This window comes from Sinohyriopsis cumingii, chromosome 19 (assembly GCF_028554795.1).
Source record: "Sinohyriopsis cumingii isolate HCF-2022 chromosome 19, ASM2855479v2, whole genome shotgun sequence".
In the NCBI taxonomy this organism is placed as follows: domain Eukaryota; kingdom Metazoa; phylum Mollusca; class Bivalvia; order Unionida; family Unionidae; genus Sinohyriopsis; species Sinohyriopsis cumingii.
Genome location: NC_142979.1, coordinates 24679208 through 24823386, shown reverse-complemented (window position 1 = coordinate 24823386; position 144179 = coordinate 24679208). Strand labels below are relative to the sequence as shown.

The following is a 144179-nucleotide window of genomic DNA, read 5'->3' as shown; positions in this document are numbered from 1 at the left end:
CTCCCTGAAATTCTCTTCGAACGGGAACCACGGGAACCTTGTGTCCAGTGCCAGTGCCAGTCACCACTCCAACCACAACCAGAACCCCATTTTGAGCGGAGACACGCCTCTGACGTCCAGTAACCCCTTGGACAGCCACAGAACTCTGGAATTATGAGTCACCAAAACCAATTTTACTTAACCTTACCCAGTGACAGTTCCATGGAGGTGTTTCCCCACAACACGTTGTGCTGTTACACGGCCAAATTACCTCAGGCCATCCCCTTAGATCACGAAGCCCATTCGGAAGTGGCTTTGGTAGAAATGATTCACCCAACACAAATCAAAAACATCACTGAAACTCAAAACACTTTTGACGTCGAAATTCTGGACCCAACAGTGCAGCAAACCATGACGACCACTTCTCAACATAAATCACTTCCCAAGACCCCAATACTCAACAGTGACACTTCTCCTTTTTACATTTATCACTTTAAAATTAACTCAGGCCACTATTTTAGTGGTCAACATCTGGTGGAGGCCATCGCTGACAAATTCTATGCAGCATTTGACAACGTTCTGACAGGACTAAAAAAACGTGTCACCATTGAGTACCACAAACTGTCTCACCGTCTACTCATCAGATTTGAAAGTGAGGAAAAAAGTATACGTATTAAATTTTGCCCAGAATTGTATGACATTTTGGGTGGAGACCTCAATATGGTCACGGATAAGCAGACCAAAAAGATTCATATAGCAGACATTGACAACAACGGGCATTTTGCGAGGTATTTTCGTTTCCCGGTAGAACTGAACCAGGGACTGAATTTGATCTTCGTGTACTCCGATGTGGTGGAGTACAACGTGGTGGGACACACCTCTGTGCCGTTACTGCGTGTCATTCCTTTCAAAGTAAATTCTGCCACGGCCACTGACGAGGAAGGTGGAAACACTTATCACGTCCACCGCGAATTTGTTCATCCTCACTATTTGCCTGTCAGAAAGTCGTATTTGGACACGGTCAACATTGCTATAAAAGGAGATTTGGGACAAAATATTGCATTCACCAAAGGAAAAATCACGGTGAAACTCCATTTTCGAAAACGGTTCTCTCACGACTCGTAAGTCATGTATCCAGTGTACCGAGGGGTTGCTCGACAGCGAGGACACGGTTTAGGAGATATGTTAAAATCGGCCTTTCGTTCGGTGGCTCCGGTGTTGAAACCGATGGTGACACGCGGATTGCACGCCTTGAAAGATGCGGCACTGACGCAAGGCAAAGAATTTCTCTAAAATGTCATCATCGACAAACAAAACCCTAAAGAAGCCTTCATGAGGGCAGGCAAAAATGTCTTGCTGCAAACGGGTAAAGACCTTTTGGGCCAATGAGACACACCTATAAATGCCCTGCACGCTACCGAGTCAGGCATTCAGCAAGGACAAGGCAGAAAGAGACGACGAAGAAAACACCCTTTCACCAGACTTCACACTTCTAAAACTAGAAAGGCCAAGAAAAGAAGAATCGTTCGAGACTTAGACGTTTTCGATTATTGAGACACAGCAACAAAAAAATGATGCACCGAGAGTCATGCGCCTGTTCCAAGTCGGAACTGGATCTGTTTGCCATGCCGCCCACCATGATGACCATGCAAGAATCCCAATGGGTGGAACTTCATCCCGTCTCCTCACTGACCGATTCCGCGCCCATCGAGTTTGAAATCAAGGGACAGCCCGAAGATTACATCGATCTGAATAACAGTTACTTGTACTTGAAAATCAAAGTTCTAGATAAGGATGATGGTGCAGTAGAAGACACTGAGATTATAGCTCCCGTCAACAATTTCATGCATTCCTTGTTCAGCTCAGTGGACTTGTACTTGAATAACAAACTGGTCAGCAGCAGCATGGATACTTACCCTTACCGTGCCTACCTGGAAAATCTCTTGACGTACGGAATAGATGCCAAGAATACTCATCTCAATGCTTGTGTGCTATGGGAACCTCACGAAGCGGGCAAGTTTGACGAAATAGATAAAGACAATGACGGCTTTGAGGAAAGACGAAGCAAAATCTTAAATAAGAAGAGCTTAGAACTGATGGATCGTTTGCATTTGGACATGTGGTTGCAAGAGAAATATTTGCTGAACGGGGTAAATGTTCGCTTGAGACTAAATCGCAGCAGTACCGCTTTCCATTTGTTGGCTGATACTACTGCTGGCAATCCTAAAAGCCAAATCGAGGACGTCAAACTCTACGTACGACGCGTGGAAGTGTTACCCAAAGTGGGAAATGACATCAGTCAAACGTTGAGCAGAACGACCGCCAAGTATCCCATCCGACGCGTGGAAGTGAAAACGTTCACCATTCCCGCTAGCCATCATTCCTTGATCGAAGATCATCTGTTTCAAGGACAGTTACCCAAGCGTTTAATCCTTGGCATGGTCCTGAATTCAACCTTCAACGGAGCCTTCCATCAAAATCCTTTCAACTTTCAACACTTCAGCGTGAAGAAAATCGAAGTCAGTCGCGATGGCAAGACCTTGTGTACCCGACCTTTCGAACCTAACTTTTCTCCCAATAAAATGAATTACTTGAGATCGTACTTGTCCTTGTACGAAGCCACCGGACAGTTAGGAACCAACACCAGTCACGGCATTACGTACGAAGATTACGCAGGAGGCTATGCTTTGTGGGCTTTCGATTTCACTCCAGACCAGGGCAGCGACGAGGGACATTTCCACCCTATAAAATCCGGCCAGATTCGTGTGGAACTTCAGTTTGCAGAACCACTGGACAAGACAGTGAACGTCATCCTGTATGCAGAATTCGATAATACGATAGAAATCAACAGTTTGAGAGAAGTCATTCTAGATTATTAGTAGCCATGGAAGACTGTTCTCCCTCTTTACCTAGTGGAGAAGCTTTGAAGATGGAATGTGAGGAGACCGTGGAAGTAGAATCCCAACACAAAGACGAAAAGGACATCGTGATCAAGTCGAGATGTCCAGAACAAGAACAGCAATTGGTCTCCTACTGTGCTACATACCTGGCAGACACAATTACGATATGGATGAAGCATTATTACTATGAATGTCAAAACATCAGTCAAGAAGAAAAATTCAACGAATATCTGGACGACGCTTGGAGTCTGTTTAAAAAAGACGTGTTACGTTGGTGGTATAAAGACTTGCGTGAACTTTTCTGTCCTCCATTAACGACTCGAGACATATATTACATCAAAGCCCTCTTTGACAAATTCAAAGAGAAAGTCGAGATCGAAATTGATCACTTATTATCAGCAAAAGAACATTTAGTGACTTGTTTTGATCGTGATTTTTCTAGAAACGATGAGAAAGTAAATCGTTGATTTTGTGACTAGTATGCTTATTTTGTTGTCTTCAGCTAGGAAACGTAGTGTCCATCCATGACTCAGTGATCACAATTTCATTCACAACTTTACCAACCCTGTTTAAAGTAGAGTGTAAATTGAAAAAAAATGTTTGTCATTTGAAAAAAAAATGTTTGATGTTATATTCTTGGATTATTGTTTAAAAATGTTGGTTAATGTTAAGTGATTTTGAATAATAATTGTTGTGTTTTGAAAAAAAATGCCTTTGTGGTTTGTTTGGCTATAAGAATGTTGATTTATGCTCTTTGACTTCTTACTATCCCTCTCATGACACTCATTGAACGTTGCGGCTCGAAAACCGTAGAGGGATGTTTTCCTTCACGTCCGCGCTTTGACTTTAAGAACCGGGTTGTTTCCAGTCTAACCATCCATTGTCGACTCATCCTCCTACGAAGATGTGCTCCAAACTAGCTAAGCTAAACGAAGCCTACGTGAATTTGCATAGGGTCAGACACAGTCTGATACCGAAGCCAGAAGAGATAGAGAATGTGAGAATGTTAAAAGTTACTGAAGACCTGATAGAAGAGCTCTTCAGAGAAGAAGTGAACAGGGAGAAAGAAGAATGGACAGAGAAGTACAGACTTCAGAGACAGCAGCAGCAACAGCAACAACAACAGCAACAGCAGCAGCAGCAACCTGAACCTGACAGAGGCTTTGTCGATTGTCGTATCGACACCAAAGAGTTCTTCTTCTCTTTCCGAAGAAGCAGACCTATCGCCAGAAAGTCTATCCTCAGAGGACATCGCATTCTTAGAAACTAAAAGATTGCCATAGCAAACAAAAAAAAAAAAAAAAAAAAAACCAGCCCTTTTCAGGGCCACCCAATACTCTAGAAAAGAAATAACCATCAATTTGCCAATGTGTGTAGGTAGAGTAGTGTGAATATAAACACTAACTCTTTTTTTTAATAGTACGAGTGTATGTGTTTGTGTGTTTGTGTTTGTAACATCTCACGTACGTTGGTGTGGATAGTAGATTAAGATCATGTTTTTTTTGGCTGTTTGAGGTGTGGAGAGAGTAGATTTGGGGGGTTTGATTGGATTGCTTTGCGTATGTGAATAGTATATTGAAGTGATTAATGAAAAATTTTTTTCGAATAGGAATGGGTAGTATAAAAAAGTGAGTGAGTGTTTCTTTTAGGTCCGCGCGTTGTTTGGTCATGATCTAGGTAAGATCAATTTTATGTTTTTAGGGGGATGTTTTGCTTCACGTCCGCACTTTTAGTATAAATTGAAACTCGTTCGGCAGTCCAGCTACCCTTGTTGATTGATCAACACCAGAATGAACACCAGACTAGCGAAACTGTTGGAACTTCATGTGCATCTGGATTATGCCAGGCGCCTGTTGAACGAACTGGCCGCGGAAGCCATTGTGGAAGAGGGAAGGATGAAAGAGGAGGAGAGAAGAAATAAAGAAGAGGAGGAGAGAAGATACAAAGAAGAGGCGGAGAGAAGATACAAAGAAGAGGAGGAGAAGAGAAGAAACAAAGAAGAGGAGGAAAAGGAGAGAAGAAATTTCAGAATCCCAGAGACAGAAAATTGGGATTGTGAAGCTATTTATCCTCCCTCTGCTCTCTCCCCAAAAAAAGTAAAAAGCAACTGGAGAACAAGATGTGTATGTGGCGCCAGGCCTGGAAGGTGCCATCATTAACCAGGTGTCCATGAAGTTCCAAAAAACAGCCCTTTTCAGGGCTACCCAATACTCTAGAAAAGAAATAACCCTCAATTTGCCAGTGTGTGTAGGTAGAGTAGTGTGAATATAAACACTGACTCTTTTTCATAGTGCGAGTGTATGTGCTTGTGTGTTTGTGTTTGTAACCGCTCACGTAAGTTAGTGTGAATAGTAGATTATGGGTTTGTTTATTGTTTCTTAGCGTATGTGGAGAGTACAGTTTGGGTTTTGTAACCGCTCACGTACGATTGTGTGGATAGTAGATTATGGATTTTGTTCATTGTTTCTTAGCGTATGTGGAGAGTATAGTTTGGGTTTTGTAACCGCTCACGTACGATTGTGTGGATAGTAGATTATGGATTTTGTTTTAATGATTTGCGTGTGTAAATAGTAGATTTGGGGTTTGTTTATTGTTGCTTCAGTTATGTGGATAGTATATCATATGAAATGAGAAAAGTAGGGGATGTTTTCCTTCACGTCCGCGCGTTGTTTGGTCATAATCTAGGTAAGATCAATTTTAATCCAAAATTACAGAACCACCCAGAACAGCAGCAGCTTACGTAATCCCCGAACTTAACATTAAAGTAGGAAGAAGACTACCTAACCTCTGCTCTATAACTAGGCAAACCAATTTATTGTTAAAAATACTGAACAATAATAACTTACAAGTAGAATTTATGTGGATACCATCCCATATTAACATACCAGGTAACGATATGGCAGATATAACAGCTAAACAAAAACTAAACGAAACCACTCACATCAACCTAGATTATAGCATATGCGAACTCAATAGCATATCTAAAACCCTCATTGATAATAAATGGCAGGAATTATGGAACACAAGCACTCAAGGCAGGAAACTAAAAACCATCATTAAAGAAGTATGTAGAAATAGGAAACCACCCAAAACAAAAGGCAGTGAACAAAAATTCATAAATAGAATACTCACGGGCAAAACCAGGCTGGCTAACAGCTTCGGACAGTACATAGGACCACAACCACATAACCCTAACTGCTACCACTGCAGGGTCCCAGAAGACATAGAGCATATTTTTAACAACTGCCATACACTTGAAAAAGAAAGGGCTAAGTTTAAAGTTAAACAGCATAAAATTGGATCCCCTACAACATACCCAGAATTCTTGATGAACACAAACCCCAATATTAATCTAACATTCAAAAATATCATAAGTTTTATACACGAATCCAATCTACTCAAAAAAATCTAAGAAAGTAAATCAAAGACCAGTTAAAAATATAACAAATCACTGTTTGGGAATTATGACGGCCGGCTCGGTCTCGTGGGTTCACAGACTGACACAGCCGTTCATAGCCCGAATAATAAAAACCAGTTAAGGACGAATATTACAAAATCACTGTTTGGGAATTATGACGGCCTGCTAGGTCTCGTAGGTTCACAAACTAACACAGCCGTTCATACCCCGAATAATAAAAACCAATTAAGGCCACAAAAAATTAAAATAGGAAAATAGGAATTAATTAAAACAGGACTCCATAATAACATACAAACAACCATAAAAACAAGTTTTCATTCCAAACCAATAAGATAGGGAATCAAAATAAATAAGGAATTGATGAATAAAAAAAAAAAAGAAAACAAAAAAAAAAACAAAAAAAAACACAAAAAAAAAAAAAAAATACTCCTAACCGTCTCCTTGTCTCTTAAACAACATCTGGCTGAACTTTTAAATCAAGCTTCCACAGCTATTTCTACTAACATACTCAGCCAAATCCAGGCAATGTTGGCAGACGACACTGAAGAATTTGAAACTTCCACGCTGGCAGCGGCCCTGGAAGTATCATCATCCAGCGGCGATGAAGCTGATGAACCTGCACCACCTAAACAGAGTGGAAAAAAGGAAGGCTCTGTCTACCGGAATATCGGACTGGGAAAGGCAATTGATGATATCAAAAAAGCGGGCCACTTCGTCAATGCCACAAGACCGGGTGTCCTACTGTGACCTCATCGCTGCCGACCAATCGTGGCGGGAGTCACATACTGCTTGGTTTGACACCTGGGGCATTTCAATCCAACTAAGAAACACGAGTGTGTGGTGTGACTATTCCCACTCATGTCTATTAGCCTTTCAGTCAGGTTGTTAAGGACTAGTTAGTCCTACACCTGAGTGGCTAAATTAAAAAGTACTCTTTGAGTACATAAAAGCCTGGGGGATGAGGCTCCTTTTCCTTCCCCCAGGAGTAATTAAAAATCACGCAGTGCGTGAATAAAAAAGTGGTACATGTTCAAAAGAACGAAAACCACTATAATCCAACTAACTAACTAACTAACTCAATTTTATGTTTTTAGGGGATGTTTTCCTTCACGTCCGCGCTTTTCGTATAAGAACCCACAGTATTCGTCGTTCAAACCATTCTACAAAGAAGATGGCTTCGAACCACCTTGACAAAATGCAAAAATTACAAGACGTCCTGGACAATTTAGGAATGATGGAGCAGATGTTAGTGAGACTCAATGAAAACCACTATTCTTATAGTCCCCATCGAGTAAAGATGGAGATTAATAACTTAAGAAAAGTAAAGGACATAATAAGTGGTGTCATGAAAGAAATAAAGGAGGAGAAGGAGGATGAAGAGGAAAGGATAAGGATAAGAGAATGGAATGAAAAAATTGAAAAAGAAGAAGAAAATGAGAAGAGGAAGAAAGAAGAGGAGGAGAAGAAAGAAGAGGAGGAGAAAAAAAGAGAAAATAAGAAGTTGGTGGAGAAAAAGAAGAAATTAGAAGCAGAAGAAAGCAGAAGAAACCCAAAGACCCTTTTCAGGGCCACCCACATTTCTCGAAAAGAGAATGACTTTCAATTGCCTACCCCTTTTTTTTAAAAAAAAATCCCATGTTCAATTTCCCTTGACGCTATACAGTCCCACCCTGTTTAAATTCCTTTGACGCTATACAGTCCCTATTCCCATGTTCAATTCCCCTTGTCCCTAAAGTAGTTTTTTTTTTCTAACATGTTCAATTCCCCTTTGTCCCTAGACAGACCCAAACTCTATTCTCCATGTTCAATTGCCTTTGTCCCTAGAATCGATATTTTTTCCATTGTTCGAATGCCTTTGTCGCTAAAATGGATATTTCCTTTTTTTCCTTTCTCCAATGTTAAATTCCATTGTCGCTAATCTTACCCAGGGTTTTTTGCCCATGTTAAATTTCCAATATAATTTAATTAAATTATATTGGAAGAACCCCACCCCAATGCGTGCAAACGTCCCACAGTCGGGTCTGTATGGATAAGCAAGAATACACACGATTTCTATTCAGAGAGAGTTTCCTTGTTATAACAGGTTGTTGTGCAACCATTAGCAACATTTGAACCTGTCTCTATGGATTTTGTACGTACAAACGTGATGAAGAGTGCACCAAAGTCATGTGAACTTGATCCAATTCCAACATCACTGCTGCTTGAGTGCTTAGATCCAGTATTGTCTTCACTAACTGATGTTATTAATACCTCTCTCTTATCTGGGGAATTCCCATCATTTTTCAAAACTGCCATTGTGAAGCCTCTGCTGAAGAAACCAACACTCGACCATAACGATTTAAAGAACTACAGCCCAGTTTCTAATCTCCCATTCATTTCAAAAATCTTAGAAAAGGTTGTTCTATCCCAGCTTGTATCTCATCTAAATTCAAACAGTCTTTTTAGCAATGTACAATCTGCATATCGCCCTTGCACAGTACTGAAACTACTCTTTTAAAAGTAGTTAAAGACATTCTTTCTGCATTGGATAGCGGAAAGATTACAGTCCTCACCCTCCTTGATTTGTCTGCAGCATTTGACACAATAGACCATGATATATTTCTTCACCGTCTCCAGCATGTATTTGGCATTCATGATACAGCCTTACTGTTGTTCAAGTCCTACTTGGTCAACAGGACACAAATTGTATCTGCAAATGGAATACACTCCAGCCCAGTTGATCTATGTTGTGGTGTTCCACAGGGGTCTGTTCTTGGACCTGTTCTCTTCATTCTGTACACTCAGTCGCTCTCAAGTGTCATAGATTATCATCCAGTGTCTCATCAATTGTACGCTGATGACACGAAAGTTCAAAACACAGCTGCTCGGATCATACTTAGAGTACCACGATCAGAGCACACCTCCCCGCTGCTCTGTACCCTACACTGGCTATCCATTCGATCCAGAATCAAACACAAAATTTGTTATCTGTGCTACATTTCACTGTCGGACTCTAGTCCAACATACCTGTTTGACCTCACCCATGTATACACACCAGCAAGATGCTTACGTTCCTCTTCTGACAATTGTATACTCATTATTCCAAGTATGAAAACAAAGTCACATGGACAGCGTTCTTTTGCATACCAAGGCCCAGCAACGTGGAATGAATTGCCCACTGAACTTAGACACAAAGACACAGTGATCACATTCAAGAGGGCTCTCAAAACTCACTTATTTCGACAGCAAGAACAAACTTAAACACCTAATTATGTTTCCTACCTGAAATATTCTCAGCATGTTTTTTTATTTTTTTTAAATGTTTTTTTCTTATTTCATGTTTGTTTTTGTAATAATATTATTATGTTTCTTATCTTATAAGTGTTGTCTAAAGTTGTAAAGTGCTTAGAGCTTCTTAAGATTAGGCGATATACAAAGTCCTTTGTTGTTGTTGAGTTTAATTATAGTAGCGTTCGCACAATTGTGCATGTGCCACTTTTTTCTGACTGCACTGCAGCCTGCTAGTTGTTCCTGGGGAAGGGGATGGTGCCACCTCCCCCAGGCTTTTATGGATTCAAGGAACCCTGATAGTTTGGCCTCAATCTGTGGGTCCATAAAGGTCCCTACAGTTGAATGGTTGGCTGTCATTAGTGGGAAGGAGAGCTCGGGAACGGTCCTGCTTGCTTTACATCGCTGGTTTCTTGTCGCATTTGCCTGTTTTTTTTTTTTGTTTTTTTTTTTTTCTTCTTCAAAATGTTCTAAAAAGAGGGGGATGTTCTATGCTGTTTATAGAGGTTCTTAGTAGATATCATGTATGAAGAGAGATTTTCAAGGTTATTATGGGATTACTAGTCGAGGTGTTTAGGGTGTGTTTCCTACGTTATGTTATTTATAAGTTTTTAGATATTACCTCTTTAAGTTATTTAGTAATTGATGTTTTTAGAGATTGAATGTCATTTATACTTTATTTAGCAAGAGACTGGAGTCCTAGCCGATTACACGGTTCGTTAAGGACATCCAGGAGAGGAATCCTAGCTGATTACTCGGTTCGTTAAGGACATCTAGGACATCCGATTTTGCGGTTTCCTTAGTTTTTATAGGTGCTTCGTAAGTGAATTATTTATTAATACTTTTATAAAACTGAATGATATGTTATGTTTTTTTTATGTGGTGGCTTCTAAATTTATTTAGCTAGTTACTGGGTCTTTTGGTTTTGTGGGGATAGTAATTATATTTTGTTCCTAAGTCCTGCTGAGTCTATGAATTGATTTATATTTTTATATGCTGATTGTTTATTTTTATTAGAGTCCATAAGTAACTCTGGGTATGTGTGTGGTGATCCAATCTCTTTTTGGTTTTTGATAAATATTTTCCGAGCGGATTGATATTTTGGGCATATATTGAATACGTGGTGTAGATCTTCGGTGGTGTTGCAGTTAAAGCAGTTAATGGTTGCTGGTTTGGGTCCTATAAACCTTCCAAAACTGCATGCTAGTTTAGTTTTTCCAGTTATTATCCTGTTTATGGTTTTCTGTTCTAAATAGGTACCCTTAGGTAGCTGTATGTTCCTATCTACGTTTTTTTGGGTTTCATGGTGCTTTTTACCTTTTGTGGAGGAGTTCCAAAAATCTTGTCATGTTTGGTCTATATATGTTTGTGCGAAGCTTATTGCTTCTGTAGAGCTATAGTTCAGCTTGATAGAGTTTTGATCTCCTAGTTTGGTTTTTGCAACTTTGTTTGCTGTTTCGTTGCCAGAGATTCCAATGTGCGACGATATCCACATGAGCTCGACTAATTGATGTGCTGTGGTGATATCGTCGATTAATTGGCATGCTCTGTCGAGGAATTGTTCCCTAGAGTGTGTATTGCGATTTTGGATCGATTTGATAACGCTTAGGGAATCGCTTATAATGACTGCTTTAGGTATTTGGTTGTCTTTGATCCATTGTAGTGATTCAAGTATAGCCCAGAATTCAGTGGTGTAAATGGAGCAATAGTCAGGCAATCTGGATCTCGTTTGTATATTGAATTCAGGGATGACTATTGCTGCTGCTGTTCTTGGTGGGTTGTTTGTTTTTGATCCATCGGTATATATTTTAACATAGTCCGGGTATTTTTGGTTGATTTCGTTTACCAGTACAGGTTTTAGTAAGTTTTCTTGTCCTTCTTTATTGCCTAATTTGGTAGCTTCAATGTTAATCCTTGGTGGTTTTTGTAACCATGGTGATTTGTTCTGGTCTGTATTGTTTGTTACCTGTTTTTTTAGTAGAGGTATCTTTTCTCTTAGTTCAAGGATTACTTTGCCACTTGGTGTGATAGGTATGATTTTGGGTTTGAAGACAACTTTACACTTATTTATAGCTATTTTGGTGGGATGGTTGTCTGGGTGGGTATCTGATCGAATGGAGTATCGGAGGAGCAGTTATTGCCTACGTAATTTTAAGGGTAGTTCTCCAGTTAGTGTTTGTAGTTCTTCTAATGATGTTGAGGGGAGTGTTCCTGTGCATAATAGCAAGGCTTTTCTCTGGATAGTTTCAATTTTTTGTAGTACAGGCTGCTTAGCCGAGTTATATGCTTGGCAACCGTAATCCAGTTTTGATCTAATTAGGCTTTTATATATCGTGAGGAGGGTTTCCTGGTTGGATCCCCAGTCAGTCCCTGTGATGTTCCTGAGTAAATTGAGATCTTTGTTACAATTCTGGGTGAGTTGTTCAATGTGCTGTTTCCATGTGAGGTGGTTGTCAAAGAACATTCCTAGGAATTTTACTACTGTTACGTATTTGATTAATTGATTTTGTATATAAAAGTTTGGATAGACTAGGTTGTTATTTCGTTTGGGGGTGAATATGATTGCCACAGTTTTTTCATGAGATATTTTGAAACCCCAATTGTCCGCTCATCTCCCTATGTTGTCTAGGCTCTGCTGGATTTCTTTAACTACTGTGTTATTGGCAGGATTTCCATTCCTCCATATGCCACTATCATTTGCAAATTGTGACAAGTTTATTTTTGTAGAGGCTACATTGAGGTCAAGGTCGTTTACCATTAGGTTAAATAGTAAGGGACTTATTACACTGCCTTGCGGTGTTCCATTTTCAAGTGAAAATTCTTCCGAATGGGTGTTGCCTATTCTTGTGGTAATTTCCTGCCTGTGAGGAAATCCCAATCCAGTTGAACAAGCGTCCAGTTATTCCAAATTGGTTTAATTTGGCCATTAGTCCATTGGTCCATACTAGGTCGAACGCTTTTTCTATGTCTTAAAAAACCGCTATGAGGTTGCGATCGGTTTTCCTATGTGCGTTAAAAGCGAGTTTGATGTCTGTTTCCAATCTGAGAAGTTGGTCAGTGGTGGACCGTTTGTTCCGAAAGCCACATTGATTTATGGAGAGTAGATTATTGGTTTCTAGGTGGTGTTTTAACCTATTTGCGATTATTGTCTCCATTTTTTTGCAAATATTGTTTGTAAGGGAGATGGGTCGATACGAATTTATGTTGTTGGGATCTTTACCTAGCTTGGGGATTGGTATTACTATGGCCTGTTTCCATTTGGTGGGTAGTTGGCCTTTATCCCACATCCTATTAAAGAGTTTGATTATGGCTATTGTTATATTGATAGGTAGTTTTTTGTAGATAATGTAACCTAACTGATCCTTACCAGGGGATGTTTCGTTTTTGGATCGTAGGGCTATCTTCCATTCATGTACTGTGATGTCGCTATTTAGGTGAGATTCTTTTGTTCCTTGGTCTTGAAACATTTGAGGTTGGGTTCCCTCCATTAGTTTTTTGTGTTCTTGAAAGTTTTTGGTGTGATTATTGTTGCTACTCATGTTTTAAAAATGCTTCGCTAGGAGGTCTGCCTTATCTTTATTTGTTATGGCATTTTTAATTTTTGGGGCTGAGGTAGTTGCTTTCCCTTTTATGGCTTTTATCTTGTCCCATATTTGTTTTGAGTTTGATTTTAGACTCAGTTTAGAGCAAAAGGTTTGCCATAGATTAATTTTAGCAGTTTTTATAGTTTGTTTTAGTGCTTTTTCTTTATCTTTATATTGCTGGAAGTAGATAGAATTTTTGGTGCATTTATATTTATTTAAGGCCCTTTTTTTGTCTTTATGTGCTATAGTGCACTGTTTAGTCCACCATGGCACAGGGTTTTATTTTGGATATTAGTTGTCTTTAGTATGCATCGGTTAGCTGCTTCTATAATTGTGTCTGTTATGTTATCATAATACATGTTACAAAGTCCTCATTATTATTATTATTATTATTATTATTATTATCTCAACGACAAATCAGTGTTACGTCTAAAGGAAGATTTATGAGCGTTCTTGACAATTTAAAGAGAAATTACATAAACGTTAAATCATGGATACATGCGCACAAAGACACATATTTATTAAAAATTCACATTTTTAGACGCTACTAATTAAGTCAACTCGGGATGTACCCACTTAGAGTGCACACGATAAGAATGATATTAGTAGTGAAAGGGGTCACCCTAGCAACAATGGGAATTAGCATTACAGACCCCACCTGGGTCACTCTAGCGACAATGGAAATTTAACATGGGGAAAAATCGTGGGTCACTCTAGCGACAAGGGAAATTAACATGGGAATAAATCGTGGGTCTGTCTAGCGACAAGGGAAATTAACATGGGGAAAATTGTTGGGTCACTCTAGCGACAAGGGGAATTTGACATGGAACTATAGTGTGGGTCTGTCTAGCGACAAGGGAAATTAACATCAGGAATAGAGTTTGGGTCTGTCTAGGGACAAGGGGAATTGAACATGGGATTTTTTTTTTTAAAAAAATTTTAAAAAAAAAAAAGGGTAGGCAATCGAAAGTCATTCTCTTTTCGAGAAATGTGGGTGGCCCTGAAAAGGGCCTTTGTTTTCTTCTTCTTCTTCTTCTTCTTCTTCTTCTAACTCCTTAACTTCTTCCACCATCCTCTTATTTTTTCCATCATTCCTTTCTTCTTCTTTTCTGTTTCCGGCATCCAGTCCGGGTGACCCATGGCTCGGAACTTCTCTTGGATTTTCATCCAGTTAGCGTTTAGTTTCTCTAGTTCTTCCTTTTTCTTTCTATTTTCTTCTTCTTTTCTTTCCTTTGACCACTTTTCTTTGATCTTCTTGACCTCTTCGGTCAGCACATTCCTCATTACTTCTTCCGCTTTCTTAAGCTTGTCTAAGCCCCACTTCACAAAAGACCAATCTGTCCATTCTACAATGTCTTCTAAAAAACACCTTACACTCGTCACATAAACTATGGCTTTTTTCAACTTGCCCACTTTCACATACGGTGGGTTAATGAAACCTCTGATTCTCTTCTCCTCCTCCTCTATCATTTCTTTCACAATATCGATGGCTAAGTGGAGGCTGGTTACTTGTCTTGAGACGAAGTCTTTTGTCACTGCATGCCTCCATTCCTGTTCAAGCCTTTCTGCTACATTCAATCCATCCACCATCCAATACCAACTTCCCATAAGGTTGTTATAGAAAGCTGAAGCTGCTGGCATCTTCTTGTTTGCTTATTCCGTGGAATGGGCTCCAATGGTTAGTTAGTTAGTTAGTTGGATTATAGTGGTTTTCGTTCTTTTGAACATGTACCACTTTTTTATTCACGCACTGCGTGATTTTTAATTACTCCTGGGGGAAGGAAAAGGAGCCTCATCCCCCAGGCTTTTATGTACTCAAAGAGTACTTTTTAATTTAGCCACTCAGGTGTAGGACTAACTAGTCCTTAACAACCTGACTGAAAGGCTAATAGACATGAGTGGGAATAGTCACACCACACACTCGTGTTTCTTAGTTGGATTGAAATGCCCCAGGTGTCAAACCAAGCAGTATGTGACTCCCGCCACGATTGGTCGGCAGCGATGAGGTCACAGTAGGACACCCGGTCTTGTGGCATTGACGAAGTGGCCCGCTTTTTTGATATCATCAATTGCCTTTCCCAGTCCGATATTCCGGTAGACAGAGCCTTCCTTTTTTCCACTCTGTTTAGGTGGTGCAGGTTCATCAGCTTCATCGCCGCTGGATGATGATACTTCCAGGGCCGCTGCCAGCGTGGAAGTTTCAAATTCTTCAGTGTCGTCTGCCAACATTGCCTGGATTTGGCTGAGCATGTTAGTAGAAATAGCTGTGGAAGCTTGATTTAAAAGTTCAGCCAGATGTTGTTTAAGAGACAAGGAGACGGTTAGGAGTATTTTTTTTTTTTTTTTTTTTATTCATCAATTCCTTATTTATTTTGATTCCCTATCTTATTGGTTTGGAATGAAAACTTGTTTTTATGGTTGTTTGTATGTTATTATGGAGTCCTGTTTTAATTAATTCCTATTTTCCTATTTTAATTTTTTGTGGCCTTAATTGGTTTTTATTATTCGGGGTATGAACGGCTGTGTCAGTTTGTGAACCTACGAGACCTAGCAGGCCGTCATAATTCCCAAACAGTGATTTTGTAATATTCGTCCTTAACTGGTTTTTATTATTCGGGCTATGAACGGCTGTGTCAGTCTGTGAACCCACGAGACCGAGCCGGCCGTCATAATTCCCAAACAGTGATTTGTTATATTTTTAACTGGTCTTTGATTTACTTTCTTAGATTTTTTTGAGTAGATTGGATTCGTGTATAAAACTTATGATATTTTTGAATGTTAAATTAATATTGGGGTTTGTGTTCATCAAGAATTCTGGGTATGTTGTAGGGGATCCAATTTTATGCTGTTTAACTTTAAACTTAGCCCTTTCTTTTTCAAGTGTATGGCAGTTGTTAAAAATATGCTCTATGTCTTCTGGGACCCTGCAGTGGTAGCAGTTAGGGTTATGTGGTTGTGGTCCTATGTACTGTCCGAAGCTGTTAGCCAGCTTGGTTTTGCCCGTGAGTATTCTATTTATGAATTTTTGTTCACTGCCTTTTGTTTTGGGTGGTTTCCTATTTCTACATACTTCTTTAATGATGGTTTTTAGTTTCCTGCCTTGAGTGCTTGTGTTCCATAATTCCTGCCATTTATTATCAATGAGGGTTTTAGATATGCTATCGAGTTCGCATATGCTATAATCTAGGTTGATGTGAGTGGTTTCGTTTAGTTTTTGTTTAGCTGTTATATCTGCCATATCGTTACCTGGTATGTTAATATGGGATGGTATCCACATAAATTCTACTTGTAAGTTATTATTGTTCAGTATTTTTAACAATAAATTGGTTTGCCTAAGATAGTTTTCTCTTGATTTGGTGTTGTTATTAAGTATTGAGTTTATGACGCTTAGCGAGTCACTTATTATTACTCCAATGGCTCCAATGGCAAACACTGTTAGTTTTATAGTTAAAGCGCGGACGTGATGGAAAACATCCCCCCTAAGACATAAAACTGATATTACCTAGATCATGACCAAACAACGCGCGGACGTGAAGGAAAACATTCCTCTTACTTTCTCATTTCATATATTATACTATTCACATAAGTGAAGCAACATTTAACAAACCCCAAATCTACTATTTTTACACACAAATCATTAAAACAAAATCCATAATCTACTATCCACACAATCCTACGTGAGCGGTTACAAAACCCAAACTATACTCTCCACATACGCTAAGAAACAATAAACAAACCCATAATCTACTATTCACACAAACGTACGTGAGCGCTTACAAACACAAACACACAAACACATACCCTCACACTAGAAAAAAAGAGTCAATGTTTATATTCACACTACTCTACATACACACACATTGGCAAATCGATTGTTATTTCTTTTCTAGAGTATTGGGTAGCCCTGAAAAGGGCTGTTTGTTTTGAACTCCAGATGCACCTATCTAATGCTGGCACCTTCCTGGCCTGGCACCACACACACATCTTCTACTCCAATCTTTCCAGTTGACTCGTTTGACTGGGAGCGCAGAGGGAGGATGATTAGCTTCATCACCCCAATCCTCTGTCTCTGGTATCTTGTAAGCCATCCTCTCTCCTATTTTCTTTTCCTCCTCGTCCTTTTGTCTTCTCTCCTCCTCTTCTTTCTTTATCCTTGCCTCTTCTACTATGGCCTCCGCGGCCAGTTCATTTACTATGCGCCTGGCATATTCCAGGTGCATCTGGAGTTCTAGCAGTTTCACAATTCTGGTATTCATTGTCTTGTCAACGAATGAACAGGGTAGCTAGACTGCCCAGTGAGTTTCAATTTATACTGAAAGCGCGGACGTGATGGAAAACATCCCACCTAAGACAAAATTGATCTTACCTAGATCATAACCAAACAACGCGCGGACCTAAAAGAAACACTCACTCACTTTTTTTATACTACCCATTCCTATTCTAAAAAAAAATTTCATTAATCCCTTCAATATACTATCCACATACGCAAAGCAATCAAACCCCAAATCTACTCTCCCCACACCTCAAACACCAAAAAACATGATCTTAATCTACTATCCACACCAACTTACGTGAGCACTTACAAACACATACACTCAGACTATAAAAAAGAGTCAGTGTTTATATTCACACTACTCTACCTACACACATTGGCAAATCGATTGTTATTTCTTTTCTAGATTATTGGGCAGCCCTGAAAAGGGCTGTTTTTTTTTGTTCGCTATGGCAATCTTTTAGTTTCTAAGAATGCGATGTCCTCTGAGGATAGACTTTCTGGCGATAGGTCTGCTTCTTCGGAAAGAGAAGAAGAACTCTTTGGTGTCGATATGACAATCGACAAAGCCTCTGTCAGGTTCAGGTTGCTGCTGCTGCTGATGTTGTTGTTGTTGTTGCTGTTGCTGCTGCTGTCTCTGAAGTCTGTACTTCTCTGTCCATTCTTCTTTCTCCCTGTTCACTTCTTCTCTGAAGAGCTCTTCTATCAGGTCTTCAGTGACTTTTAACATTCTCACATTCTCTATCTCTTCAGCTTTTGGTATCAGACTTTGTCTGACCCTATGCAAATTCACGTAGGCTTCGTTTAGTTTAGCTAGTTTGGAGCACATCTTCGTAGGAGGATGAGTTAACAATGGATGGGCAGACTGGAAACTTCCCCGGTTCTTAAAGTCAAAGCGCGGACGTGAAGGAAAACATCCCTCTACGGTTTTCGAGCCGCAACGTTCAATGAGTGTCATGAGAGGGATAGTAAGAAGTCAAAGAGCATGAATCAAACATTCTTATAGCCAAACAAAAGACAAAGGCATTTTTTTCAAAACACAACATTTTTTATTCAAAAATCACTTAACACTAAACAACAACTCTAACATTTTTTTAACAATAATCCAATACTATAACATCAAACATTTTTTCAAATCTCAAACAATTTTTTTTTCAAATCACAAACATTGTTTTTCAATTTACACTCTACTTTAAACAGGGCTGACAACGTTGTTAATGAAATTGTGATTTCCACTGTTGGAAGTCATTAGGCCATTGATGGACACTACGTTTCCTAGCTTGAGACAAAAGATAAGCATAATGGTCACAAAACCATCGATCTACTTTCACATCGTTTCTAGAAGAAGAACGAGGATCAAAATGAGTCACTAAATGTTCTAAGGAATAGCCCAGGATGCGATGATGCAGAAAATACACACAGTACTATCCACACACCAAGGAATCTGTGCCTTGTAATTTCACATTATTGAATCGGGTGGTTTGAGCATTTCTTCTCATAAAGTCAATGATATCGTCTTCCACAGGGGGCAATCCATACGAATCGAAATATTCCACACATCCTTCTTGAGGAAAGTAAACGTCTACCCAGTGGGTTCCTGGGAGATGACTGTCGTCCGTGTTGATGACATATGCTAGATGGTCTTTAGGTTTGCGATGAGGGAGTTCATTTTTAGCACAGACGACAGGATTCCAAGAAGCCGTATACGAACTGTGGTTCAAAAGGTAATAAAGTTCCCAGGTATCCATTTGTGTGTGGTTTTTTCTTCTTCTTCACAGGTAATAATAAGTCATCAATTCGATCCTGACTTTTTGCTTGAAAATGTCTGACAAATAACCGTTTCTTCGTTTCGTCTCCTCACTCTGATTCAGGAGAGCTTCGATACGATGGATCTCTTGAGTGGTTAATGGTGGACAAGAATGTTCACGCAAGTCTTTATACCACTGATGCCACACGACTTCGTCCGAGATGAGACTCCAAGCTTCGTCCAGATACTCGTCCAATTTTTCTTCTTGACTCAACATCAGGCATTTATCGTGTTGAATTTGACTGGGATGATCGTTTTGACATCCACAGCAATTTTTCTTGATCAATTCCGTCATTTTTCGACCAAGTGTTTGGCAAAACAGGAGACTAAATGGGCTTCTTGTTCTGGCCATCTTGACTTCATCATGATCACTTCTTCTTTTTCCACGGTCTCCTTACATTCCATCTTCAAAGTTTCTTCACTAGGTAAAGAGGGATAACAGTCTTCCATGGCTTCTAATAGTCTAGAATGACTTCTCTCAAACTGTTGATTTCTATCGTATTATCGAATTCGGCATACAGGATGACGTTCACCGTTACATCAGGGGTTCGTTTTGCAAACTGAATTTCCACACGAATCTGGCCAGATTTTATAGGGTCGCTGCCTTGGTCTGGAGTGAAATCGAAAGCCCACAAAGCGTAGCCTCCTGCGTAATCCTTGTACGTAATGCCGTGACTGGTGTTGGTTCCTAACTGACCGGTAGATTCGTACAAGGACAAGTACGACTTCAAGTAATTGTTCTGGGCAAAGTTAGGTTCGAAAGGTCGGGTACACAAGGTCTTGCCATCGCGACTGACTTCGATCTTGGACACGTTGAAGTGTTGGAAGTAGAAAGGATTTTTATTGATAGCTCCGTTGAAGGCTTCATTCTCGACGATACCAACGATCAAACGTTTGGGTAGCTGTCCTTGGAACAGATGATCTTCGATCATGGATTGCTGTCGCCTTGGGAATGGTGAAGGTTTTCACTTCCACGCGTCGTATGGTATACTTGGCGGTCGTTCTGCTTAACGTCTGACTGATGTCGTTTCCCACTTTAGGTAACACTTCCACGCGTCGTACGTAGAGTCAGGCTTCTTGGATTTTGGTTTTGTACTCGTCAGCATCAGCCAATATATGGAAAGCGGTACTGCTCCGATTCAGTCTTAGGCGGACATCTACCCCGTTCAGCAAATATTTCTCTTGCAACCACATGTCCAAATGCAAACGATCCATCAGTTCTAAACTATGACTTTCATCAATTTTTTTTCTTCGTTCTACAAATCACTCATTGTATTTTTTATTTTTATCCTTTGTATCAGTTTCGAATGTTTCAAACTCGTTAGCATCGTCAGCTTCCCATACCACACAGGCATCGAGATGAGTGTTCTTGGCGTCTATTCCATACTTCAAGAGATTTTCCAGGTAGGCACGATAAGGGTAAGTATCCATGCTGCTACTGACTAGTTTGTTATTCAAGTACAAGTCCACTCCACTGAACAAGGAATGCATGAAATTGTTGACGGGAGCTACTGCTTCAGTGTCTATATCACCTCCTGTCTTATCTTGAACTTTGACTTTCAAGTACAAGTAACTGCTATTCAGATCGATGTAATCTTCGGGCTGTCCCTTGATTTCAAACTCGATGGGAGCGGAATCGGTCAATGAGGAGACGGGATGAAATTCCACCCACTGGGATTCTTGCATGGTCATCATGGTGGGCGGCATGGCAAACAGATCCAGTTCCGACTTGGAACAAGCGCAAGACTCCCGGTGCATCATTTTTTTTCTCTTTCTCAATAATCGAAAACGTCTAAGTCTCGAACGGTTCTTCTTTTCTTGGCCTTTCTAGTTTTAGAAGTGTGAAGTCTGGTGAAAGGGTGTTTTCTTCGTCGTCTCTTTCTGCCTTGTCCTTGCTGAATGCCTGACTCGGTAGCGTGCAGGGCATTTATAGGTGTGTCTCGGCGGCCCAAAATGTCTTTGCTTGTTTGCAGCAAAACATTTTTGCCTGCCCTCATGAAGGCTTCTTTAGGGTTTTGTTTGTCGATGATGACATTTTGGAGAAATTCTTTGCCTTGTGTCAGTGCCGCATCTTTCAAGGCGTGCAATCCGCGTGTCACCATCGGTTTCAACACCGGAGCCACCGAACGAAAGGCCGATTTTAACATATCTCCTAAACCGTGTCCTCGCTGTCGTGCAACCCCTCGGTACACTGGATACATGACTTACGAGTCGTGAGAGAACCATTTTCGAAAATGGTGTGACTTTTCCTTTGGTGAATGGAATATTTTGTCCCAAATCTCCTTTTATAGCAATGTTGACCGTGTCCAAATACGACTTACTGACAGGCAAATAATGAGGATGTACAAATTCGCGGTGGACGTGATAAGTGTTTCCACCTTCCTCGTCACTGGTCGTGGTACTATCCACTTTGAAAGGAATGACACGCAGTAACGGCACAGAGGTGTGTCCCACCACGTTGTACTCCACCACATCGGAGTACACAAAGATCAAATTCAGTCCTTGGTTCAGTTCTACCGGGTTTCCAAAAGCTCTGTAAAAATCCATATTACTGTTGATCTTGGGGCTCCAATTGTTTGCGACCATTCCTGCATGTCCACCCAAAATTTCAAACAAACTACCATTGAACCTGTGGGACAACGTTTGAGTATCCTGAAATTTGATCAGTAAGCGACGAGCCACTTTATGGTACTCCAGGGTGACACTTTTTTTTTTTATTCTGTTCAGGGCTTTGCCAAAGGCTAACTCGAACCTGGAAGCAATAGTGTCCACCAAATGTTGGCCACTAAAATAAAACCCTGCCGGAAATTTCAAGGTGTAGATATTGAAGGCTGGATTGTTGGCTGGTCTTATGTCGCCTGAAAACCCGATGTCATTCATGGTGTCTTGTAATTGTTGGTTCATGATTTCGACCTCAAAAAAGTTTTCAGTTTCAGTGATGTTTTGGATTTGTGTAGGGTGAATCATTTCCACTAAAGCCACTTCCCAATGGGCTTCTTGATCTAATAGGATGGCCTGAGGTAATTTGGCCGTGTAACAGCACAACGTGTTCTTGGGAAACACCTCCATGGAACTGTCACTGGGTACGGTTAAGTAAAATTGGTTTTGGTGACTCATAATTCCAGAGTTCTGTGGCTGTCCGAGGGGTTACTGGACGTCAGAGGCGTGTCTCCGCCCAAAATGGAGTTCTGTTTGTGGTTGTTATTGGAGTGGTGACTGGCACTGGCACTGGACACAAGGTTCCCGTGGTTCCGGTTCGAGGAGAATTTCAGGGAGGGATTGGGAAGCAGGTAACCGATGCAACTGCTCAATAAAATGGTCCACAATTGTTTGTCTCCTTGTTGCAAACTCAAATTGGCAATGGCTGCCCCGATGACACAATACACCACGAAGATTTGGCAGAAAAAGACGATTTGCGTTTTAGGCACACGTTCTCCACACCACACCCACAAGGGTTGTTTTTGTAAATCTTGCACAGAAGAACTAGGTGAAGGAGTGGTCGACGTAGCTGCGTCTGTGTGAAAGGGCATGATGGTCACTTCTTTTTATAGTCGATGACTTGCGAAGCGTCGATCCAAGAATCAAAACTGGGTGGATATCCTTTCCAACGTACTTTGACTTCTTTGACACGTCGTTTGCCCACTTTACGGGTTCTGCGTTCGAGAATGCGTTCGATGTCGTACACGTCGTCTTCTTTTTTGGTCAGACGTTGTAACTCGGGCAAATAAAACGTTCCTTTGAGCACTTCTCCGTTTATGTCTTCCAATTTATAGACGGTAGGATGACGGCCATGCACTCGTCCAGTGACGCGAAATAATTCGGTCGTCCAGTTAGGTAAGTAACCTTTGTCGAAAGTGCGTTTGGTTTTGCCAATGCGCACCCAATCTCCTACGGCCAACATTCCACTTTTCTCGGGGACAGCCCTCGTCGGGGACGTACCAAACAGGCGCTCAAACACCAACACTTCGTTGTCGGGCGTCACGTCTTGCGGGGCACATCCGATGCTTCGATGGTAAGATTGGTTGTACGCTTGCACCAGGTGCGGCAAGATGTCGATGTACTTCAGAGTGTGGTGATGCGTAAAATATTTCCACATGCGTTCTTTCAAAGTGCGTTGAAAACGTTCCACGATGCTGGCTTTGGTTTCGGGATTCTCGGTGGTAAAAAAATGAATGTCACGTTTCTTTAATGCTTTTTGGAAAGCTTGGTTCAGAAATTCGGTGCCTTTGTCCGTTTGCCATCGAAGAGGGTGACGACCGCTTTGTTTCAACACCCGTTGCAGGGCTCGCACTAACTTTCTGCTCGATTTGGAAGTCAAGGGCACGACCCAGGCAAATTTGGAAAAGACGTCGATGACACAAAACAAATATTTGTAGCCACGATTGTAGCTGGCCAAATGAGAGACATCGGCTAAATCAGCTTGCCATTGATGATCGATGCCTTCCACTCGGGTGCGACTTCTGGCAAACTTGCGTCGAATGGGTTTGTGTAAAGTGTAGGTAGCTTGTTCTTGTAACCATCGTTGCACTTGAGGTAAACGGAGACTTTTCAATCGAGTTTTGGCAGCACGATACAATTATTGAACTCCTGCGTTACCTGCAGGATGCGAGCGATCGTAGTAAATGCTGACTAAGACTTTTTCCATTTTTTTGTGTTGGTTGGTGTGTTAATAAGTCACCCACTCTTCGGTGATGCTACTTTGGGTGGGTCGAAAGGGTGGTTTTGAAACGGATTTACGTGTCCGATGGGCTACGGGAGTAGAAGTCGAAGGTAGTGGTGGTGGAGGTGGCAATGGAATGGCTTTGATCTTCTTTTCTTTTTTCACTTCTGGCTTCCCTTCTTTCTTTTTCACTTCAGTCGAAGGAGGAGTGGACATCATCTTTTTAACCCAAGCTTTCATTTCTTCTCGTTGGGGTGTGGGGGACGGGGTCAACAAGGATGCTGCAATCTTACTCGAAATGGGAGCTGCTGACGGTGTTTGAAACACTTCTCGCATCTCTTCTTCCTCAGGTCTTCGTGGGGTAGCATCTCTGGTGACCCCTGGGGATGGTAGTAGTTGTGGTGGTGGTGGTGGTGGTGATAGTGATGATGGTGCTGGACTTTTCATCAAGGTCTTAAAATCTTTCAGAGTGGGTAGAGCTGTTTCGTCTAAAGCTTTCTGTTGAAAGAGTTGCAGTCGTTGCAAGAGTTGACCGTACTTTTGCGATTTTTCTGTTTCGGACAAATCTTGGCGATCCATCAATGACTGCAATTCGTGTTGTAACTGGGACATCTCGCTCAAATGGGGATTAGGAGGTAAATGCGGGGTGCTTTGTTCTTGCCAACGATGGTATTCCATCCATCGTTTGTAAGGCACTAAAGCTAGTTTTCGTCCTTCCATGGAGTTGTCAGGGGTCGATTCTGAGATCTTGGGACTTCCGAGGGCCTTTTTATCTTGCTCCCACCAGTCCTCCCAACATGGTTCCCAAGACTCCTTTCAGCAAGGGACCTAACAAGAGGGGTAAAATGCCTCCACGTTGGACCAACATCTTCTTTTGACCAATGGGAATTTTCTTTTGAACCATTTGGCGAAGAACGTGACGACGTTTGCTTAAGCATTGTTTCTGGTGTTTGGACAAAGGGATCGTGCCTTTCAAGACGTTCAAACAACATTCGCACACGGTATCGATGACCTCTTTGGAGGCCGATTGAATGAGTCTTTTTCGTAGAGGTGGAGAAGCTTTGGACTTAACAGATAACATGTCCCCATGTTTGACTAAACGTGGTGGTAGTCCTTTCCTTTTCCTTCCTTGGGGTTTTCTGGAGGGTGACATCTTTGAGTCTTCAGGAGCACCAAAAAACACTGATACCCCCGACTTGGTCACAGGCCTTTTTTATACTGAAACGCGTCGCCACTGGTTGTCTTTACGTCGTATCAGTTTAAGGACAGGCATGACACGTCGTGCACGGGTTCGCAACGGACTAAATTGAGCCAGTTCTTGCTTGGACAAATCCAGTAAACTTTGTAACATGCCAGATCTTTCTTGGACTTTGATTTTGGAAGAAGGTACTTTGTGAGCAGCAGCCACTGCCACTAAATTGGAGAGTCCTGCCACTGGGGAAGTTCTTTTTGGGGTCATCAACGGAGAAGTTCTTGGTGTGATCAACGTCTCCAAGTACTCTTCAGTTCTTGGTGTCATCAACGGAGAAGTGGATGAACGTGAGGCTGCCGGAGACGCAGTCACCGCCGTGGCAGGTCGTGGTTTGGGAGTGTAAGGTTGCGTCCTTTCCGAAGTGCCTCTCTTGCGACTAGTTTTCTTCTGTGGACTTTTCTTTTTCTGGGGGATTCTTTTCTTTTTCCGGGGTGGTGTCTGGTCATAGGAGGGTCCCGCCACTGGAGAAGTTCTTCTTCTTGGGGACCTGGTCTTTTTCTTCTTCTTGTTGGAGCTTCGTTTGACTTTTTTCTTGGGGAGAAGTTTGGGGGCATTAGGATCCCATCTTAAGAGAGAGCGAATGATGACCCCTCCTAGAGTACCGCTCCCTCCAGGTTTCAAAATGATTTGGTTTTTGGTTTGAGTGTCGATGCGGGGATCGGTCAGTTGGGTCAAAGCGACTTTGTTTCGATCAAAAAAGCGTTTGGTTTGATGAGGAATCTGAATGATTCCTTGGAGTATTTGACGTGCCGTCACCGTGAACCATCGTAAGGCTTCTTTGAGACTAGCTTCTAAGACACGAGCTCGTATTTGTGGATTTTTCTCTCGACTGATGCCATACAAGGCACGAATCAATTTGACGGGAAGATGCGACTGAAGGGACGTCATGTTGACGTTGTGTGAGACAGACGAAAAGGGTCTGAGGTTTTTATAGATTTTTTTTGTGGAGTGAAATGAAGTCGAGGACGGAGACGTGTACAGGACAGGCCCTCCGTCTTGGCACCAGTGGTGAAAGAAGTGGGTACGAAATCGCAAATCCTCGGGGGTCGTAGGTTTCAAATCGACGAGTAAATAGGCGTGTGGAGTTTGAGTGGCATCGTCGTACGCCTGAGTCAGCCAAGGCGTTCCTAACTGTTTGGATAAAACTTGCACTTGCGATTTATCTCGAGGGCTTTTAAACAAGACCACGTAATGCGCATTGAGACTAATGGTGCGATGGGCTTTACTTTGTTGAAACAAATTTTGGGTGATGTAAACGACACTGGCATTACGGTGATGCCCTTTGCGCGTGAACCACAGTTTAATTTCTTCTTCGTCTTCTCCTAACATGTCGTCGAAAATGACCAAATGGGTTTGACGGGAGTCAGAGACGATGCCGTCGTCTTCTTTAGGAATGCCTTCCACAAACACGATGGAATCGCCTTGACTTTCTCGCAAGAGGCTGTACGCCGATTGCCACTCTTTGTAACACCACACGATCCGCTGAGGTGGCCGATCGATCAAATGATGTTTATGTTCGATCAAACGTTTGACGAATTCGGTTTTGCCTGAACCGCTAGGTCCAGGAATGAGCATATTAAAGGGATGGCGAAGATACAAAGCCTCCCAACTGGCACGATCTAAGTGTTCGTCGATGACTTTGACAGTGGAGGAAGAGGGAGCAGAGGTAGCCATAGTGTCAGGAATATCACTTGTGACGCGAAAACAAACAAGACAAGAGTTTATATACTTTTTTTCAGAACACGTTTATTGAATGTTTTAAACATGAATACGAAAGACAAAAATACATAAAAGCCAAAGGCTTAAGTACAAGGATAAAAGGCACATGATAACCATTAACGTGGAATAAACACAAGTGTCTGTACAACATGTTTTGGGTACTGTTCTGACCAGTTCTATAGTAGGGGGTAAGGTCACACAAGTGTCCTCTCGAAAGGGTCTTTCAGGTCTGTCCACGACAGTCCCGTCCTGGGTGACGGGTTCTTCTGGCACCGTCACTAACACTGGTTGAAAAGTAACTTTTTTCCTTGAACAACTCTCGTGCATACTGGGCCACGTCTTGGGTCCAAGCCTCAAAATCCCATTCTTTCCAGGTACGGACATCTGTCCAATGGGGGTGTAAGTCACAAGCTACACACACATCGTCATACACGTCTTGGGTAGCTAAAAGTTGACGAATCTTTTTTTCCCGTAGAGGTCGAGAAGTATCCAGATGAAAACGCAAGGCTTTGAGCAAAAGGAGTTTTTCGTGACCATTTAAGGCCATGGGGGGTGTGGTAAGTACTGATCGTAAAGAGTCAACAAAGAATCGGCTGGTAAACAAAATCCCAGAAAACAAGTCACTAAGACACACACCACTTGTCGACCCAAATTGAATGGATACAGTTCTTGTAATAATCGATGGTAATGATCCACGGTTTGAATATGGTCATTGAGTTCCTTCCACGGAATCTGTGCAATAATATGTGACATAATCCGTGGCATGGCAGCCTGATTTTATAGTCTCTTTGTTTCGGAAGCAATAAAGGTAATTTCTAACTAAACATGTTCGTTCTCCAGTAGGGAATTTAAATGTTACATACTGTAACCGACACGTCAGAGTTTGTCTAGATGTTTCGTTTTCCGCTAAGCAGATTCTACGTAACAAATGTTGGTAATCCTTTAACTCGTCTTCCTCAATACGTTGCAGTAGGTGAATCTCGAAGTAACCAAAATTACGAACGTCTAGTTCATCATTCACAAACTGAAAGTGTTCAACAAGGTCTGACCACTGAAAGAATTTCTGACGAATCAGTCCTCTTATACCATTCAGGTACCAGTGGTTAAAGATCTGGTGACGTAACGGATGCAATTGTTCTTTATTTTTCACTTGTATTTTGACCAGCTCTCGGTAAATGCGTTCTCTAAACTCCACAGGCAAAGCACGAATGTTCTCTTGTAAAGTATCCATGAATAGGTCAGTCCGTACAATTCACAATCTTCTCCTAGAGCAAAAGTAATCCACATAGTGAGTAATTTCTGACCATTGCCATTCAGGGTAACGTCCAAGAATGTCACTGAACTCTTTTGATGTAAACGGTCTAGAGTAATACAATAGGACGAATGCACACTTGACCCAAAGAAATCTAACACACTGGTTGACTTTTTTCACTTTCCTCTTGTGAATTTCACGGCACAAAAGTTCTGCAGTCACCCATTGAGATTTCACTCTGGCAAGTCCCTGCCAACTTCCTTGTAAATCTTCTCTTGCAGTTCTTTAGGTAATGATTCAATATCGTTTTTGAAATGAAGTTTAAATACTGGTCTCGGTGATGTCCAACATTTGACTCCTAGCCAAACTGGTTTCTTCTTCTTCGTCAACGACATGGTAAGTTACTTTAATGTCTCGGTCCCACTAAGGGTAAGTAATGACAATTCGGTGACCATCGAGCATGTTCTACGTAGGCCGAATCTTGCGGTTCCCAGTGGTGAAGTGACACACCGCAACTGAAGCACTTGATTTTATCTCCTTCGCCCAGGTAGAAAAATCCGGCTCTGGCTAATTCTTCGGGGGTCGGGCCTCCCAGATACTTAGGCCATTTTCCTTTGAACGATTGAAGACGATTTTCAAAGTCGCAGCATTCCGACAAACGCACAGGAAACGAATATTCGTCTTTCACAGATTCGTTTCGATGAGGTTTGGGTGACATGGGCAGGAGTTTGTTCAGGGCTGGATGACATCCGAAGGGGGGTAGACTTGAAGGTGAACATTCCCCTTTAAAACGAAACCCAGTAAAATGTCCAAGAGGATGAGCGGCATCGCTTTCGCATCCCTCAGGTTTGACACGCACAGCATCACTTTCCATGATAGAGGTAGTGAGAACAAAGTTCCCACGATGCTTTACGGTATCGCAAAGGTCACAACGTACAGCATCGTACCCATCGCAAGGCTCACAATCGCATTCCACTTCCGAAGCCTCACACTTGAATTGTGCCTGTCTAAACTTGTTTTGTGTTTCTCTGAAAGTATTCATCTTGTTCGCTCGGTCTTGGTAGTCACAATGAACTATCGATCTTGCCTAGGGTTCCTTTTTATATACAGACCAATACCGACGTGTCCATACGGTAAGGTGAAATGATTGGGAAGTCGCACTCGCTTCTGGTACACGATTTGATAGACTTTTTCCAAGGGCCGACTGACGATGTGGTGAGTGGGTAAACGTACAATCTTGTTCGGTTGATAGGTGGTCACTTTAAAGTTTGCATCCTCTCCCGATTGCAAGGCTTCTTTCAATACCCCAAAGTTCACCACACGACTGGTACGATAATTCAGAGTCAGTCCTTTCACTTTGCACGTCGTGTGCACTTCTCCTTGTTTGTCCCGGTATTCGTAGCCGTAATTTTTGGGACCGCCACTGACGAAACTTAGAATCTTGTCGTCGGGATGCTCGTCTGTCCAGGCTCCTAAACGGTCTCCTTCGATGTCAGGGTGATGTTGACTCGGGTGATGGATGTAAATGCAACTGTCCGTGTCAAAGTACAGGACGCGTTCCCCTAACAGTTCTAAAGCTTCGTACAATTTTAAGCGAGCATGGGCTGTCACGTAAGCCGCAATGATGACATTTCCAAAAGGGTCGTCTTGTACAAAGTCCAGATCTTCTTCGTAATTGACCAAGATCAAATCCTCACGAACGACGTCCACGTGTTTCATGTATTTGGTTTTATCGTGAATCATCTCAAAGTAGCGGGAAGGTTCTGTCAAATATTCCGTCTTGGGTAAACACGGTCGTTGTGCCATTTTACCCCACAAGCAATTTAACATCACTTTGGCAAACGATCGCCTGCCTTTGTTTTTCTCGATGTGGTCTAAAGAGATGCCTTCTTGTTCATAGTATTTCTCTTTGAATTGTATTTGGTCTTCGGGAGTGTGACACCAGGAAGGATAGCCACTGGCTTCTTGCTTCAGTTTCAAAAAGGCATCCACGTAGTCGGCGAAAATGCCTTTCTGCGTGGGGTCACCCTTGTGGTATTGTTGTGTCTTGGGAAAGTGGCAAATTTCGTACACTTCTAACAATTGGTATCCCATGTCCAGAGCTTTGAACAATTCCACGCTAACCCACGTCCCCGTGAAGGCCCGTTCTTCTTGGGTGTGATGGCAAGGCTGGTCTTGGTTGCACGTTTCGGCACAAGTACGGCACAAAGGAAACATCAGTTTGCCTTGGCAATGGTGAGGTAACACGGGATGGTACAAGTCCGTGGGCGGTAAAACTTTACACTTGATCAGACCTTCGTATTGTCGAATGTTTTTCAGGTCGATGTGTTCCGTCAGCAATTGTGGGTGCCCTACAGGAAAGCGACAATATTTAAACACGTAGGGATACAGCGAACACACGTCCAAGTATTTGATTTCTTCTCCTTTCTCTTCGTCGGCTTGGTACAGCAAACAGGTGGCATTGGTCCTTCCTCCGTACAAACTATCCCTCGGGTTCAGCGGGTCCATGAACTGGTAACTTTCCACGAGGCGGTTAAATTCGGGATCGGTTTTCAAACGGTGATCGTACTCGTGTTCCCACATTTCCACCACTTGGTATCCTTGCTGTTCTAACTTTAGGCGTCGCTGGCAAGTGTCCTGGTACAAGTCTTCCATGGTTCGTTGTAAAAACTGATTTTTAGTGCTACGATCAGGGTAACATACGGGACATCCGTGAAATAAGCAACCGTTAAAGTCGTACACGATCTTGGGCTTTTCTAAGTCTCAGCCATCGACGGAATACGTTCCGATGGTCTTTTCACCACCTCCTTTGTATTGACGTTTGACATAGTTGGTCGATTGAGGGCTGGTGACAGCCACGGTGTTTTCAGGCATGAATCGTTGTCGATACACTAAAGAACACGCTTTGGCAATTTATGCAAGCTTATTTCAAAGGATCGACCCCTCCGTGTTCCATGAACAGTTCTCGAAATTTTCCACAGCAACGTCGTAAAATGTCCACGTCGGAACGACAATACTTTAGCATGTCTTTCTGAAAGTCGAAAGGGTCCGAGGCGTGAGCCTGGTACCAAGCATAGAAAGCTTCTCGTTGTTCGGTACGCATGTTGTCGGGGTCTTAATAGTGAGCCTCAGGTAAATGGGGTAGAACGGCGTGTTGATTGGCTTCCGTATTGAAAAATTGTATAAAGTACTCTTTAGCCATTTCTGTCATTCCAAACGTTTTAGGCATTCGACTCAAAGGCATGGCCAAATAGCTCATCGAATCTTTAAACTGTACTTGTCCTACTTGCATGAAAATGATTTTGGCTCCGTTCAAAGTCACTTTAGGACGCTCGGTGCCTTGTTCCGTATAGTATCTGAAAAGAAACTGTCCATCGTATCCGGAGAAATTGTGAGCCATCACCGTGGCATGACGATGACAATCTCCGTAACGTTCGATGTCCTCTTGGCTCCGGGTCTTGTCAATGGGGTCTAAGACCCATTGGACAAAATCGGCTAACGTGTTCGGTCCCCGAAAGATTTTTTCACGCCCTCCAGGAATCTTGCTGCAGTGAGGGCAATGACTGAAGATAGGTTCTTGAATGCACGTCTCGCACGCTCGATGAGCCACGCAGAAATTAGGAATGTGAAGGCCAGTCTCTTGCATGCATTCGAAATCGAAAAAGATGAAATTGCCTTTCTTCTTGTGACCGTCCTCTTTCTTTGGTGGGGGTTGGTATTTTTGCACGTAGCATTGATGTTCCAAGTCCACGATGTGGTGACAAATGTGACATTTTTTCTTTCCTGAACATACGTGTGCCTTGGTATTAGTGGTACGTATGCCTTGTCCACACGTAGGGTACAATCTCAGGAGTTGACAAGCACATTTCTGCTGTGAACCTTGCGTCTTTAAATGTTGTTGGTAACAGGTAGGGTTGACAAACGTGCGCAGACAAGTTGAACAAGGCACTGGTCCTTCGCTCAGACAGGGTAGAGAGGCAAAACATCCTGAGTATTTCAATCCACAATGCTTGTGTTGCTCTCGATTATTTTAACCATGGTCACATTTCTCACAATAATAAACATATCCCAGGAATCCGGTGATACTGGTAATGATATCGAAATGGTCATCGTGATAATAGACATGAATGTATTTTCCATCCTTAAAGTCTTTCCCTCGAAACAACAGAACCCCGCGCACTTCTTGAGGGTGCACTTTCAAGGTGTATCGTGGAGCTAGGACATCTTGCAATTTTTGCATCTCAGGAATGCCACAGGGTGTGTCTTTGGACAGTCCGGCTTGTTACAACAGGAGTTCTGCTTCATTTCGTTGTTTGGCTCGATCGGATCGTTGAATAGTTTTCCAGGCTCTTTTCCATTCTACCGTGTCGTTCTTGTTGGCATAGGTTCGTCCCACCACGATGGCACGGGCTAAACACATCTGGTCTTGAGGGTTGTGAATTCGGACGAGACTTGTTTTGGTGTTGCGAAGCTCGTTCACCAATAACATCTTTTTGCGTCCAGTCCCTTGAGGAGGAGAGACGTGGGTCATGTCCAGTGTGGCTTTTCCATCGGTGATGTCAAACTGATCATTAGATTGTTGTACGTGTTGAATTTTGTCCATGACTTTGGAAGTGGTCAATTCTTCCGGGGTGGTAAACTCGATCCAAACAGGGGATTTCAAACCGTCGTGTTGTATGGAAAGTCTCAAGCAATCGTCTTCTTTGGGTTGACATTGTCGCTTGAGTGTGGTGAGCAAAGAATCCCACACTCCGGTGATGAACCCTTCTGCTTTCTCTAACGGTACTTCAGCCTTGAAATCTTTAAACTTCACCGTGTATTTGTAAGCCGTGGTTCTAAATTTTCTAGAGGAGCGCTTTTCCGTCTCTCGAATGGAATAGTGTTTTTCAGGGTTGACTAAGGGTGGCGAACTTTGTTTAGAGGGTTCGGATTCTGGTTCACTCATGTCCTCTTCAAAATCACTGGCATGAATTTGTGCCAAGACTTCAGCTCTGGTACGAGGCGATAGATCACGTTTCTGCCTCTTACTTTCTTCTTCTTTCTTCTCGGGGCCCCGAGTGGCCGAGTGGTCTAAAGCGCTCTCCGTTACGGATCACTGCCATCTCACCTCTGTCTGCGTGGGTTCGAGTCTCCGATTCGGCTAATGTGTGGTATGTGAGAAAGCTTGCCAGTAGCTTCTCGTGGGTCGGTGGTTCTTTCCGGGGTTTTCCCGGGTTCTTCCTCCACCATTAATACTGGCCGCCATGTATAGCCTATCGCGTGCTGAAAAATGGCGTTAAACCCTACAACAACAACAACAAATCTTCTTTCTTCTCAAATGAATAGGATCGTTTCATCTTGAGTGTAAAACGTCAAATGACTCAAGTTTAAACACCATAGACTAATTTATAGTCATGGCAGACCAGCGTATATAAAAGGGTGTGTGTCTTGTCTTTTCACTATTCATTTCACTCTCAAACCGAGCACAACGATGGAAGAGACTACCCAGATGGAACGTTTCATCAGAGCTTTGCGAGGGGTCATTAGAAAATTCTCTTCAGACCAGCCCACGGACTACTCTCCTTCCTTTCGAGATAAAAGTCAAGATACTTGCTATATCTGTCAGAAGAAAGGGCATTGGTCTTCAGAGTGTCCAGACCATCAAAAAAGAAAAAAAAGGGGCTAGAAAAGACAAAAGTCAAGATACCTGTTATTATTGTCAAGAAAAAGGACATTGGTCTCCAGATTGCCCAAAAAAGAAACAAGAGGAGTCAGAAGAAAAGAGGGATTCTTCAGAAGAAGAGAGGGATTCTTCAGAGGAAGAAAGCAGCCAGGTAAAGAAAAAGAAACAGGAGAAGAAAAGAAGAAGGGAAGAAAGTGAGGAGGAAGAAGAGGAAAAGCCTGTAAGGGTGAAGAAATTTAAAAAACAGAGAGAGTAAACAATGAGACAGAAGAAGTTTATGAACTTTTTAAAGTGCTATGTTGTGAATTGTGAATTGGATTGTAACTATGGATAAAAGAATACATTAATTATATATGGTAAGTGTCTTTGTGTTTTGATTTTAAAATAAGAACGTACACTCACGCACTCATATACACGTACTATAGGGGTAAAATGGGTTGGTTTTTTGTGTGTTTTTTTTTGAGTTATTGGCAATTGATATTGTATTTCTTTTCGAGAAATGTGGGTGGCCCTGAAAAGGGCCTTTTTTGGTGAAGGGGTGAGTTTAAGCAATCAACTTTAACTGCCTTAAGCCTTTGCCACGGCCAAGGCCTACTTCTGGACTGCGTACTGTTGATGATGATGATGATGATTGGGTTGAAATCACTAAGGGTGGTACGGTAGGCTTAGTCACAGGGTTAACGTGTTTAACTCGGGAAGGTCGTATTCTCTTCGGTCGTAATAAATAAGTCTGATACATTTGTTTCAGACTTCTTAACGCCGCTAAAATGTCCAACAGTACCGTGACCGTTCGATTTTCACCCTCTTGTTTCTTTGCTGCTACTTCTTCTTGTTGTTGTTTTTTTCTTACTTCTTCTTCTTGTTGCTGTTGCTGTAGGAGAAAAGCTTGTTCCGCTTCCTTTTGTCGTTGTATAAATTTCTCCAATTCTTCTTTCTGTCTCTGTCTAAAATTCTCCACTTGCGGTAATGAAGAAGGTAACGAAGGTTCCGGAACAAATTCTTGCGAGGTAAAAAAATCCACAAAATCCCAATGTACCTCTTCTGAAAGTAAGTCCGGGTTCCCTTGGGCGGTCTCCACTGCTGGTGCACCCCAATGGATCGTTTTCTGAGTTTCCGTCATGTTGAATCACTGTCGCATAGATTGACTGCACACAATCGCTAGCGAATCTATATAGACCACGTGACGTCACAGACTGCTCTCTTCGGACTGGATGCGGGCTGACTGAATTTTGTCACGCGTGTTCGGATTGGTGAATGAACTCAATCCGTTTCAATCCTTCCTCTACCTATAAATAAGCGCAGTTCACTGCATTGATTCACCTGTTCTCGTCGCCTCAAGATGTGGACCACAGTTGAATCATCCACCCTTGTGTCTTCAATGATGTTTAGGACGGACATGCTCATCTATGTCCGGTCCAAGTGGACTGTTGTTGATAGGACAGATACTAGTCTATGGATGAGAAGAGTTTACATAGAAAGACAAGGATGCCTCAAGAGGGTACTTGTGTATGGACCTGCAGTTAGAAGGAGTTTAAGAAGAAGAAGAAGATGTGACAGATGCCATCTATGTTAATATTAACATAAACCCAAAGGCCCTTTTCAGGGCCATCCACATTTCTCGAAAAGAGAATGACTTTCGATTGCCTACCCTTTTTTTTTAAAAAAATTTTTTTAAAAAAAAAAAATCCCATGTTCAATTCCCCTTGTCCCTAGACAGACCCAAACTCTATTCCTCATGTTAATTTCCCTTGTCGCTAGACAGATCCACACTATAGTTCCATGTCAAATTCCCCTTGTCGCTAGAGTGACCCAACAATTTTCCCCATGTTAATTTCCCTTGTCGCTAGACAGACCCACGATTTATTCCCATGTTAATTTCCCTTGTCGCTAGAGTGACTCACGATTTTTCCCCATGTTAAATTTCCGTTGTCGCTAGAGTGACCCAGGTGGGGTCTGTAATGCTAATTCCCATTGTCGCTAGGGTGACCCCTTTCACTACTGATATTGGATTCAACAGATAGAAGCCAAAAAATTTAAAATACAAGAACAGTTATTCCATAGTTAACAAAAAATAAAGATACAAAACTACACCCATCCCATGGTATAATGCCAATAAAAAAGGCTTGTGTCAGAAAATTACTTGCTCTTAGCCCCATGCCCCGCCACTTCTACTATGATCATTCAGTCTTTTTCGGCCTTTCATTACCATCATCAGTTCAATACTCGTTAGCCTTATTTCTGTGTTGAATTTCGTAATAATGTTTCTATGCCATCGAAATCTCCTTTTTACAGAAAATAGTTGACCATTTAAAAAATTATAATTTGCTAATGCTTTCTCTTGCCACAATATTTTTTCTTACAGGTTCTTGATTCTTGATCTGTATACACTCAACAATCCCCTCCCTCTCTCTGTCTCTCTCTTTATATATATATATATATATATATATATTCAAGCAGATCGGTCTCAAATAAATCTTTTATCTTTTAAATGATTTATTTTTTGACATGCATGAATCATAGGCTGTTGGCATTGATTAAAACATTCCTTCCCTCGTGTCTTTTTCTACAACTACGACAAAGTTAGGGGTTATCATTTTGTTCGATATTATTACATTTTATTTATTAAATGTTTCACCTTTTTCTCTATCCATTTTAATCATACCAAATTCTTCCAATTATACAACTTTTTTAAAAAATAAGAACATATATAGTTCATGTCTGAGAGTTACAAAATACTGTTCATTATATCTCTGTAATTGTAAAAGACTATTATTAACACTTGTCAGTCCATTTTTGAACTTTTCACACCATGTTCAAAATCAATCCTAACTTTTTAATATCTTTATCATTATGTTTCTTTTCATTATTTTATTTCTTCTGCAATAGTTAAAGTTGTGATTGTAATGTGTTATTGTAATTTTCTATACTGTAAGGTTAATATGTCAGCATTTATCTTTTATTCCTTGAGTGTAATAACTGCTGTATATTTTCTGCCGGTCTTATGTTTAATTCCGCTCATAGAGTTTGTAAAGCTTTTAAAGCATTTGATAGCACTTGTTTGTAAATATATTTTAACGTAGTCAAGGTGTTTGGGTTACTTTGTGGAAAGTCTTACAGAGCTGATACTTATATTGGAAACAACAACATCACATAGAAAGTTAGTATTTTGACTTCTGATTACAGTGTCGAATTTTGTGTAATATTGCAAATGCGGACAAGCGAGAGAGAGAGAGAGAGAGAGAGAGATTGCAAATTAATGTATGCAATGCAAGGGGAGACAAAGAAGTGAATCTTTTAATTAGCGTCCAGATAACTCTACAAATAACATTTTTTTAATAGTTAATAGCTAATAAGTTAATGAATAATTAATTACAGTGAAAATATCACACTACATAAATAATTGTATTTTATGAAAGACAGGGAGAACGACAATCAGATAAATTGTAGTAAGTTAACATAAACAATTCACCCATATAGCTTAAAACCTATAGTAGAAAGTCAACATAAATCATATCCCTTATAACTTGAAACATGTAGAAGAAAGGCAACATTACCAATACACCCTTATAGCCTAAAAACTATATTAGAAAAGTAACAACAACAATACACCCTTATAGATTAAAACTTATATTAGGAAAATAACAGCAACAATACACCACTATAGCTTAAACCCTATCAAAAAGGGTGAATATTGTGGCTACTCATTCCGATAGTTTAGTAAATTTATGTTTTATTACTTTTACGGCTCCACCGGGATAGGGGGAGAAACTGCAACATCAGTCTAACTACGATTGTAATCGTGTTTACTTCCCCTGGTAAGCAGATTCTCTTAACTCGAAATGAGAATCAGTTGTACTCGCCTTTAATATTAACAAAACTCTGGTACTGGGACTATCTTCTGGCAAATGGTGGAGTTATTTGTAGATTCCTCCCAGTCCTTCCTTGCATATATGGCTGGTCAGAGTTTTAGAGGAATCCCCTCGTAACTTTCAAGACACCCCAAGGTTTAGTATGATAAACTTTCATAATTTTCGAGGTTCTTCTAAATGTTCTAAAAGTATAAAATTTTCAAGGCTAACGAGGTTTTGGTTCCATACTCGCCTTCCTACAGCTGTTAGTCGGTTTTCCATCATCTTCCTCTCCTACTGAGTTTTCAAACGTTTGTGACCTTTGCTACAGATTGGGTCCTTGATTGGTACCTGGATTTAATTTTTGTAACATTGCTTTTATGTGCTTTCTATTGTTATGTATATTTAATTTTATTTGATTTGTTTGTTAGTTTTTAAAATTTTTATTAGCTACTTTTTTATTTTCATTATATGCTATGCTGCATAATTAAACACTGTATCTTTTTGCTGACCTTGTTCCAAAATCAGTGACGGTTTTGGTGAACAACTTTTTATTTTTTTATTTTTATTTTTCTCAGAGTAAGAATCATTATATTGAGTCAAGGTCATACCTGGACTACGTGACAAGCAGCATGCGTTAATTGGTAACAAAGTTCTATTTTTTCAGAAGGGCAAACTTTTGACCCCCATCCGGGAATCTGTTTTGCGTCTTAGTCGTATAACTGATGTTTTAATGAAAGTTCTATCAGTCGGGCTTAAAACATTTGACACGTTAAGTTGTATTATGTTGTGACCAGTTTGGGCTGCCTTTTATTTTTAATTCAAATTATTGAATTCAAGTGATTGTTTTCCCTGGAAATACAAAAGTGCTCTGTTATAATTCTTGGACAAAGATATTCACTGGAATTTATACGGTAGTCAAAACTGGACTAATATTTTCTGTGATTCAACAAAAGACTGTTGACACATCAGTACAACGCAGACTATTACTGATGTCATCGCCTTCCATCTTGAATTTCATCGGGATTTGAACAGAGATTCTCTTAGAACTTTTCTTTGATAGGACTTGTGTTTTTTACTTCTTAGATTATTTTGGGATTGAATTCGTAAAACCGTATGTTCATTTTTTCTCATTTTTCACTTTTGTATTATAAGAAGAAAATTATTTGTTACATTTTACAAAGCTTGCTGTCTTCACTCTTTGCTGTTACTTATTTTAAGAGCATAGACTCGTAACACTATCTCAGTAGTTGCTGTTAGTTGGCAATAATCTGTATATTTTAATGGATGCATGTATTTGCGCCTCTCTCTCTCTCTCTCTCTCTCTCTCTCTCTCTCTCTCTCTCTCATTTGAATGGGTCCCCTGTGCACAAGTGATCTACCCTAAGGTATATATATAAATGTTCATCTGTGTGCTGATGCTTTTTTGCTGTACCCCGTTCACATCTTTTTCCGCTGCCTTAGTTGGGTAGACACGACACATTCACGACGCACTCGAAATTTGTCCAACATTTTTAAGAAATACGTTATAAAATCAGATTAACGTAAGGATATTTTCAATTTATGGGTCCCATTTTATATTAGAAGTCACGAGGATTGGACATTAGGGCGGTGTATTTTCCAGAAAATGTTAGAAGTTTGTGGTATGGGGTTTTCAGTAAAATATGAGAAACGCTGTCTGTGATTTTCAGGAGAATTTGTAGGACCATAAGACAAGGGATTTCAGCAAAATATCGATGATCAGTTCCCTGTGTTTTTGTGCTATTCCGTTGACCAGTAAAGGCTTTTGAGCAAAAGATAATCTGATGAAAAATGACCAATGGCTTTCGATAAAAACTATTATGATGACCAGTGGGTTAGGGCTTGGAGTACATTTTTTAAAATCTTCCTACCGCTAAAACTCACAGTTGCGTAAAATAGTTCATAATTAAACGTTAAATGTTGAAAAAATTGTGTGAAAATACTGTAAAATTTGATTTTGAGTCGCAATGTTGTAAGAAAAATCAATTAAGTTTGGAAAATACAATAAATCTTTAAGATGTAGGTCAAAAAGTAGAATTTTGATCCAAAAGCGCTTTAAAACAGTATTTAAAAATAAGAGTCAAAAATCGACAAAAAGCAAAACAAACTACAAAATAGGGTTAAAAATGAGGTAATTGTTTCAAGGCGTAGGCTTTACAGTCAACTCATCTTCGCTAGTTAAGGTACCTATGTTCATATCGGAACCCCTCTAGCGAACATGTAGTCAACTGCGTTCTTTGATTGTTGCATCATCATTGTTACGTAACTTTGTGAGGACCTACATTATTTGTACCGTTTTGTTGATATTGTAACAAGGTCATGATTGGACGTTGTAATCGTATATCACAAAAAAAATCTTTCAAAAAACACGTATACAACATCCTCGCAGCTGTGTCAGTAAGTAAGAATATGACATTAGGACCTATATTCCAGGGTTTTATCTTGATTAAAAAAAATCTTAAGAATATCTGACGAATCGGGATAGCCTGCTGCACCTATTGGAGTCGTGCTCTTGAAGAGTCGGGATAGCCTGCTGCACCTATTGGAGCCGTGCTCTTGAAGAGTCGGATAGCCTGCTGCACCGATTGGAGCGGTGCCTTTGAAGAGTCGGGATGCCTGATGTCTATATTGGAGTCGTGTTCTTGAAGAGTCGGGATAGCCTGCTGAACCTATTGGAGCCGTGCTCTTGAAGAGTCGGGATAGCCTGCTGCACCTATTGGAGCCGCGCTCTTGAAGATTTGGGATAGCCTGCTGCACCTATAGGAGCCGTACTCGTCAAGAGTCGGGATAGCCTGCTGCACCTATTGGAGCCGTGCTCTAGAAGAGTTCCATAGTCTTGTGAAGCGGGCTTCTAAATAAGCAATACTATTATCTGCAAATGAAGTCGATTAAAAAAAAATTCGTTTTCTGAGCAACGATATTTTCACATAAAGGCTTCCAAAGAAACATAAATCCATCGACAATATACTATATACATACATACATACAGACACAGAAATTCATATAAGAAAATTGTAAAAATTCCATTTCTGTTTTTATTTCCAACACTATTTTATACTGTGTGGTGATTATATGTGCATTAAAAACTGAGATGACTATTTTTATTGCAATATGACAACTTTATTTAGCAATAATTACGATATAATGCAGTGGTTTTCGATGTTCTGATGCTAGTGTAAGAGTAGTATAAATGCGGGGTATCTCAATAATTCTTTCTTCATATATATTTTTTTAGTATTGCATCTGGAAACATGAGCATTACAAATCAAAGTGATAAATAACTAGACCAGCAAAAGTTGGGATCATATTTCAAAATAATTTAATCTACTAGACCACTCAGACCACGTAGACAATTAACGAACGGCAAAGCCTCTGCACAAAGCACAACACTCCATTGATCATTTTTCTTGTTTTACACAAGATAATCAATGGCACAAAGCCACACTTTATTGAAGTGATATAAACATGCTATTAGATACAATGAAAGCAATAAAATCTGTATCAAGAAATAATATACATATGCTTACAAGATAATCTACGATAAGGGTCTCATTAAAACTAGTTGCATTACAAAATAACGTGCAAGAGAATAACAAAAATTAATTTTTGTTTTAGTTTCATACTTCAAAGGAAACAATACAGGGCAATGGAACTTGCGCCGATTTACTCCTTGCATTTGTAGATGATACCATCGTGGTAAGCATCGTCAACCTCGATACCAACAAGATTAAATAGCACGGTATGGGGAAGAATTGAATTGCGAATTTGATGCGAATAAGTGGGCAAATTCTGTCGTAATTTACAGTACAATTCGAGGACTCATACAATTCACAAGATCAGTATACAACGATTTAAAAGGAGCAGAGACATAAAATTCATGAAGGACAAGGATATATTTAAAAACAAACACGGTGATTCAGTATATAGGATAGTTGTTTTAGAATCAACATTAGAAATGGCCATATTTTCATATAAATCTGAAAATCCTTCGAAACTTTGAACGGATTAAAGAAACCTTGCATATTACGAAAATAAAAGAACCCGTTTTAGACGATCATTCTGTTTGCTTCATGATAGCAGTTCTAGACAAACTGATATGCGTAAAGTACCCTCTGGATTTTTTTAATATCGTTTTAAACGAATGAGGTATGGTCCGTAGCAGTGCAAGACATGAAACATCATTTCAGACTTCCTTGCTGCGATCCTCATATTCCACTCTTTTTAATATAGTTTCAGTCAATTGCAGGCACTGAAAACATGAAATCATATCATAAATACAATAAAGGATACAAATATGCCTCGGCTGAAAAAGTAAAAGCGACAAAGGGAGATAAATACTATTAACTTTGGATACAGGGGATACCACCCCCTTGTTTTCCTGACTCGCGATATGTCGGCCTATTCTGCGCACAGCGTCGAAAAGATGTAACATTTATTATATTAATAGAGAAGAAATGCATTACTTTGGACTGTTTCTGTCAGCATTTCAGTGGAGTAATTAGGTCAGGTTTAAATTCAACGTAATAATGCCAATAAATGGCAATATATATTAAGCGAACAATACCGATCTTGTAAAAAAGTTAGTAAAGTTCAACATTTTATTAAAAAAAATAATCTATTATGTGGAAGAGAAACAACAATGAATAGGATGTAGTGTTTACAACGTCTTGCTGATGTGGAAAAATTACTAAAGAATTTCGAAACAGACTATACGCCGGTAAATTTCTTGAGAATTTACATTCTAGCGGAAAGCTGACACCTTGGGTAGCAGACAATTTTGTAAGTGTGGGACAATTTCTTGCAAAAATGGAAACTTGGATTAAAATGCAGTTTTGTTTTAAGGTATACATTCCCATCTTTTATATAATGTATTTATTTGTATGATTCTAGAAGATACATACTAAATCGGATTTTCTGGGTTACCGGTTCAAGAAGGTCATGGAGTGGGTCTTCATGTTGATATTTAGGTTCACATTTTCATATGCATTTCGAGTTGAAATGCCGAATATTTAAAATGGATTTTTTACCCAAAATAACACATGATCCAATGTTTACAGAAATGACGTATCGAAGCGCAGAATTGGCCGACATGGTGGTGTATATATATATATATATATATATATATATATATATATATATATATATATATATATATATATATATATATATATATATATATATATATATATATATATATATATATATATATATATATATATATACATATATATATATATATATATATATATATATATATATATATATATATATATATATATATATATATTCATAGATACATGCACACAAAGACTCGTTATTTATGTAGAGATTTTGATTTTAGATTCTGCCAATGAGGTTGCCACCCGAAAAGCTCTAGAAATACAGAATCCAATTGTGAGCCCCTGAGAAGTTGACATGTTACAAAACTACATTTTACTATTCAATAAAACGCTTGACGTAAAGAACATTGCTGTTTAACCATTCTAACTGGTACCTTTGTCAAGATAATGAAGTAAACCCAGTTTAAAATACCAAATACAATTAGTAGTCTCCATCTGTACGCCTATCGCCTTAAGTTGAATCCATGTTGTTACTTTTGAGAATACGTTCTTGGTCGCTTCATTATAAGCTTTAGGTCAGCTGTTCGATCTGAATTTGAAGTATGTCTCCGTTTCTTAGGGAGACAAGTGAAATTTGGTGGGCACGTTTGTATTCAAATGTTGATGCGATAAGCGTTCAGGCCAGCATAACAGTTTTTCAATACAATAAATAATAAACAATTTTGAACATTTGGACTTGAAAGTTTACAAATCTGGTTAGATTGTATCATGAATGAATTCAAATATAGATTACCTGATTAGGTTTTATGCAGCAAAACCAAATTTTCAATTCTTTTAAATGATTTTTTTTTACTTCGGTCTGTAAAGGAGGCATAAGTATTATAAACACAGAAAATATAGTTTGTACATTAGTTAGCCCTTTTGTATTTTCTATACGGTTAAAATATTCTCAGTGTTTCGAGATTTATTTTATAACTTACCTGTCAATTTGATACGTTACACAAAAAGACCAATTATGAACAATTGAAGGGACAAGGATGTTTATGAAAACTTTTTCAGACGCGCAAACACACGGACTAAAGGAGTGTTTCTAAGGGCATGATATGCGACAGGTCGATAATTCGTACCATTGGCATCACAAACTAGTCACACTCTCCGAGCTAAATGAGAGTGCGTTGTACGAATGTAAACCCTTTAGTGCCAAGTAGAAATCCTTAAACAGTTAGTACGAATAGCATGATTCTTACCATGTTCTACATCCATTAATAATATTACACGTATTACAAAGTTTTTGTTGCACAAAGTCTGTAGCTTTTTAACCGAGTGTCTGTAATTGCCTAAAACTTAATAATAGTTCAAAAGTATTAATACCCTGAAGTCACTTGATCGTTGGTACGAATATTTCTTGGCAGTGGACATTGGTAGGGAATAAATGGTTTTTAGATAAGAATTATCAGTACCTGCAGATGTTCTATAGATACGGACTATTTAAATATCAGCTAGAGTCCATTGTCGTATACATTTGCGAAAGTTGAACACGAAACGAACAAATGTTGCATTTGGTATTTTTCGCTGCTGCAAGTTTTGCGGTAGGTAATGCTATAGTCTGCACAACGGAACTGTGTCAGTTGATGGGAGTGCAGCCTGAAATCCACTGCAAGGGATCCATCATTAAAGGTGGCGGTTTCTGTGGCTGTAGTGACGCGTGTGCCAAGGTAAGTGACGGGGAACATATCTGCCCCTCGCTTATATTACTAAGCAATTAGTGTAAAGTCTAATTTAACTTTTGCATCGATTGGACGATATATACTACATACTCTTAAGAGCGCAGAAGTTAGCCTGGATTGGACGAAACCAGAGTGCCCAGTGGAATTAACCAACTATGTACACCGAACATTTGAACACGGGCCACAATGGTGCAAAATAAGCACGTTATCACTGTATTATGCATGCCGTGTGACTTTGTGTATAATTATTAGGTTTAGATTCACTTCTAAGATAGTGACAGCTCCGGTGGCCTAGTGGTTAGAGCGTCCTCCTCGGATGCGGGAGGTCGCGAGTTCGAATCCTAGCCAAGTCATATCAAAGACAATTAGAAATGGTACTAGCAGCTGCCTCGCTTGTCACTCAGCATTGAGAGGTTAGTGCTACTACTGGTCGGCCTGGTGTCAGGATAATGTGATTGGTGGGGCATGATGCCCCAGTGCTAGACAACACTATAAACTGCCACACTTCAGACATCGTATAGATATTTAGATATATGTATGATATTTAGGTAGAATGAAACACCTTAGTAAGAGTGACTGCTGTCTAAGGACGTTCAATACAGTGACCCAAAACCAGCTCATGCACTATTCACACCATCTTAGCGCTCGTCCCCGAATCTGGTGTCCATTTTCCCTGTTAATAACCACTGCTGTTGTTTTGGGTTTAACGCCATTTCTCAGCGCAGGAAAGGCTATAGGGCCAGGATGGTGAAGGAAGAAACTACGAAAGCACTGGTGGGAACAAACAACCACGTGAAGTTACCAGCAAGCTTTCTCGTAAACCCACAATGGCCGAGCCCAAGACTCGAACCCAGGCGGACAGATGTAAGATGTCAGTGATAGGCCAAGATGAGCGCTTTAGATCACGCGGCCACCCGGAGTGCTCACTAACTACTACCATGGTCTCTTAAGTTCTATGACTGGTAACAATATTATCTCTCTGAAATTTATCCATAGTATATCAATAATAGTAGAGAAACTTAAAAAGCCACATGGATTCTTGAAAAGTGATACACTGACTTCGAAGGGGCAAGTGAATTATTTTTGAAGAATCCATAGCGTGCAGTGGTTTTTTGAATTTAATATAATTTATTTCTTCACTTGACTTGATGTAAAATTTAAACATTGCAAAAGTATACATCCAAAATATTTATGTGATTGTACCAGATCTTTCGAAATTTTCTCTTGATCTGTGGCCGCTCCGGTGGTCTCAGTGGCTAGAGTGATCAAACCCCGGATGAGTCAGTCCGAAGGCTTATGAGAACGATACTAGCAGATGCCTCGCTTGGCACTCAGCATTAAGGGTTAGTGTTCGGACTAGTCGGCCTTGTGTCAGGATAATGTGACTGAGTGGAACATGACGTTACATGTCTGCGGCATGATGCCCCAGTGCTAGATATTGCTGTAAACTGCCACACTGCATAAATCGTAACGAAATGACTTGAAAATTGTTCAAGCTACGTTAGAAATCCAAATCTCTCTCTCTCTCTCTCTCTCTCTCTCTCTCTCTCTCTCTCTCTCTCTCTCTCATAGGGATGAGAGAAAATCACAAACATACAAAAAAAAAATGTTAGACCATTCATGTTTGTGTATCACAAGCAAGCATTTACTTGATCAATCACAATGTGTGCATCACCATTAAAAATTAAAGCTAAAACTTACCAGACCAATCATGCTATGAAGGAAGTTACCAAACACCAATGTGATAAATTGAGCCATCACAAATAATGGCACAAATGCAGCAACATGTTGAATGGAACGGTTTTCATTGGGGTGATAAAGCCTTTATAAAATAATCTCATATTTTATTTATTTTCAAATGACTGACAAAGAACAGTATTCTAAACATGTTTATTACAGTCCTGACAGTCTTAATGCTTGCACCATATCAATGAATATGTTTGGGGAAAAATGCACTGAACAAATGAAAACACATTGCTTTGCTTTGATTTTTAAATTGTTAGCTTGACAATCTGACTACCAATGACCAAAGCAATCCAGATAAAGAATACCTACAAGAGCACTAATTACAGACAGGCATAGTGTTGACATGCGAACGTATGATAAAGACAACATGGGATACATATACATTTAGACAGTTTATGTCTTTTCAAAGTACACTTTGGATGGAACAGTAAAAGGAAAATGGTGATGATAGAGATCTTAAGAGATAAAAACCCAGTTCAGATGCAGTTTGATAAAGGAAAAGAATCAAACAACATAATATTAATGGATTATTTAAAAGACGCATGAAATGCTCTTCGATTTATTCAATTAAAAAAAAACATATATGGTAGAAATATTAGCAAAACCCTAAAAACTAAAACGTACAAATGTTTCATTAGCAACCAAAACTGAAAACGAGTTTACTCTTCACCAAGCTAATTCGGGAATACAACAGTTCTCATGACAGAGTATGACTCCGTTTGAAGCAAGCAAGAAAACGGATCAAAAGTATCTATCAGTTTATTTGGCTTTTATATTTTAAAAAATACAACTGACAATTTAAATAGCTGGAACACCTACGTTTAAACTACGTGAAACAATAAAATACTAATCAACTTCTGTAAAGGTCTGCCTTCATATTTACTGATGAACTACTTGTAACCAAGTTAATAATGATATGTGATCTAGTCAATTTAAACTAGAAGGCTTGAAGGGAGACGACGCAGATGGCATCTTTAATGAGCAAGAGTTATCTCTATGCGACAAACAAAGTGACATGCAGAAAGTTGATACGACACTGAGGACCAAAATAAAGAAGCGCACGAAGTATATAATGAATACTTTAATAGTCGTCGGGAACCAGCTGAATTTTGAAAATAATATTAAAAAACTAAACGATGTTTCAAATGCACACGTATCCTACATAGGTAAAACTTATTTTTAAAAAAACTAGAAGTGACAAGGTTCAAACATATGACGTTAATTTGAACTACCATATAAATAAAGCAGAAAAATAAAATATAACGTTCAAGACTACAATCTTTTAGAGATAAGATTTTGAAGATGCAACAGTTTCAATTAGAATGGCAGATATTGTACCAAGCACTACACGTTGTCATGCATTCGCCTTCTTGTTCAGATCAGAAATCACTCAAAACAAGATTGGCATTAGTGCCGTACACATTGGGTCATGCCCCTCTGGGATACTTGTGCGCACCTTAGAGCGAATATTTTCAGAACTTTATTTTACATCTGGTAACAAGTCAAACTAAATACACATGTAAATGGTATTATCGACATTGAATACTGATGAAGAAGTCCAATCATGCAGGATCAGTGTGTACAAAAAAAAAAAAAACCATCGTGGCACAGGCAACGTGCACTAAAGGTGCAGTAATGCTGAATGCAAGTGTAGAAATATAATCGTTGTTTAGACAGCGTGCACCGATATCATTTAAAGGGGACCTAGTCGTCAAAGGAAATTATGCCACCGAGTGACCTATCTCGTTCGAGACAAACGTCGAAAATGGATTATGTGCTGTGACACGGATGACTCTGCCTGTGTTGCTCAACGACGAGACTGATTTTTCCGATACAACGCCATCCGGCACCTCGTCTTTAGTTACGATGGCATTGATATCGTGCGACATCCATTCAATGACATTTTATGAGATTCAGTTAGTACCGTTCTGTGACATTCAGTTATTCGTATTTAATTTTCGATGACAATGACATTTAATTAGTGATATTCTGTGATATTTAATAAGTAACATTTAGCGACTTAATGTTTATTTTGATCGCCGAGATTTTTCCTTATTCTTTAACCTGTGCAGAATATTTTAGACAATTAGATAGAAAGCCTAAAATGCAAATCACAAGTATAGTTTGTGTTCGCGACAACCGTAAAATCGCGGTGAAAACCTTAATGAATAAAATAATGATCAATTGTGTTGATGCTGTTGTAAAGTATACATTTTTGCAGCCCGTATCATTTACTGGAAAATTTACCTGAGTGAAATTATCTCGCTGGGCTCATGGCCTGGTAGTCTAGCGATGACCCAGAAGCCAAATAAATATATAACATGTATTACTAATAAAACTCATCAGAGTTCACCCAATTACTTGTACTTCAGTCTGACTAGTCTAGTAATTTTAAATATTTTATTATGATGATGCGCAAAGCATGATTGTTTTAATACTGTTGAAGGTTGATTAAAAAGTTTTGATACTCAAAATATGAGTGATCTGATCATGGGATTAACTTAACTTATATCCTTTTTAAGATGATTAAAATGAACTGGTGTAAATAATGAAAGAAGGTCGATGTTTTAATTCTTCAAAAAAATAACTGCTTTCCTGTTCAACTTGTCACGACTACATTTATATGAAAATAAATGACATACGTAAAGACAAATTGTTATTTACTTTATAAAATAGTTTACATCTTTTACTGCTGATCACTTGGTCCTGTACGCGTACCAATGATTCTATCAAAAATATGGGATGTGCATGCAAGTCCATTAGTGCCTGCAGACGGCTGAGTGAGCAACAATTCTAGCAGGTACTATGGAAGAATGGAAAACTATTTTGCTGATAAACAAGTAGTGTTACTGGATTAATATATGCTAACGTAACGGGTAAACGATGTTTTAAAGCACCCGCTCTTTCCACCAAACTCGTGTTTCTATGCATTAATTGGTTGCACTTCGCAAGGTTGCTTTTGACATTGTGATTGTTGTTGTTGTTGACTGAACACAATGTTTCAACATATGATAGGCAATTCATGGAGACCAGTGTAACTGGTTGAGGATGAACCCGGTGAACTCCGGGAAGAACCACCGACCCACGCGAAGCTTCTGGCAAGCTGTCTCACATTCTCTCATAAGCAGTGTATGAGACTAGACCCAAGCGAACCGCGGTGAGATGGCAGTGATCGGTAAAAGCGAGCGCTTTAGAGCAATTCGGTCATCCGTGGCCCCTCTACATCGTGATTGTTCTATTTTTCTTTGTTTACATAAAGCTGTGAAACGTAAGGGACTGACCATTTAGTTGCCACGGGGTGGGTGTAGTTAAGATTTGTGATAAATACAATTCCAGATACAAATATTCCAGCACAGAATAATATCCTAGCGCTCCACCACCAACCCCAAGATAATTAAATGGTCGGTCTCTGATAAAGATGAACAAGATGCCATCTCTTATTAGACTTATCGGGGGTAGAAAATCGAAACTTTCACTTTATATATTGCGCGCCACAAAGTTTATCAGTTTATAAATGTCGATAACACGATTCTTTACAGGTTGAAGGAGAAATATGCCAGCATGGACCAAGCTTTTTCCATGGGTTGCCACCTGCGGGAACTTGTGATACGGGGCTGGTATGCAAGAGACCTGACCCAGGCACGGACGGCGCGAGCACACTTAGACTTGACCTTGGTGTCTGCGTCCGACATGAGACTGCCACGGACAAAACTGGTACGAGTATATTCGTCATTAGCAAATAATACACTAGGATATATTACACTCCTACGATTACCCTGTTTTAAGTGGCGAGTATTCACACTTGTGGTATAGCTAAAAACTAAATGTTAATTACGAAGAAAAGTTAATACAGTTGTGGCAATTATTGGAAATATGAAGTTACAAAAGAAAATGAGAGCTCTCAAAGACACATCACCTTGTCTAAAATACAGCTTTTAGTCAGTTATTTTCTCTTTAGTTTGAACGGCAACAGGAGTAATACTTCCCCAAGTGACACAGTACGGCAAACGCCCGGTCTAATCTGGGAATCGGACCTAGTACTACTGCTTAGGAGTCATTCGCCCTATTCACTGAGATACTGCGCCTTCAACTTGAATAATCAACCAACTCTCTACATAGGCCAATTTTGCTAGCCAACGGCCGTCTGTGCGCTTTTTGTAAGATCTTGGGTCAAACTGGATTCTCTTTCTGACTAAACAAGATAAAGAATGGTTCACCTCCAAGTAAGGGCTCTATCGTCAACTGAGTGTTTCATGACTGTACTTTATTCATGGAGTTTTCGCCTTTTTTATACCTGTTTCCAAGTTGTTTACGTATTTGTGAATGACAGCATGTATTACATTATATAGCCATCCAACATTTAAGTTGTGATTAGTTTATTTAATTTGGTTGCACACACACACACACACACACACTCATCATCATCACCACCACGTTTTTACCACCCTATGACTGTACACACCTTTGCTGAATGACAATGATGTTGATGTATTGACAGATTGAATAGGTCTTGTCTACTGTTGCTAGTAACAGTTTTATGATACTGGTTTAGTATGCAAATGTTGAATCTGTTACCGTTGAATGTGAAGATATCATTCATTATTATTGCTGGTATTTATTTTTTTATAGCTTTGTTCCTCCTTTCAGCTAGAGCAGTTTCCCTGGTAAGAAGCCTGTGTCAACAGAATAGAATTCGTGCACAGATAAGCATGGTGGTTTATAGGGGACAGTGGATACCTCTGTGTGACGCCGAGGGCCTCTTCATGCCCATGCAGTGTGACAATACACGTAACTATTACAGGGGTCTTATGTGGTTGCCAAGTTCTAATGTTTACAGAAACACATGGGGCGAGGACGAGCCCTAAGGACTCGAATTTGAGTTTCCCAAGTATTCTAGAACACGTATGCACAGTGCAAACCGTGTCTAGTTGTTATCCATAGTTGGTAATCTCATCTAGATTCTCGGGTTTATAGGAAAAAGAAACTAACGACAAAATATGTCCTTGTATACAAGAAACCTCTTGGGCACGAAACTCAAAATTTAAGCTCGGACTCCCAACATTTTGGGCATTATGTAACTTGAAGTTAGCGTAATATTCAGTTATATGAAGGACTTTTTTAAATCTTTTCACATACCTGTGATGGACAATAATGATCCGAAATACTGTGTCTTTCGAGATATTTTATCTCGAGTTTGAATTTCGTGCTGAATACATTTCGAGAATTCGATGCCTAGTTCATCACAGATCGTTCACAGACCAAACCCTTTAAGCGGAAAATTGCTCGGTCATTTCCGTTCCGTCGAGAAAGAAACTCGAAAATAGTTATAGAATACACATTAATTTGATATTGTTTGGTATTTTGCCTCTGACTGAGTGCACCACATATGTTACGACAGTAAATGCTGAGGATAATCCGATTGTGAATTTGTCTACTTCCATGTAAGTACTTCAGAATATAGTTCTCAATGGCGAAGAATTGCAAGCAGTGTTTCTTTCTCGACTTGACAGAAAATGTAAATAATGTTCCGATTGATAACATTTAAAATTGCTCTCAAGGTGGAGCTCTCACTTTCCAGGAACTACAAATGAATATATATATATATATATATATATATATATATATATATATATATATATATATATATATATATATATATATATATATATATATATATATATATATATATATATATATATATATATATATGTCAATGAAGAGAGAAAGAGAGAGAGAGAAAGTGTGTGTGTGTGTGTGTGTGTGTGTGCGAGATTAGGATTTTTAACGTAGCCTTAACAATTTTTCAGTCATATCGCTACGATGTCTGCAGTGTGGCACTTTATAGTGATGTCTAGCACTGGGGGCATCATGTCGCAGACATGTAGCATGATGTCCCACGCAGTCACATTATATTGACACCAGGCCGACCAGTCCTAACACTAACCTCTTAATGCTGAGCGCCTAGCGAGGTTGCTGTTAGTGCCATTTTTGTAAGTCTTTGGTATGACTCGGCCTGGGTTCGAATCCACGACCTCCCGCTTTCGAGGCGGACGCTCTAACCACTAGGCCACCTGAGCGGTCTCAATGGAGAGAGAAATGAAGGTGTCATCTGTAATACATAGAAAGACACAATTCCTCACCCTCGATACTTCGAACCTGCTAGTTTGTCCTGGTTTTTCCCCCTAGTGTAAATCTTACGCCAGCTATATTCATGAATGGATGAATTTTCAAAACATCTCAACAAACCTCATTCAATTCATGACAATTGAAGAAATATCGCCACTCTGTAGCCGATTTTAATGATTTAACAATACTCCGCGCAATAGTCGTTAGGTAAGCGACTCTGGTATTAGGCGATTTACTATCCAATTTTTAGGTATTACCTCTACGCCGACCAAGTCTGAAGTCAAGTCTACATGTTAAGAGTAACAAATTAGCTCCAAACACGTGGCCCCATTATTATTTTAAAATTTTCATAATTTACTGTAGTCAGTCTAATACATCCCTTGGCAGTAGTTTTAAACTAAGCACAATTCTTTCAAACAAGTGTTAATACATGTTTTTGCAAAGCGTAAAATTGGCAACACTTCCGTTGTCAGATCTTCATTTTCGAAAGTGCGTCGTAATGCTCTTGAATTTCGGAGGTAAGTAAATCTTTCTTGTAGGTCGCCATCCCATACATAATGCCTAAGGGTGCGCTCATCAGTTAGCCTGAATTAGTCTAACGTATACTATCTTTAGCACCCATCAATCATACACCAAAATAAAGGGATAACCAGTGAAGAAACCTGGAGAAATTCTTTTTCTTTAAACTTCTAACCCTATGCATATTACGAAGCCGTAGAGCGCCACCTTAAAACAAATATGAAAATATATGCAATTATTTATCTTATTTGCATATCATTATGCATGATGTTCTGAATAAATGGTACATTAATATTGATGTTAAGCATGAAAATAAGCTAATTGTGCTCATTTTGCTCTTGTTTTCGTAAAATGTCATAAGGCAGTATTATGTGAGTAGTGACCTTAATTATGAGAAATTAGAAGTCTTAGATTATAGGAATAAAGTCAACTTAAATTTACAACTTTAAACTAAACAATACCTAAGATAAATAAAGTCTTTTTTAAATAGCCAGTATAACCGGTGAAGAAACCCGGGGAAAGTCTTTTTCTTTAAAATTCCAGAGTGCTACCTTAAATAGACGTGATCGGTTGAAAAAAATAAAACCACCTCCCCCCCCCCCAAAAAAAAAAAGTTACTCCTCTGGAACTTAAGTTTGGATTTAACAAACTACTAGGATGGAAGTTGCAGTCGGGTGGTCATGGATTCTACCAGTGATGGAAAGGTAAAATTAAAATAAAACAATCCCAAACATGTCGAAAATATATATTGAATATAAACAATGTTTGTATAATTTTCTTTATTTATGATACTATACATATTTTACCATGACACAATAAAATTATCTATTTCTTCGCTTTATACCCTCTGCTTGTATTCATTCCAGACTTTTATAATAATGCTTGTTCTAAACTCGCTTTTACGTCAATGGTGAAATGCAAGGCTATCCGAATGCTTATTGCAACTTCCACCACAAATTTCACAAGTTTCGGTACTTCTTTTTAGTCATTATGGGATTGCCATCTATAAGGACCATATTCTTTTATATCTGGAACTTTGTAAACTTTCAGATACTCTCCTTTCGATGATTTAATTTAATTGTATGTTTGTTCATAACTTTGTTCCAGATGATTTCACAAACGGTTGCTTGATATTCAAATATCCTTCTACATGGTTCATAATTTAGTTAACTGATCTGGCAAACAGTTGTTCTATATGCGCTAGGGGAGTGTAATATCCAGTGGTGAGGCATGGAGGTGTTCTTTCCCCTTTGTTATTTAATATATACATAGACGAGTTCAATGGTAAACTTGAGTCACTGTCACATGGGGTTACATCTCCCACCACTAAATGTGTCATTCCTTAACAATTTTTGTTTGTTGACGATATGATATTGATAAGTTCTTCTATAGCAAGTTTAAGGAAATTATTAAAGATATGTGAACAATACGCATTTGAGAATGATATAATCTATAACACACAAAAATCGGTATGCATTGTCTTTCAGTCAACTTCTTTCAAGTTAACATCTCCTCTCCCTTTATATCTTAACGACCATGCTCTTACGTATATCACCATTTGTACGTAATTGGGTCACATTGTAAAATCCAATCAATCACATGATGAAGACATATGATAGGACATTACATATTTTCGTACTCTAACAAACGTGCTTCTATGGAAATTTAGAATTGTTCATTGAATATCAAAAATTTAGATTATTCAAATGGCATTGCTGCACAGTGTATTGTGCTCCTCCATGTATGTTCAAATGGCATTGCTGCACAATTTATTGTGCTCCTCCGTGTATATGCAAATGGCATTGCTGCACAATGTGTTGTGCTCGTCCGTGTATATTCAAATGACATTGCTGCACAGTGTATTGTGCTCCTCCGTGTATATTCAAATGGCATTGCTGCACAATGTATTGAGCTCCTCCGTGTATATCATCAAAAAGATCGAACAGTGCCTCCAACACGGAAATTAAAACATTCAATTTTGATGACGTAATTAGAAAGTATATGTCTCAATGATGACAATAATATCTAATAGTAAGAACTGTGTCTTGAAATCTCCGTGGAACTTTGACATTCATTGAAATATTCGTATTATAATTAGATGGAGCAAATTACTCTTTAAATGTGCTACATAATTTCATTCTCAACAATAACAGACACAGTCCGTCGTTGTAGATGTGTCTGTATACTTGCACATAATATATCTATGATCATTTGTATTTAAAATACTTTTATGTTATATCTATATTTTAATTTAGATGTATGGACTATGTGGTCTGAAATAAAGTATTGCTACCTTAATGTTTTGACTGACTTCACTAAGTCATGAAAATTAACAAAGTAATTATCCACGTGTTTGGAACTAAATGACAACTCAGCAATGGCTGACCTTGGGAACAAAAGGTTTGCGTTGCCACTCTCGTAGCTTACAACATCATGGTGGTGATGGTAGGGGTAGTTTGATAATGTCTGGTTCAAATATTTTAGAGAAATGGAACTAGATGAATGATTTACTGCTCTGGTGAAAAATTAATAATGTTTTGACTGATTTGTCAATATCCTTGTTTCACGGACGAGACGGACAGCTAGCAATATACATTTTAATACCGGTATTATAGAAAAGAATCAGACATCAGAAAAACAAAGGCTGACGGGGGAGGGGGGGAGACTCAATTAATTTGGTCGACATGTGACTTTTCCACAATCAAGAAAAATCATGACTACTAAGTTCTAACTCGAACTCCAAATTTTACAGTGTACATTTTTAAAATTTATTCAAGTACAAAATTAATAAATTTAACTTAATATAATTTATCGACACAATTGCCTTATCACTTAAAAAACGGCCTTTTCGATTTTATTTCTTTCATAGTTTAGCTATCATGGAATGGAAAAGGCTACAAGCATGTACTAAGTAATTTGCTCGAGAGAAGCCTAATGTTCGATTATTTATATTTGAGTTGTTAGAAGTTTCAATGTATATCAAGTTTATTAGTGTTGAAAGTCTCTGGATATGATATCAACAGCTGTTATGCTATCCAAACTGATTTGCTCGCTTTCCAGAACATTGTTTCTGTGTGGATGTCCATACCGGAAAAGTAGATGAAAGCACGAAGGTTCTTGGAGAGGCAGTTTGCAGCACCGTAAGTTATTCTGTTTCCTCCTAATATTCAGATGATTAATTAGAAGACATTAAGTTAATTTAATAATAATGATATACAGTTCAATTTAGTCATAAGGACAAATCTGGAAAATACTCAATAAATATCACTTATATTATTCCACAAAAACTGTTGATGTAAAATTGGGGGGGGGGGTATCAAGTTAGTAGTCGCTATAAAAATGAACATAATCTGTTGAGGTTAAATTCGACGAAGTATACGGTTAGTATGCGCAATAGAATTCAGCTAAATCTGTTGAGGCTAAATGCGAGGAAGTATAAAGTTAATATCCGCTACAGAATTCCACTGAATCTTTTGTTCATTGATCAGAAGCGTTATCAAAAGTAATTTACGTTATATAATTTGAAATAATTTCGTCATGCTCCTTAACAATGAGGTTTCAAAAGTAAGTTTATAGTTACAAATTCATGTTCATTCGGCCTCGTTTAATATTATGAAAAATTCATAATATTTCATTAAATGCGCTAGCCATTGAACTGGCTAAAGGTTGCAACGTTCTGCATCTTTTTACAGACTGCTACAGTGGGGCCAATTTTACCTTGATATGAAAATGTGAGTGACCGAATGTTATAAAGCACGAGAAAGGGACCAAAGTTATGAATTTCACAGAACCTGGAAGATTCTTTGCATTAGTTTAGATGTCGATAATGTTTGAAGAAGCAATAAAAAGGTTTATATAGTTAATAATTGCTCGTTTAATTTTGTAAAGTACATTTTTGTGTTTTTCAGTGGATTGACAGTTAACCATAGTAATATTTTAAACTTTCATATTAATATATTGTCATTTGCTCAATCATAACCAAAAACATGCTTGTTACTAAATTGTCTAATGTGATATTGATCCACAAGTCCAAAATAACTTGAGCCGCATGTGCACACGACTATGTAACCATCAAACAAACCTGAGTCAGCTACTTGGCGTGTCCATGGACAAGGCCCTTTATTCCAATTACTAAATAATCTACTTGTGTTGTTACAACATAAAGCGACAAACCAAATCAAACCAAACCACATAACAAATAAGAGGGTGCAAAACCTTTTCTTTGTAAGAGTGAAAAATAGCGTCGGACCTACTTTCATGGTTCTTTCCAAAGTTTAGTCATCATGGTAACTACAGCTGTTTCTTTCCATATCCATTTGGAACCTATCTCAAAGACGTGCCATGAAAACTGATCTGTATTAAACAGGCAATACAATTATCAATGCTGTAAGGCTCTGCTTGATGATTAACCCTTTACCATGACGGTTTGTTTTGTAATTCTAAGCTGAACTTGAAAATAAGATAGTTATAGTTTCTTTTTACAGAACGCACGAAGATGGGATGTGAATTGACATTACACCTGTATAGATTAATTAATTAATTAATATATCCTTTTTATTTGATAAGTCTGTTTGGGGGTGGGTCTTCTGTTTGTTTTTGTTTTTTTGCTGGCTATTTTTCTTGCAATGATATCGTTTGAGAACTTCTGCTCTTTACAGAAACAGAACTCAAAGCTTTGCGATTCACCCACCCACCAAGAAACGCGTGCTAAACCCCTAAAAATCCCAAGTCTGAATCACATGATTATTTATTTTATTTATAAAACGTAATTGGTGCAATGTTTATTTTTTGTAAATGCTTGCATTCAATAGCAGAAAGTTTTCAACGCTATTGATACTTTTTCTCCTCATATATTGATAGTGTATGCATGATTGGAACCTCCAGTGTACTTGCGCCTTTGAGTACCTCTCAGTCGATATATAGGTAGATTGATGGATGGATATACAGAGTTTTCAAAGCAATTAACAAACTTATAGAACAAAATTGGCATAAACGTTTTATTATGGAATGCTGGATTACGATACACGTTTCTACTTCTATTTTACATACTTCTCATCCGGCAAGCTGAGATCTCACTAGCTACGTAGCGCCATACCATTGGACAAACATTAATAAGTCTCTTCTATCTATATCTGTCTGTAATAATCGTCGATAAAATAGAAATGCCGTTTATCGAGCTCATCAGGTTTACAATACCATGACATACTGCTAAATTAAAAAGGTAAAGATGTTGCTTTTATATAGGTTACACAAGAATAAAGAAAATATTATGAAAATGACGAATTTAGAAAGTACATAATTGCAGTAGAAGTTGTGCCTCCATGTCATCCAGGTTCTCAAATCCAGAAACTTCTAAGAATTGCCCCATCTCCGTTACTAGTCCTTCGGCCTGCTTAGAATCCACGTGTTTTCCAATACCGATCACAAAGATGGTGATTTTCTGAAACTTAGCCCTGCGCATCTCAAGGAAGGACTTCTGCATTTCTGCGCCAGACAGTCGGTCGTACATGAAGATGATTCCGATACGAGCCGCGTCTGATCTTCCATTTCCCAGTCTCAAGCGCATATCTCGCATTATCTCAGAAAATCTTGGAACCTGAAAGTCTACAAGATTCTTTTTGATGACATTTGGGTCCGATGACCATTCATCACTAAAACTACCCGCGCTGCAGCCACTGCTGACAGTTGCTATAGCAACACGTCCAGTCGAGAGGTCCAGGTGGTCAGTTAGGTTGGTGATGGAACGAGTAATTATTTTGGTGTTTGAGACGCCGATTCCAGCCGAGTCTACAGCAAATGCGATGTCGATTGATCTCTTTGGTGAGCACTCTGGGTGAATATAAAGCACATTTAAGTAAATTCTTAGAAGTCTAATGCTAGTAAATGGGAAGGTAAAGTGAAACTAAATTACACTTAAGAACACTAAGGAGTTGCACATTGTGAGACAGCAGAGTTGAAGATGGTTTTACATTTTCGACAAAATAATGCAAAGACGATGTTGGCTTCCTTATATCTTCATGTTACTGATAGTTAAAAGAATCAAAAAGAATATTAATCATGTCATTAATTCATATTCGTGTTTTTCAAATGTGTAGCATATGAAGAAAAAAAATACACCTGCCTCGAAACAGTTTCGATAAAGTCCAGGATCACGCAGTGATGCGTTAATGATAATAGTCGATGCGTGGATATATCTTCTGACGAAAACCTTATATGTTTAGACAAAAATTGACAGAACTCAATCTTTTGTGAAGTTAATTATCATATTATAATTTAATTTGTTATTAAATTAAATTATCTCAAACTACAACGTTCATTTTAGTTTTCTGTATGTTTGGCATTTCATTGTTTTACCTGCCATAGAAACTGACCAAAGATCTTGCGTATCGTTAATATGGAAGAGAATCCTCACTGGAAAGTGTAACATGAAAATGGCTATCGCATAGTTTGGAAAGGAGTCCATTTTCAAAAGCTAGAGGATACTGTAAGCCAGATTTTTAAGAGCTACTGTATTTCACGGTTTGTTGATGTTATGCAAGTTCACGAAGTTTACTTTCGCAAATGTGTTAATGGCTTTGTTCATAAGTTGCCAGAATATAATCAAGCAGATTGGCACCAATTGAATTTCGTGGATGTTATCATCCATCATCCGTAATTCAGCAAATTTTCATAAAGTCCTAGCAATGTTCGAAAGTCGAATTATATGTCCCATAAGAAAGTTACTTCTGTCCAACTTCATTATCGCTATGTCAGAAGTCTAAATGTCATTCTGGGCATTGGTTTGGGTCATGTCTCTGACGTAGAGAGAATGGATGAATTACCTCTTCTAAAATAAAACAAGATATCAGTGATGTGTCGTAATTTAAATATGTGAGGAAATGTTTCAGCTGAGGCACATATTGTCTTGTGGATTTAATAACAAAATGCATGACTTTTTCGGAAAAACGCCAAGTTTGAACACTTACTCTTGTACAAACGAAGCTCTTGTTCCGCTACTTCTTCATCACTTAGAATTTCTGGTTTTGGGGTAGCTGGTTCGACTGCAAAAGATAGTGGGTTTTCTCTGTAGTACAGTACCAAACTGTGTTTAGATAAAGAAATAAAGGATGCTTCCTTTATATATTATTATTAATTTGACCATTTTATTCATAGCAACAACGTCCACAATTTCTTTTACAGAATGTATAATAATAATAATAATAATAATCGTAATCATCATCATCATCTTCATCATCATCATCAAACTTAATCAAATCAAGAATGTGCAAAAGCTAACACTTTCGAACTTTATCTTACTTAAGTAATCGTTTTATGCAGAATGAATGTGGTAAATTTGATATCTTGATCTGTATTCAAGTAAATGGTTTGCAAGGTTTGAAAATATCGGTGATGTTAACTTATTCAAGAACGAATTTATACCCATAGACCATAAAATAAAATGCAACATGTTGTTTAAAAACACCACATTAACTAATCTACAAATTATATTGTTGGAACACGTTGCATTAACTGCATAAAATGAATAAAGTTCTTTGTTGAAACAAATGCTTAGTATTTTAATTGTAGCTGAGAGAGAAAGAAATGTAGCCGATCTGCATACCTTTACAAGCCTCGATGGCTAGTAGTTCCTTAATGGACGATAGGGCATCGAAGTCGTCTATGGTGAACAGAAACTTTTTGGTCGGTTTGTTTGCTATGACTGACAGCTCTGACATGTCCACTTGTGTGCCAATACCAACCACGAACACTATGATGCCGTCGTCATGAACCTTGATAATAATAATAATAATAACAATAATAAATAAATAAATAAATAAATAAATAAATAAATAAATAAATGCAGCGGAGGAAGAGGGTACTGATAATCGTGATCAATCTCGCCATATTAGTCGTTCTTCTCTCTTCAATCAACGTTTACAATTAGAAGATGCATTAACAGTAGCACAGTATTTGCAATCTTACGATTGAATTTCTACGACGTTTCGATTTGTATTGTCATATCTCAATTTTTTTACATTTTTATTAAAGCAGAATCTGTGGTAGCTGAGCGCTTCAATTTATCTCTACTGAGAAATTCATTACAGTGACCCGTCTTATATAATTCTCTTATATATATATATATATATATATATATATATATATATATATATATATATATATATATATATATATATATATATATATATATATATATATATATATATATGTGTGTGTGTGTGTGTGTGTGTGTGTGTGTGTGTGTGTTATTCAAAAAATATACGTGTGTGTGTGAGTAAAATAGTAAAGAGCTGATAGCTATCATCATTCATGATAAATGAAGTATTTTTCGTCGTAGTGATAGTGAAATTTCAGGTTCAATGTCATCAAAATCAAATTACATTGATCAATTGTACGGTTGTTCAGGTGCAACAATTTTCCTAAAAAAACACAGATATCATGCAAAAGGCGTAACCTAATATATCCAGATATAACCAACATACAACACAAATGAGCATTGTTAACACAAAGTGTACCTGTGAGGTTTCTGAATTTTTTTAATGATCTCTCTATAGGGTATGACATACAGGAAATAAAATGTTTTTGAAACTAAGCAGGTGTTGAATGTTTTAAAGCATTAGTATTCCTTTTTTGTTATATATATACATATAAAAGATTGCCATGAAATATCTCTAGTCAAATATTTTTCTCCCAAATCTGCATGGCATAAATAGGTATCTATTACCAGCCCAATTTAACCCACCCGACCTCGTTATCTGTTTCATCAATGCATTCTAAAATACAAGCATGCTAAATGACAAGAAAATCCGTTTATTATACACTTAAAATAAAATAAAGGTAACAAAATCGATCAAACTTTCCTGAAAACAAATAATTCTCTGACAAACACAAAAAAGGCACAACCATGCAGTTTCACAACTTGTTACAGTATCCACACCCAACTCGCCAATAATGATTGAAAATGATAGTACGACATAGTGACACTTTAAACCAACACCAAGTACTTCTTTCATTGAGATAGGTACGACGAACAAAACGAAAATACCGCGTGGCAACACAGCTGGAAAAAACTGACTTAATGTTGTTCCTTTATTGCCAACACATTTTTGTATTACTTAAGCCATACTAAATTTCTCCACTAGTAAAGGCCATTTCAATGGTGCTTGTTTGACCTCGTGCACGGAGCATGTTGGGAAGCCAGGATTCTCAGCTAACTATGAGCTATTTGATTCCAAACAAATTTTAAAAGTTCCCTTGTTTTTGTTTTCTTTTTAACCGAATACTTGTATTTGGGTTTGTGTACTACAAGCAGAATTTACTTTCCTCCGAAATTCAAGACCTTTACAACGTGAAAAACCGCGCACCTTTGAAAATAAAGATTTATAACTGAAATTCTCCAACAAGCATCGCCAATTTTGCAATTTGTAAAAACACATATTAGAACACTTATTTTGAAAGAATTTTGCTTAAATTAAAATTAATTTCAAGAGATGTATTAGATTTACTTAAGTAAGCCATGAAGATTAACAAAAGAATGGGGTCACGAGTTTGGAACTAATTTGTTACTCTTAAGATACAGACATGACCTCAGACTTGATCGGCTTAGGTATAATATCCAAAATTAGATAGTAAATCGCAAGATCACAGAGTCGCTTTTTTTTAGTGGATTCTAAAAAGGACATTAAGAATAGCAATACACCGATTTATTGTCCCTAATGATACTAAAACATGCTTACGTTTACCGATGTCGAGCCCCAATATGCATGTTCGATAAAATCTCGTCTCGAAATTTACCTTCGCCGCCTCGATGAATGTGGCAGTCATGTTTTGGGACTGGCCGTCGGTTACCACAATGGCGATGCGGGAAATCCCTTCCCTAGTTTTATCTCTGGAAAGCCCCTTCTCCCTAAGGTACGCTAATGCCTCCGCAGTGTTAGTTCCTCCTCCGTTGTACTTGGTGTCTCTGAAGGTATCAATGATGGAAATATCGATGTTGGTCATTATTATTATTATTATTATTATTATTATCCTGAATTTTAGAGAGCTTTAATGCAAAGTCGATGATGAGTCTCTGAGTCTTAGCTGGAGTACGTAATATAAAACAACTAACATTCTTTCCAAAATACTGGGATGATATGATTGTATTGTAAAATGTAAAAGGAGAACTAAAAGAATTTCACACGACCGCTAACTTTTCCCAGTCAGATCTCAGGGTTAACACGTTTACCTAATTTTTTCAAGTACACAGTTCTCCAGAAGAATATTTTAAAAAAACCAGTTCAGACAGTAAAGTCATTTATAAGATAAGTGACTATATAACCTCAGATGATGTGTGTTATTATTGATTTTGATCGTTTGAAAAGCAGATGTAATCGGCATTTATCATTTTAGTTCCGCTTCTATATTGATGAGACCATCAGAAAGCGTGTTTATTTTTAAAAGAATTTATATAAAAATATGACAATAAATACTACTCTATATTTATTCACTTATTTTCCACGCTTTCTTTAAAACAAAATCAACAATGCTCGCGATGAGGCAACACGTATATTTTCAACCATCAGAAACACGGTTATGATCCTTATGATCCTATGTTAGTTAAGAGTTCATTCCCTTTTATAGTACTGTGATACCTGATGTCATCTAGGATGGCCTTTTTGGAGTCGCTGCCTCGAAGGCCGAACTGAGGGTACACTGTATCGCTGAAAGTAATGAGGCCTACTCGGGTCTTGTCATCTGCAATGTCAAACATGTTGGTCACATCCTGGGCAAATTCAAGTTCCTTCTGGAAGTTGAACAAGGAAATGCTTCCCGAGGAGTCGAGAGCGAAGAAGATTTCGGCAGGACGGCCTCCACACACTGAAAACAACAATTCATTAAAATCATAGAGCTGCTTGTACTATTGCTGATATTAACACTTTGACAGTTGAACATGAAAATACTTTCCCATAAAAATTTAGGGCAAAGATGATTTAGCAGGTTTTACTCCGCACGTAATTGTTATTGGAAACGTGGCAAATAAGTTCCACTCAATTTATATGAAGTTTTTTTTTTTAAATCCAGGAAGTTTGGACACTTTTAAAATCGTATATTTCTCGGTATTTTCATAAAAGAATCGATCTCAATGCAATATTGTGCAATTGGCGTTTTATTGTTTCGTTCCTTTCTTACGGCAACTGAAGGGCAGCAGAGAAGCTCACCCAAATAAGAGAAACAGTAAACTTACGTGGGAACGATCATTGCAGGTTAGACCGATGTGAGCGTCCTTGTAAGGAAACATGAACAGGTTGTCGCAAACGAGGTGGGCGGGGGTTTATTGCATATGTACTCCTAAGAAAATCATTAATATCTTTTTCTGTGATCTTTCCTTGAGATTTGCTAACCAATGAAGAATGTTATGCGTGAAATAGAAGGCAGCATTACAATGCAACAGAAAATAATTATATTTATTGGGTTCAGGCTCTTAATTTGTACATAGGATGACGAAGAAAACATGTGGTTTCACCGGTCCTAGAAAATTCACGAGCACCAAAATTTTCAGTCATTTCATTTAAATGTTACTATTGTAAGAAAATATAACATAATCTATGCTGATATTTTGTCTGTTGTTTCCGGGTTATTGCCAACATAAGTAGGATATCATTGATGCATCTGAACTTATAACTAATATACTGGTGGCCTAAATGGTTAGAGCGTCCGTCTCTGATTCTGGAGGTCGCGAGTTCGAGCAGGGTGGGGCATGATGCTACATGTCTGCGGCATGATGCCCGTGCTAGACATCACTATAAACTGCTACACTGCAGACATCGTATCGATTTGACTGATCTTAAAGCTATGTTAAAAATCCAAATGACGTACACATATCAAATTGTAGAAAAAAATAATAAAATATATGACTAACTTAATTAATACAGTAATACCTTGAAAGCAGATGTTAAATCAAGTACTAGAACTGAGAGAAATCAAATGACCCCAGGGAAACAATTCTTTTGCCGTGTCGAAATTGTAGTTTTGTACCATCATTTTATAGAGAAAATCATTTATTTACCAAAACAAAAATTGCTTTTTAAGTTGACCCAATAATTTCCTACAATATATTGTGATTTTTTAGTCAGATCCCGCAAAGTGATTCTGTATATTATGGTTACCACAGTACCATAGGTATGACCGTTATTTCGTTTTCAACAAAGGTTAAAAATATTTTTGTAGGACACATACGCACCTGACCGTAAGTAGATTAGCAATAATTCTGGCAGACTGAATATATATATATATATATATATATATATATATATATATATATATATATATATATATATATATATATATATATATATATATATATATATATATATATATATATATATATATATATATATATATATATATAAAGTGTTTTACTTCTCTGGGGCCTCGAGTGGCTGAGTGATCTAAAGCACCAACTGTTTACGGATCACTGCCATCTCACCTCTGTCTGCGTGGGTTCGAGTCGTCTCGGTTTCGGCCTAAGTGGGTATGTGAGAAAGCTTGCCAGTAGGTTCACTTGGGTCGGTGGTTCTTTCCGGTGTTTTGCCCAGGTTCTTCCTTCACCATTAATACTAGCCGCCGTGTGTAGCCTATCTTGTGCTGAAAATGGCGCTAAACCCCACAACATGAACAGCAACATTTTACATCCATATCTACACTTGTTCGAATGGATCTGTACGTACATTTGTTCAAAAGGATCTGTAATCTAAAATCTCCCTATATCGCAATGCTCGTTATAACACCAGCTTTTCTTTTTTCAAATGTTGGCGTTCTTGACGAGTATAGACTTCAAAAAGGCGCAAAACTTAGGAAAAATAGAGTGGAGCAAGACAATAAAACAATATGCTCCTGTTTGTCATCACACAGGGGCATAACTCTAGTGGAAGAAAAGAAACGGAACATGTCAATATGCATTTCGTCACATCATTTTAATAATGTTTGGCAAGTGTCAACACTTTCCATGTAAAAATACGGAGTAGCTGCACGCGTAAGAATTTCGGGACTTAAGTACATAATACAAGAAACGGATCGATCAGCATTGCGCTCCATGCTTTCACAATGGGGCAGCATAGCAGTTTGAGAGAAAGTTGCAATTTATGGATTACTTTATGAATTACAGTAGGGAGCATTACCAAATTCGTCTTCTTTGACATACATTGAGAGAGAGAGAGAGAGAGAGAGAGAGAGAGTACTCTAATTTCAATGTAAATTTAGAAGAAAATTAAAGATTTAGATCTCTATCTCTGTTAGAATGTTGACGAGAATAAATGATCAAGAAGTGATAACTGAACAACCCACTGACGATGGTTTAATTTAAAAGTTCAACAGAAAAAATGAGTCAATAAATCAGGACATGCAATTTAAAGAAGAGTGAAAAACAAGGAAATGGATTTAAATGATCCAAGTAAGATAATTAGAAAGGTCTAGGCAAAGAAAAAGAAAATGTCATTTTAATTTCGTTCATTTTTCATTAGTGTTTGATCAAATTGTTGCAAGCATCCAAACAACCTGATCACCAAAAAAAATCATCTTTCTTTAATGTATGTTTTGTAAAGACATGTTACTCACAATCCGATCCTCGACAAAGGCCCTGTAATAGAATAATAAATGATAATTATGCATGTATTCTTTAATCTAATCAGCAATTTTTCAAATGTGTTTTGATTAAATTGGTAAATGCGATACTGTTAATAGAACATTGAGACTCATGTCAAATACATTAAATGATAAATTATTTATTCTAATCCCATTTCAAAAGATTTTTGAAATTTGATAAGGTACCAACTTTATTCAGCTTTCAAAAATAAAGTGTAAATGTACATTCAGTAAATTAGTGTAACACGATAACCTACGATTTTGATGATTGTTCTTCCATCTCTTTATTAATACCAGAGAAATGGCAGACTGAAGTAAGGTTGATAGCATTTGATCCACGTAGCATTCTGTTCCAATATGTCGTAAATAAAGCTAAATGAGGAGAAATATTTCACGTGACAGTTAGATAATGTGGCAGACATGAGAATGTAATACATAAATTCAAATCTTGGCACTTATTTATCCGTATTTTAGGAAACGAAAGAAATATGAAGAGAAAAGGGAAAGAAAGAAAGCAAAAATGATTTCAAAGTACATGGATTGGAAAAAGTTTAAACATATAAATTCACTGAGGATAAAACCAGACTTACGAAGATGGACACCACCACACCAATGATGAACATTGTCAGAAACCGCTTCTCTCAATTTCTAACACAGCAGAATAAAAATGATTAGATTTCTGCAGTCAGCGGTCTTATATAGCAATGACACCGTATATCATCCTCTGTAACACATATTAAGTTACGATATTACCGATTGTATAAGCTGAGTGTAACTTCAAACTGCACACACCCAGAAATGCCGTCGCATAATGCCTCGGCAGATCTGGGTCTGTGTAGATTGTTAGGAGTAATCAGAGGAATAAGCAACATAGACCCTGATCTGCAAGTGCATTATACTATGGCAGATCAGGAACTTTGCTGCATGCAGTTTGACTTCACTTATAAGGGAGTTTTTGAGGTACGCGTGTTGAGCACATACAGTTTCATTTTTTTTAAAATTACTGTAACATTCTTGGTTAGAGTCTCTTTAAATCCAATAAAAGGTCGGCAGACAAACACCTACAGCTGAAAATCGATGTAACGGATGAGAAATGCAAACACTAAATATTGCCTCAAGGGTATCTGCAAATTAATATAATGATTTCATAAGAATAATTCCATTTTGTAACGAAATATGCAGATTGTGCATTTAATTGTTTTGGGCTCCCGAACAAAATGCAATAAATGAACGATTCGAACTATTTTAATTGACAATTTGAACGATGTATGTAAAAAGATAGCATTGGATAATCATGAAAATTAAGTGATTCATCCTTATTTTGTCAACCTGTCCCTGCATATGCTGTAAGTCGAAATAATACAAAGCGTCAACAAACTCCACCCCTGTATTTTAATGCAAACACGAGCACCATATATCCTATGTGAAAAACAAAAGGCCCTGTAAGCAGTAAAATTCTTCAACTATTTTCTTTTTATTTCTTATTCACTTTGATTAAAACTGAGAGACAGGTTCGTGTTGTGAAAGCTTTGTAAATTTCCGATCCAATAATTTTTAGTAGCCTATCAGAATAAACGTATCATTTTGTGTTAGGGAGAGTTGTCGCTTGAAATTATGTGTTCATGGTCAAGTTTTTCACTTTCATTAATGTTAAAGCTTAACTTAATTGTTGAATAGAAAGGTGAACAGAAAAAGACCTCATATCGATATCCGTCCGATCCGTTATGCCGGAGATTTAGACGATTTCAGTCGCAGTTTAGAATGAATAACTTGACAATTTGAAAAAGGAAACGTTGCGTATAAAGCTACCCCAAAAAGATTTAATACCTTCGACTGTGAGTAGAAAATTACAGACAAGTTGTTACGTACCCTGGGAATATATTAAAATAAACTTCGCAAAAGTAGTAATAAGTCTGGCTTTGTAATCAGGGCAAGTAATCAATGGCAGATAAAACATAAATTGTCTTTTCACATTAAAACGTTAAATTTTCTTGATTTTGCTTTCTTTTTGTTTTTGTTGTTTGTTTTTTCTGTGTGTGTGTGTGTGTGTGTGTGTGTTAAATACAATTTTTCAGCACAGGATATGCTACACATGGTGGCCATTATATTTAGTGGAGAAAGAACCCGTGAAGAACCACCCACCCAAGGGAAGCTACTAACAAGTTTTCTGACATACTCACGTTGGTCGAGCCGACACTAGAACCCAAACACATATAATCACATGAATAAAAAAAGAAAAGGGAAAAAGAAAACCGTTAACGATTTGATGATATCCAAGTTCATATGTATTGATCGCCACTGACTGGATTAAGTAATAAAACAAAAAGGAAGCATTTCAGTTCTATATCATGGCAACCATCATGTGCGTATACCGGCATTTTGCAAATACATCGCTTACACGTTGTAAACGTGTACTTTAGAGGTATGACGGTAATTAATGACAGCAATCAACGTAGAAGCGTAACATGCTAATTGCTGTTACTTCAAATAGCCTCTAAATACAACAAGATGAATTTTGCCCATGCAATTTGACTCCAGTCCATTTCTGTTTTAACAGCAGTTTCTCGAAACTTTTATTAAATCAGTTATGTCAGTGTAATTCCATTGAGTATATCTAGCATGAAACCAATGAAAAGGGGATGTTTACTTTCACGGAAAGAGCCAATATTATCTTCCAAAAATCATGAAAAAGCGTCCCTCACAATTAGGAAATATCACTTGTGCAAATATTCCATCATCTATAAACCCGTGACATCGGAGACTGATTGGTGCCAGATAACTGGATACACATCTCCCTGAGGGAATTATGGCTTATTGATAGTATTATCTTGAATTTCTAAAGGAAAACAAATTCCAATTATTTAAAATAAACGATGCTGCAAAGTGTCACCCTGTGTAGAGATGAATTCAGTCGATGCTCTTTGTTGTTGCTTGATATATTGAATCTTGCGGAAATTGGTTATCGGATCAGTAAAAAACAGGGTATTTGACTGTATTGTCTTCTAGGATGTACATTAGTTTTTGTGAACATACAATCGTACTCATTCATAGAGTAGAAAAATTCTAAAGTATTTGTTTTGTTATGAATTATTTCATCTTGTATTATTTAGCACCCATATCTAGACTCATATTCATCTAGTATCTTATTCAGGGGAATTAACTTGCGCGTGCGTGTATGTGTGTGTGTGTGTGTGTATGCGCGCGAGCGTGTGTGTGTGTGTGTGTTTGTGTTTGCGTGTGTGTGTGTGTGTGTGTGTGTGTGTGTTCAGCTTTAAAGCATAATGCAGAGTTCAGCGCTCAATACAGTTACTGCTCTGTGTTTAGTGGGTATTTTTGATTTACATCTTCAGTGGACTATACTAAATTTATATTAATATATATAAGTACCAGCACTTGAGTCTGTCACACTTTCTAGTGAAATTGTCATCACTAAATTGGTGACCGCGTTCTCTGAGTACACATATTTCTTGAATACTACAATGTACCACCATTGCGTCACAGAGTAGTAGGGACTTCGCCCATTCTCATTAATGCCGAATTATGTACGACTTAAAAGAAAGTAATAACGTGTCTCTGCTATATCAACATAACCTAATAGCGAGGTAATGGTCCTTTCTCAACCGGTGAACTGACAAAGGGTCACCCAAGCTCCTCACAGAAGAAATCCTCGTCGCCCCCATAAATGTCTGAGGTAAGCGATAAATGCTTATTCGTGGTTACTGATGTCGATAGAATAAAGAACGTGTGCAGCCGTTTTATGTTTTGAATGAATGACTGGCTACAAGGTACTTTGGATAATAGTGTACTCCAGCCCACAGACCCACCCCACATCCTCCAACAAAAGTGCTTTGAGGGTGCAGGGGACAGATTTTATGCACAAATTTTATGTTGGATACAACTGCCTAATATAAAATATTCATAAAAAATAAAATACATGAGCGAAGTCAAAAAGGTCCATATTTTTGTATAGGTATAATAAAGCCAAACATAAAATATCATTCACTTGACCCGACAAGTCAGTGGGAATTCATACAATAAAGACCCGACAAGTCAGTGGGAATTCATACAATAAAGAACCGACAAGTCAGTGGAAATTTATACAATAAAGACCAGACAAATCAGTGGGAATTCATGCAATAAAGAACCGACAAGTCAGTGGGAATTCATACAATAAAGACCCGACAAATCAGTGGGAATTCATAAAGACCCGACAAGTCAGTGGGAATTCATACAATAAAGACCAGACAAGTCAGTGGGAATTCATACAATAAAGACCCAACAAGTCAGTGGGAATTCATACAATAAAGACCCGACAAATCAGTGGGAATTCATACAATAAAAATTTATTCACCCAACCCACAAAGTTATACGTTCATTTTTCTTGTCCGAAGGCCTTTTTTGAGAACACGTGATTGAAAAACATTGTGTGCTTAATAGCTTGATGAAATTCAAAAAGATGTCATCAAATAAGTTCTTGAGATATTCTGCTTGTCTTGAACCAATGTGTCTACTGCTATAAGTAGCTAGCTCTGCTTCCTAGCCGACTATTGATATTTCACTGGCTACATACTGTGCAGTGATTCCATGAGGTGTACATGCCTAACATCAAGAAGAACACAAGCCGGAAAGACAAATTCACAAATATATCCATATCTTTAATTATTACACAATAATCGCTCCAAAGGTCACACCATAGTCGATAAATTTGGCAGGGGCCAATTGACGAAACTGTCCCCTGCCACTTTGGCAAAGGGGTGGTTGGGGTGTGAAATACTATTGTTCAACTATTTTGATCAAATAATCCATTAGAGTAAATATAAAATACAGGCACATTATTCGCCGAAAAAACTTTCCACATAAATTTCTATGTGCAGACGCATTTTTAAAAAAATTGTCTGTTGGTTCTGTTATCACAATTTTCTTCAAGGTCACCAGAATTATGTCCGATAAATCAACCCCCAAATCTGTGTTGATACTGATGAACGATATGTGGGTCTGATGTGACCTGTTCATTAAAATGTGCGAATTTGCTGTATGCAAATCTTTCTGGAACAAACCTGCGTACACTTTATACACATACCTGTAATTTTTAACAGCCATATAAAGCGCGAATTTCAAAATGGCCACAGGACAGATGGTTGTGCTTTTCCAAGTTGATTTACAAGCCACCAAACACACGATTTGCTCCGGAAATATAATGTACATGTCACCAAAATAACCGTTTAGCCGACGGTAGCTGCACAGCCACGAGAATACTGGTAAGTGTATAAAATGTACACCAATGTGTGCAGCCAAATTTAGATTCAGATAACTGCAGCTTATAATAAATAAGTGATATCAGCCCTTCTCCCGAAAATCAATATCATCAACAGCGAAGGGCTGATTTATCATCCTAATCAGAATGCAGATAGGCTATATATTTGATGTTTCACGATGTCGTTAATATACGACGTAAACATGCATTCTGATACATTGCATATATAATCTCTGTGCAAAACTCGATTAATTTAAATATGTCTCACTACGAGGAAACACGGCATCATTAAGAGGGAGACGGTTAAGTTGTCAGTTTACATTATATACCTCGGATCCGCGGTAGCGCACATGGCAGAGCGTGGGAATCGTAATCAAATGGTCGCTTGTTTTATACCCACATATGTCAGCCCAGGCTTGTTGTCTCAGTGTCTGACACAACCAACAAGACGTTAGAAGTGCTGTTAAAACCATTAAAACAAAACAAAAATCCATCATATTGTGAACTATATTTGGATAAATATTGGAGCTGGGTTCCACGAAATATTTTTGTACCGCGGATTTTCTGAAGATACCGTGTACGCACTACGGTATACCGCAGTTATATTAGGAACCAACAATTCGATGTTTGGTTATGTCTAAGATTTTGTTTGGGTACATTTACGGCTCTCAGATAGCTAGAACAAGTACATTGGTTTGATATATAACCAAACAAGACCATGTGATATTCATATTATTATTGGAAGAATAAAATAAGTATCTTCAGATAATCGAGAGATCAAAATATATCTCGGCTCGAAAGATAATCGCACCCCACCACCACCACCACCACCACTGAAAATTAGATGGTTAACGTCTTAAAGTACATAACTTTCTATATGTATGTTAATTATGTATAATTTGTCACCTAGATTCTGTAACTATAGTGGGGATGACTAAGCTTACGCTGTAAATGACACCCTGTAAAATCCAGTGTGCTAAATATAGACAGACTGTTAATACAAATAGAAAGTGTAGATACTGAATTCTATATACTGGCTATCCTATTGGTATAATACTCAGGGCAATTTTGAGTGCGATGCCAACAACCACGCAAGATATTTATCGGAGATGGCCAGTAAAAATAAAACACACACTTAACGAATGAGAAACTATGTAATGGACTAGAGAAAGTACTTAAAATTACAACAGAAAACAAGTGCTTTCCTAAAAATATTAGGATGGTTCTTGATATCGTAAAAAGGAGTACATTTACATAACACCTTAATCTATGCTAGTAATCAATAAAATTTTTAAAATCGGAACTATTTCAAAACACCCCACTCGGCAGGCCACGATGGCATACGTGAAACATGTCAAACATGTGATTAAAGGTTCGTAAATACAGTTATAGTTGTTATATTCCAGATTAATTTGTGATAAAAATGTTGAGAAAATAATAATATTTATAGTTTTGTCATGAGAAATGAAAACATGCTTCTCGTAACAAGGTTACTCAGGAATTTCAGTGCATTCCTACCTGACGGAATCTTCCTGAATACCACCAGTACAGTAACAAAAAGTACCATGGTATGTACCAATGAATTTTTGTTTACAGGTATAATGGTATACACGCGCACCTTTAATATTATTTGTATGTTGTGACGATTGTCTCAGGCAGATTGTGCTGAGGAAGGTTAGGATGAAATGGAAATGCTCTGAAGCACACAGTCAGAAAAATCGTGCAAAAATCGAAATAACACCAATGTTATAATTCCCTCAATTTTTCTCAGTAAATTTGTTTTTTACGATCTAGCAGGTTCGGACTGGTTTAACGTTGATGTCTTTGCAACATCAACGTTATTCAAATATGGGAATTGCAGTATGTGGTTTTTATTTGCATTTTTTAAAAAGAATAACTGTTTTTGTTGACGATTTTGTAAATAACTATTTATTTTTTAATTGCTGGTGGAAAAATTACAATTATTCATTTTTCGCTAAGCTCACTTGTTTGTTAGGGAACTCTGGAAAAATGTTCCTATATGGGACTAAGACACTTCCAGCAAGCTTTAACAAACAGTGCATGGTCCATAGAAACATTGTTTTAATGTGCTCACACAATTTTCATGGAGCGCTATCGATAGGCTTTTTAATTCGCGGGATTAAATTCGTACCCTGTGTTTCAACAAACATGAACTCAAAGTAAACCGTACATAATGTAACGCATTCGCTCAATAGTCTGTCTCTTTTGCGATAATTGGTTAGCATCGGTATAGTATTTCATTCAAATGTCTGCTCATACATTTATTACTATTTTAAATGTGCTTAACAATATGCTATTCGTATTTTTCTTATATTTAAGAGTGTTAATTCTAAGTGTTAATTCTATAAGTTCGACTAATTCATTAGCGGAAGGAAAAGACCATGCTATTTCGAATTGCACAATGCGTCAGTAATTAACAGGCAATTTATTAGTTCAAGTATTGTGCTAAAAGGTTTTGATTTTCAGACGAAGTCTGAATCGCTGGGGTAGCGGTGGAGAATTGGTGTACTATTTTTTATAATAATAATAATAATAATAATAAACTATATTTAACGAGGATAACACATTTGGTCATGGCTGACCCATCTGCCATGTGGTCCTCAGTTTTTGTAATAAAAAAATAAAAAATTAAATTAAAAAAATAGTAGACCATGCACATAACCATGTAATGTCGCACACTCATTCGTACATATTGGACATAAATGACTATGTGTGACTATACTGGGAAACATGCAAATATATATCAATTATGGATATGATTATAAAGTTTTCTATTCAGAGCTTTTAATATGTCCTTCCATATTTAGTGTAAGGTCATGTAGTGGCAAATGACAGAGTTGAGGCAAAAGAGAGCAAATATTTTAGGAAATGTTGGGCCGTTTGAAAAAGATGGCATAAAATGGTATTTTCCTGAATAGTTATTAATAAAGGCGGACAAGAGAGGATTATTCTAACTTCGATGTGAGTGTTAAACTTTTGGCAGTTAGACAAAGTAATCCTGACTGCTAAGCTCAATGTGTGTGTGTGTGTGTGTGTGTGTGTGTTCCCAGAAATTCAAGGATTTATGAAAATCGCCTTGCGAAATTAGTCAAAGTTTCTGAGGCAAGCCAGAATTAAGCTCCAATAAATAATAAGTATTTCTTGTTAGGTTGTTCAAGAGACGTGTGTCGGAACGCCGAGGACACGAAATCGAGAGATTCCACTGCAAAGTAAAAGTGAGTCTCAATAAAGCACAAGGTTAGTTTCAGTTGCATACACTATGTTCACTTATGTAAGCTTGTAATTATTTATTGAATTTGTTTGTTTAAAATCATACTTCCCTTTTCCTTGAGTTAATAAAATAATCCTGCATGCATCCGTCTTGAATGTAATAGAAATCATGTACTGTAGGAATTTCATGTATTTTTTTTTATACGGACTGAGAATTAATTTATTCATCTTGAAGATTATAGGAAACATGGATCCTAAAGATTTCATGCATTGCTCTAATACCAATTGTGAGAAATAAATTTGTCTGTCTTAAATTATATGTATCATATAAACTAAGAACTGATTTTAGTATGTCTGGAAATGTATGTCAGTGAAATCGCTGATTCGCAAAGTAACGTAGTTAGGACAAGAGAAAGAGTCATTCGATTCATTTGTATAAACAAGTTGTGAATTTTTTTCTCAACCAGATATCGATAGTGTTAGCATTAGGAACGTGTGTCGATTGACAGTTCAGCTGGTAATTTATAGCCACAGAGGGATGTAATGGTTATCAAAGAGATCTAGTTATGTCATGTTCCAGTATGAAGCGAATAGCCGCTAGAAAATACATAAATTCACGTTAATAGGTTGTGAAAGTGTATTTGGTTGCAAACTGGCCATAGCTTAGTTCTATTAAACTACGATAGAAGAAATCTTACGTAAAAAGAGTGGGAATATTGTTTGATGATATGAAGAGAAAAAACCCTGACTCGTATTTACGTTGGGTATTACATTTTATTTGAAGGAAATAGCTCCATACACAGTTAAAAAAAGAGCACAGTCTATAACCGAGATGGTTGATGACCCAAAGAGGCTAGAAATAGAGAAAAGGAGAAGAAATACTACAACGCCGACCTATCACCAACACTGGTTTGGGAAAGACCAAAAACAAAAAGATGATGTTGACATGCCAACAATTTGAGTTCGATCAGTCACTCGATTGTATCATGAAATGTGTTTTATAGGTATAACAGAACGGCAATTTGAATTTAGCATAAATTTTGTAACCCTATTTCTAAGAGAAGTGAATCATTTAAAAGTCATCTTCAATTTCACCTTGTTTGTGCCATTCATTAAAGCTTTATAATTTGCATACGGGGGCTAGTAGTGATGGGGGGGGGGGGGCTGTTTCCGAACAATATAAATAACAGTCAAAAAGGTCATGGGCACGATTACGGACAAGGTTTTTCAGACACACCTGAAGAGCGGATCGAAACGGATTGAGTTATTTTTTTCACCAATCCAAACACGTGTTACAAAATTCATTCGCAGTGTGGAGTCTGTCTTCCAATCCGAAGTGAGCTGCCTGTGACGTCACATTCCCTATATAGATGCGCTAGCGTCTGTGCGCATTCACTCCATGCGGCAGAGTTTTCAAACATGACGAAAAGTAAGAAGACAATGAATTGATTGGGGTGCACCGGCAGTGGAGACGAGAAGCGATGGTATAGCAGCGGCTAACAGAAACAATACAGTCTTACTTCCGGAAGAGACCGAATTTTTAATTGGGATTTAGTCAATTTCCTTTCGTCTTTGCAAGAATTTGTTCCTTTATCAGCAGCTTCATCGTCTTCTCTTTCATTACCATACGTCGATGATTTTAAACAGAGACAGAAAGAAGAATTGGAGAAATTTTTACAGCAGCAGAAAGAAGCAGAACAAACTTTTATCCTTCAACAGTAACAATGAGAATAAGAGACAAGAAAGAAACCACAGGAAGAAAAGCAGCAGAGAAGAAACAAGGTATAGGAAAGAAGGAGGACAGTGAAAGTCAAACGGTGACGGTACTCTTAGATATTTTAGCAGAGTTAAGGAGTCTGAAACAAATGTATCAGACTTCATTATTACGACCTGAGAGCAAAAGACCTTACCGAGCCAAACAGCCCACCCTGTTGCTACACCTGAGATACCACCCCAAGTGATTTCTACCAAATCATCGACAGGAGCAAGTCAAGAAGTAGGCCTTGGTCGTGGCAGAGGGATAAGGTAGTTAAAGCTGATTACGTCCGGATACTGAGGTTTTTTTTATGTACAAAAAGAGAGTTGACTGTGACGTCACATTAAAAAAAAAAACACCCAACGAACCTTTTCAGGGCAAACTACTTCTCTTGAAAGGAGATAGCATTCATTTTGCCAGAATCAATTAAAACTCAAAATCCCTTTTATGCCCATGAGTTGTATGCGTGAGTGTAGGTCTTGATTGTAACAAATCAAAACCAAGAGACACGTTTTCTCTCTGGTCTTTGCTGATACAAATTTTACAATCCAATTCACAACACAACATTTCAAAAAGTTCTTAGACTTCTTCCGTGTCTTTGTTCACTCTCTCTAATTTGTGCATTTCTTTCTTTACACAGGTTTTCCTTCTTTTCTTCCTTTTTTCTCCTGGTCTTCTTTTTCTCTCTTGACTTTTATCTCGAAAGGAGAGGGAGTAGTCCGTTGGATTGTCTGAAGAAAACGTTCGTATGACACCTCGCAAAACTCTGATCAGAAGATCGGTCTGTGTTGGCTCTTCCGTCGTTCTGGTCGGTTTGAGACTGAGATGAATACTGGAAGAGAAGACACTGACCCTTTATATATACACTGGTCTGACATGAATATATTGGGGACCATGGCTTTAAAATGTAATGATTTGACTATTTGCAGTCAAGATGAAATGATTGTGTCATTTCGTGGAGAAAGGAGAAGAAAGAAAGAGGCAGAAACGTGATTTATCGCCTCGCACAGTAGCTGAAATCTTGGCTCTAATTCATGCCAATTATTTTGAAGATGACCTAAGTGAGCCAGAATCCAGACCCAGATAGTCTACACCAAACCAAAGTCCACCATTAGTAAACCCTGAAAAGTACTACCACATTCGAGAGACAGAAAAGCGCTCCTCTAGAAAATTTAGAAATACGACCTACACGCACACGGTGAAGGTTAAAGATGTCAAGTCCGACGTGCCACTAGAGAAAGCAGAAGACTTTATCAACGACATGTGTGATTCTTTGTTAACCACACCGAAACGACAGTGTGAAGCCAAAGAGGTGTTATTGGTTGACGAACTTGTTTATATTCCACTTCGATCGTTTTGATGTGTATTTTATCGTTGTACTTAACAATTTGGCTTTTATGTATTTTTGTATTTCGTGTTCATTTTGACATGCAATAAACGTGTCCTGAAAAAATGATAAAAACTCGTGTCTTGTCTGTCTTCGTGTCAAAAGTGATATTACCTGCACTATGGCTACTATGCTGTCTCTGCTCCCTCTTCCTCCACTTTCAAAGTCATCGACGAACACTTAGATCGTGCCAGTTTTGAGGCCTTGTATCTTCGGCATCCTATTAATTGTCGGACCTAGTGATTCAGGCAAAACCCTATTTGTCAAACGTTTGATCAAACATAAACATCATTTGATCGACCGTCCTCCACGGATCGTCTGGTGTTACCAAGAGTGGCAATCGGCGTACAGATTCCTGCGTGAAAGTCGAGGAAATTCCATCATGTTTGTGGATGCATTCCGGGCGAAGACGACGGGATCGTGTCTGACCCCAGTCAAACCCATTTGGTCATTTTCGACGACATGTTAGGAGAGTACGACGAAGAATTAAGCTGTGGTTTACGCGCAAAGTGCATCATCGTAATGCCAGTGTCATTTACATCACTCAAAATTTGTTTCAACGAAGTAAAGCCCATCGAACCATCAGTCTCAATGCTCGTTACGTGGTATTGTTTAAAAGCCCTAGAGATAAATCGCAAGTGCAATTCTTAGCCAAACAGTTAGAAACCCCTTGGCTGATTCATGCTTACGATGATGCCACTCAAACTCCGCACGCCTATTTACCCATCTGTTTCACTACTGGTGCCAAGGTACACTGAACTTCAGTACAAGTCCCTCCATCAAACAAATTGTAGAAAAACTCTCAAATTCACGGCTCACTCCTCAGCTAGTCCCAAACAAACAACTCTACTAAAACTAAATTCAGACTCTCCAATCACATTCGAAGACCCAAATATACCTTACGAAGAGTAGGAATTTGACGACACCATCCCAGTGTTAATATATGAACTCACAGAAGACTTTTATGCACAGTCTCTATCGCAAATCATGCAAACCCCAACCAAACAAAAAACAACTATATCAATATAACTAACACAGACTGAACCTGAATCAAACCCACAACAACCTCGAAAAAAAATAAAAATGAAAGTAAATCAGAGCATACCAGAACAACTCAATAGACGAAAAAAACGGACCCACACATTACTATAGATATACATAAATTCATGAAGACTCTAGATACAACCAGGGAAAAACAAACACCAACTATATCAAACCAGGCAAATAAAGTGAAAAGTAACAAAACCAACAATTAAAAATAACACAAGATTAGGTACCATCTCAGCCGATCTCCAGGATCATCCAATGTACAAACAAAACAAACAGCCACAACAAAAAGATTAAAGATAGGACCACCAAGATAAATAACATCCCCATTTACAATGAACCAACAATATGCAAAGATTACGACGACAAATGGAAAAACCCCATTAACCCCAAAACAACAATGAACATAAAAAGCACACAGAAAATAATCCCTGAAACAAGCAACAAACAAATCAATCAAAAATTAACCAATCCAAATTACCACCCGCTGTAACATACCTTATTCATAAGCAGTAGATCGAGCTAGCTGCTTAATCTAAGTTCCAATAGTATCACAGGGGCTCTATTAAAAGTACACGTAGGACTATTCTCCATAATCCGACCAAAGGCATTCGTGCTAGTTTGGTCTAAAGGCTTAATAGCTAAACTCAACATCTATGGAATAACAGGACGCGTGTTCAATTGGATAGAACATTTCCTAACATACCGGAAAAGTATTACTAGAGTGGGGGAAAATTACTCTTATTCATTCTCTCTAGAAAATGGAACACCACAAGGGAACGTACTCGGTCCCACACTCTTAAAAATCATGATTAATTACCTGGATCAAAACCTAACAACAAATAAAATGAATATCTCACCATTAGCGGATGATAGTGGCATCTGGCGAGCAGGCAACCCGGCAAACCACCTAATAATTAGTGAATTCCATCTTTGATAAAATAGGGAGATGGGCAGACAATTGGGGATTCAAAATATCACATGAAAAAACAGTAGCGATTATCTTCTCCCCAAAATATAACAACAATCTAATATACCCAAAAATATTCATTCATAATAATCCTATCAAATATGTAAAGGTAGTAAGATTCCTAGGTATGTACTATGATGAACACCTAAATTGGGGCCATCATATCCAAAACCTGATAAATAGTTGCAATAAAGAACTAAACCTTAAAGTAACCACATGGGGATCCAATCAAGAAACCCTAATGACTATATACAGAGTTCTCATCAGATCCAAACTAGACTATGGATGCCAAGTATATTTTATAAAACTAGACACAACATAAAGAAAAGCACTGGATCTCTGTACAGACACCCTCCCATCAACATAATTAGACGAAATGGCAAATGTAAATACTCACTGGAGAGCTACCATTGCAACTAAGGCGTAATGAGCTCATCTTAAGATATGCAGCACGATTATCAATCCATCCAAATACACATCCCACCAGAATAGCCATACAAAAGTGTGATAAATCATTCAGCCGCAAACTAGTTCCAAATATACCAGGAGGGAAACTAATACATGAACTCGTAAAACAATTACCAATCAATGACTATCGGGCAGAACTATTGGAATACCCCGACCAGGTCCCCTGGATAACATCTAAACCAACAATAAACACCAAAGCAACGGAACTTGACAACAAAGTAGATCAAGAACTAAAGATGAAATCAACTATTACAATGGAAACACTAAACACTTACTCCAGTTTTGTCCACCCAGGACAGCATCAGCTGTAGTAATCCCAGAATTCAACACCCAAATGGGAGACAGACTTCCTGACCACTGCTACACCTTCACAATATAATTCTGGGCAATCCATGAAGCACTTATATAAATAAACAAATCTGTAATCAAAAGTGACTCCCTCAGCGTCATTTTATCAATCAAATATAAACAATACTGACTCAAGAAAAAACTTCCTAAGAAAAACATACTTACTGCATAAGGAACTTAACACCAACAAACAAAATGTAAAGTTTATGTGGATACCATCCCACAAAGGACTTTTAGGAAACGAATTAACTGATCAGGCCGCTAAACAAATATTAAAAGACCCAAACCCTGCACCTATCAAATTTAGTGTAACTGAAACACACATCATTATCAGAACACATCAGTAAGAAATGGCAGGAAAAAATGAAATCAAAGTAACAAAGGACGGAAACTTTTACCGTCCTGAACAAAACAGACAGCGCCATTAAACCACCCAAAGTAAGTATCCCAGAGCAAACGATAAATAACAGAATCACAACCGGAAAAACCAAGCTAGCCAGTAGCTTTGGAAAGCAATTAAGACCCAGACCAACCAACATAAAGTGCTTTCACTGCAAAATTCCGGAAGATCTGCAACACATATTTAACATCTGCCCCAAATATGTGTCAGAAAGGAAAATCTTCAGATAGCACCAAAACAAATTAGATCCCCAATCTCATACATTGAATTTCTAGAACAAACCTAATCTTAATAGTACATACCAGAATATAATACATTTAACTAGGGAAACAGGACTAATAAACAAAATTGAAGACTCTCCCAATAAATAGGTTCTTAAATAAATAGGCGTAATATAAGATCAACCCTCTAGATGGATGACAAAGACATATCATAGTAACTACAACTTAAAGATACCAGTTGAGATGGAGATGGGGGGGGGGGGGAGGAATTCTGTTTACAACCCAAGTAGGGGTTTGTACTAGCCAGTGCGCGGGCTGGAGCCTTAACGTTATCTCCCATCCAAGGTAAATTAGTAATTTTTATTACAATTAAAATTAAATGCATTTGATACAATGCACCCTTACCTTACTGTACTTCTTTATTACCTTAAATTAAACCATCCCAGACTAAAAGACGTAACTAAATAGGAATCAATATAGGATGAGTGACTTTGAAATGTCTTAACTGCATTCAGCATCGATACCTGTCCTATAAAAAATCCACCCAAATATACTCGAAAAGGGGGGCTCACGTTAATTTAAATTATTTTTTAAAAACGAAGAGTTTATATTTATAAAAATTCTCTTCTCTTTTCTTCTGCTCCATCCCGCCACATCATCTATCCTAGAACAGTTCTTCAATTATAAAACCATCTATAGCCCGAGATGACAGCTATAAATTAGTCAAGGGTTCAAATTCCAGGATAAAAAGGACCCAAAATAAGAACACATAAGATGGTCCAAACACCCAGGACCATCAGGCCCTGCAGCACAAGGTGGCACAAAAAAAATTCTTAGAAAAATAGGCCCCAACATTAACTTACATAAGGTGGTCTAAACACCAACAGGCCCAGCAGCACAATGCGGAAATAAAATATCCAACTTCAAGGTCGAAAAATACAATAAGATCCCAAATTTAGTCACGTATAATTTGGGTTTAAGCCCAGAAACATCAGGGCCAGCCATACAAGGTGGCTAACTTAGATCAAGAACATAACATAGCTGTAATCTAGGAAAACACTTCGTCGTCTCTAACCCTCTCAAAAACAGCACAGAGTTATTTTATTCAAACTTCCGTCAAAGACGACAAGATTTAGGCAATTAACCGTGGAATCTAAACGACAACATCATGTGACCTTGCGCCGGCCTGACCTCCTTCAGCCCTTGCCTTGGACAGACACCACAATTATCAGTGAGCAGTGCATGCATAAATAATCAACGTCTGACATATCATTAAATAGACTGACTATAGATTCATACATGAGTGTGTGTTGGATATATTCCCACTCATGCAGTTGATACGGATTTAACCATGAGTCTGTGTTGGGTCTATTCCCACTCCTAAAAATCCGCATTATATTTTGTATGGAACAATTAGTCCCAAGACCTACCAGCTAAATCATCAGCACTCTTTGAGTGCAGAAATGTGTAGGGGTTGTGGCACCGATTCCTTCCCCCACGATCAAATTGTAAGCCTGCCATACAGGCATTAAACAGTCGCACATGCCCTAGCGACTTTAATCCAACTAAGTAAGTAAGAAAGTCCGACCATCTATTATTGACTCATCCTCTTATGAAGATGTGCTCACGGCTAGCCAAGCTGAACGAAGCTTACTTAAATTTACATCGGTCAGGCAAAGTCTGATACCGAAGCCCGAAGAGATAGAGAATGTCAGAATGCTGAAAGTACAGAAGACCTGATAGAGGAGCTCTTCAAAGAGGAAATCAAAATGCGAAAGAAGAATGGACGGAAAAGTACTGACTTCAGAAGCAGAGAGAGCAAAGAGAACACAACAGCAGCAATATCAGGAACCAAAAAGGGATTTATCGATTGCCGTGTAGACATCAAAGAGTTCTCCTTCTATTTCCGAAGAAGCAGACCTTATCCTGTGCGAAAGCCTGTCGCCAGACGGGGACGCAGGCTTAGACGATAAAAGGTTGCCATGACTCCCCGTCCAGAAAAAAAAACAGCACTTTTCAGGGCTACCCCAATACTCTAAAAAAGAGATACTAATTCAAACGCCAATTGCATATTAATAAGTTAAAAAATAGAAGTGCTTTTATAAGCACTTCTTTTATTTGTTTTATGTCAAAAATAAATAAATAGAAATGTGTCTATAAGCACTTCGTTTCCGTGGTTTGTAATATAGTCTGTGTGTTTTCCTTTGTAGTTAGCGTTTGTAGGTAAAAAGTAAATGAGTGTTTCTTCCAGATCCGCGCGTTCCGTGTTTGTTTTTGGTGATAATATGGGTCTTGAAAGTTTTGGTATCAGGGATGTTTTCCTTCCCGTCAGTCTGGTTACCCCTAATTGATTCGTGAATTACGAAGAATGAGTAACAGAATCACAAAACCATTGGAACTTCAGGTGCAACTAGAGTATGCCAGGGGCTTGCTCGGTGAACTGGCCATGCAAAGGAAGCAAAGAATGAAGAAGAAGAGGAGAAGAAGAAGAAGCAAGAGGAAAAGGAAAGGAAAAGAACGATCATGCCTCATCTCATATTTAGACCTCTGTGTCAGGTCAAGCCAGAGGTGAGGAAACCTCCACAGGTAGAACCACCACAACCACAACAACAACGTCGAAAACAACCACAGTCACTACTAGTAGTGCCAGTACCAAAAGCCGCTGTCCCCCAAACAGAAAACTGGGAGGGGGAGCTGAAGAGACAGTGGGAGTCACTACAATGACAGAATCCCTGGGTGTGGAATAGAAGAAGACAGAAGGAACAAATCTTCAGAATCCCAGAAACTGAGGATTGGAGATCTGAAGCCACTCAAGAGGCCAGTGCGCTCCCAACCACAACTGTGAATTGGAACAACGATTGAAGTCGGCGTTGTGTCTGTGGTGACCGGCCTGGGAGGTGTCATCACTGACAAGTGCATCTGAAGTTCAAAAACAGCCCTTTTTAGGGCTAAGCAAATCTCTCGAAAAGAGACAGTTTAAATGATTGGTTGAAGTTTGGCTCTGTAAGAACTGGCGCGCCTTTAAGTATGGCTTTTAACTTATCAAGCGCCTCCTGACATTTTTCAGTCCAAAGGAACTTGTTTTTCTTGCTCAATAAATTTGTCAGGGGTTCAGCAATTATATAAACATTGGAACAAAATTTTCGATAGTATACGGCCGTACCTAAAACTCGTACCAGTTACTTTTTATTACAGGCACAGGGAAGTCAGAGATAGCCTTGACCTTAGCATCTATAGGTTTAACTTCTCCATGTTCCACGATATGTCCTAGAAAAATTACACTAGCACGGCAGAACTCACTTTTAGATAAATTAATTGTCAAACTTGCATCTGTGAGTCTGTCAAAGAATTTCCGAATTGTTGCTAATTGTTCTTTCCAGGTATCGTTGTAGATGATGACATCATCGATGTAAGCATCACAATTGTCTAGACCAGAGGTAATCATATTCATGAGACGTTGAAAAGTAACTGGCAACCTCTCCTCTGGGTTCGAGTCTTGGACTCACCCAGTGTGGGTATGTTAGCTTGCCAGAAGCTTTCCATAGGCCGGTGTTCTTACCAGGGTTTTCCCGCGTTCTTCCTCCACAAGTTGATACTCTTAATAGTTACTACATACCTGTAAGCAGATTTTAAGAGAGAAAACCTATGGCTACAGCATTTGATCTTCAGCTGAGTTAGCTACCAACCGCAAAGTCCTGAATTTTCTGAGAAAGACCTTAAAATAAAGGTTTAAGAAATCAAAGAATAGAAACTTCTGAACTGTACATCTGCTGATCTCGTTATAGTTGCGGCAGTAATGACAGGAAATAGACATTTCACAATGTAAATCATCTAAAATACCACCAACAGTCAGAAAACCATACTTCAGACTTTCGAAATATGGTCTTCGGATTTTTATTTTAAAATGAAGCAGGTGGAGGAAGTTTCAATCAGCCAATTTATAGTATTGAGCACCTTTATTCATTTTGACTGCATGCCTATCATGATTGACAGACACAAGTTATGTCATTTGTTGTAATTGTCCTCGTGTTTGAATGAGCAGTGTTAGTGCTTGTCAAATCGTGGAATGCGTTCATCATCATCCGTTTTGAATTAGTATAATTTCGACCGTAGAGTTATAAACGTTCTAATTCGAGTGCCTGATAACTCATTGTTAAAACTCCAATAATATTCTCATTCACAAGTGGCATACTAACGATGCTGTCTTTTTGTAATGACTAATATCATATAGTAATGTATGCATTGTTTCATGTCACTGTAGACATTATCCGTTTCAAAACTAATAAAAAGTGGATAGGCATTAAGCAAATGTGGTTTTAATTGATTGTTGTATTTATTTTTCAGTTTGGTGTAATAGAACCCGTACGATAGCCACTTGTTTCACTCGGAAACAGCAAATCAAATGCAGATTGCTTTAGTTACTTTGATTTGGTCGTCCCTCGTATTAATCAACATCAGTTCCTTTTCTAGTATTTATCTGTATGCAAACGATATATCTAATTTTTATGTTTTGCATATTTTTTCTTTTCTGTACATATTTTCACTATTGTACGTTTCTTCAAAATTCTGAATTTCCAGAAAGGCCGTTGTTCAAGAGTTTCAAAACATCCTTTTCACGTGCTGCTTTTGTCTCGGATTTGTCTTGATCTATGTGCAAGGTTCGAGCCATGGTTGTGACAACACTGTACTGGTTTTGTTAATTTCAAGCTTAATTGAAGGTTGAACTTGAACCTTTGGTAAAGTATTACGTGTTTACTTGTTGATTTTGTTTGCTTGTTTGTTTTCAAAGTAGATAGTAATTCTGACACAGCTGGCTCGTCTGCTTATCCTTCGTCGATAACTTATTTTTATTTGTTTTTATTTTATACCTTTTATTATAAGTTTTGTTTTTTAACTCTGAAAATTGTTTCTATTGTTTGGTATTAGCTTTCCTGGGGATAACAGGAAGTTTTTGAACCGGTCTTGTAAATGATTTTTTATGTCTAACTCGGATTCTAAAAATGAACCTAGTATCATTATCGTTGGGATTAGCTAGCGAGTTTGTATTAACCCATTCCATTTCTGAGGTTCATTTGAAGTCTTTCGCTGGCACATCGCCCGACCAAGTAGTATTAACTGCATTACATAGCAAGAGATTTATAATTGTTTCATCGTAATTTGCATCAAATATTTTTCTAACCTTGCTATTATCAACACACAATTCGTGATATGCTTTTGTGTATCTGTTAGAAATCGTGCTAATTCGCGCTGTAGTTCCACTTTCGATCATGAAAAATACTCCATTTATCAGTAATCAGTTCAACGCCAGATATTCAATATTACCTTCACTAACCGATGTTATCAATACTTCTTTCTCTTCCGGGAATTCTATGGTGTTGTTTTCAAACTTCGATTGTAAAGCCTCTGTTTAATAAATCAACGCTTGACCCCACCGATTGAAAGAACGACCTCCTAGTTTCTAACCTCTCATTCATTTAAAAGATCCTAGAAAAAAGATGTTTTATCCCAATTTGTGTCTCTTCTGAATTCAAATAGTCCTTTTAGCAATGTACGGTCTGCAGATCACCCTTGTCATAGTACTGAAACTGCCCTTCAGAGAGCAGTTACGACCTCCTCTCTCCTTTGGGTAGTGGAAAGAGTAAGTCCTCACACTCCTTGACTTGTATGCGGCATTTGACATAATAGACCATGATATATTACTTAACAGTCTCCAGCATGTATTTAATATTCACGATATAACCTTACTATTCACTGTAGTTCAAGTCATACTTAGTCAACGAAACATTCCAGCTGCTTTGGCACATTCCTCGTTAACTTTTTAATACAATGTTTCGGATCTAGGCTAGCTATACAACAGACGCAAGAAAAGATCCTTACAAAAAGCATACAAGTGACAAGGCATATCCTATCTTTTTTAGCTGGTGATAGGAATGGCAAAAATATACTTACAGTTTTACATTCTGAATTTCTTCAAAATGTACTTTCTTAGTTCTGCAAATCCGAATTACATGAGCCATGTCATAGGTTCTCAATCTTGAATACACATTTCGATATTGTACTGTAATTTCGAATATAAGTACAATTACATCCTCCTTACTGCACTCAAAATGAAATAAGCATTAAATTCCATAGCGTCTTTTTGATAATTGTAACTGAAAGACTTCGTATTTTTCCCACATTATGATTTCAAACATTGAATGACAGAAACAGAAACACATTTGCAGATGTCAATACGCTTCTCCCTCGCTTCTTCAATCTGATGTATTTCATGTGGAATTGTCACAAATAAATCCAGTCCATACTCACGAAATTTCATAGAATCGAAAACAAATATTGAAATATATTAATTCCAGATCAAATGGAAAAGTTGTTGCAATGCGCATTCATTCACAATATGACTCCAAATTTCAATTTTAACTAGACACGCCATTTTCTTTCGGAAGTTTTGTCGACCGCGCGACTAAGTTCAAATTTATCTGGGCAGAGTTATGTGCGCAGTAATAATGTTGAAGTTGTGTAATGATGAATCTGTATTTAGTTTGGAATACGGCATACATTCAATTACTTTGTTTCTTGTAGCGTATTTTGTTAATATAATTAAGCAATAGGTAGAATTAAAAAAATGAGCATATAATTAAAAGGTTACTGCATTTGTATGGGAAAATATGAACTCGTTTTGTCGGATGGATATACTGCACTCCCAAGGTCGTTCATATTTTCCCATACAAATGCAGTAACCTATTAGTATTAATATAGGTTTGTTAACTGAATCGTCCTACTAAATAAATTCTTGAGCAACTTCTTCCAATCTCTATCATACACCACTTTTACTTTTTAAATATTCACGGTTTGGTACCAGGTCAACTGATTAGATATCTGTCTTGGTGCCAAGAAAATCTAATATATATCTGTTTTGGTACCAGTTATACAAATTCCATCTACTGAATATCTCAAAATCAATAAATTATTTAAGCCCGTCACAAACTAAGCAATTGCAGACTTGTTATCATCTATTTTAATTGATAATTTAGGATGCTTGAATTTGATTTATTAACTTTGTTTGTATTTGGTTTCAAAGCATTATGTATATCTATATTTTTGGTAACTTTTGGTATATGGCTATATCTAATTTTTGTCATTTGTATTCATGTTTGTAAATTGTACAGAATATCTTTAGTCAGAGTTTGCCTGCGTGTCTAGGGTCTGTTAAGATCGTAAATGTACATACCATCTATAAATAGATGCTTACGTATGTGTGGACAATCACATATAATATTTTTAATAATACAACTTAATGACGATTTGGGGTTAATTTCTCATTGGCTGATGGGTTTTGAGGGTTCTAGAAGAATTCACTAACTTCCCATTAGTTGGGCTTGGTCACATGAATATGTATTTTCGAGGTAAATTGAGTTGTATGATCTGTCACGTTGTCTATGTTGTGAAATGTAGTCGTAATAGAAGGTGTATATAAGGACGCAATTAGAGTGATTCCTTTCATGGAACCATCCTCATTTCCTGTGCTCCTATTGTAAGTCTGCATACGTGTTTTATGTCGTACTTAGATATTATTCGAGATTTAAAAAACATTTGTTTGGTCAGTTCAGTGAGAAAAGTAGTGCTCATTGTCTGACTATAATATTATCCTGGAATTATAGTAAATTATTCAAAGTAGTTCTGGACAGCGCCATCGTGAGAACGTCACTATTCTTGGTAGATCAGTACATTTCCGGTTTTGAAATTTATACGAAACTTTTAATTTTTTGTACTTTCAATGAACTTTTTCAGAATTAATTTGGATTCACTGCATAATATTTTAAGTTCCTCTCATATTTCCATTTATAACTTTGACAGTTAAATTATTTGTTAAGGTTTATAGAACTTATTGGTTTGCTTCTTTCTGTTACATCATTTGTGACCATTACAAGAGCATGAATATATTTGTGTATTGCATTATACTATTTGATAAACGGTCTCTGCAATACAACATACCAAAATAATTTCTAGACCACTTAGCATTTATTTTAAAAAAATTCTTCCATTTATCCTGCCATAAAATTTCAAAACCACTTTATAATTTGTGTTTTTGTAATTTACAGTGCAAACAGACTAGTATAGAACAGGCATATTCGAATGCCTGTGATTTAACTTTACTACTGTTCATCCCATTTCTCACTGCCATGCTTAATGAGTAAATAAATGCATCTGTCGCTGCTCCTACATAATTCTAATTTATTGGATTTGACTATTAAATAGTACATTAGAAAAAATGTAAATGTAAAAAATGTAAACAGTAAATCAGTTTGACCCCCAGCGATCCATTGAAGGCAACTGTCCCAAAGTTCCAGGCGATTGGGCGCCGTCGATATTTTCAAAGCCTTTCACCTTCACCTTCGTGTAACGGAACAGTTCTTCACAAAACTTAAATTTAGACCTGGGTAGTGGGATGGGGTGAGAGATGTTGGCAAATGACATAAAAACTGTTCCCTGAAGCAAATTAGGGGTGCAACTAAAGAAAGTTGCTCTTGGGCGCCTCAAAACCGCGTGTCGCAACTGTGCCACACGAACTTGGTTGTGGAATTAAATTATACTGGACCAGTAGTTAACACTGTTAATTCAAATAGTTCAACTATTCAGCTAGTGGAAAAAGAGATATTACTAGTTTAAATTTCTCTCGGTTACTATACTAGTTACTGATAGGTATCATTAAGCATCGCACTAAGGCTTCCCAAACCATCTGACTGTACAATTATTTGCAGTAGGATAATTATTTCAGACGCTAATGTTACATAATTGTACTAAAATATCGAAGCACTTGCTTTCTGACTTAATCAACATACAAGCATCTGGTAATTAACACCCACCGAGTCTTTCTGCATTACATCAGGCGCAATTAAGTACAGCACGTGCGGGTTCATACATCTATTAAAAAGTGTAATGTAATGGCTGTTAATTCATTGGAAGAATCCCAGTTTCAGATATAAAATAATGCTGAATCAAAACGTTGGATATGCTCAGATCATACAGCAACTTAATAAACTTTCCATATTATCATACTGATTATTGGATAATGATGGTAAAGTAAACTCAAACCATCGAACAGAGAGAGAGAGAGAGAGAGAGAGAGAGAGAGAGAGAGAGTAGTAATGTTAATTAAAGCAGAATAATGCCTTAGATCAACTGTAAATATATTAAAATATTTTAATTACCTCTCGTTAGTTCGTCTTTTCGCTTAGTTTCTATTGCACACTAATTTCCATACGCCGGTACGTGAATGCCTGAGCGTTCTGTGTGTACGAGAAGCTAACGTGCTTTTGTAGTGCTCTACTTTCTTCATAAAAATAATCTTTCGTGTTTAAGTCATAAGAGTGTCTTATATTAATCTAATTAATGTGAATAAAAACAGAAACTTTAAAAAGAAAACGATCAACATATGATTGTGAACAACAAGCAAAGGCTTAGAACTACATTTTGTAGCGGACACACTCGCAGAGAGAGACCGCCGTTTGGACATTTTCATATTTAATTAATCATACTAGAATTTTAGAACATTATAATAGGTTTAAGAAACAACAACAACAATAACTTATTAATTAAATACGTTACAGTATGTGTGCCTCCTAACCGACAAAAATTTATCTTATCATGTCGACAGGCTATTGCAGCAATGTATCATCGATATTATGTACAGTGAAGATAAATCACAAGGAAAGTGTAAACATATCGCTGTGAGGAGCCATATTCTTGTAGGTTACTTGGTGCAAGTTTAGTTTTAAGGTTTTTATCCAACCCAAATTGTTTTTCTCTCTCACTCCATATTTATACGTATGTTACCCCTTGTGCATGATAGGGCAGAGGAGAAAGAAAAAAAGAAGAAAAAGAATTCCGATGAAATTTTTTACCATGTTAAATTCATTTATAAAACGGAGACTATTAATACTTTGTATTGTTATGTTCTTACGTCATTAATGACTAATGAGTGAAAACTCATCATTGATCTATAGGCCTACAGTTAAAAGAATGTTTATATATTCGTATTATTGTGCCATGGGTTGATCACAATTTGATATACCAATAGGTTTAAGAAACAACCAGAACAACTTTTTAAATACGTTACAGCATGTGTGCCTCCTAACTCATTAAAGAGTCAAAAGCGCTCAGGCTAATTAGATACTAGTTTCGGACTGTTCGTTTTCAGTTTATCGCATATATATATATATATATATATATATATATATATATATATATATATATATATATATATATATATATATATATATATATATATATATATATAAAAGTGTGTGTGTGTGTGTGTGTGTGCCATTATGTATATTGTATATATATGCGATTATCGTATGTCCGGATAAGTATGCCATTATGCTATGTACCCCGTATATTCATTTGTATTAGGTAATACTGTACTTGAGCCGAATGGCTAATAATAGAAAACGAATACATTTCATTGTATTGAGATAAAGCGACTTGGACGTATCATAGTGGACAATATCCAATAGAAATTGTAAATTATTTTCTGATATATTTCTGTGCTTTTTAAAAAAACTGACTTTTTGTGAATCCACTATGACACATACTGCATTACTTTAAAACCTCTCGAGATTCTTTAATGGGAAAGTGTATTCACGACTATACTTTGACATAGTTAAATTTACAAACTTAAGCTTTGTTTTGAGTTACACACCTCCAGGATCCTTACGGGCTCCTTAACTAAGGACCTTTGTAATGTTGTTTCTACCATTTATTTTTATTCGGTGATAGGGGCTGTGATTAATGGGGACAAAAATTCCTTTGCTTGTATAAAGATACGATTTCACACCAGGATTCCCAAAATTAGAGTAAAATCGGGAACATTTGTTTCCTATTTAGCTGTTGGTACGTACTCAAGGCCGTAGAGAGCGATCACGGGCCCTGGGGTAAGAAACACCTGGGCCTCTTCTAGTTCTTGTTCAAATACATATTTTCTATTATAAATTTAAAAAGTGTTGTTCGACTCGTGCCCCTTTAGGGGGCCCGGGCACTGAGGATATATATCCGGTTGTCCCCCTCTTGTCGGCCCTGTTGGTACTTGTTAATATGCTAAGATTTGTAAACTCGAGACTTGTGGTGATACTGGACAGCAATAGCGTAGAAATATATATTAGTATAATCTCTTTAAATTCAGACCTGTGTCCAAATTTTGCCCATTTGAGTAATGTTTCACTTATACCACGTCTTCGCTTGGCAAGATTCCGAACTTTTAACCCTGTCTACACCTTCGTCGATAGATCAGATATTTAAGTTTTTGTTCTGTCGACATCTATGGGATTTCATAGCTGCCTCACTTAGTATGTAATGCCAACTAACGAATAACCTGTCACAGCGGTGCTTTGTACACGAGACAAAAATGGTGGAGGCAATTGATTTCAAAAGGATACTTTGTAAGTTTAACATCGAAAGTATGACTGCGTACAATAGAGAAGCCATTACATGTGTATTTGAGGGAAACAATGGACTTGAATAGACTAAGACAGCAATAGAAAATTGATTATTTATGAGTCCAATCCAGTTCTGTACGATCCAATGAAATTAACAGACCCGAAGGTGAAGAGAGGGTTCACATATTGGAACCTTGGCTAGCGAAGATGATTATGCCAATGCACATGATTGCAACGATTGAAATCATTTCAGATTTCTTCTGCTCAGTGAGATTGCTACATAACGACGACTTTTGATAGACATACAAACAACTTAATTCTGCCTATTTCAAGACATGTTCAAGTTTGGGTAAAGGCCATGGACCGTCAATACCCTCTTCCACAAACTTGGAGCATTGGTTTCAGAGAGCAGATTTTCCGTTCGGGTATTAAGAAGTGATTCCTCATTCTCTTACGGTGAAAACTCAATCCTTATCATTGTTGCATTAAGTTTAGGACCTTATTTTGCAACACCAACCTTACTATACATGTAAATGATGATCTAAAGGTATTATTGAAGTTTTATTAGTGATTTTCTTTAACAAGTTCATTGTTTCTGGATAGTATTTAAATAGAGCTGCTTAAATTTTCTATGAAAATATATATTCAAATTGCACAAAGTAAAATATATGGTGGATAAATACACATACTATAACTGGAACGATCATTTTATTTATTTAATTACTTTTACCCTCATTTCCCGAAGTCGAAAACTTGGGAGTAATGCCTTCTTGTGCAATAGTGTTCGCACATCCCGTTTGTTTTTATCCTCCCGTATTTTTTTATTAAAAAAACATCAAGGATATAAGAGACACAAAAAAACATAGTCATTTCATTTATCAATTTATAATTTCTAACCTGGTTCTCGCAAGGGAATCCCTAGCACAACCGTTTTCAAAGAAAAGGGAAGCTCTCGGTGTGAACAAGTAGAACATACTGCTCACTGTCTTTTTATGGTTTCTAAAACAGTAGATTTCAGTTTAAACTGTATCATCTGCGTCCAATATTTATAATATCTAGTTTTAATATTTCTTAAACAAACTGAACAATTAAACGCAGGAAGTTCTGTATACGTGTCTTCAAAGAGATTTAACTCCAAAATTACAAAATGACAGAATATCAAAGATAGAGAACTACATCACATCTGTTGCTTACAAATATACTCTCCCAAGCTAATAAGGTAACCGTGTCAGTAAAGAAACTTCCGTTTGATTCCAAATTACAAATTCATGATTGAAGCAACGAAGTTTCGTACATTTCTCCCAAGCTAATAAGGTAACCGTGTCGGTAAAGAAACTTCCGTTTGATTCCAAATTACAAATTCATGATTGAAGCAACGAAGTTTCTTACATTTTTTAATCTCCTTAATGCCTTTTGTTTTAACATCGGAAGAGGAGCACAAACAAAAGGGATGGTGTGTGAATACTATAGTCTATGTACAACATGTATTATTGGAGAAAATATTTTTTCCTTAGCTTTTGCGATGTAGGCCTAGTCTTTAGTTTGCTAAAAAGGACAAATGTATCTGCTTAACAGGACAATGTATTTATTTTGGTTGTTTGTTTTCACCTATAGTTGCTGGTTTTTATGGACCTCAACAATGCAACAGGTGATACAACACTCAAAATAAAATCAATTTTATTATTTATAAAACTTTATCAAAAGCTAAAAGCAAAGCATTTTTTAAAACTAAAACAGGGGGACAACTTGTGAATACCATCAACAGAAAATATTTTTTAAGCAAAAAACGAAGAAGTTGTCGTTGATATTTCAACAACAAAAAGTCCAGCACGAGTCTCCTCAAAAGATGCAAAATGAAAAGGCCTTTTAAAAAAATGCAGTTATCGTGACTGCTGTAACTGGCACATTTGCTGAAATTTGCAGGAACGAACAGAATATGGAAGATTAAGTTGAAATACAACTGCAAGTGGGGACAGGCAATAAAGCCGGCTCCAACGATGACAAAAATTAATGAAAGATTGTTAACTAATTTCTCAAGTCTAATAATCTAATTTTTAATTTATCTTCTTCAAGTACGCATTTAATAGGTTAATATGTGACTGAAGTCGCATTGCATTCCAGAAGTAATACATTAAATTGCAAGGGATGTATATGACGAGGACGTAAGCGTTAGGTACGGACCATCTGTCTCATAAGGCTGTTTCTAGCAGGTTACTGACATACAATCACTCTCTGCCAATAAATTTCTCGCCTCGGCTCTCATCTTCCTATCATATGACAAAAGCCATTCTCATAACTTGTGTAATCCATTACTTAACATAATAAATCCCAGTATTGTTCTTACAGCGTTGAAGACATGTGTCACTTTAGTTATTTATGAATGTAGGCGTGTAGGTAGTTTTTAAAAAAGCGGTGGCCTGTTCTTAACGGACAGAAGAATGAGTCAGCTTCTAAGTTGTCCACTTCAAGCAAATTGTATCATTTATAAATATACATAAAACGTGTGTTTGTAGAAAGACAATTTTTTTTATGAACGACCGCTGTAGAACATAATGTTTTCTTTCAAGACAAACGCTGTCAGAAATAATTTTGTTGAAACTAGCCATGAATAGCTTAATTCTAAATAGAGCAAACTCTTTTAAAATTAGCAGTTTGTTATTATTATTATCTTGGTAAGAAAATACAGTTGAAAGATCGATTCTATATCCTCCTATTTCCTACTTTAATATCGAAGAATAGGATAAAACCAATATATATATATATATATATATATATATATATATATATATATATATATATATATATATATATATGTATATATATATGTATATATATATATGTATATGTATATGTGTATATATATATATATATATATATATATATATATATATATATATATATATATATATATATATATATATATATATATATATATATATATATATATATAAGAGCGGCCTCACATGTTGGGAATTGTTTCCTTCTGATCTCTGAACTTTATTCGGGCTACGCAGAACTCTAAATAAATACAAGTTTTGCACAGATTTGCATATTCCATAGTTTGCTTTTCATTAAAATCATTCCAAATGTAAACCCATTAAGCCCATTTCTTTAGGAATTAACCCTGGCCCTAGCATAGCTGGTACATTAAAAAAAGAAGTGCTAAACAGTTGCAAGCGCACTGAGGAAAATTTTGTTGTTGTTGTAGTGTTTAACGCCATTTTCAACACAATATGGGCTATACATGGCGGCCAGTATAACTGGCGGAGGAAGAACCCTGGAAAACCCCGGGAAGAACCACCGACCCACGAGAAGCTACTGGCAAGCTTTCTCACGTACCAACATTAGCTGAGCCTGAGACTCGAACCCACGCAGACAGAGGTGAGATGGAAAGGTGACCACTCGGCCACTCACGGCCCCTGAGGAAAATGTAACAGATGATTGCGAAATAAGTTATAAAATTCAGGATGCTTTTTAAGTTACACAGTTGACATTAGAAAATGGAAAGTTTCCTATCTCGATACGAAAATATATTATTTAATTTAATCAAATCATTCTGGTGACATTTCTCGAAACTATTTAATTAAGTAACATTTAGAATCTCACGTCCCAAATTTTTGCATATCTCTGCCGTAGACAGGAAAATATGCCTTTATGACTGAGTCCTTGGTATTAGATAATTAAAATAATTGTAACTTGTACTGCATATAATTACGATGGTATTATATAATTCAAGTAATTATATCAAGTATTATATATAAATACCCGTTCATGATTTATGATTTTGTTTATGTTTTGACAGTTATTCCCCACCTAGTTCATTATATAAAACACTAATTCAACTTGTATCGACATGGCCATGTAACAGTTTTCGAATTATGTAAAAGATTGAACGACAATATAATATTGTCCAATTAATAGCAAATAACAATATGCCAATCGTTTTTTCTATTATTATATTTTATTTTTACGTGTTGTTTGTTTATTCATTTATGTAAGTTATTTGTCGAGAATACCATCCTGTTACGTATAATTTAATAAACTGACTAATGTCTGCCAAAAATAATGGAATAATTAATGACGGAAAATGTGTTTATCTTGCATTTTACAATAGAAACAATTTTATGCATAATTAAATGTAATCAGTTTGGCAATATTGAAATTTGTAATCTCTAATGCGTCCCATTAGTATGATTTTTTTTTAGTTTTAAGAAGATATGTTACTTTTTTTGTTGTTGCTGTTGCTTTTCTTTAATGAGGTAAAATAAAAACCAAAATGATCATATTGTTCTTCCATAAAGTTCTCTTCTCTTCTGTTCATCCTCAGATGATTTTTTAAAAAATTATCTTCCTTTAGGTTATGAGGGTTTACATTACTGTGTATATTAAAAACAAATAGTATTTTCAATTGTTTCCTTGCACTTCATCGTTGTAACTTCCATCAGAGATCCTGTTGTCTTAGTCGTTAACAAAGATTATTTAAACTGACTGATTAACTTACTATATATTTTCTAAGTATTACAGTCAATATAAATTATTATTTTACAAGATACTTGGGCATCAAAATGGTCACTATAGTGTGTGACAATCCTGTCTATACTGCCGCTTATACTGTTTGTCCCGTCATGCATGACAGAAAGACGTTCGACAGCAAGTGTATTGCTTCATTATAACGTACTTCATTGGGTCACACCTAATGTATGCAATTATTCGTTTTTTTATGACCAACTTAACGACCATATTATCATCCTCATTCACAGCTCTGTAGTTAGTGTTGCACGTTTGACGAACTTTACACTACGATACACTAATTAGGTAAGTAATTCTTAATACTTATTCTTTACATATATCTCTTTACACTAATTGCCACAGTGTTGTACCTTAAGCCTAAAATTTGGAAGACTATAATTTGAAAATGAATGCAACTTATACATGTATCAGACGTCGTAGATTTAAACTGGAAATAGCTTCTTTTCTGTTTCTAAAAAATGATATTGTATTTCATCACCACTTTCACGGGGTTCTGTTTCTAAAAAATGATATTGTATTTCATCACCACTTTCACGGACTTCGTGTGTTTTAAATAAATTTAATGACCATCAAATATTAGATAAATCTGTGTTGTTACCGCCAGTCACATCCGACACACCGATTTTTGTACGGGACCTCGGGTAACCGAGTGGTCTAGCCCGCCCATACCGATCTCGGCAATCTAATTTCACTCCGCGTGGGTTCGGGTCTCGAGCTCGGCCTATGTGGATATGTGAGATATCTTGCCAGTATCTTCCCGGGAATTATACTTCAACACATAAATATAGCATGGTATGAAAATAATCTAGTGTTACCACCAGTCATATCCGACGCAACTATTATAGTATAATTTGTACTTCAATACGTAAATACAGGATAGTATTAAACGAAACTATATTGTTCCCACTCGTCACCTATTATGGTAAAAGTTAAGGAAATTAATACATTTATTATTTAGCATTTATGTAAATGCATACAAACATTAGTAATTGATAAAAAAAATGAAAACATCACATTAACCACCAACATCATCGTCGTCGTTGCAAAAAAAATCATAATTATTGTATACCCTGTCGTATAGATTCGAGCATAATAAAAATACACTGTTCATGATAAAACGAGACAAAAAAGTCGGGAATGAATCATTATACTCATATTTTACAACATATTTTAACGCATACACACACACAGACACACACACACACACACACACACACATACATTCATACATACATACATAGATACATACATACATTCATACATACATACATACATACATACATACATACATACATACATACATACATACATAGAAAGAATGATAATTACATATCCATTAAAACCTTCCGTTTTATATGGATTTGTTTTCTGTAATGAAAGATCGAGCTATCGTTGTGCCACATTAGAAAACATGATCACACGCAGGTTGAAATACGAGAAACTCCTTTCGCCAGAAAGGTGTATGTAAGTCAAATAATAAAACAATAATACAATGAAAGTGGTTTTTAATTGGTGAACCCCGTGAGCAGCCTGGATTATCAGTACAATTAATAAGATATCAAAGTTAAAGAGTTCTTCATTCATGTCGCAAGCGGGTGGGTAGGATATTACTCACGACGATTACCACATTCATAAAATGCTGCCGTTTTATTAAGAGACATGTTTCATGATTGTTTCAATATTCTGACGGATGCTTCTTTCCTAGTTGCTTGTTAAAGATTTGTTCACGTGATAGTGGTCAATGGTGGAGCATCTTGGTTGGGGGCTGTTCTACTCCGCATGTTCTACAAACGTGTAGTTTCTATAATGATGAAGTGATATTTCTAACTAGATAATTGTCGCATTGTTTCAACCGCTCAGCTGGAAAGTTGCTTTGGCTGTGTTTACACAGTAATGTTTTAACACATTTCTACCTAGCTTATGGTGAAAACTTAGATATAAAACGAGACATAAAACGGAATGACACTGTGCCGACAGTCCCATAATTAGGAAGGCTGTCCTATATTGATTGACTTTTTAGGCATATATTTAATTTTTCCAAGAAATTCTTCTAGCATGCCACGATATTTAATCACGATATCAACAGATGAGCTGATCTTGTTCCAAAACTTTACTTGAACTCAAGGGTTCAAAAACACCCCAATTTAAAATACAATGTTTCATCTACGTATATTTAAATAAGTTATATAAAACTAAATTTTGATATTGTGGGCAAACTTAACCGCTCCTGTAGAATAAAACTACGTAAAAGAAATGTTGTGAACACCGCAGAGGCGATTGACATCAATAACAAATTTAAAAAATCTGGAAAAAATCAGGCACTACAGAACATGCAACGTAAAGTGTAAACAATTACCACTCAATCACGGTTTGTTTGTTTGTTTTCTTGTTTGGGGAAGAATGCAAGTTTGCGGTTAAAATATATTCCAATTATACTGCACCCGTAAAAAAAAATATGCGGACGTAGTTAAATTAGCGTTACTGACGGAACAACCACTAAATAGCAAAGAATGCAGGATAATCTTAAGCCCGTTGTTTGCGTCATTCAGCTTACCACTGCACTATCCGGTTCTTGTTTATTTTAGATCCCACGGTTTTCGATACCGAAGTTGAAAACCTTACGTCATAATCGGATCATAAGAATATTAAATATACGTTCATAGGTAAATATAGTTCTAAGTTTTGTATTTCCTCGATAACGAACTAACACGGGCAAAGTTGCCACATTTGTAAAACATATGTCTATTTTTGGATACAATAAAATGTGCAAACATGTATTATAAATTATAAATAAAGATTAACATAGACATGCTTCTCCAGGATAAAGCTGTTTGTGAACTCTTATATCCCACTCGAACCCAAACATACTGAGGTTCAAATATGATCGTAATATTTTCTGCCCTTACTGACGAAGTTTGGACATGTTTTCATAAAAGCCACGCGAGGTCTTTACCTTAGCTCCTGCGAATCATATCCAGTAATTCAGAATTGAGATTAAAAAGATCGCCCATAAAGAACACGCACGCACGCACACACACACACACACATGTATATATATATATATATATATATATATATATATATATATATATATATATATATATATATATATATATATATATATATATATATATATAAATAATAAAATTGCTTTTAAAGTGTTGCTAGAGAGCAATTTGATATACCATAACTGTTATTATATTACACACACACACACACACACACACACACATATATATATATATATATATATATATATATATATATATATATATATATATATATATATATATATATATATATATATATATATATATATATAATAATAATAATAATAATAATAATAATAATAAAATTGCTTTTAAAGTGTTGCTAGAGAGCAATTTGATATACCATAACTGTTATTATATCAAACTGTGATCCGCCCATGGCGCATGAATACGCATAGATGAATATTTTTTTCAATATTAGGTTATGTTTCAACAGTAAGCCATCGCTTTTATAGTGTGTAAGTCTCAGATGAATTTCCACTGATTAATCATTAGAGATGCAATAAAATAACGATAACAAAATAATAATAATCCCTGTTTTTTAAATGACTAAATGAATTAACTCTCTCTCTCTCTGTCTCTCTCCCTATATATATATATATATATATATATATATATATATATATATATATATATATATATATATATATATGTATGTGTGTCTGTGTGTGTGTGTGTGTGTGTGTGTGTGTGTGTGTGTGTGCTGTATCACTGATATGCATAGAGAGAGAGAGTATTATTATACAGGCTAGATAACTTTTAATGAGTAACCGTAACAAACAACCCTCCTTATAGCTCATCGACCATGCTGACATCCTCCAAATAAAAGATGTAACATTGTCGCTTGTATAAAATATTCGTGCGTAGCAGACGCCCCCGCATATTGGCCCAGCCATTAACTCTCATCTAATATACAGTCAATCCTAATTTGATTACGTGAACGTAGGCATATAGAAATTACTATAGACATGTACCAATATACACCAGACAAAGCGGGAAGTGCTATCCCTAGGTTCTACAAAACAGGCAAACAAAGTGCTAACAACCGGTAAACGGCTAGAAACCTGGAAATTTTTTTAAACTTCACTCCCTTAACAACATGCGTATGGTATTTTACAATGAATCTTAACTATTATTGTTTTGGTTGGAAGGTGTGAAGCCTTGAGGTTAATAAATGCTTTATCTGTCATGAAGTGCAGATGATATTCACGCGTGTTTTCTCCGTCATCAACAAAACCAACATCTAGTATCCGGTATCTATCTATTACGGAATGCATGGAGATTTATCTTACAGGTATTATTTGATCGTGTACAGGGTTTCATTGGCTTTGGCTTTGTAGGTTTAACACTCTATCTATCTATCTATTTATCTATATATATATATATATATATATATATATATATATATATATATATATATATATATATATATATATATATATATATATATATATATATATAATTTTCAGTATAACCATCCAGAAAGTAATTATCTTTCTTTATTCACCATACCTGTGGATTTTCCAATTTCCGTGGAGACGCCCAAGAAACAGAATTTAGCACCGAGGAATTAAGTCTACCCTGCCATCGTTTTATTCTCTCTACCTGCTTTCATCTTTTTTTCCATTTAATTCGAACATAATACTTATCAGTTCAATACAATTTCATTCACCGAAATTATCGATTACAGTTCAATAGGTAACCGCTAAAACTGGAATGGCAGGAAAATCTATTCTGAATTGGTCATCGAAATGGTTCATGCGTTCACGAGACATACATATCCGTGTTTCCAACCCAAAGACAGCGACGAATAATTCCAATTGGCTTTGGCTTTGTAGGTTTAACACTATTTTTCAGCACATGATTTGGTCATCGAAAATGTTCATGCGTTTTCGAGACATGCGGATCCGTGTTTCCAAGCCAAAGACATCGAGGAATAATTCCAATTTTCATTGGCTTTATAGGTTTAGCACTATTTTTCAGCACATGATAGGCTATGCATGGAGGCCAGCATATCTGGCAGAGGAAAAACCACCAGTTGGAACCACCGATCCAGGGGAAGCTACTGGCAAGCTTTCTCACATGCCCACTCTGGCTTAGTCGAGACTCGAATTCACGTGGCGATAAGTGATATGTATGAGTGATCTGTGAAGGCGAGCGTCTAGACCGCACACACAACGAATAATATCAAATGCAGATATGTAAACAACATATCTAGTTGTATACTGCTTAGTTATGATGTAACCAAAACAAAGAATCTTGTACTGATAAATCCGAAAGGTAGAAAAACTGTATGCTTGAACTATTTACATTCTTGCAAATCAGGTATTCCAATTTGGCAGGACAACTACTTTGCTTTTGAATGTTACCGTAGGTAACATTTTAATATTTACTATGTTTAGAACTGTAACATGTCGTCCCGATTTTCTATTTACGCTTTTTCTATGGCATGATCCAAGATTTTCTGTAATATGTCCGCTTCAGTAAGTGTTGACATTTCTTGGATCGTTTCTCGAATATCTCTTCGCTAGAGCAGGTTCTTTTCACACTTCGTTCCCGACAGCTGGATGGGAGCAAGTATAACATACATTTGTGTGGAATATATATATATATATATATATATATATATATATATATATATATATATATATATATATATATATATATATATATATATATATATATATATATATATATATATATTTCGGTCTTTAATATTATTGTGCTATCCTACTACCAGTAATATGTTGCCTATTTTTGGCGCATATTTTCGATATATATATATATATATGTATATGTATATGTATGTATATATATATATATATATATATATATATATATATATATATATATATATATATATATATATATATATATATATATATATATATATATATATATATATATATATATATATCTGTGTGTGTGTATTTGGAAAGGTTAGGGCAGGGATCGGCAACCTATTGTACATAGCGTGCCACTTTTTCCCGGATTAATTACAAAATGATCGAGCGTGAGCCACCGTTAAGAGAGTAACACTGTTAAAACAAAATTTTTGCTGCCCTTCGCTTGCCACACAAATTCTCTTGACGTGCCACCTTGTGGCACGCGTGCCGTAGGCTTCCCACCCCTGTGTTAGGGTGTACATTCAAGATGTAACAATACGGTAATAGGTGCAATGCACCAAAAATAGGCAACATATTACTGGGAGTAGGATAGCACACTAATATTAAAGACCGAAATTTTCAGTTTACAAAGCTTAACATTTATGGAGCAAGTGTTACGAAAGAACTAATTTTTGCATGAAAGGACGTAGTCTTTGAGCAAAGATGACTCTCAAGAATTTTAGTCTGAACATAAACCAGATTGTGGTGGTTTTGGGCGGTGGGTGGGTGTTAGTGTATCGTTGTATCCGCCTGCCTTAACTCAAATGGTCGTGCATTCATTACCTGTGTGTGTGTGTGTGTGTGTGTGTGTGTGTGTGTGTGTATATATATATATATATATATATATATATATATATATATGTTGCAAACTATTAGACGGAGTATTGGAAAACATATCAAAGAAGGACATGTTGGTCTAATTCTAATCGTCCAGCCATTGTCCTACTCGGAAGTCCCAACTTTCTTTTATTTCTTCTATTTGCATACTTCAGCTGGTCCTGGTTTCAACAATCATTTAGACTGGTTTCTCACCAATGCAGATCCAGTCTGCTCCATCGCCGCTAAAGGGGAAGGGGCCAGTTTTTATGTACAAATGTAACGCCGCAATCAGCGACCTAGTATTAAAAAAAATCATAAAAAAATCAAATACACAAGTGAGGTCGAAAAGGTCCATATGTTTGGATACCTATATTAAAACAAAGCATAATACTATTATCCACTTGACCAAAGAAGTCAACGGCATTTCATAGCAGAAGAAGTTTATGCAACCCAACCCAAAATTTCTACCTGCAATTTTCATGTCGGAAGGTCATTTTTGACACCATGTGATGCTCACAGTGCAAACACAAGCCCTTTTCCTAGATGGCAATTCTGCTAAACAGTGCGTACTAAACAGGCTCATGCAACTGAAAATAGCTGTCATCCAAGCCGTTTTTTGAGATATTCTACTTACACCAAAGCCATGTATTTACTGCTGAGGGAGGCTAGCTCTTATTCCTAGCCGACTATTGGTATTTCACTATCAACATACTGGAGAGTAACTATGGAAGGTGTACATGTCTGACATCAATTTCAATAACAACACAAGCCCGAAACATCAGAAGTACCCAGTTCACAAAGATATCCATATCTTCAAACAGTAAACAATAATAACTGAGAAAGTCACACCTTAGCCTTACGTTAAGAAATTTGCCAGGGGCCAATTTACGAAACTGGACCTGCCACCTTAAGAATTTGGCTGAAACTGGTTCATGTAAAATGTTGTGTACATATCACATAGTTAGACATTATCTAGTAAAATGGTATAAAGGAAAGCATTTTGTGAGCAAAACAAAAATGGTATTACTCTTTTAGAAAGTAACTACTTTGCAGCAAAAAGCACTGCATTATTTACACTGTGAGTTATGACTGACTGCATTTCTTGAAATATTTCAAATTGTTTGCAACCTACAATGCTTTTGGTCTTTGTTTACCACCATAGCATCAGGACAGAATCAAAATTCCTTTAAAATGTTTCATGAATGTCGAGAAGAGATTTCGAAGTTATCAATGTTAGGAGGGAATGACATAAATGCTATGTTAGTTGTCAGTGGCAGAAGTAAAAGGTTTCTATAAAATCTTCTAGCAAACTTAAACAAATCACACATTTAAGTAAATAATGTGCTTTAGAAGTACTTTTAGACTGATAAAAAACAAGCAGTTCCTAACCTTTCATCACCATTCTGGAGATGCTAATAGCAGCAGTGTGTGTGTGTGTTCGGGGTGGGGTGAATTTTAGTCACAACAACAGTCATCTAATCTGGAGAGATCAAAGTTTAATCAATTAACATTGAAACATGCTGGAATATTGATATACTGACGTGTGGGACCTCACTTACAACTGACTTTAATGATTTCTGGAGTTTACACAATCATAGTACATAATAAGATAAGGTACAGAACAAATATTGACAGTGGAAAATTCAGTAAAAGGTACAAAGTATTTCACCTGCTTGGTTTTCATAAGTACGTACCATAAAACAACTCCTGCGGAAGCTAAATCTGTCCGTCAAAGTTACTCTCTTGTGCACTTAGATTAGAATGAGTATCTGGATGAGATTGAAGCTATTGTTTCTTTCAGCATGACTAACCGATTAATCCTAATCTTTTACTATGCAAACTGAGTCGTGCAAAAAGAAAAGAAACAAGTGATATTGATGTACTTTTAACATTCAGTAAAAACATAGGAATTTCAGAGGAGAAACTGTCTGTGTATTGTCAAATGAATGAAACTGCCACTTAATTTTAAGCTTTTCCCCCTTTGTTAACTGAACCTAGAAATTTCAAGATATATACGTAACACTGAACATTTTCTATAATCACCCAAGTGTGAGATAAGAATCTCTTATGTCAACTTCACAGTGGGGTCATGAAGGTAGAAACTATGTCGGTCTACTAAAACTTTCATTCTCTTCACCAAAATATAGCAAACAATATGCCATATGCATCACTATTTCTAAGACTGTTCCACTGGTGGCATTCAACATTCACAACAGTATGTTTATGTATGATTTCTATGAAGTTTGTCTGCTCCCGTGGAGTTCAATTACTTTTAAGAATGCATGTTGATATGTTATACAATTGTTTCTGTGAGTATGTATTAAAATGTGAATAATATTCATAAAAATAGGGGTGCAAACCTTGACAGCTACAGAAAGAGCAAGACGATACATTATGGTCACCATTTTGTTCCCATATTTATTAAGTTAAGTCCAAAATATGCTACTTTGTCATGATGTAAACAGTTCTCACATGGCGGTACGAAACAGTTACCCCCCTCTCCAAAGAGTATTACATACAACACTAAGTGATATATAGAAAAAGGAAAGAAATATAATGAAGCTAATGCATAACAATTATTTAAATATACACAAAGAAACAGAAAAGTATAATAGATGTGGCTGACTGCACCAATAAAAATTATCAGTTTTTCTTACGGGGGCAGGGGCCAGGTTTTATGTACAAATGTAATGCCGCAATCAGCGATCTATTATAAAATATCATAAAAAAAATCAAGTACACACGTGAGGTCAAAAAGGTCTATATGTTTGGATACCTATATTAAAACAAAGCATAATACTATTATCCACTTGACCAAAGAAGTCAACGGCATTACATAGCAGAAGAAGTTTATGCAACCCAACCCAAAATTTCTACCTGCAATTTTCATGTCGGAAGGTCATTTTTGACACCATGTGATGCTCACAGTGCAAACACAAGCCCTTTTCCTAGATGACAATTCTGCAAAACAGTGCGTACTAAACAGGCTCATGCAAATGAAAATAGCTGTCATCCAAGCCGCTCTTGAGATATTCTACTTGTCCCAAACCCATGTGTTTACTGCTACGGGAAGCTAGCTCTTCTTCCTAACCGACTATTGGTATTTCACTATCAACATACTGCAGAGTAAATATGGAAGGTGTACATGCCTAACACCAGTCTCAAGAACAACACAAGCCCGAAACACCCAGTTCACAAATATATCCATATCTTCAAATAGTAAACAATAATAGCTGAAAAAGTCACACCACACCCTTACGTTAAGAAATTTGTCAGGGGCCAATTTACGAAACTGGGCTCTGCCACCTAAGTAAGCGCATCTGCTATCTGGCAATTTACTATCTAATTTTGAATATCCTAAGTCGACCAACTCAGAGGTCACGTCTGCACGTTAAAAGCAAAAAATAGTTCCAAACACTTGACCCCATTACTTTGTTTATTTTTATGACACACTAGGTCAGTCTAATATATATCTGGATTGTAATTTAAACTGAGTTAAAGTCTTCGTAAACAAAATACATTTATATGTGATTTTGCAATACGTAAACTATTGTTCCATGCTAATAAAGCACTTTCTTTGTAAAATCTTCAATTTCAAAGGTGCTTAGTTTAGCACGTTGTTAAACATCCAGGTACCCTGTGTGGTCGGTTAAAACACTATTGTTTTAATCAACGACTCTGGACACCGTGATGGTTGTGAAACTCTTCAGGTAAGTAAATCTGGCATGTAGTGCTCGATCCAATAATGCTTAAAAAGAAGTGATCAGTTTTGAACAATACCGGAAGTTATTGAAGTTTGATGCGAATCTATCTTCAGATTAGAGAGTTTCTGAATGTTGTCCCATGTCGTTGTTTTTATGCTATTCAAGCATAATTTACTGTGAAGCTTCATCTCAACAATCTTCGGATGAATTCGATGGTGAATACACTCTGTTCTTATTTGTTGGAAGTTTGGCCCATGATCGTACTAGCATAGTCATTACTAATGTGCAGCCATGTAATTTATTATTAGACTTTAACGAAATTTCAATTCAAGTCTTGCATAGAGAACATGACTCAAAAACAAAAATCAGTTCTGAGTAGATTCTGGACATATTTCTATGACTAATGACACTCGGGTATCTTGGCATAGGCGTTGCTAACGCTCAACCTTGTGAACACCAGTTTCTTCATTTATCGTAAAATTGCAAACAATATTGTTGTGAAACTTTATCTGAACAAGTGCTTGAAAGAGTTCAATGATGAGCTCGTTTTGCACATGTCTTAGAATAATAGTCCTCGATTGCCTAAGCACTAGTGTTGCAACTGCACATCCTTGTGAACACCATAAATTCCACATTTATTATTGATTTCAATCAAATTGGATGTCAAGTTTCATCCTAACAAGGGCTGAGATGAGTTAGATGATGCGCATGATCTGCAAATATTTATTAGAGTTATGGCACTTGATCGTTGAAGTTATGTACTGTCAACGGAAAATCTTGTGAAGCATCTAGTTTAAACATTTATTATTAAATTTTAATAAAAATTGCATGTAAGGTTTCATCTCATCAAGAGCTCGCAAAAGGACGATGATGAGCACAGACTGCACATATTTCAGTGTGTCATAGCCTTTGAATGTGTTATGGTCCCTGAACCTTTAAGCATAGACTCTTCCGATTCACAACCTTGAGAACACCGTACGTTTAGACCAGGGGTGCACAACCCCCGGCCCGCGAACGTGTTCCACCCGACCCTCAGGGCAAATTAAAACAACACAGAAATATGGCCCGTGAACAGTAATTACATTAAAGAAATTAGCGTTTGCGGCCCTCGAGTCGTCTTAGAAAATTCAATCTGGCCCTTGGCCGAGAAAGGTTGTGACCCCTGGTCCACACCTTTTAATAATTTTGAACGAAGTTTGCCCTGAAACTTCGTATCGGAAGTGGTCTGGCAAATTAAATGAAGTGCTCGTTCACCGCATATTTCGCAGAGTTACGGCCCTTGCCTGATTTAGTATAGGCATTGTAGTAATACGCTACAGGAGACGGGACAGTAATATTCGAATGAACGAAGACACATTTAACTTGATTTGTTTATTATCGAGAAAGCAAAGTAATTTCTTATACGAAAATGGGCGAATCACACACATGTGTAAGAACCAATATTAGATTTCTTTTTATCTAAGAAGAATGTAATTGAATAACCTAAAATATTCAGTCATTTGGGATTGACTCCGAAACGTATTGGATGATACTTGCTAGACATGATACGCTAGAATATCGTTTTAGAATAGCTCTTAGAATGATCCTGCCACGACATACGCACCCCAATTACCATGCAAGGATTTCTACGAAGGAACTTGCGTCTAGACTAGAGCCTAATGATAGAATCGATAAATCCGATTGGATGAAATTTAAAGTTTAATTCAATTTGTTTGCACTATAAAATCATCCAGATCTGGCTTTATAGTCTCAACACTCAATGGACATTAAATTGAAGTTTTTGAGACTACAAGTTTGACAATTTGATACACTGTACATTAACCGTTCATTGAAATAATCAAGATGTTAGGTTTTAAACAACGTTTAAATATTCAGTTTAGAATTAAAAGGTGCCACCTGTTAATTCAGTCGCCGAAACCGCTTGTAATTCCGTTCTTTTTTGGGAGTAATGCAAAATTAGTGATGTGGATACATTCGACAAATCGACAAATTCCGTTAGTGTCTAATCTAATAACAACAACATTCGCACGTGGCGGACAAATTAATTCGAGAAGGAATGAAGAAAGGCAGGGCCGCTTTTGTTAAGGTTCACTCATGTGAATAATGGTGAAAAGCTGGGACGCTGAAATACTTTGAAGGGTGAACTTACGGGGAAGACAAATCTTGCTATTGCGGATTAAGATATTAATTGCTAAACATATGACACTGACTTGTAAAAAAAAATGTACTCGTAAATGTTAGGCCGAGTAGTGTTTCATATCAAGCGCAAAATGAGAACAGCGTATCACGTGAGGATCACCTACCGTATCCGACATAGCGGGGTGTTAGCTTCTTATGTTTAAAACGGGGATGTCATCTAGTATTGTGTTCCAGCCTTCGACTGGAATCGATTGACCCACGAATTTCATTAACCAACATTGAACTAATTCGCACGCATGTGAAAAATGTCTAGGTTTCTCGGTTCGAGGGAGAAATTACATTGCTCATAATGTGATGCATCATCGATATTACCTAGGTTTAGGACCAATATATTTCAAGATTCAGCATCAAAGCCCGCGTAGTAACCAAATCAGTCAATATTATTGGAAATTTATTATAGACACAACCGTTGCCCAATAGTGTAGCCTGTGAGTGTAGCCCCGCACACAAATACAGACACAAGTACCATGACCAACACAAATACATAAAAAAGTGCATGCACGAGGACGTAATCAAATACATACACGAAGGCATACGTGAAAATATATGCAAATATACATGATTCGTACAACGCCCGCATGGTAAACAAATCGATCACTAGAATGGAAATGTATTACATGTGCAGACATATTCGAAGCACACGAGTTCAGCTAAATGTTATCAATGCAGCAATTACAAGCCACTGGGTGGTTGCAGATATGCACTTGTGTTATGGGCGTATATTATTGTAGGCCTAATATCCGATCTCGGCCGTTCTGGGGTCTTAACTCTAATAACTTGCTTCTATTCTCGCAAGGCAGTGGAACAACTTGGGATATGATTTTCGTTGGTGACCGGCAAAGATAATAAAATGTTATGCCTATAGTAGGAACCCACACTCAGCTCTGTTATCTCAACTGAATCTCTGAAATAAATGGCTAACATTTGACAATCGTCATTGAGAACTGTTCTCGGTCGGTCCTAAAATATTTCCGAAAGTAAACAAATTCTGCGTCTACGTTAGTTCATAGATGGAAAGAAAATCGAAGAAATTCATGACAACGTTGGCATTGCCACTACGATTATCGGACTCGCCTGATACGGCGATAATTATGGAACGTCTGTTGACCTGCCTATATTTTATAAGGACTTACTGGATACAGCAGATCAGAAACCGTATAATTTTCATCAACATATAAGGGCGTCTTTGTGGACCCACAGGTTCCGGGTATGGATACCCATACCTGGTAATGCTGGCGCCGCTATGATGTCTAGTACCAACACTAATTACACCCTTGGATTTGCACAGCGTCGATGACAACTTCATGAAGGCTCCGTAATGTTATATTGTGCAATTCATCTCAGACATATATTTGGGTTTTGCTGAGATATTCGCAAGGTTATTTTGAGAGTCAAGATACAGTCATAATACCCACGTAAGGGCACCACCAGCGATACAAGTTGGCATGACGCTGGCGTCGCTGATGCTAAAGTTGTATTAACAACATTTAACATTCTGGAAGCCTGCGATAATACCTTCACTGACCACAGAAGCACGTCTTTTGCGCGTCTTTTATGCAGTGTGGAACCGCGTCAATGCTGTCGTTTCTCTCGCACACAACAGACTCGACGCAAAGCACTGTCCAGAGAGAGTTTACAGTGTAAATTAGTACCTAACATGGCCTCAGCTGCACCAAAACACGTGTTTTGGCGTTTCGAGATGTAAATGGGGCTGGCAATAAAGCCAGTATCTGTTAGGAGTGTCTGAAGTTTCTGTGCGGTTAAACGGCCATATGGTCGTACATGAGCCTGCATCAAAACATTGACACAGTTCGTCATATTTCTAAACACAACTTTCGTATGTCTTACCAGACTTATTACTTTTCGGAGGAATACAATGAGTTGTGTAGGCAGTCCGTGGTCGACATACATGTTCATGCACGTGTTACAAAGCTGGCGGGTCCCCCCCCCCACCAGTATTCCCCAAAACAGATGTGTTGCTGTGATCTGCTTCGATAATTGTATGTTTTTGGAGGGAGCAAGTGGTCGAATGAGTGTCGTTGACGCACCTATAGAATTAAACCTAAATTAATCAAATAATAATGTCTCTTCTTGAAGTCAATGTTAACCTTAGCCTAAAACAGCTTGCAAAAATAAAGAGTACAATACAAAACGAGTGCGGGGTCATCCTGAAACTTTCTCGGACAAAGTTAACTGAACTTAAACCCTTTTGGTTGACCAAAACTAACTTAATCAACTTAATGTGGCCTAGCGAAAGAACACCTCAGTGATATTAAAATAATTCAAGTTAGAGGCAGCACAGATGCAAAATGCTGGTGGAATATTTCCATTCCTCGCGGTCATTCCAGCTGTGTTAGCGGTCGAGGATTCTGCGGTTGCAAAAGCAGCTGCATTTTGGGCTGACGGAAGTGCATGAGGAAAAGCTCTAATAAAAGCGGTCGATAGAAAAGGTCTTCGATTACCCTAGACAACTTGTAGAATACCTTCACGCCGAGATCTTCGAGTACCCGATATCACTCACAAACGGCCGCGCGTCCATCAACCAGTTTCATTTACTCTCTATGACAAAGTTAGTCAAACATTTCCAAGTGTTTTTGTGCAAGACGAACTTGCATCATTGATCCCACGTGCAAAGGAAACCGGCATCGTCAGTCTGGATTTAGAACTCACTGGGTAGCATACGTTGTAACGCCTAAACATCATTTGTATTTGACTCGCACCGACACTTGGAATTGTTGATTATTTAACCCTAGTTGGTGGACGACAACCACAGTTTTAATCGACTCTTCCCTTGTAAACTAAGCTGGACTGGCCAATATCTGAACATCTTGTTGTTAAAGCGTTGAATGCACCTGAGTGTTAAACGACACCACGCGCGCTTGTTCATTGTCGCTTAGAAATTACGCTCAATCAGACAAAAAATGCCTTTTTATATTTGTGGACGCTATTCAACATGAGACAGCGCTGATGTGGATCTGGGCAGGTTAGTCATCAAAGCGGATCTTACCTAGTTTATGTGTACATTCAAGATGTTGTTTTGAGGTTGATGGGCGAGATGTTGCAAAACTCTTGGCCGAAATCAATGAAATATGGAATACTTGGCTGCGTTTTATAAAAGATATTGATGATACAGCTGATATTAAGACGAAATAGGACGTGGATGTAAAGATCGAAGAGGTGTCCTCACCATCACGCGTTGTAGCTCCGAAGAGCAAGTTTGTATTTGACATTTGTATTTAGATTTAGATTTATCATAACATAATAGTAATGGAGTATGTCCGCGGTGATGAGGCTGATGAATTTGCGGAAGGGGTGTTGAACCAGCTGAGAACATACGTTAGCATCGATAGTAATTTTGTTCCACTTGTCCATGAATATCTGCGTATGAGTAGTGTTACCAGGCCCTCCCATAACATTAAATATTATCTAAGCGTAGGTACAATAGAAATAGACCGTTGAAACCACCCTGATGTGCCACTACGAACTCGAGAAAGGCTTGAAGTTATACTATTAGTAAATGAAAACTCCCGGTCGCAAACTACACACGACTGTGTTAACTATTATAGGTACAACAATTGGAATTGTTGGGGCCACGTCAATATTAACCGGTGTGACTTATGGCACAAGTAAAATAATGTCGTTTTGGCTACATTCGCCAATACGTGTCTACTTAGAACTTCTCGCGGCGGCACAAAGCAATATCGATACAATTACCTAGATATGCTCGATGGCTACTGAAGACAAAATTATTATCATGGCTGAGTTCACTACCGTGTTGGCAGGAAAGGAAATCACAGCCAACTATAGGCACAGATAACGGATTTACCGGCAGTAAAAGTCGAATAAGTTCCTTTTAAAATACAAAAAGTATATAAATCCCCCCCCCCCTCAAAAAACAAACAAACAAGCAGACCTTCCACCACAGACTATTGTGGAAATACAACGCTTGTATGATTATATTCATGCAAAAGAAGTCCAAGAATTGTAAGGAATAAGCTTAACTAGATTGTATCGCGTATGGAATGCTCTTAAATATTTCCAAGCTGATAAAACATGTGATATCATCCAGAAAGATCTACAACCTATAATCGATCTATGAAGTCCATAAAAAGTCTATATTGCCCATAAGTGAGATTATTCATTCGGTTATGCTTGGATTCGATGACATGGAATTAAAATATCAGATCGGATGAAAGAATATCAGAAATGGAAAATAGTCTCGAAATACTTGTAATGATGTCAGCAGTATCCGGACGCTTCATTGTAAAACTCAAAGGGTATTTTCTAGAATACCGATATGGAAAACAAGGCAAACAGACAGCAAAAGACGTTGTAAAGTAAATGAAATCCGGGAAAAAAACGAAGTTTGAATGGTTAGTTCACGAACCAGTCAATCCACCAATTACATTGTGCCAATGTGATGTCTGTAACAGAATACCAATAATAGTTGCCTGCGTTGATGCAAATCACGACAGTGGTTAATTGACGTACTCGTGTCGTATCTGCGTTGCAATCGCGTTGCATTCAGTCTGTATTTGTACTTATATTTGTCTTTGTCACATCGACGGACAATATCAGAAACATGAGTAGTATGATAATAGTGATTTGATGGTTGCTGATCTAGGCTGATGTGTTCAAACTCACATAACGTGAAAAGTGGAAGGCTTCGACATAAATCAGTAACACTACTTCAAAGCTATCAGTATCATACTACCCCTGTTCTGTATACGTGCGTAATTATTATAGCTATATTAAGCTACGTATTAGACGGTTTAGACCTATACATGATTTATTCCAACACATTTAATTTTATCCACGACAGCCGGTGGTGGTGGGGTAGACATGATTAATGGGGCCTGAGACGCGTGATCCTCCAATGTGACCACTTAATCCTGCACAGATTTTACATTCAAATAAATTCAGATATAGGTGGCTCTTTGTTGGATCCAAGCACATGTAGCAAATAAATGTACGTCATTTTATTTATGCCCTTCCAATAATTCCAGTAGTAAATCACTTAGTGTGATCAATGCAGTTTTCGATGTGATGCCATAATGATGCAACGCTTTCTTACTTGATCCCGCTCGGAAACAGCTCATAAGCCTATATTATTAGGCAAAGTCAGAATCGGAACGATCTCGGCCTTTGCTGTTTCAGCATATGATGTGCACTCCGTCAGAGGCGAATCACCCAAAAGAAGATAATAGCTAAAACTACTTTCGAGGTTATCACAAGATCTGGCGGAAATCGCCGAGCGATGTTCGATCGTATCCAGTGGCCACTTGTCATTTCTTGATGTGGTTCATTCGGTTGTCAGCGGAAAACAATGTAACCCATTTTAATGAATTCGTATACCACTTAAGGAGACGGTGAAACAAATCTTGGAATTATTTATGAAGAATAAATGCAACATATCTGTCATTTGCGGTCTGATCGCCGTATCTTTTGAAATGTTAGTCATAATTTCAATAACAGATGACTTTCAGATATACCCTAATGAGATCTTTAACCGACACATTTATACAGCACCACATACAAGTGCAATTTACATGAAAACTGGGGGGAATTAATCTTGGAGCTAATAGACTATAATGACGTAAAGGGAACTAACTTAACATTTAGACACAGCGAGAGCAACATACTGCAATGAGGTTTTATTACTGATTATGTAAATTTATACAACTGAACTGAAATGAACTGGTGTGTAACTCTTTTTGTCGGATATAAATTATCAGAGCAAATCTTAATTGGAGAAAAGTGTAGCCAGGTGAGAGCTCAAAATCGGTTCCATTGACACTTTGCTGCTAAACTTTACTTCACTTGATTTTGGCTTTCTTTGTTGAAATATCTGAGCATAGCATTTGCAAATAGGATTTGTTGTGTTAGTGTAGGTTGATTGTTATCGATGAAGTTGAATCCGCCGCTTGACTCGCTATATATGACTGTTATCACTCTGCTGCAGAGGATGCCATGCTGGATTTCCTTCGTCTTAACTGTCTGAACTGCCGCCATATTCGTTCCGGAATACATGGCAAATCTTCGAAGAAATGACTTCCGATAACGAAAACATCCATTATAGCGGTCGTTTTATGAGACCCTAATGAAGTTTGAGTTTTGAGCAATTTGTTTGCCAACTGGAATTTTGATTTTGATTTTTAAAAAATTAAAGAAACAAACAAGGCCGATATTAGTTCATCCTAAGCGTACTTATGTGTAGATATCTGATAAAACATTGGACTGAATGGAAGATAGCATTACTATCTCGGAAACATCACAACTCACAAAAATATGGTTTTACAACGATGTAAACCTCACAACTTGGGATTTATCTGTTAATTCACTGTCCGATTTATACTTTCTTTTGGACACCCTTAAATCAATTATACATGCCATTGTAGGTAGAACGAATTAATTCGCAGTATAGGATAATGGCTTGTTTTGCATAAATGATTGAAACAGCAAGGTAAGGGACCGACCATTTCGGGGGGGGGGGGGCTGTAATTTTCCTTTGAGCAGCGATAATTTGTCTTCTTTAAACGCTAGATAATTTATTATTTTCAAATAATAAAATAGATACAGCATAGCCTTCTTGGCTGTACGTCTGGGGAAAAACAATAAAAATAGTCAGTCCTTAACTGATGGAAGAATACATAATTTTCGTAACCTTTTTTCTGCCGGAGAAACACGCACTAGCGGTATCTGGAGGCTATTTACTAACTAGCCTTGCTAGCCAGGACCACTGAATCTCGCTATATATGCGTCTGACTGTAGAACAGACTAACCGGGTTCGATTTTCGACAGGAACTGTTAGACTTTGTTTCGCCGCCCGTTACGCTTGGGACTTGTCCGACTCGGTAGCTGCTGGCCTGCTTGAGACTTGGTTTCAACCGCCCTGAGAGGTGTAGCTATGTAACTTTCGTGGACGAAGGACGATATAAGGGGGCATTTCATTGTTGAGGATTAGAAGGTAACCAGAATAGCTGATCAGTATCATTAAGTTTTGTGGTATCTGCGTTTGACTGTGGGACAGAACAACCGCTACAGTTTGCCCTTGTGCCACGCTTCTTGACACTATTACTTGTGGTTTTAGCAGTAACCAGCTTATCTAATAAAATACGTCTCAATAGTTGGTACACACAATAACAGGCAGGCAGTTTTTGTTCTTCTCCTGCAAACGGTCACAACAATAATCATTTATATTATATTTAAGGACCGAAAAGAACTAGATGTCCGAGAAAAAGAGGACGCATGGTAACCTAATACACTCTAAAGCCCGCTGATTTTCTGCGTTCATTTTTTTATCCAGTATTTTCTTCTCATTTATGTCTTATATTATATCGAGCTATATATTCATGTGGTATATTTGAAATATATTAATGTCAATTTTGGCACTAACCTTTACAGATCTCTGATAACTCACCTCTGTCTATATGGGTTCGAGTCTCAGCTCGATCAGCATGGGTGTGTGAGAAAATTTGTCATTGGCTTCTCGTGGGTCGTTGTTTCTTCCAGGTGTTTTCCTAAGTTATTCCGTCATAAATAGCATATTGTGTGCTGAAAAAATGGCATTAAATCCCACACAACTAAACAATCACTGTATTTCGCTCACTCTTTAACATGGTTTAAAAATTCTTAGCTTAATACACTGTATAGAATTTTGCATTTGGTCAGCAGCACTTAACGAAATTGTATTATGAGTGGTAGATTAATACAAACTCGTACGTGTACATAATACAAACTCGTACGTGTACGTAATACAAGCTTGCATGTGTACATAACACAAACTCGTATGTGTACATAATACAAACTCGTACGTGTACATAATACAAGCTCGTACGTGTACATAATACAAACTCGTACGTGTGCATATTGTTAGTTATATGACTGTACTTGCGTGTTGCTTGCATTCGCCGTAGGTAGGTAATCAGCCGGACTCTCATTCAAAGTTGTGTTTTGGTGTGGGGGTTTTTGGTATCGTTTTTTTTCTTTCTTTCTTTCTTCACTCCCTTTGTGACTTCCCTGTTGTTTTTTTTAAAACTTCAGCGATGTTCTTTTTATTATTTTTTCTTTGATCTGCTCTGATAAGACCCACGTCATCAATTTTCTGTATCTAAGACAGCCACCAATTTAATATCACTATTACTGATGTCCTTTTAAAAAATAAAGACAATTTAGAAAACAAGGAATTTTTTTTTAAAAATCAGGAAATTTCTAAATTCAGAATTAAATGAGCCCAAATATGTTAGTAGAGTAAAATCTGTCTTAAAAGTTACACATCAATATGTGTTGAAGAAGTTGAGACTTTTGAGAATATACCTTTATCTGATCTTAAATTTGTAATCAGCTTTTCTTTGAAATTACACAAGTAAAATTATGCCATGTATTGTTAAAAGCTATGGTATTTTAAGAGACGATCAGGAGGAAATGTTTTTGGGATGGGTTAAAATTATTCTATATGAATTTATGTAAAAAGCGTAAAGTTGATCCTGTCAATGTTAAAATCATACTTAATGATCCAGACATTCCTAGAATGATTATTATAAAGAAACATTCCTTACAATGTCCTATATCATACATACAAGAAGCACATTTTCTAAAAAATTATAAAATGCCTAATGATAAAGTCCAGGATCTGCCATTGTAGAATTTTATGAAATTATTTGGAAAAATACTGGACAATTTATAGTGAGGGCTATTAACTTCGGATATGCACATGGGGAAATATCTACCGAACAGAGAGAAGTATATATTACATGTACAATATGCTTATAGGGGATAAATCTAAGCAATATATTTCAAACGGGAGATCCATTTCACTTCTACCTGTATCATACAGAACTGTTTCTGCGTGTTACTGCAAGATGGATTAAAACTGTGATCCCACAATTAAAAAAAAGGATCAAACAGAGGTTCTGAAAAGTACTATACAGTGGAGACGACATAATAATCTTTTATTATTTAACGTTTTACACCAAAAACACAATATTCCAGGCTTGCTTTTTTGATTCATTTTGAAAAAGCATCTGTCTCGGTCGCAGGTTACTATAACATAATTTTGTGCATAGAGAAACTGTAAAAGAGAACAGTTTGACAATAATTTGCTATTATAGGAACAGTTAATATATTCATAAAGTACTTTACTTATTCCATTCAGACCGTCGATTATCCTAATGTATGTATGTTGCAATAATGTTCATAGTGGCAATCAGACGTGGGTTTAATACAGATTGCCTGTCAGAAATGATTAGATCTGATACTGTCATTAGGCAGATGTCTATCTCTGACAATGTCAATATAAATCTGCGTGAAAAATCGTCATCAAATGGACACATTTTGACAATCTTGTATGATTTTATTATGCTTATGCAAGGAAAGAAATAACCATAAGCTCGAATATATATATATATATATATATATATATATATATATATATATATATATATATATATATATATATATATATATATATATATATATATATATATATATATATATATATATATATATAGTTTAGGCTCGAAGAAACAGTAACATAAAAAGAGTAAAATCAACAAGCTTTGAAAAATACAATAATTTATTTCCCTGTAAAAATTCTGTAAAAATTAACAGATATGAACTTACGGTTTCTTAGAATCAAATCGAAAATAATCCAAGAATAATCCAAGAATAAAATTTTTGAAGTCATAATAACAAATCGTTCTGCTGATTTCAAGTTCGAATCCCGACGAAGAATCCAAGAGATGGAAGACGATGACGTATGCTAAAATATGTAGTGTTGAAGTCTACAGTTCGTTGCAGAAACAGGAATTTTCACTCCGGTTTTGGAAATCAAAATAAAGTTCTTATAAGAACTGTCTTTGATTAAGAATCTCACATGTGCACATGTATTTTCCAGAAAAATAACAGAATTAATCCTTTTGAATCGAAGTAATTTGAAACAACTCCAAACAGTACAGTATAACAGTTTAACAGCCCAGCTTCTGCTGAGAATATTTTTTCCAAAATAGAGGTTATATGGTCCTCAAAAACGTAAACAAGGGGTCGTGTGATCGTCTTCTCGAAGCTTATAGAAGATAAGTACTTGTTAAAGATCACGTCTACCCATTGTGACCCTGACGAAAACCAATCATTTTATTCTAAGAAAAAAATCATCTTAAAGACGCAGCCCCATCATGACCTCGACAACAACTAATCATTTTAAAATAAAGATAGAACTTGTTTACGTGGTTTCCACACATTTTGAAACATAGTCAGGATTTATATCAACACCTGGTGTTTATAAACTAACAATCAAGGTCAAATAATGTTTTGAAAAAGTATCATCTCTAGAGAATAAATTTACATTTGGTTTTCCTACCATTTGACAAAATAAAAAATTAAAAGATAAAACTGACAAACAATTAAATTGAAATAAATATATATTAAATCAGATACAAGTAAATCAAATATTCATAACACTTCTCCCTTAAAGAAAAAGAAAGATTTATACATAAAGCTTTATTTTTACCACAGACTTATTATACAGACCTATTATACATGAGGTTAAAAAGAACTCGTATAAATTACACACAGTGTACATGAAATTATACATTGTTATACACGGGAAAGTGTGTCTGCTATTAAATTATCTTTCCCCTTGATGTGCCTGATGTCAAGAGTATATTCCTGTAATAGCAAATTGCACCTTAGTAGTCTTTGATTTTTATTTTACATCTGCCGATAAAAGTTAGATGGTTCTGGTCACTAAATACAATAATCGAAGAAGGAGCTGAACTAAGGTAAACTTCAAAATGTTGTAATGCCAATATCAAAACCAAACATTCCTTCTCGATTGTTGAATAATTTCTTTGGTGCTTATTTAATTTCTATGATAAATAGAACACTGGATGATCAATACCATTTTCATCTTCTTGAATCAAAACTACTCCATCCCCAACAGTACTTGCATCAACAGACAGTTTAAAGGAATGGCTGAAAGTTGGCTCTGTAAGAACTGACGCGCTTTTAAGTATGGCTTTTAAGTTATCAAAAGCCTCCAGACATTTTTCGGTCCAAAGGAACTTGTTTTTCTTACTCAATAAATTTGTCAGGGGTTCAGCAATTATATAAAAATTGGAACAAAATTTTCGATAGTATCCGGCCATACCTAAAAATCGCATCAGTTGCTTTTTATTAACAGGCACGGTAGATTCAGAAATAGCCTTGACCATAGCATCTATAGGTTTAACTTGTCCATGCCCCACGATATGTCCTAGAAAGGTTACACTAGCAAGGCAGAACTCGCTTTTGGATAAATGAATTGTCAAACTTGCATCAGTGAATCTGTCAAAGAATTTCCGAATTTTTGTTTAATGTTCTTTCCTGGTGTCGTTGTACATGATGACATCATCGATGTAAGCATCACAATTGTCTAGACCAGAGGTACTCATATTCATGAGACGTTGAAATGTACTTGGCGACCCTTTCATCTCAAACGGCATTACTTTATATTGGTAAAATCCATCTGGAATCACGAATGCCGAAACTTCCTTTGCTCTTTTCTTTAGTTTAATTTGTCAAAGTACTTATAGAAGGTCAAATTTGGTGACATATTTGGCATTCCCGATCTTATCAATACAGCCATCGATTCTTGGTAGCGGGAATTAATCTTTTTTGTCATACTATTCACCTTTCTATAATCAGTACACATACGGAAAGGTTTATCTTGTTTTGGAACAAGTATACATGGTGAACTCCAGTCACTTTTACTGCGCTCTATAAAATCATTCTCCAGCAAATATTGAAGATCGTTTTTCAAGTATTCCTGTTTGAGAGGGTTTATCCTGTATAGGTGTTGTTTGACAGATTTAGAATTTACAATTTTAACGTCATGGAATTTTTTTTACCTTGTAGGAACATCTGGAAATAAGTGCTCATATTCAAATAAAAACTGTTTAAGTTCATTTCTTTCGTGCTCTTGCAAATGTGAAAGTTTCTGGTCCAGAGTTTTCATAGTTTTTGAAATCCGAAGATTTGTCACTCCAATGTCAGTAGAATCCGATGATAATCCTTCACTTAAATCGTCACTGAGTGGGACAGGTACAACTAAATTAATTGCATGTTTAACCAGGCTATCGCTTTCAATATACTCTTTTAGTTTGTTTATGCTACAGAGTTGTTTTTGTTTACGCCTCTCAGGAATATTTATGATGCAATTTAAATCATTTATTTTCCTGTCAACTGTGTAGGGACCATACTGCTTGGCCTGAAGAGGAGTTTGTGGTATTGGCAAGAGAGCCAGGATTCTATCACCAGACTGAAAGCTCATTTCTTTCGAGTTTTTATCATATATTGACTTCATTTTGGATTGAGCAGAGTGCAGATTTGCTCTTGCGACCTCACAAGCCTTTGACAACTTATACTTAAAATTAGAAACATAATGAAGAAGATTAATTTCAGAATCTTCATAAGAAAGATGTTTCTCTTTCAATAACTTCAATGGTCCACGCACAGTGTGTCAAAAAACCAGTTCAAAGGGACTGAAACCTAAAGATTCTTGAACTGATTACCTAACAGCAAACAATAGTAAATGAAGGCCTTCATCCCAATCTTTACCCGTATCAAAATAATATGATCGAATCATTTTTGTTTCAAAGTCTGATGGAATCTTTCTAATGCCCCTTGGCTCTCAGGGTGATAGGCAGAATATTTGAATAGTTGAATGCCTAATTCGTACATAACTTGCTGAAAAATTCCAGACATGAAATTTGAGCCTTGATCAGACTGTACGGACTTGGGAAGGCCAAACTGAGTTATTAAAAAAAAACTGTATCAGGCTTTCACTATCGTTTTAGATTTTATATTCCTCAAGGGAATTGCCTCTGGAAACCTTGTTGACGCACACATAATGGTCAACAGGTATTGGCTATCTGACTTGGTCTTAGGTAAGGGACCAACACAATCTACCATATTTATACTGAATGGTTTGTCAAAGGCAAGAATAGGTTGTAGATGAGCCTTGGGAATTTTCTGATTTGGTTATCCTACTATTTGATAGGTATGGCAAGATCTACAGTATTTACCAACATCACTTTTGAGTTTTGGCCAATATAAGTGATTCAAGATCTTGTGATAAGTTATATTAATCCCTAAATGATCAGCAAAGGAGTTTCATGGGCCAGACTAAGTATTCCTGTCTGTTAGGTTTTGGAACTACAATATGATAGTTCACTGACCATTCATCATCAGCAGGTACCTCGGGAGGTCTCCATTTTCTCATAAGAATTCCATTTGTAATGAAATAACAGACAGGAACTTCACTAGCTTCATTTTCACTGATGGCCGTCTGAAACAAATAGGAAATCTCGGGTACTTTTTCCTTTTCAACGACAAGTGATTGTCGTTTATCATCCTGATTAGAATAAAGAGAATGAGTCGTTAAAAGATGATTACTGTGATCAGTACCTTCTGATTGATCCAAACACGGAATGAAAGTGACCTCATTAAAAGCCTGACACGTGTCAGCTAAAGGAATACTTTTCTTATCAAGATCATTCTCAAGAGCTTTCTTTGCCATAGCTCTGGTAACTGCACAAGCTGGATATACATCAGGGAATTCTTTCTCAATTGGATCGACTTTCTGATTCAAGCTAGGCTTGTCAGTTACAAGTGGATTAACCACAACATTGTCTCCAGCTAGGTCGTTGCCTAGTAATAAACGAATGCCCTCAACGGGTAAAGCAGAGACTGTTCCGACTGTTACTATCATGAGACTAAGTCTGATGACAAATTTACACAATGGAGAGGAACATCAATAAAGCCACTCTCATTAGAAGAAGACTTCTCAGAAAAAGGCAATGTACCTGAAAATAAAAGAATTTTAACAGGGATAGGATTGGCCGAATCACCCAAGAGTGATATAGAACCCTTCGATATAAATGTTTCATAATTCTCCATAATCAAATCAGACTGGGGTTTATTAGACCCAACGGATGTATTGCTTTCAATACATGACCGTGACATTGACCTCTTAGAAATAAGAGCATTTGGAATAGGTCTGTCTTGATCCTGATGCCTTATTTTCAATTTGTAGCAATCAGAAATAACGTGTCCTTTCTTGCAATAGGTACAGTAGGAAGAGATAAGGATCTTGAATCAAGCTTCTCTGAGGTCTGAGTTTTAGAAGTTGTGCCAGTTTGAGTTTTAGAAAGGCTTATTTAAGGCTGAAATACTTTTCTGCCAGAAGACTGTTGAGTAGAAGTCTTATTTACAAAACGAACTTTATGAGTTAAAGAATACTCGTCAGCAGCTCGATCAGAATTTTCCAAGGTTTCACTCTGATGCTCGTCAAGATAAGACTTAATGTCAGTATGGACAGAGTTTTTGAAATCTTCAAGTAATACAAGTTATTTGAGAGTTTCATAATCTCGTTCAACTTTCTTGGCTAAGCACCATCTATCAAATAACTGCTCTTTTTCTCCAGAAAATTCGACATGAGTTTGTCCAGCTTCTTTTCTGTAGTTTCTGACTTTTTGCCGATAAACTTCAGGGACTAACTCATAACCCTTTTGGATGCATTCTTTAACCACATCATAGTTACCACTTTGGTGAACTTTCAGTGAATTGTAAATATCACTAGCCTTGCCAGTCAGTACACATTGTTATAACTGAGTCCAATGCTCCCTTGGCCACCTCAAATTTTCAGCAGCTTTTTCAAAACGAGTAAAATATTTGTCTTTTTTTCTCTGAAAGGGGGCACTAATCTAATATTCTTTGCAAGGACAAAACTTAAATTTGGATTTGAAGTATGAATGAGCTTTTCACCTGCCAGTTCCATTTCTTTCATTCTACATTGATATTCCCTCTCTTTCTCTCTTTCTTCCTTATCTATTTGCATTTGTTTTTCATGTAACTGCATTTGTTTTTCTTGTAACTGCATTTGTCTTTCTTTCTCTTTTTCATTTGCTTGCAAATGCATTTGTGCTTTCTTTCTCTCTTCCCTCTCTCTCTCTCCTCTTTCTCAAATTGTAACTTTATTTGTTCTTTTCTTTCTCCTATTTCTTTTGTTCTTTTTCTTTTTCCAGTTGTAACTGCATTTGTATTTGTTGTTTTTTTTTCTTTATCTTTCTGAAGCTCCAGCTTCATCAACTCCAATTCGATCTTTTATTTTAATTAAAATTCCTTCATTTTTATGTCAGATTCTGATACATGAACCAAAGCACTTTTATCCAAAACATTTTTTTTGCCAAATACTGAACAAAACTATTTCTTATTTCCTGTTTCGTTAAGCAAGCTTTTACTTCAGCAAGATCGTATTTTCTAGCAAGTTAAATCAAATCAACTTTTTTGAAAAGATCTAATTGTTCCGGGGTAGGATTAGAAAGAAAGATTTCCACTTTCGAGGACATTCTAGAAAAAGCTTGCCGATTTTCACCTAAAATTTCAAAAGCTAGGGGAATTCAATTTTCAAACAAAAAAATAATTCTGAAATATTCATTCCTATATTCAAAATAACCCCGACGTGCTACCGAACTTCTTATGTCACGTGTTTAGGCTCGAATAAACAGCTACACAAGAAAGAGTGAAAACAACAAGCTTTGAAAAATACAATAACTTATTTCCCTGGAGAAAAAAAATATGTACTTACGGTTTTATAGAATCAGATCCAAAATACCGACGAAGAATCAAAGATGGAAGACGCTGACGTCTGCTACAATCTGTAGTGTTGAAGTAAACAGTTCCTTGTAGAAACAAGAATTTTCACTCCGGTTTTGAAAATCAAAATAAATTTCTTATAAGAACTATCTTTGATTAAGAATCTCACACGAACACGTGTATTTTCCAGAAAAATAACAGAAAAATAATCCTTTTGCATCCAAGTAATTTGAAATAACTCCAAACAGCACAACATACAACTTCCAGTTTAACAGCCAAGCTTCTACTGAGAATAATTTTCCAAAATGGAGGTTATATGGTCTTCAAAAACATAAATAAGGGGTCACGTGATCATCTTCTCGAAGCTTATAGAAAATAAGTTCTTGTTGAAGATTATGTCTACCCAGTGTGACCCTGACGAAAACCAAACGTTTTACTAAGAAATAAAAAATAAAAAATTGTTTACATCTTAAAGACGAAGTCCCATCATGACCAATCATTTTAAAATAAAGATAGAACTTGTTTATGTGGTTACCACAAATTTTGAAACAAGGTCAGGATTTAGATCAATACATGGTGTTTATAAACTAACAGTCAAGGTCAAAATATTTTCTGAAAAAAGTATCATCTCTAGAGAATAAATTTACATTACATTAACCTGTAATACAAAATAAAAAATTAAAACTGACAAACAATTAAATTGAAGTGAATATATATTAAATCAGATACAAATAAATGAAATATATATATATATATATATATATATATATATATATATATATATATATATATATATATATATATATATATATATATAGAGAGAGAGAGAGAGAGAGAGAGAGAGAGAGAGAGAGAGAGAATGATATTTTGGTGGTAATCTGTTCTTTGGAAATATATATTATTCTAATAAATAAAGAACTACGTTTCCAACCAACAGGTCTGCTCAGATAGCTTTGCAATAATACGCTTCCAAAATTAGTTTGGGCACGTATGTTACAGAAAATAAGAAACCAAATACTGTAAATAAGCGTGTTTACGTCATCGACACTATACCTGTGTCGAACACCATTATTTACACTATTCAACATGAAAATTATAAATCTACTTCTTTGAAGTCTACTGGCAGAAGAATGACTACGATTCAGTTTTTATGCGATTTCAGCGTCAGTTGAGAAGGATGGCTGAAACATGGAACAGCATTGTGACTGTGTTTAAAAATGTTCATACATACAGAGTACAAAAATGTCAGGTTTAAATATGTATAGAAAACAATTTTGATAATACTCTAAATAACAAGCAGATCGTACTGAGTTAGGTGGTACTCGCATATATATGGTCACGTAGAAGCCAAAACCAGGGTGTACAGTCAGACGACAAGGGTTATCCACGTCACACATCTATAAAAAGGACCGACTGTGTATTACGCTAGCAGTGATAACTGGTCGTAGTACAATGTCTTTCTCATCTAAAAATTAATCATCGGTGTTTGTGATTCAACTTCTTTTTGAACCAACAAAATAAAACAATTAAGAATGACCTCTGAATTCACGGAGAGCTCTCGTGACATCGATAGTATCATGACGTCAGTGATATCAATAAGACCACGATCAACGTTGTTGTAAGGTTTATAATAAAGACTTCATTGAGTTCTAAAAAAGGCTTCGTAAATGCCAGATGTTTTGATATGTATTATGGATGGATGGATCTGTCTGTATATCTGTGTTTCAGTGACTATTGCACATGTGTTGGTCAATTTACATCAAAGTTCGTCTCTGTATCAATCTAACAAAAGGAAAGAAAAGAAAAGAAAATGTTGCATTCAAAACAGATTTAAGCTGGTACTGTCGTTCGAGTATTGAATTTTCTATCATGCATATATGATATAAAAAAGAACGGTTTCTTTATTCAACAGGTGAGAAGTGATTTACAGGTGTGAAGTGACGAGTACAAAGGAACGTCTTGGACACCAGTGACATGACTTCTATTCGTGTGTTTCTCCTGCTTGCTATTGCCACTGCGACAGTGAAATGTGAGTTTTCTCACAATTTGCAAATACACTACCTATCATATTTACCCGTATTTATCCATCTTCGAGCAGTATCGAATATCCAGATCTATTTCTCTAAAAAGGAATAAGACTTTTTACAGCCCATTTTCCATATTGTCTAGAATTAATACAGTATGGTAACCTTCTTCGCCATGTTCTTAATACAATGACGAGCTAGGGTACACGTGTATTTAACGAACGTACTGCACAGTTGTCCATTAACAGACTTCTAGCAGCGTAGATCCATAAATGCTGGAATCCGATATGACGCCGAATTAATTTTGCGACTGCATAATTTTATATATGCCGTTTGTTGTGTTAAACATGAGAGAATAATGAAATGCAATATATGTATAGATATCATGACATAACGTATTAAGACTGAACACATTTAAAGAATGAAAGTTTCATATTTACAAATTTTCCCCTTTATATCCATGTGCATGTGGAAAAGGATGTTCAGTACAACGGGGTGGGGGGAGTGTCTTCGGTCTGCCACTAATATGATACATCTCAAACGCTGAACAGATTTTCATGTTGTATTTTTGACGTGTCTGAGAATGTATTTGTAAGACCTTTGATTAAAAATGTGTTGATGCTTAGATCATTTATTTCCAATATATAATCCAACATATTAAGTACAGTTTCACTGTAGAAACTGTATTTCGTGCTAGATTGAACAAGATGGGGACTTTCGCTTACGACCTTATAAGTTCAGTATCTACGTCACACTGTTTTTAATCATAAAAGGTATACATGTCAATTTTGTTTTCGAGAGATAAGTAAGCACAATATAGATGTGTCATGAATGAGAGAAAACAGACTAGAATATTTCTAGTAATCTTCATGCATAACCTTGTGAGCGCCATATAGCGACCATCTTTATGTGTGTGGATCAGAAGCATGACTTTATTCTACTACCATTTTGTGTTACGAAAGCCTGGACAACTATTTCAACTTATCACGCTTAGACCCCACGCTACTGTTGTTTTTTTGTTTTGTTTTTTAAATACATACTAACTCTGCGCCATTCTGATTTAGAGGGTGCCATGTTTTCATCTTTGTTACAAATTTATTTATTTTATACGAGTTTTCTTATGTTGTCCATCGTGTCCGATGATGCCGCTATTTGTACTACCGACGGTAACTACTCATATGGTTCCTGAGTCCAAGGCTGGATTCATACAGGATGTTACAGGTTCGACAAGGAAATCTATAGACTTCATTGTCTAGCATGCTGCGATCTGCCGTTTTTCTCTCGTGGCGGTGAGCGTGCGATATGTAAACCTATCCTTAGCCGAAGCTTCCAACTCGCTGTGTTGGATTCCCCACTATTTCAGGTTACACTTAAGGTTGACTTTGTACCTGTTCCTGGGGCGCCCTCGTTTCCGCTTTCCCTGCTTTGGCTCACCATAGAAGAACTGTCTCTGTATTCTGGTCTTCTCCAACCGAATGACGTAGCCAGACCATTTGAGCCGGGCTCTCAGCAGCAGTGTCTCAGTGCTAGGAACACATACCCTTTTGAGGACTTTAAATTGGACACCCTGTCTTTCCATCTGATGTGCATGACTGACCGTAGTGAGCGCATGTAGAATTGCTCGAGCTGCTTCACATGCCTGCATTATACGTTCCAGTTTTCACAGCCATAGAGTAGGGCGGTGAGGACGACAGTTTTATAGACCTTGATTTTGGTGGGCGACCGAATGTCTTTTTGCTGCAGGACTGACACGAAGCCATTATATGGACTGTCTTGCTTTCCGGGTATTGGCCGTAATTTCATTATCTCAGCGACCCATCTGAAGACATTGTGCTTCCCATGTATGTAACGCTCTCCACGTTTTCCAATTGTCTTCCTACCGCTCCGGTAGCCTAGTGGTTAGAGCGTCCGTCTCGGAAGCGGGAGGTCGCGGGTTCGATCCCCGGCCGAGTCATACCAAATACTTACAAAAATGGTATTAACAGCTGCCTCACTAGTCGCCCAGCATTAGGAGGTTAGTGTTAGGACTGGTCGGACTGGTGTCAGGATAATGTGACTGGGTGGGACATCATAATACATGTCCGTGGCATGATGCCCCAGTACTAGACATTAATATAAACTGCCACACTGCAGACATCGTAGCGATATGACGGAAAAATTGTTAAAGCTACGTTAAAAATCCTAATCTATCACACACACACACACACACACACAACTGTCTTCCCTCGACCTTCGATCTTGATGGTGGATTGTGGTTGGTTCGTGTAAGAAGCTGGCTGTAGGAGTATCTCTCTGTTTTATTCAGGTTTATTTCAGACCAAACAGCTTGCATGCCTCAGAGAACTTCTTCACAATAGTCTGTGGGTGGTTTTCCTTGTGTTCCATAAGTGCACAGTTATCTGCAAACCGAGCTTCCAGTCCAGTGTCTTTCTTTTTGCGTGGAGCCAAAGCAAGTCTAACAAAGATCCATCAAGGCTATACTTTATACGGGTATTCTGTGGATATTTCTACATTTCAAAGAAAGAGAGCATTTCGTTACCGGACCGTCTTTCTCAGATCATACAAGAAATATTGTCTATAATCGGAGAATGGTGAATCGGGTACGCTTTTGATATGTATGTCAAATTAAAGATTGATTATAATAGGGGAATTTCGTACTAGGCATGCCTCACGTAAAGAGAATTGTGTGGCCGACAATATATAGACGATCTTTCTGAGCTGTTCGATAATTAAAAGGTTGACTATAATAGGAGAATATGTTACCATGGACGCATGATGGAAAGTGAAAACGACAAGAATATGTTTTAGTTCTGCTGATCAGAGACTAGACGAGCTTATGAAATGACCTCTCGTCCGTTGTCTGTGGGCTGTTAGTACAACTTTGTTTTCGCTACTACTGATGAATTACTAGAAAGATTGCCCGGAAACTTTACAGACACTCACATACACATACACACATCGCAAGGTATAGATGGCACTAAATGGAAACGATACCGAACTGACATCGAATATGGTCGCCTCTTGAAATTCTTTTTATTGCTACTCCCTCTGGAGAGAAAGTCTTATCGACATGGGTATTTCATCCAAAGGCTATTATGATTCGAGCTTGTTCTAAATGAAAACATCCAATATGCCTGCAGCCATCTTGAAAGTTGGACAACTAAACTTCCATAAATATGAACTCAGGTTAAATATAACAGCTAAAATTCCTTTCATTCAGTGATTGACAATTGCTCTGGCTGAAACATTTTCAGAAAATTGTCTACTGAGTTAACATAAACGATATAACAAGTTAATAAAAAAAATGTTTCTTTCTGTGAGTGTTGGATTCATTGTTGACATACTTGAACAAAGGCTTGCACAAAAAACATTCTCTACCGTTATTAACATAACTTAGGGCTTAAGAAATGTAAATAGCTTATTAAACATTAAACCTTCAAGGTCCCGTTTTTAATGAAATTAACTATATAATTTACCACAGTTATTCAAGGAAAACACCTTTTTTTTACTGTCGTGGCGTTGATATAAGCGACATTCGAAAAAATATCTTCAATATGTAAATGAGGTGTTTTAATATGCAAATATGCTAATAAATCCTACATGGACACGTGAATGAGAATGTAAATAATAGTGTTCACATAGTTTTGATATTTTAATGACAACGAAATGGCCTAATAATTCAATGTATGATGTCCCATTTTCAGAAAATTACGAGGAATGGTGCAATCAATGTGACAGGCACTGAGTGACCTCGAATAAAGACAAATGATGCTTGTAGACACCTTAGTCTTTTCCATCACTAAAACATGAAACGACCGATGTCATGGGTGCTGCATGGTTTTTGCCTGTGTTATCGGTTTTTACATCTGTTGCAACTGAAAGTAAAACTGTGCATATTAGAGTTCGAATATTAAATAATAAGTTACTTTCTCCTAACAGAATAAAGTTGTATCCATACAAACAATATCAAGTTCAGACTCATCTCAAAGTTATAGCTCTGGCTGGTCAGTGCTCTGATATTGGTCAATCAGATTGCATATCCATGTGCTGTGTCTGAGCTTGAACATGAAAATAATTATATAACCTATTTTAAACTGCTTTCCTCCACATATGGCTAGACGAGATATCCAAGTATTACTCTCTCTCTCTCTCTCTCTCTCTCGTATTTGTATTATTCTCTGACTGGGTTACACTTCCTTTATATATTTTCAAGCCCTGTTCTCTCGGTTGGGCTTTCCGTCATGTATGTTCCTTATTTAATCCCAGAGAGAAAGACAGAGATAGACTGACTAAACGACCGATCGACTGGCATTATACGGCAGAAATATTTGCAGTCGAACTGAGGTACAAACTAGGAACCATTCTATCCGTATTGCGCCCTCATCCACCTGAACTATCCATTTCGACGTTACCGGTAATTTCCTGAAACGCTAGGAAATATATTTTGTTTTGAAGTAGGGATGTTTGGGGTTATTTTGTTTGTTGTTTGTTTTATTTTCAAAAATTAAAATATGTTCTGTTTCACGTAATTCAAGAGTTGCTGACAAATAACTACAGAGTTACAGAGGAGATGAAACTATACAAGTTGTCCTCTTCTTCTCATATATAACAATACTTCATCAGGTCATTTCTGCAGTAAAAAATGGGTCGCTTATATAACAGTAATAACAAGCATAATTAATTAATGTCAAGTACGTCTTTGAACCAATTGAAAGTCATCATCATTTGGAGATTTGAATGCATTTATTATGGTAGTTCCGTAAAAATTATTTCCCTGAAAATAATTTTTTAAAGTTGTTTTCTTATTGATGAAGCAGCTATATTTCCATAAAATAAAGAGAAATTGCACCTTATCAATTACGATTGTAAAATATGGGAACTCGATTATGCATCCATCATACAATTTTTATATATGGAAAAGATTTAGATGTACACTGAAATTATTCATTGCAACTTTTGTGTGTGTGTGTGTGTGTGCTTGTGTGTGTGTGTGTGTGTGTGTGTGTATTTCTAAAGTGCAAAATGTAGATAACAAACTGCTGTCACCTTCATGAATGTCTACTATCTTTAGCCATTTATCTCTCTCTCTCCCTCTCTCTTTCGCCTAAAATAATAAGCAGACCTATAACACAAATCTGCAAGATGTGTAGATATTGTAAATTCAAAACGGACGAAGAAATTAAGTAAAGAAAGAAATTATTAATTAATTCCCTTCTAAAAATGATAAGTACTGTATTTAATCCTTTAGTATGTAGATGCAGATATGCTTCAATGACTGTGGACCCTACCGGTCATCCAAGTACTCATGAGTCATACTTTATTCTGAGGAGTTGAAAGCTTTGTTAGTCTCGGTATAGACTGAACAGTGCCTAGCACTTAATCAAACGATGAATGGGAAGCACATGCTAGTGCCCTGTGAACGTAGTGTTTGTACAAAATCATGCAAACAACGAAAATGAAATTACGACATATGTCCCTTATTTGTTTTTCAGGTCAATGTCCTGGTGTAGCAGATATTATCATTGCTGTTCCAGGCTCGGACAGAGTCCCTGGGCAAGAATTTTTCCCATTTGAACAATTCTTGACAAAACTAGTTAGCTTTTTTCAAATAGCAAAAGACCAATTCAATGTTGGACTGATAATTTATGGCAAAGAAGCTGTTGCCATTTCCTGGCCGCAACCTTTTAAAACAAGAACACAGATTAATACCAGAATTACCCTTATGTCTCAAAGGAAAACATACGCCAACCAACTTGATGGTGGAAGTGACGTCGCAGCTGCGATAATCCTCATGCGCCAGATGTTTAGTAATCCTTCCGGATATCCTTTGCTGATGACTAGAAATGGTGCTAAAAAGATTGGGATTGTGTTCACCTACGGACCAGCAGAGAACAGCCAGCTAGTTATTGAAGCTGCCCGGACGGCCAAGGCTGAAGGTGTGGTCATGTTCGCCATTGGCAAGGGCACTGGCAGAGAATTCCCTGAGATTGCTACGGATTATTGCAAATTATTCAGCATGGGAAGGTTCATTGATGGCCTGCCCAGCGTCCTTAGTTATCTCGGAAGTAGCATATGTACAGGTAAGGCTAATATATATCACATTTCGTGCAGCGATATACTTTTATATAGTCAAATGGATATATCTCTTCCATTACTATGCTGACTTATTTAGATGGCTCCGCCGTCAAAACATACAAAAGTTAGTAACTGATGACTTTGGACATATGACTTACTGACTACTCTTTAACCAGTTGAACTAAAGTATTAAACCGATTTGACTATAATAAATAACATTAACATTTTATTTGTGCAATGTTCAGAAGAAATAGAAAAACGTGTTGCGAATTATCAAAGATGTTATCAGTGTATCTTCGAAAAGCGAAAGGATAACGGGAGTTTACATAATTGCTTTTACGTGCAGGCAGTCACTGATGATACAATATTACAATCTTCGTCCGGCAATCAAGTTCGCGTCCTTTTACAAACATGGTAAGATTATGATAGAAAAAAAAATACAAAAACATTCAAATTCTTGTAAAAACATTTATAGCTGCGAACAATGAAAACATTATCCTAAAAAAAGGTAAAGGAATTGATAGTATACAAAAGTAGACGGAATAGTGCAAATATATTATAGCTCTGTGGCTAATAAATGTCTCATTACATTTTTTTCAGACAGATCGTTGTGTTGTTCACTTCTGGCATTTTATTGAAGACGTTTTCCTTCTTTCTTCACTTTTTTAAAACTATTTAAAACTCAAATATCTCAGTTTTTGTAACTATTTAAAACTCAAATATCTCAGTTTTTGTAACTATTTAAAACTCAAATATCTCAGTTTTTTTACTGAATTAACTGCACCATTGACGATACATCAATCACATCTACTCAAAATACCACCATTCGAATTACGCCTATTTATTGGAAGGAAGCTCTTTAAACAATTTACGTTTATTTGGTTGTTCTATATGTTTCCACGGGAGTCTAACTTATATGCTGCGCTTTTGCTAATTTGTGATCACTTCCATGTAATCTATAATCGTCCGTACTTCTCAAGTCGAGCAGGATACAATGATGAACGGTGCAGACTTGTTTGCACTTTAATGACGGTGTTTTGGGTTTGTGTTGCTCATCAAAACAATACGTTGTCCCTTCTGTAAACTGTTGCTTGATTGATAGCATTAAGAATAGAGCATATTGGGCAACGATGGAAATAGAACGCACGTTTTCTAATTTTACATGATGGTCCGTACCGTTCCAGCATTATCGGACAATGGGCTAATTAGACCATTGGCTAGTTCGCCATCGTTGAGAAATAATGTTGTCCTTGTTGCATTTGGTGTTGAATCATTCTTTTACTGCTTCCAGATTTAATTTTAAGTGCTTTCTAAATGATTTTAACATCACGTGATTTTATTCCTAAAGTCACTAGATTATGTTGTTTTTTCCTAGATAGTATCTCATAGGAATATTCTTTATTTAAAGTCAGTTGCGTAAACAACACGTTCATTTTTTCTCTAAACTTGTAATTTAGTAAAAAGTAACTGTATTTGCAAAGTTCAATGTCCTTTTAGTTGATACAATCCCAAGTTTCAATGTACATAATGATACAAATTGCTTAACGCCTGATTTATGTACTGAATATCATACAACTAACTGAGCGTGAATTTCACCAAATGTAGATAACTCAGCTGAAGGAAATGTCGACGCAACAGAGTATATATATACTCATTTTCGAGGTGCAATTTCACCTTGTTTTTATATATTAAAACACCGGCACATTATGCATTTTAAACTTGCATCTGTTATTTCTACAAGCTTTACACCACCTTTATGCAAAATTATCATGCCATCCTAAGGCAATATTGACGAACTTAAATTTAAGATTTCATTAACATATACACCAAACACTGCACATATCTTGCCCATGTGATAATGGGGTATTATTTTGGGCCTCGCCCCTGGTGTTCCTGAGAGAGGGTCAAAGACAAATATGTATAAATTGCAGTTACCTACTGAAACATTTTTTAATATATTTGTCCAAAACTTTAAGCATGTAGTTTTATCAAGGAGACACACAAGTTATACCTATCGGGTTTGAGGTTAGGATCCCATGGTGAAGGTCGCGGATGGGGACGGGGAAAATATGTAATAAAGTATAAAAAGGCATGGGGATTTGCCATGGAAGCAGCTATAGTTCAGTTTGCAAACGAATACCCTAATGGAAATGTATGTATTATGTTGCATGATATACTAAAACGTTAATGGCATAGGGCAAACACACAATACAACCATTCAAGGTCGTAATATACTAGAGCATTAATGGCACAGAGCAAACACACAATACAACAATTCAAGGTCGTAATATACTAGAGCATTAATGGCATAGGGCAAACACACAATACAACAGTTCAAAGCTATCATATAATATATCAGAGCTTTAATGCCATTAGGCAAACACATAATACAGCGATTCAAGGTTGTAATAAAATATATTAGAGCATTAATAATATATGGCAAACACATAATGCAGCATTAAATGTTGTAATATAATTTTAGAGCATTAATATCATTAAGCAAACACATAATATAACGATTCAAGGTTATTATATAATATATAAGAGCATTAATGGCATAGGATAATCTCACAATACAACGATTCAATGTTGTAATAAAATATATTAGAGCATTAATGATATATGGCAAACACAAAATGCAGCATTAAACGATGTAATATGATTTCAGAGCATTAATATCATTGAGCAAATACATAATACAACGACTCAAGGTTATCATATAATATATTAGAGCATTAATGGCATAGGGCAATCGCACAATACAACGATTCAAGGTTATCATATAATACAGTAGAGCATTAATATCATTGAGCAAATACATAATACAACGATTCAAGGTTATCATATAATACAGTAGAGCATTAATGGCATAGGGCAATCACCAAATACAACGATTCAAGGTTATTATATAATAAATTAGAGCATTAATTGCATATGTTAAACACACAATACAACGATTCAAGGTTATCATATAATACATTAGAGCATTAATGGCAGTCTCTCAATACAACGATTCAAGGTTGTAATAAAATATAGCAGAGCATTAAATGCATAGGGGAAAACACATAATACAACGATTCAAGGTTATCCTATAATATATTAGCGGATTAATGGCATAGGGCTGTCACACAATACAACGATTCAAGGTTATTATATAATATATTAGAGCATTCATTGCACTGGACAAACGCATAATACAACCATTCGATGTTATCTTATAATATATTAGAGCATTAATAGCATTGGGCAAACAACTAATACAACAATTCGATGGTATCCTATCGTATATTAGAACATTAATGGCATTGTGCTAACACCTAATACAACAATTGGATGTTATTCTATAATAAATTAGAGCAACAATTCGATGTTATCCTATAATATAGTAGAGCATTCTAGGCACTGGTCAAATGCGTAATACAACAATTCGATGTTATCCTATAATATATTAGAGCGTTTATGGCATAGGGCGAACACATAATACAACAATTCGATGTTATCATATAATATATTAGAGCATTAATGGCATTGGGCAAATAAATAAAACAACAAATCTATATTATCATATAATATACTAGAGTATTAATGGCATTGGGCAAATACATGATACAACAATTCGATGTTTTCATATATATTAGTGCGTTAATGGCATAGGGCAAACACACAATACATCTATTCAGTGTTGTAATATGACATATTAGAAAATTAAATGGGATAGGGCAAACACATAATACAAGTATAAAAGGTTGCAATATGATGTCATAAACGAGTCAGTTTTTTTCTTCTCTCTAGTGCACCTTGTCAAGTGAAGTTCCTTTGGTTTAATGTAACACGTTTTAAGCACAAAGAATGGGCGAAAAGTTTATTTATCTTTATTAAGCATCTTTAAACTAAATATATGCCGAAAATATCAAAAAGATATCAAAGAACCAGTATGAATATGTTTCACAACGGATAACAATTCTTTATTGGTACATACAAAGTTTTATTTTGTTCACATGATTGTCAGAAACGAATTTATACATCTTATTTCTTTCAAATGAATGTGCACCTTATTCTTTCCTATGTTTTCTTTGCTACATAAAGATTAATTCGTTTCAGAACTTGATCCCATGGTGAATGTTACAACGCAGAACTGTTTTCCGGGTGAGTAATTGTTTTCAGTTGAAATATTTTTAGCGAAGATAGAAAGAAAACTGAACTCTAATGAAAGACAAGAGACCGTTTCAGGATAGTAATATCAGATCACCTTCAAAAAGTCGAACTCTGAAACTTGCAGAAATATCAATTACAAACCAAAACATTGCGCATGTGTTTTTTGCGCATGTGTTTATATATGCTGGTACGTAAATATGTAGATAATTCTCGTTATTCATTTCTTTGAAAAGGTTATCTTGATACATCAACCTTGAAGGGAACCGTTAATTTTGGACAGGCATGTCTGATCTGCCATGACTAGACACTAGTGGTCATTCGAGCTAGTGACAAACATAGTTTTCTTTACAGCTAAGAAACAGACCGATCATTTTATTTTATTTTCTGGAAGGGAAGAAGAGGGGCCCGGTATTTCTTCATAAAAAAATTATCTATGTCTCATAGCTGGAAAAAAAAACATTATAGTCTTGCTGTGATTGAGTGAGATATGGTGGGGGGACATATTATATCCATTATATTATTTGAAGACAAATAATTTATCTTGAGTTAAAACAATTTTTTATACCGGCTCGAAATAAAATGTCATTTTTTGGTTAACCTTAATCTAACAAAAACTGAGATAATGTTTTTCGAGCTAAAATAGAGCCATTTTTTTTCCTGAATACAGATTCAAAACCGAAATCTTCTCTTTCGTTGAGTTCATAAACATCTTGGCATAACTTTGGCTGGCTAGGAAACCATACCAAAGATACTGATAACATGTTTCTGTCCACCTCAAAATTAATAATTGCCAAGAAAATATTAAATATAAATTTAGCTGACAAACATTAGAATGGATGTATCTGATATACATCTGCCCGTACTAGAATATGCTGATATTGTATGGGATGGCTGTTCTGCTGAAGACTCTTAAATTTCGTGTCGTAAGATTCAGGAAGAAACTGGTTGACCTATATTGGCAGATGGACGAAACTTTCATAACTTATGTTACCTTCATAAAATTGAGTACGGTGTCTCTCCTTTCTTTCTTCCTGACCCACTGACCTGCTGGTTGGTGAGACAACCATATATACTCTTAGAAATAGGAATGATTTGGATCGAATAAATGCCAGAGTCGAAATAATAAACACAAACTCATTCCTACATTCTTTTATTCATGCTTGTAATTTACCCAGATTCAATTAAAGATAAAAGTAAGGATTTTATCTTCAGAAGTAAAAGAGAGGCTACAGCAAAACAAGTGCCTGTCAGTGTTTCAAGTTGGCAAAGGGAAATTATATATTTTGCATGCTAGAATTAGGAATAAATATAGTGATTTACATAATGACTTATATTCTAATCATTTGAGAGATAACCGATTGTGTTCCTATGGTGATGATATAAAAATGCACACCATTACATATTTGCTTGTAAATACTACATCGAGCAGGGTAGAAAATTGGATAAAAATCTAAACCATCTTTAATTACTAGGACTATAAATAATTTTGTTATACGGATCTTCTGATTTTTGGTGCGAACGTTAATATTCGTTTATTTGACTTGTTCCAAACATAAAATAGTGACATGAATTGCTTAACATAATTAAGGAATATTCAAAATTTGATGTCTCCATGTAATTAATTATTGCCCTTTTGATAAAGAAAGCTTTGATGTATGTACTCATTTCTAGTTTCTTCTAGTCCGACCCCATTTGTTTTTATTTATGGGAATAAAACGTGTTTAAACCAAAGAAAATCATAGTTCCCACCCCACCCCAAAAATTAAATAGTTGGTCCCTAATGCCTGCCATGTCATTAGCTTTTGACTATCCTTTTTGCTAGAGACTGACAGACGGCAACCAAACTTTTCGCAGAAACATGTAGTGTCACACTAATTGTGGAATAAATATACAAAGGGAGAGCATAAAAGAACTAGGGAGGTGTGTATATAAGGTACAGTCTACAAATTATTCATAATTTATATCTCCGATTTCTTTGGAAGTTACATTTTTTAAAACTAAACTTGTTACTTAATGGAAACTGAATTTGATGTTCTCGTTCAAACATCCATATCAGTGTTCTGTATGTATGTATGTATGTATGTATGTATGTAGGGGGGGTCTAGTGATGTTAAGTGACAGTTTGGGAGTACTTGTCACTCTTACAGAAGAAAATTATTGGGAGGGATGTAACGTTTTTTTTTTTTTATCCGTAATTTCAGTGATGCACACTCCTAAAGAGGACGAGCCAGTACACTGTGCATCCATGTCAACAGTCTTTGAGGACCCGTCTAACTGTGCCTACTATTACCATTGCCTCTTCATGCGGCCGGTACGGGAGAAATGCCCGCCAGAAATGCTTTTTGAGCCCATGGCTCTCAACTGTAACTACAAAGAGGCCGTGTCGTGTTACACGGGCATATCCTGCCCCAAGAATGAGGGACTGTTTCCACACCCTACCGACTGTAACAAGTTCGTCAACTGCTTCGACTTCATTCCGTATGTACAGATGTGCCCAAGTGGTCTCCGGTACAACGCAGCCAAAGAAGCGTGTGACGAATCAGATAAAGTTACCTGTCCGGTTTACAAGAAATAGGAAAGAACTTTCTGCCTTAGCGTTTTTTAATCAACTTTACATTTTCACGTTTGTAATATAAGTATATTTACATTAATATTTTAGACATTAAAAATTATCGTTATTGACAGACATAATAGAGGTTTTAAACAAAAACTGTATGTTTGCTGTATTCGAAAAAAGACATTCCATAGGTAAATCCGCATTTGTTTATACATAAAAATCGAAACCATTTAAAATGTAAACATTAAACATTCAAGAGACATTTGGTTAAATACCCTGGAAGTCAAAATTAAATTTTTCTTCACATTACCTTTTCTCATGGCGGTGGTATCACTGAAGGAAAGGGCGCTTAAAGACATGCAGGGTACGTAGATCTAGTTTTACAGATTTTCATTCGCTGATTATTGTTGACATTATTATTAGGCTTTATATTAATTAACTAATTAACTTGTGCATGTAATATTACTTTGATTAACTCGCTGTCATTACAAAAAGGCTTTCCAGTGCAAAATCTTTTTGTGTATGTTTTTTTGTATAAGTATATTAGTCTTAATAAACGTAAATTACACAGTTGTCATTTAGAAATGATACCCATGTAAATGTTTTTATTTTGAACAGCATCTAGTGGGTTCTGGGTTTGAAGATACAAACATGTTTTCGCTCATTCGACTAAAATAAAAATAGTCTTTCATAGTAACAAACAGGCAAGCTCACCTGTACTTAAATATCAGATCTAGAGTCAAATTCATCATATTGTTCAATGTGTTAAGCGACTCGTTCTGTCTACTTTGTAAGTCGATTATCACTTGGGTACGGTGTCTTCTATATGTTTCCCCAAGGAACAATATTTTATTCCTGTCCAAAATTGATATATCTGCCTATAAGTCAATAACACCACAATTCAATCAAATAAAATAACTTCATTTGATAATGTTATTCTGATAACAACTGAAGCAAGGAGTAATCCATAATTTTGACTCCAGACACAGACACTAGAATTAAAATAGTACTGTATGCAGTATAAAACTATGATTCAATTCAACTTTATTCTTAATAATGGAGTCCAACTTTATACATGATTATTGTGCTGTTTTAAATTTTAAAAGCCCGCTTGATATATGTGTAAAAAAGTATAAAATAGAGACTTGTTCAAACATTTTTCTTTTTTCTTCAAATCAAACTGTAAACGTGTTTGTAAATTACTGTTTTCTATAATATATGAATGAAATAATAGATGTCGTCGTGCTGATGTTTGATATTCCTTGGATATGTATGAGGTGTGTGTTTGATTTGGTTTACTGTACAGCTGTATGAAAATATGTACCTTAATGCCTCATTTAACATCGAATTATGCCTTCTTGCAATTTTACCATTTTTTAAAAACATTTTTGTTGTTTGTGTTCTGTGAATCCTACTTTTAGAACATATATATGCAACCTGGCCCTCGCGACCTGGTTTTATCCATTTGGTTACACGATAGTGTGTGGCCTTAAAATCGCTTATGCGGCCAGCGCCCTGGAGCATAGTTGCGCATGCTTGCATACAAATATTGATGCTGTATGTTCTAATAAAGACCATTCCAATTAACGTCAAATATTCGCATTATTTGTTAATATCTCCCAATGATCTCACGCTGCATCAAAATAACAATAAAATGTATTCGATTCAATGGGAAAAGCAAGGAAACTCTCTTTGTAACTGGTACCTACAAAACTGATGTACTAAAATCCGTCGATCTCACTCCAGAAGAGATGGTTACAAAAAGCACTCAAAATATTGATTCGTAGCTGGGAAAACACTGAAAGCCGAAATAATAGAGAAATTTATGTGGCTCCTGCAGGGATTCAATATCAGGCTTTTTTCCCTGACAGTCATGGTATCCAAAACCCCATTTCATTGATACCAAAATGCCTTTTAACTAAATGGAGTTAAATTATTATCCATGAATTCTGACTACATCAATGTGCAACCGTGTTTTGTAATAACAATAAACCACCAATCCACTATGGCTTAGCATCAATAAAATACGTCTCATAGTAATTCCCCTACCCAGTAGGATTACCAGTTCAGCATAAAACAATGTATGTACACCGACAAGAATTTGGAAACATGAAAGTAGTGAATGGGGGCACCCTAGACTCAATGGGAATTAGCATTACAGACAGGGTCCCGGCACTCTAGCCTCAATGGAAATTTAACATGGGGAATACAAGCCCGGCACTCTAGCCTCAAGGGGAATTTAACATGGGAAAAAGTCTTTGGGCAACTCTAGCCTCAAGGGGAATTGAACATGGGAATAGATGGTGGGATTATAAACATAGATACAACATTTTTTTATTTTTTTTTTGAAAGGCAATGAAAGTCAAGGTCTTTTCTAGGCATGGGAGTGGCCCTGAAAAGGGCTTTTGCGTTTATGTTAACATGCCATGCTGTTAACATAGAGGGCATCGTATTGGTCTTCTTCTTGTCCTCAAACTCTGTCTTGCTTCAGGGCCATAAATGAGAACCCTCTTTAAACATCCTTGCCTCTCCATGTATATTCTTCTTTTCCACGCGCAGTCAATCCATGCGACACAGTGAGCATAAACATGGCGCAAACTCAGAAGACCATGAATTGGAGTGCACCGACCACTGAAACTACCCAAGTGAACCCGGACTTACTTCCAGAAGAGGTGAATTGGGATTTTGTGGATTTTCTTTCGCAAGAATTTGTTCCGGAACCTTCGCCACCTTCTCCTTCATTACCGCACGTGGAGAATTTTAAACAATGACAGAAAGAAGAATTGGAGAAATTTATACAACAGCAAAAGGAAGCGGAACAAGCTTTTCTCCTACAGCAACAGCAAGAAGAAGAGGTAAGAAAAAAACAAGAAGAATCAGCCAAGAAACAAGAGGGTGAAAGTCAAACGGTCACGATACTGTTAGACATTTTAGCGGAGTTAAGAAGTCTGAAACAAATGTATCAGACTTCTTTATTACGACCGAAGAGAAAAAGACCTTCCCGAGCTAAACAACACAATCCTGTGACAACACCTACCATACCACCCTTAGTAATTTCTACCAAATCATCATCATCATCGACAGTACGCAGTCTAGAAGTAGGCCTTGACCGTGGCAAGGGCTTAAGGCAGTTAAACTTGATTGCTTCCTAAGTTTGTTGTTTAAAACCCACCAAGACCCAAAGGCCCTTTTCAGGGCCACCCATGTCTCTCGATAAGAGATAGTGTTTCAATTTGCCTACATCAATTAAAACTCAAAAAAAAAACTTTTTTACCCCTATAGTACGTGAGAATGATTGAGTGCGTGTGAGTGTAGATTCTTATTCTAAAGATCATAACCAAGAGACACTTACATTTTATAGACTGTTTATTCTGGTACAAATTTCATCACCCTTAGGCAACCCTGAAAAGTACTATCACATTCGAGACAGTCGAGAGACAGAAAAGCGTCCCTCTAGAAAATTTAGAACCACGGCTTACAAATACACGGTGAAGTTTAAAGATTTCAAGTCCGAAGTACCGTTAGAGAAAGCAGAGGGCTTCATCACCTAGGTGTGGGATTCTTTGCTCACCACATTGAAACACCAATGTCAAGCCAAAGAAGACGATCGCTTGAGACTTTCCATATAACAAGACGGCTTGAAATCCCCTGCTTGGATTGAGTTTAGTAGCCCTGCAGAATTGACCCCTTCCAAAGTCATGGACAAAATTCAACACGTACAACAATCTAATGACCAGTTTGACATCACCGATGGAAAAGCGACACTGTTCATGACCCACGTCTCTCCTCCCAAAGGGACTGGACGCAAAA

The 144179-nt window shown here is 37.1% G+C and overlaps 3 protein-coding genes across 5 annotated transcripts; 2 read left to right on the top strand and 1 right to left on the bottom strand.

The window, feature by feature from the left end:
• Positions 1-44185: 44185 nt before the first annotated feature.
• On the top strand, positions 44186-56671 carry LOC149775303 (uncharacterized). Its single transcript, XM_089943043.1, has 5 exons — positions 44186-44417; positions 49715-49889; positions 50823-50963; positions 55881-55960; positions 56513-56671. Exons 1-5 carry the CDS (start codon positions 44253-44255, stop codon positions 56540-56542), a joined length of 591 nt encoding a protein of 196 aa, XP_089799169.1. The 5' UTR covers positions 44186-44252; the 3' UTR covers positions 56543-56671.
• Positions 56672-57803: 1132 nt separating this feature from the next.
• On the bottom strand, positions 57804-67141 carry LOC149775302 (matrilin-1-like). The gene is made up of 7 exons (XM_089943042.1): positions 67031-67141; positions 66414-66435; positions 63452-63677; positions 62613-62781; positions 60421-60589; positions 59786-59860; positions 57804-58649 (listed from the first exon to the last, which is right to left on the bottom strand). Exons 1-7 carry the CDS (start codon positions 67061-67063, stop codon positions 58105-58107), a joined length of 1239 nt encoding a protein of 412 aa, XP_089799168.1. The 5' UTR covers positions 67064-67141; the 3' UTR covers positions 57804-58104.
• A 30474-nt stretch (positions 67142-97615) lies between these two features.
• Positions 97616-141956, top strand: LOC149775301 (matrilin-1-like). 3 transcript variants are annotated; one of them, XM_089943135.1, is made up of 6 exons: positions 97619-97772; positions 116727-116892; positions 127471-127587; positions 133075-133662; positions 137759-137803; positions 140014-141956. In XM_089943135.1, the coding sequence occupies exons 3-6, from the start codon at positions 127533-127535 to the stop codon at positions 140385-140387; spliced, it is 1062 nt and encodes a 353-aa protein (XP_089799261.1). In that variant the 5' UTR covers positions 97619-97772; positions 116727-116892; positions 127471-127532; the 3' UTR covers positions 140388-141956. The 3 variants fall into 3 exon arrangements, with proteins under 3 accessions (XP_089799260.1, XP_089799261.1, XP_089799262.1); XM_089943134.1 differs by lacking the exon at positions 116727-116892 and having other exon boundaries at positions 97616-97772; XM_089943136.1 differs by lacking the exons at positions 97619-97772; positions 116727-116892 and adding an exon at positions 120619-120703 and having other exon boundaries at positions 127489-127587.
• Positions 141957-144179: the final 2223 nt, after the last annotated feature.

What these genes read in the sequence shown, in the direction of transcription:
- LOC149775303 (XM_089943043.1), top strand. Translation starts at nt 44,253, where the DNA reads ATGTTGCATTTGGTATTTTTCGCTGCTGCAAGTTTTGCGGTAGGTAAT. An exon ending in GTAGTGACGCGTGTGCCAAG is followed by an intron (nt 44,418 to 49,714) that starts GTAAGTGACGGG and finishes GATTCTTTACAG; the next exon opens with GTTGAAGGAGAAATATGCCA. An exon ending in CATGCAGTGTGACAATACAC is followed by an intron (nt 50,964 to 55,880) that starts GTAACTATTACA and finishes CTCGCTTTCCAG; the next exon opens with AACATTGTTTCTGTGTGGAT.
- LOC149775302 (XM_089943042.1), bottom strand. Translation starts at nt 67,063, where the DNA reads ATGTTCATCATTGGTGTGGTGGTGTCCATCTTC. An exon ending in GTGTGGTGGTGTCCATCTTC is followed by an intron (nt 66,436 to 67,030) that starts GTAAGTCTGGTT and finishes ATTCTATTACAG; the next exon opens with GGCCTTTGTCGAGGATCGGA. An exon ending in GCCATCCTAGATGACATCAG is followed by an intron (nt 62,782 to 63,451) that starts GTATCACAGTAC and finishes TGATACCTTCAG; the next exon opens with AGACACCAAGTACAACGGAG.
- LOC149775301 (XM_089943134.1), top strand. Translation starts at nt 127,533, where the DNA reads ATGACTTCTATTCGTGTGTTTCTCCTGCTTGCTATTGCCACTGCGACA. An exon ending in CGGAAGTAGCATATGTACAG is followed by an intron (nt 133,663 to 137,758) that starts GTAAGGCTAATA and finishes AATTCGTTTCAG; the next exon opens with AACTTGATCCCATGGTGAAT. An exon ending in AACGCAGAACTGTTTTCCGG is followed by an intron (nt 137,804 to 140,013) that starts GTGAGTAATTGT and finishes CCGTAATTTCAG; the next exon opens with TGATGCACACTCCTAAAGAG.